Genomic DNA, 144,179 nt, shown 5'->3' on the forward strand with positions numbered 1-144,179 from the left:
AGTTCATACATGTTTTCTGAATGATTCATTATGGAAGGAAGGTTTGAGCAAGAGAAGGATTAAACAGTGTATCCAGTTTATTAAATACATTTACATCTATTGGCCATTAAATACAGATGTACTTTACAATTACTGACTGAAGCCCATCTGCTGCCGCACAATTTATTAGCCTCCTTGTATTCCATCCATCAATGGAAAGGGACCACCACAGGACCACTGAGCAGATATTCTATGGGTGGCTGATTTTTCTCAGCAGAGCTTTGAATTTAGTATAGGAGAGGCATTAGAGCATGTGTGGTGCTGTTACAAGCGGCAACAGCATACTGTGGTCAGAAAATGACCACTGATGAAAGCCTAGATGATTGACAACTTGGTGAAAAAAAGATGAGCTATAGTCCCAAACTGTACACCTTAAATGTGTAGGTTTATCTAATCGAATGGAAAGTAAGTACAGACAGTGAACACCCCAGCAAGCCTGCTGTGCCTGACACACCTGTACCATTGCAGCACCCCCTGCCAATTATCACTGCTGTGCTGAGACTGGCTCACCAAACAAATAACATCTGGTCAGCAGTGATCCTATGGCGGTCCCTTTCCACTGATGGTGGGGGGAAAAAGGGGGCTCGCAAACTTTGTAGTGGCAGATGGGCTACAGTCAATGATTGAAAACCTACAAAGTGCGTGTATATTTTACATGTTTCTGATCAAATGGAGTGAGGGCAGGGGTCAGTTAGGTCCGAGAGGTGGGGTGGACCAACGTCAGGAGGTTAAAGTTTTTACTTTGCTCACAATTACACTTGTACTGATATCCCCTGCTTAATGCATCAATATTAAAACATAAAAACAGCGGTGGTCAAGCCGATGGCTGGTGAGCAGTGGCCCCCGATCAGGGCAGAATGGCCAACAGCATCGGCAGCTGATCAAAACACAGAGTCAGTTCTGTAAAGAGTGGCTGATCACAGATTACAGTGTTAACAGAGCAGCAGAGACTCCAGCAGGTCTAGACCTGACAGGGAGGACTAATCACCAAAGGCTCCACTATACAAGTAAGTGTTTAGGCTAGACTTAAAGACTGAGGCTGTGTCTGATTCCCGAACATTAATAGGAAGATTATTCCAATGCTGGGGGGCTTTGTATGAGAAAGCTCTCCCCCCTGATGTAACTTTATTAATTCTAGGTACCAGTGGTGAGCAGCACCTTGTGATCTATGTAGGCTTGATGGTTCATAGTAGGAGAGGTGGTCACTCAGGTACTGAGGGCCGAGTCCGTTTAGATCTTTATAGGTCAGTAATAGGATTTTATAATCAATGTGAAATTTAACTGGTAACCAGTGCAGGGTTGATAAGACTGGGCTGATATGGTCGAACTTTCTGGCTGTTGTGAGAGGCGTTTGCTGGGACAGCCAGACAGCAGGGCATTACAGTAATGAGTAATATAAAATGCACATCACAGAATGGTTTAAAGGCAGAACTTTGGTTACCACGTCACAACACAAGCGCACTACTACACCTCAGGAATGTTGGTATTTCCTGTGCAGACGCAGTGCAGCTTCTCTCATAACGTAGACAACTACACACCAACTGTTACAATCAGAAAAGTCTTTGGCAATTTATACAATTGTAATTACACTCAGTCTATTATAAATGTGTAATTACATAAGGGAAATATGCTGCTACAGCTATGAAGATATACATGCATAATTGCACAAGTGAAAACAAATATATGAGCTGTACTACTGTAATTTGTTTACAACAGTAAATACATCACCTAGTTACCTTGTTATTGCACACATTGTTACTGCCCAACTACACAGCTTTTTAAGACATTCATCATAAAGTGGGACCCAACTATCCTTGCATAATTTCAAAAAGTGGAGAGTACAATTTACGCCACTTAGTGTAGGTTATTGCAGTCATTTTTCATTCATGCTGTTTCCATGGCTCTATTGAAGATGCTTCTTATCAAGTGTCCTAAATATTAGACTTCCCGTGGACTATTTCTCATGTCTCTCAACTTTGCCCGGCAGGAAACCTATGAAACCACCGGCTGCTCCAAAAAGGTTGTGATTCAGGCCTTAAGCCCTGAAACAACTTACTGCCTTCAAGCGGTCACCGTTACACCCCACTTAGGTCGTACAAGCGTGAGGGGTCAAAGTACCTGCGTCACCACTCCGTGAATATCAGGGTCCAGTGTCTCCCAGAGGTAAGCCTTACATAACCTGCTGCATTGTCTTTATGTAGTGGTGGGAACACTCGAGTTGGCCAGTGGTGTCAATCACCCAGTCCTACTATTGTGTTCTCTCTACACAGTGCCCAGGGTGCTGTAGGAGGGTGGGGATGAGATCTTTCAGACTACATGAAAAAACAAACAAACAATCTTCTCAGTCGTCACCAGATACTCAAGGATTGGTCCCTTGAGATTGGCTCACATTAGGGGCCCTTCACCTTAGGCTAAAATTAGAGCTGTGATCTTCCATGCTTCAGGGCTAAAATTAGTCCTTCACATTCCTTACCAGTAGATTCAGAGCAGGCCCATATGATATGCTTAGATCACTTTTCTCTCTTCTCATCTACTCTTTTCTTCCTGCAGGAACAGACTGCTTCTGGATTCCTTGGTTAAACGGGAAAAGCCTCACAAACATCAAAATCCAATGAACTGTGTTTTTTTTTTTTTTTTTTACATTGGTAAACATCATATTGCAACATGATTATTTATCGACAGCATGAACCTTTCCAGAAATGTGTAAAGCTTCAAAATAAGTACATTGACTTATATGTAAAAATAAATGTCTTGAAGATCATCTTCTCCTGTTTTTGAAAAATCTCTCATTTTTACTGCTTTAGTCCACTAGTCCTCCCACAATCCCCTGAGCAGACGTCCTATACAACACTATTAAATTGATCAACTACAAAGACCTGCACTGAGATTAATAACTGATCACATTGATTTATCAGTCTACTCAGGCTTTAGCAGAGCTCAGTAACGCTGAGATTAATAACCGATCACATTGATTTATCAGTCTACTCAGGCTTTAGCAGAGCTCAGTAACGCTGAGATTAATAACTGATCACATTGATTTATCAGTCTACTCAGGCTTTAGCAGAGCTCAGTAACACTGAGATTAATAACCGATCACATTGATTTATCAGTCTACTCAGGCTTTAGCAGAGCTCAGTAACGCTGAGATTAATAACTGATCACATTGATTTATCAGTCTACTCAGGCTTTAGCAGAGCTCAGTAACGCTGAGATTAATAACCGATCACATTGATTTATCAGTCTACTCAGGCTTTAGCAGAGCTCAGTAATGCTGAGATTAATAACTGATCACATTGATTTATCAGTCTACTCAGGCTTTAGCAGAGCTCAGTAACGCTGAGATTAATAACCGATCACATTGATTTATCAGTCTACTCAGGCTTTAGCAGAGCTCAGTAACGCTGAGATTAATAACTGATCACATTGATTTATCAGTCTACTCAGGCTTTAGCAGAGCTCAGTAACGCTGAGATTAATAACCGATCACATTGATTTATCAGTCTACTCAGGCTTTAGCAGAGCTCAGTAACACTGAGATTAATAACTGATCACATTGATTTATCAGTCTACTCAGGCTTTAGCAGAGCTCAGTAACACTGAGATTAATAACCGATCACATTGATTTATCAGTCTACTCAGGCTTTAGCAGAGCTCAGTAACGCTGAGATTAATAACCGATCACATTGATTTATCAGTCTACTCAGGCTTTAGCAGAGCTCAGTAACGCTGAGATTAATAACCGATCACATTGATTTATCAGTCTACTCAGGCTTTAGCAGAGCTCAGTAACGCTGAGATTAATAACCGATCACATTGATTTATCAGTCTACTCAGGCTTTAGCAGAGCTCAGTAACGCTGAGATTAATAACCGATCCCATTGATTTATCAGTCTACTCAGGCTTTAGCAGAGCTCAGTAACACTGAGATTAATAACTGATCACATTGATTTATCAGTCTACTCAGGCTTTAGCAGAGCTCAGTAACGCTGAGATTAATAACTGATCACATTGATTTATCAGTCTACTCAGGCTTTAGCAGAGCTCAGTAACGCTGAGATTAACAACTGATCACATTGATTTATCAGTCTACTCAGACTTTAGCAGAGCTCAGTAACGCTGAGATTAATAACCGATCCCATTGATTTATCAGTCTACTCAGGCTTTAGCAGAGCTCAGTAACACTGAGATTAATAACTGATCACATTGATTTATCAGTCTACTCAGACTTTAGCAGAGCTCAGTAACACTGAGATTAATAACCGATCACATTGATTTATCAGTCTACTCAGGCTTTAGCAGAGCTCAGTAACACTGAGATTAATAACTGATCACATTGATTTATCAGTCTACTCAGGCTTTAGCAGAGCTCAGTAACACTGAGATTAATAACTGATCACATTGATTTATCAGTCTACTCAGACTTTAGCAGAGCTCAGTAACGCTGAGATTAATAACTGATCACATTGATTTATCAGTCTACTCAGGCTTTAGCAGAGCTCAGTAACACTGAGATTAATAACTGATCATCCCATTGATTTATCAGTCTACTCAGGCTTTAGCAGAGCTCAGTAACGCTGAGATTAATAACTGATCACATTGATTTATCAGTCTACTCAGACTTTAGCAGAGCTCAATAACGCTGAGATTAATAACCGATCACATTGATTTATCAGTCTACTCAGGCTTTAGCAGAGCTCAGTAACGCTGAGATTAATAACCGATCACATTGATTTATCAGTCTACTCAGGCTTTAGCAGAGCTCAGTAACACTGAGATTAATAACCGATCACATTGATTTATCAGTCTACTCAGGCTTTAGCAGAGCTCAGTAACACTGAGATTAATAACCGATCACATTGATTTATCAGTCTACTCAGGCTTTAGCAGAGCTCAGTAACACTGAGATTAATAACCGATCACATTGATTTATCAGTCTACTCAGGCTTTAGCAGAGCTCAGTAACACTGAGATTAATAACCGATCACATTGATTTATCAGTCTACTCAGGCTTTAGCAGAGCTCAGTAACACTGAGATTAATAACCGATCACATTGATTTATCAGTCTACTCAGGCTTTAGCAGAGCTCAGTAACACTGAGATTAATAACTGATCACATTGATTTATCAGTCTACTCAGGGTTTAACATTTGTGAAGAAGCCTTTAATTGAACTGCTCTTCAAACTTTGTGTAATGAGCATGTTTGTTACATGCTGTGCGCTGCTTCTACAATTGTTCATAAACAAGCATCGACTGTTTCTTTTTCTTTTGGCTACTGTATGTTTTTTATTTAGCGGGCCTCTTTTACAAAATGTAGCTGGGACTGAATACAGATACTTACGTGTCTCCCAGTACTTGCATTCTATTACATCCCAACCCTGTAGATACATGAGCCAATGACAAGTGACCATTTAAAAAAATCTCATTAAAGAGGACATGACGCGCATCTGCATAACACAAAACTGCTCTGGTTGTCTGGTTGTGCCACCTGACTTTTCATACTCCTCCTAAACTGAACAGACATTTACTTAGACACACATAGAACCTCTTTTCCTTAAAGGGCTATTGATCTTGCAACATGATTAATTGGGCTTTTCTTTATGTATGTGCAATACCCTGGCCCTCTTTCATGAAAGCGTGACAAAATAAAAGTCTTTTGTTTTTGGTTTTGCTACCCGACATTTGAGGAAGTAAGAACTTGTGGACAAAAGACAAAACTTTCTCAGCACTGCAGTGACACTGATGTAGTGGCGGCGTGTTAGTGTGTGTTGCGCTGATACAAGTCGGTCAAGAAATGCTGCTTGAGTTTTCAAGACTGTGTCCACTTACTGTCCGTTGTATTAGACAAGCCTACCTCGTTGATCCACCTTGTAGCGGTAGACAATCTCCTGCAAGAGACAAGCTGATCTGCTGTGTCGTTTGTGTTGGTCATGCTCTTGTCCTTCACCAGTGCTCACAGGATGCTGCCCACAGGATGCTGTTTGCTGGATTTCTCTGGTTGGTAACAGCGGCATTTAAAAACTCCAGCACCTCTGCTGTGTCTGATCCACTCGCACCAGCGCAGCACACACTAACAAACCACCACTATATCAGTGTTATTATAGTGCTGAGAATGATCTACCGCCTAAATAATACCTGCTCTGTGGTGGTCTAGTGGGGGGCAAAAGGGGGCTAACAATGCATGCAGAGAAACAGATGGACTACAGTCTGTAATTCAGAACTGAAGTGCTCACACATGGTAAGAGGAGCCGATATATTGAGTATGGCCTTTTGAGAAGGGTTATACCCTTCTGGGAGGGCACGGACAACATTCGCTAGGATGTCTTGGGATGGCAAACAAGTTATCAAAGGAAAAACCTGCCAGCTGGTACCCAATAAACAGATCAAATCAGGAATAAAAGGATTTATTGATCACTTGTGTACAATAATAATAGTAACTCTGGGATCAACCCATTAACCATTATTGGAGCAAATAGCTGGTAAAGAGCACCAGCAACCCACCTCCAAGAAACAAAGTTCAACATTGATTTGGTCATGTGGGTCAAACGGACACTGAAAGAATGCAAAAGATGCAAAGGCATCTGTAATGACTGAATACAGTATGTGTGTGCGATGTAACAAACGTATCTCACAAACCAAACTGCTGGTTTTGCCTTCTCACAACAGAAAGTTCAACTTTGGTGAAAATTTAAAGTGAAAATGTCTTGTTTGGTCCCTAAATCCAGTGAAACGCTCAGATCGTTTATGCATTTTGGGGCATTTTAACAAAGTGTGTCCAGACGAAACAGCGTGGAAGTCTATAATGTAATGAAAAATACAGCACCTACCACTGTCCTCTCAAGATACTCTACTGTATCGTTACTTCATCTTAGTAAAAATAATTACTGTATGGACATCATACAAAGCACAAGGTTTCCACAGTCTTTTGTTCATAAAAATCAAGCGTGCAACTGCAGTTCCAGCCTCACTCAGCACTCTGCCAGTCCTGTCTATATAACACTTTAAAATAATAATAGAATCAATTTCACATGAAAACATATGTTTGTCATTACATGATCGAAATAAAAAGTCATAAAAAAAAAAAAAAAAAAAATCACAGTGCTACATAAAAAGATGCCAAGATCACCACATTGAATGTGCAGCTAATTTAGGACATTTTGACATCGTGACCAGACCAGACACACACAGCTACTTCACAAGAAGGTCCAGACCTTTGCGAATAAGCGAGGTAACTCACAAAGATTAAAATTACACTGGAGATCCTAGAATATCTTTCGTTAAAGTGACACTACACTTTCATCACATCTACACTTTGACTGGAGCGATCACATTCTCTTGCCGCCAATCAAAGCACATATGCATTATTTATTTTTTTATATATATATATATATATAGTTAATAGCACAATTAGTTAATATCACAATTCAGGCAGACTGAGTTCATCAAATAAACATTTACTTATTATTTCCTCTTAGTCCCCCAGATCCAGTTATCTGATATCAAGTGACGCGCAAAGGAGACAAAGAAAGTAATAAATGATGCACAAAAACAAAGTCTAGGACAACAAAATAAAAGCATTTGAGAAAATACAACCGAAACAAATGAGCTTAGAATAATATCTGCACTGCGATGAATATCTAGGCAGGCTGTGACCGTCAACAACCATGCGATTATATAAAAGAAAAGGCCTTTTAAAAACACGAAGTGCATGCATATCCACTTTTTGTGCCTTCTTCTGAACCCAGTACCTTAAAGCACCATTATAAATGTTCATGCCCCTCCTAGCAGCCCTTTTTTTAATATTCTGGAAGTCATTTTCAGAGAACTGCAAACTTCAGTAGGTGCACTGATACTTCAGAGCTCTGAGCTGAAACCAAGTAATCAAGTCTGTTTAGCGGCCTTGAATTTGTTGGGGCAGGAGGAAGCAATTCTGTGTCCATTCACTTAAAAATAAACAACAGATCAGAATCAGAGAAGCAGAAGCCAAAAGACAGTTAGGGAATAGATTGCCAATTACTGAGTCCGTCTGGAACCGTGTTGAAGAAGGCATCAAAAATGTTTCTTTTAAGTCAGCTGATTCAACGCATTAGCTCATCAAAGTCACATTACTCCATCCAACGAGACACTATTGTCTTCAAATGCCCAAAAAAAAAAAACCCAACAAAAACATGGAGCATTAATATTAACATAACAGTTATCATTCTACGCTGAATCCTAGAGTGTGCAATGAAACAACTTCACTCAAAAGCCAAAGGCAAATGGGGCAGGATATGCAATTATCACAGCTATTCCTGTGAAAACACACTTTTCAGGCAACACTTTCCTGAAATTCTGTTTTAGGGCTGTAAGTTACTTCAGATGGAGTTTTGAAGTTGTGATGAAGACAATTCACTCTTCTCCATCCTCAACTGGGGATATTCAGGCATGTATTAACAAATACAAATAGTTCCTTTAGTTTCTTCTACGCAGCTGTGTTACCGTGAGAAAACACTGACAAGGTAGCACTAGGACACACAGTGCATGTCTGGTTCTTGTACCTTTTGGTAAGTAAACTAACCACGCACAATAAAAGTGCACTTAGATATCCAATAGACATTGGCCAAATGTCAGACAATGCTCAAAGGTTCTGCAGGTATGGAGATATCAAGAAAAGGTCACCTGTGGGAAGCCGAAAAGGTCTACACAGCAAGAAAACGTCCGGCATAAATCTGAAAGAGCAAGGCTGATTATCGTAATACTGACTGCACAATGATTAACTAAGCTATTTCAATCAGGCCAGACAAGGCCAACGCTTCTAAGGATAACACTATGGAAAAAGCTGTGGTAAGCTGCAGGGAAACCATGGGTGGTTTATTAAAACAAACAATCTAAATGTTGGAACATTCACTACAGCGAAATCTACAGAAGAGCAGAAAGTGTCCAGTTAAAAACAGAGGAAGTCATTCTGTCCCTCAGCTGTCATATGACCCATGTAACTTCCACAGGGAACTCACACATTTTCTGTCACCGTCTCTGATTTGCTTATTCGTACCAGCTCACCGGAGTAAAGGACAATACTGAAAAGCAATCCACCCCGTACACCAAAGTCTCCCTGCGCCACCACAGCTACATACGCAAAGGCCAAGAAATGAGTAGGGGTGGGGGGAGGGACTGGGATTAAAAGAATCTGATTAGAGCAGACTACAGTAGTATTTGATTTCCAGAATTTTTAAATTCATAACGAACTTCATTCTAAACATTCAGGATGAATAAAGAATATGTAACTCGATCATGTATCTAATACAAAAAAAAAAAAAAAAAGCACATTACAATGCTCTTGAACAGCAGTAGTACCATCATATGCCGAGATCTGGCCTCTTCATATGGAATGTGCACAAGTCAAGTGGTAGTGTAAAAACAAACAGGCTACACACTGGCAACTCTTCAGTAAAATGGAATGTCGATCATTCTCTTCATATGTCCTTTCATATTAAATTACTTATCAAAATAAACTGAATATAAATAAAAAGGTAAAACATGATAACTCCAGCAGCAATAGCTTAAAATTAGGAGAAAAGCCATGGTGTTCAGTGAATCCTGAAAAGTGGAAAATCTTTTGTCAAGTCAAAAAATGTTTCATGCTCCGTAAGGAGAGGCAGCTTATTTCAGGACAAAAACTCCTTTTCCAGTTCAAAGACAGAGGGACGACTTGGGGTGCTCTGAATTCGACAGAGGGGAACAGTGCAATCGCGTTTCTGACCCTCTGTGTCCATATCCAGCAGAGAGCAGCCCACTTTGACCTCAGAAGAGAGCACAATCCCCAGGTTCTGGGCACTCTTCTCTCCAGAGTAGTGCCCGAGAGAGTAACTCTTGTTACGACTCCTCAGAAGGCCCCAGGAGTGAGGTTTACCTCTTAGAGAGAGGGGTCTTGGTCTGGACACCGATTCTGGTGGGATTTGCTTCTCCTGGCTGGTCTCTCGGTCAGGCTTCTTCCTCTGGGAGGATGAGACTGCAGGGTTGGTCACAGAGTTACTGGTACCAGCTGTTCGGAAAAAGTAGAAGAGCATTTAAACCCTAGGTGTGTATTATTCAACATTTGCTTTAGGCATACAACATGTAAATTGTTAAGTCAAAAATCTAAGCTCCACTGATCCCTTCAACAGAACTACTGCTCACAGCACTAGGGATGTCCCCATACAGTATCAAAGACCATTATCAAAGCCAATTAGGCCGTAGTTAATCAGACTGATAATGGCAACAAAAAGCTCCATAAAATTACAATCCTTTTTAAGTGCAATTTACCCATCTGAGCTTTTCGTCACAAACATACAGGGGACATAACCATTATCCATAACAGCAGCTGCGAACCAGAAATAGAATAGAATAGAATAGAATAGAATTAACAACCATTTGTCTCTGTGGTTGCACACTGTGAAATTAGACCTCCGCATTTAACCCATCCGTGCAGTGAAACACCCACATACATGCACACACTAGGGGGCAGTGAGCACACTTGCCTGGAGCAGTGGGCAGCCCTATCCATGTCGCCTGGGGAGCAGTTGGGGGTTAGGTGTCTTGCTCAAGGGCACTTCAGTCATGGACTGTCAGCCAAGGGGATTGAACCAGCGACCTTCTGGTCACAGGGCTGGTTCCCTAACCTCCAGCACATGACTGCCCCCAAGTCCCCAAGTAAACAAGTAGTCACAAACACAAAATACATACATCCTAAAACGGTTTTCACAAAAGTAGTCCAAAAAAAAAAAAAAAAAAAAAAAAAAAAAAAAAAAAAAAGTTAGTTCAGAGTGCACATCTTAAATGATTTTCACTGCAGCATTTTAAAGAGTTCAGTAAACTGAAATCAATACTTTTTTAAAAATATAAGAGTTTGACGCAACGTGTCAACATTTTAAACCAAGAAGCAGGAAACTAAGCTGCAAAGAGCCAAGCGCTCATTTTCAATGTACTGTTTTTGTGATTTCCTGAAAACCGATGCATTTACATAAATCCACAACCCTCAGTTTAGCCTAACCCATTCCTACTGAACTTATTAGGAATGCTTCACCCTGGACTGCTTTGCGAATGAGGCACGATACAGGGCAGCCAATCTCAACAAAAGTCAATTACACATAATCTTAGGGGTATAACAAAAATAGCCTGTTTTAATCTAAGGGACAAAGAGAGGTTAAAAAATAGCCAAGTAAAAATAAAAAGAGCAGCGTTGAATCTCAAACAAACAAACACACACACAAAATGTAGGATATCCATCTTTTAAAGTCACTCGTGGCCAAAAATCATTACATATTCAAACGTAGGACTGGAAACTGGTATTGGCAGACACTCAATTTTAAATCATTCTGATGACGACTTAATCTTAACATCTCTACATTACTCACTGTTGTGACAAACAGCAGGGCTGGATTTCTTCCTCCTAACCCGGGAGCTAGGGGCATGGTTGTGGTCTGGTCCAGGAGCATGTTCTCTGCTTAGGGTCCTGCCACTCTGGGTTGGCAATACTACCTGGCCAACCTGATATAACCTGGAGCAGTCTGGCTGTGACTCTTTCACAGGGCTGTGCTCGGGCCCTTCGTAGTCCGACTGGAGCAGACACTTGGTGGAGTTGCACTCTGAGATGGAAGACATGGCCAGCAGGTTGACAGGTGCCGGTGAAGCATCGTCTTTGCGTGAGCGGCCGCTAGGGGGGCTGGTGCTGCGACGGAAGCGTGTGGCCCGCTGAAAGAGACCCTCGCGCTTTTTCTTCTCCTCCCGTGGCTCCAGCTCCTCGCTGGCTATAGCCCTGTGGACCTCCCGGAGGTCGAAGCCCAGAGCCACGGATGCTAGGATAGAGGCACAGCCATAGAGCACTGAATCAGTGCGGCGGCGCCCGCTTGAACGCTTCAGGCTGTTGGTAGGCGTGTGCTGAGGGGTGGTGCTGGTAGAGCTAGTGGAGGTGGTGGGATCCTCCTGGCTTTCAGCCCCACCCCCTCCTGCACCAGGCCCTGCGCCCTCACCCTGCTCATCCTTCCACAGAGGTAGATCAATATACACCTGATTAGGGAACTTGAGTTGCTTTGGTTTGTTGTCTGAAGCATCAGTAGAGCTCAGGTCATCTTTAGCCATTCCTAAATCAGAAGAGATAAGCATTATTAAGACAGTCATTATTGTAGTAATACGAGGAAAACAAAACCAGAGCTCAGCAGTGTGCCGTTCTTCACTTACCCTGCTCTGCAAATAATGCAGCCAGAGGTACAGATTTCTGAGACTTCATGAGACTAGTAGACCAAGGGTTACTTCCATCTGACAGTGGTCGAACTCTAGAAGCCAAGCGACAACACACTGAGGACATCTGGGCTACATTACACCTCAACAGACAGATCTCTCCTTTCGACATCTACCTTACAGACACCTTTTTTCTCCTCATACAGAAAAAGACAAATGACAAAAACAATCTAGGGTCACAGTTCCTGACACTGAAGATGCTGTTTACTGAGAAATCATGTGCCTCCTTTAATTAAGTGTTTCTCTACAAACAAGACGCAGTCAGCATGTAGTCTACACTTCAATTTCAGTGTATACAAAAGTGGTAGTTCATCAAGCTTGAAGGAATATAAAAAAAACAAACACACAAACAAACACTGGTGTACCTTTCAGCACAGTTTCCTCTCTCCTTGGTCTGAATGGAGCTCGGTCCCCACGTGCGAACCTTCTTCTTTATGCCCTTCTTTGCATCCTCAAACTCCTCAGGTTTATAAATAGTGCTCCTGCCCCATGTTCTGTTGCTTTCATCAAGTGTTACTGCAATGGAGAGCAGATAATCAAATCAGCATTAGTCTTAATGTCCAGTAAGGGTGGTTTATATCTACCAAGGAGGCTCTGAATGACATCATTACTAGACCTTCACACCAAAGCAAGAACCGCATTTCAGATAACGCTTAATTTACAGCAACCTTCACCATGCTCAGAAGCGTATACAGTGATTGAATCCGAAAACAGTTAAAAAAATGAAAGTGTACCAAATATTTTGTTTGTTACTGACTTAACCTTGACCAAGGTCTTCCTTAAGAATGTGGACCGTTTTATAGTTACGAAGTATGCCTTCTGAATTCATCATCTACCTTCTGTACATGCAGGTTTACTGATCCCAGAGCTGAATACAAAAAGACAGTAGCTGACTTGCATCAGCAGGTATGTTTTAAAGAAGAGCGAAAAAGTGAATTATCTGTCCCCAATACTCATGGAAGGAGAAAGTTAGTATTGAGTCTAGAAGCAAGTACTGCTGAAACAGCTTATTGATTGGTGCAACCGAACAGGCTGTGGAGCTGATTAGAAAAAAGCAAGACAGCATCATATCAACGGCAACCCACACTGCTCATCATACCCATAGCTGGTAAAGAAGCAAACACTGCGAATAAGACTGTTAAAAACTTAATTTGTTGAAGAAAAAATATTAAACAGCAGTACACAATGAAGCAAAGCCAAGCCCTTGTGACTGTGAAACACGACCAGAGAACCCATAGGATCACAGCATCCTTGCCTCTCCTTCCTGTTCGAGGTTTATATTCACTCGTGATATCCACGTCTTGGTGATACACATATATACTGTCCCTTTGGCTAGAGTCACTGGGACAGCTCACTAAAGGGAAAGAACAATATTGTAAACCTGTGAGGGGGCAACAGTCAGTCACAAATAGCTGATCAATATGAAAATGATTTCAATGCACAGAACTATTAAAGCCAGATACCATTCATTTACTTTCCAGTCAAAGTGGACATTAAACAGGAATTTAACAGGCCTTTTTTTTTTATTTCTGCATAATTAAAGTGTTCAGATGTAAACGAGGTAAAATCTGGTGTGAGTGGTGCCTATTCTAAAGAAGCTCAGCAAGTCAGAATCGTTCGCAGTGGTGGTGATAGGAAGCAGATATCTGAAGAGTTTAATGCCTCTAAAAGCTCTTTCACATTAAATGCATTTCCTGATGCATAAAACACACGATGCTTCTGAGATTCAAGCTTGTTGGGGGGTACATAAAAGGGGTTATAAAGCGAACACCATTTTATCAGCAGCAGTACATACACACTCAAAAGACTTCAAAGCTCACTGGTAGCTTTGGGTAGTAAATAAAACGGCCACAGAGAAAAGAGTGGTGAGACAACTGCATCAGTAATAAGACAATCCACTTGCATAAAGCAGGGAAATGTCAAATGAAACCAAGTTAAAGAAAAAAAAAAAAAAGTGTTCAAACTTTTATCAAAGCTATAAAGAAAATTACGTCTCCTACATTAAAAACCATGCAAGGCCTGGTAGACCGCCAGAACTGTTACTATAAGAGAAACAGCACTCAAAGCTTTCATTTTTGAGAGAGAAAATCAAGTTTCATTCGCGCTTCAGATTTAAAAACAGCCACAGGCTTTTTTTTAAATCCATCCTTCACTGTGAAGAAAATTCAACTCTATCACATTAAATGAATGTGGGATCATTTGGATAACGAGAAGCAGAAATGCAACCAACTTCTAAGACTGAAATTTAGAAGTGTGGGAAAAATATAATTGCAGATTTCTTCAAAATACTGAAAGCAAGTCTCCCAAAAAATCCCTGTGATACAAGCAAAGGGAGGACAAGTTAAATAATAAAAATAGTATATTTATTTGTTGAGGCTTCTGTGCCATTTCCTTTAAAATAAATTTTCTGCTTTTCTACTTCTGCCAGATGCTGAAAACAAATTAATTGCAATAGCTGCTGTGAGTGGAAACTAAATAAATGAAAAATGGTCTGACTTCCCACAGTCCTGCATTTAGGCTACGTTTGTTGTGCTATACAGTTTGCTCTTTGTTCTTTAATATTTCTTTGTTTAATGAGTGTATTCTGAAATAAAAAGCTCTCAAAAGTAAGTTCACACAACAAATGAAAATAACCCAAACTGAGGTGTGAGGTCAGGGAGTGAGGAAAGCCTACATACGCTGGATGGCACGCAGGCGGGGGATGAGAGTAGGGCTGCTAGGGGGGCTGGAACTGGTGCTGTTGAGGCTCCTCCTTTTCTCCATGGAAGGTGAAGCCTGCACTGTGATCTTATGCTGAAAATCTGAGGCACAAATATGTCCCCACACACACACACACACACACACACACACACACACACACACACACACACACACACACACACACACACACAATCAACTTTCCTTTTGCACACACAGTACTGTTCTGTTACAATCAAAACATTTTTTACATTGGGCCAGACAAGCAAACATGCCAAATATATCTGATGCCATATAGATATACCTGCAAACACAATGGATAGTGGAAAAAGAGGGATGAATGATTTTGGGAATATATCTAATTGAGATTTTTTTCTTTATACTAATATAACACTAACAGTGATTTAAATTGTGACCGTTTTCTATAAATCATCTCCAGGCCAAGACAAGCCTGTCCTTTTTTCTGGCTTCATGAATATATGAAGTATATGAATTGGGGCAGCTGTGGGCTGGAGGTTAGGGAACTGGCCCTGTGACCGGAAGGTTGCTGGTTCGATCCCCAGCACCCACAGTCCATGACTGAGGTGTCCTTGAGCAAGACACCTAATTGCTCCCTGGGCGCAGTGGATAGGGCTGCCCTCTGCAAGTGTGTGTGTAATCACTAGTACTGCACAACTTCTATTGCACCAGACTGACAATTACTTGTGGTTGTGATGTCCTGTATTCAGTATATGGCTGGTCGGTTGCTACTGATTGGTCTAAATCAGCCACAGTGTTTTAGGATTAAGACACACTTAAGAGAAAGTTGTTGATAATACAGGCTAGAATAAAAACCGACGACTTTGCAATTTAAAAAAGTGCAATATTTAAATTGTAATGTCAACATAAAAACGAATCAGCTGTAGTGAAAAGTCACCCCTGCCAACTGACCTGAAGGCAAGCTGATGCGGTTTCCATCCTTAAGCTTGAGACGACTGCGCTTAAACTTGCCCTTCCTCTTTTTGACGTTGGGCTTGTCCTTGTTGAGCTGGAAAATGAGGATGTTGAGCTCGCGCTCAAGCACGTTGATCTCTCTCTCGGCCAACTGCTGTTCCCTCCTCTTCAAGAGCTCCTCATGCGACTTCTGCTGCAGCGCTGCCCGTGTCAATTCCTCCTCACGCGAACGCAGTTCCTGGAGAAGCATGCACAACATTTAAGGGCCTGGTGATGGTGGCAGGTTTGGTGCAACTTTGTGATACTTCCAAAACTAATGCAAACACAACACAGATAGCCTGAACAGAATCATTGGATAGCTATATCATTTCGTATGGCTGCATGTTTCAGAGAAATAAATCCTGCAATAAGTTTGCTAGAAATAAAAGATTAATTAAAAAAAAAATGAATAAAACAATCACCTAAAAGACGCTGCCCCTCAAGCAATGCTTTCCAGATGATCTATTATAATTTAAGTTCAGAACGACAAGGATTGTTTGCCAATGGTGCCCAAACATCCCTAAAATGCCTTTCCATTATTTTCTATAATGTTTATCAATTTCTTTGCTTATTAAAAGTAAAAGCTAGTGAAAGCTATAGCAACGCCTGCAAATGATCCACGCTACACAATCTGTTATTCTTAATTGGTATCAATGAAAGTAAACAACATCCAGAAGCTTCCCTAACTGAAATAATGAGTGTTGCTTCACAGAAATAGAGAATGATATTTTCATAGTGGCCTCCCTATGACCATCACTTGCCGTATCGTTTTTTTTCGTAGCTGACAAAAGCAATGACATTCAGGCATTTAACAACTGCCTTAGCTGCAGCTCGACCGCTATCGAACCAGCAGCTCAGATTCTACAGTGAACTGTCTCTGAGTAAGAATGAAGATGCTTTTGAAGAGGACGGAAGGCTGACCTTCTCTTTAGTCCGCAGCTCATCAAACATCTCCTGGATCTCCACCCTCCAATCGTCTTGCATTGAGTGGAAAGAGTCCTGCGGCATGGTAGCCATTACTGCCTCCTCTATGGCTGTCAACTGTTCCAGGATAGCAGCAAATGTTGGTCGGATGTGAGGATCTTGCTCCCAGCATTCTACAAAGTGTGACATTCAGCATGGTCATTATATGCTGCTACCTGCAACTTCTTGTACAGTCATTATTGCACTGCCTCTCATCTCAGGATATAGATATCACAGGTTGTTATATTTTTTTCTATCTGTATATAAGATAAAACAGAAGTTCTCCTTCTTGGTCCAAAGGCTAGAATAAATGCTCAGATTTAATGTTAAATCTTCCTGACTTCTCTGTAATACCTGGTTCAGTAGCTAAACATTTTTTTTGTGGTGTGACGATTGATTCAGATCTAACGTTTAATCAACACATAGGTAATATTACAAGGACAGCGTTTCTTCACCTCCCAAACATTTAAAAGTTAAGAAATGTGTTATCCTTACACAACGCTGAAAAATTGGCACATGCCTTTACAACTTCAAGGTTAGATTACTGTAATGCACTGTTGTCAGGAAGCTCCAGCAGGAACATAAATAAACCTTAATTAGTTCAGAATGCTGCAGCTACTCACTAAAACCAGGAAATCTGATCACATCAGCCCAGTTTTATCAGCGTTACACTGGCTTCCTATCAAATTCCGCATTGACTATAAAATTCTCTTATTGACGTATAAAGCCCTGCATGGTCTCCCACCGGAGTACCTGGAAGATCTTATTTCCCATTATGAACCACCTCGCTTACTCCGATCACAGGGTGCTGGTTTTCTACTGGTTCCTAAAATTCATAAGACTTCAACAGGGGGGGGCTTTTTCTTACAAAGCCCCCAAATTGTGGAATAATCTCCCAGTTAATGTTTGGGACTCTGACACAGCCTCAACCTTTAAGTCTAGACTGAAAACATTTGTTGAGTTTAGATTTTGATAACTAGCTTTCCCCTTTAGATAAAGGCAGGACACCCAGGGGTTCATGGGCATAGAGGCTTATGGTAAACTGAGATGTTGGTGCTGTTGACCCACCACTTCATGCGATCACAGGTTTGCTGATGGTGGAGTGGGGGGGGATCCCAGTGTCTCAGGGTTCTCTCATATCTATGTTACCTTCTGGTTCTGGTTTATGCTGTTATAATTAGATCTGCCGCAATCACCAACCACACTCTGGGGGAAATCATTTTTATTACAGTCACACTCCTGAGCAGAACCAATTTTGTCTCTTTACTCTTCCTGAGATAGACTGCCCTCCCATCCTACTGAAGACTGACCATCAGGGCCTCCTCCTCACCATCACCAACCCGCTCTCCTGTTCATCTGTGCCGACTGCAGCACCCTCAATTATACTACTATGCCAACCAGATGTACCAGCATTGAGATAGGATGGGACTGTTTCAGCTCACTCCCACTTTTTCATAAAGACAGTCAGAGACCGCCTCAGTCAGAGACCGCCTCAGTCAGAGACCGCCTCAGTCAGAGACCGCCTCTACCAGTGCAGTTTCTAAAGCTCTACCATCCAGTCTTCAAACAGAGATCCTCTTAGCTTTTATTTGGTATTTAGCTTATTAAATTGTAAACACTGTTTGATCAGAGGAGGACGGGCCTCCCATTGTGAGTCTGGGTTCCTCCCAAGGTTTCTTCCTCCATTCTGAGGGAATTTTTCCTTGCCACTGTCGCCTCTGGCTTGCTCACTGGGGGATATATGTTGTAACTGTGTTTTCAAACTTCTGTAAAGCTGCTTTGTGACAACATTGTTGTCAAGTTTATTTGTAGAGCGCTTTTTACTTGACTTGACTATATGCCTGTAGACAGGATCAGGTTTATTTGTTCTTGTTATATGTCTACACCTTTATTACTATTACTGTACTGTGTTGTGGGTCTGCTATTGGCTGCTAAATGTCCTTTGGGGTTAAAAAGAGTATCTATCTATCTGTCTGTCTGTCTGTCTGTCCATCTATTTATCTATCTAATTAATACAGATTGCACATTTTAAAAATTACTAGTTGACAGCATAACCCACTGGGGATGTACAACCCCAATTTCAATGAAGTTGGGATGTTGTGTAAAACAAATAAAAACAGAATACGATGATTTGCAAATCCTTTTCAGCCCATATTCAATTGAATACACTACAAAGACGAGATATTTAATGTTCAAACGGATAAACTTTGTTTTTTGCAAATATTCACTCACATTGAATTTGATGCCTGCAACACGTTCCAAAGAAGTTGGGACAGGGGCAATAAAAGACTGGGAAAGTCGAGGAACGCTTAAAAAAAAACAAAAACAAAAAAAAACAAAAACAAAAAAAAAACACCTGTTTGGAACATTCCACAGGTGAACAGGTTAATTGGAAACAGGTGAGTGTCATGATTGGGCATAAAGGGAGCATCCCTGAAAGGCTCAGTCGTTCACAAGCAAGGACGGGGCGAGGTTCACCACTTAGTGAACAACAGTTTAAGAACGTTTATCAACGTGCAATTGCAAGGAATTTAGGGATTTCATCATCTACAGTCCATAATATCATCAATAGATTCAGAGAATCTGGAGAAATCTCTGCAAGTAAGCAGCAAGGCAGAAAACCAACACAATGCCCGTGACCTTCGATCCCTCAGGCGGCACTGCATTAAAAACCCGACATCATTCTTTAACGGATATTCCCACATGGGCTCAGGAACACTTCAGAAAACCACTGTCAGTGAACTCAGTTCGTCGCTCCATCTACAAGTGCAAGTTAAAACTCTGCCATGCAAAGTGAAAGCCACATATCAACACCACCCAGAAACGCCGCCGGCTTCTCTGGGCCCGAGCTCATCTGAGATGGACTGACGCAGAGTGGAAAAGTGTCCTGTGGTCTGACGAGTCCACATTTCAGATTGTTTTTGGAAATCATGAACGTCGTGTCCTCCGGGCCAAAGAGGAAAAGGACTGTCTGGATTGTTATCAGCACAAAGTTCAAAAGCCAGCATCTCTGATGGTGTGGGGGTGTGTTAGTGCCCATGGCAGGGGTAACTTGTACATCTGTGAAGGCCCCATTAATGCTGAAAGGTACATACAGGTTTTGGAGCAACATCTGCTGCCATCCAAGCAGCGTCTTTTTCAGGGACGTCCTGCTTATTTCAGCAAGATGATGCCAAGCCACATTCTGCACGTGTTACAACAGTGTGGCGTCGCAGTAAAAGAGTGCGGGTACTAGACTGGCCTGCCTGCAGTCCAGACCGGTCTCCCATTGAAAATGTGTGGCGCATTATGAAGCGCAAATTACGACAACGGAGACCCCGGACTGCTGAGCAACTGAAGCTGTACATCAAGCAAGAATGGGAAAGAATTCCACCTACAAAGCTTCAACAATCAGTGTCCTCAGTTCCCAAACGCTTATTGAGTGTTGTTAAAGGAAAGGTGATGTAACACAGTGGTAAACACGCCCCTGTCCCAACTTCTTTGGAACGTGTTGCAGGCATCAAATTCAAAATGAGTGAATATTTGCAAAAAACAATAAAGTTTATCTGTTTGAACATTAAATATCTTGTCTTTGTAGTGTATTCAATTGAATATAGGTTGAAAAGGATTTGCAAATCATCGTATTATGTTTTATTTATGTTTTACACAACGTCCCAACTTAAACGGAATTGGGGTTGTATTAACTCAAAGTACACAGAGAATGTGGCATGATCAAACATTCAATGACAAACACCAACATACTATAATTGGCAGTTATAATGGCTATAATTGCATGCAAACAAGGGAGACCAGTGTGAATGCAGAGAGAACACTGGAGAGCAAAAACACTAGAGTTACATTAGAGTTAACATTAGAGTTAGCTTTCTAAGTAGCCCATGTACAGCTTATAGTAAATTCTTTGCAAATTAATTAACACACCAACATGCCATTCTTGTTTCTTTAATTGTGTTTTTATTGCTGAGCACACAGTTCACTGGATCACCAGCATAATAATTAATCACACAATCTTTTGTTTGTTTGTTTATAGATAATATTCTCTTTCCTGTTCAGTTTTTTTCATCTTCAAATCCCACTCACCTATTCAGCGCCGAAGACACCGTGTCAGTAGCAACTTTTAAGAATATTCAGTCTTTTACGGTGCATAGAAAAAGACTCTGTATTAAACAAAACTACATATATCAATGAAAACATTACATTTGGGGTCTTAGCTTGTTCAAAAGGATTTAAATGAATGAACAGCCAGCTTTAATGTTTCCAAACATTCTAGAACAGCATGAATAGTGAAGGACATGGGGCTAACTTTCTAGAGTCTCCCAGCAATCACACACAGGTATGACACTCAATAGTAAAGTTTGGGTTTGTTGGAGGACATTCAGCTGATGTGCTCTGACCCATACAAATCAAACCTACCTTCCATGAGCTTGGCGAAAGGCTCAGGACAAGAGGATGGGATGGGAAGTGTTAATTTGTTGACAGCCACTCCATAAGCAACAGCCAAACCATCGATCCCCCGATAAGGTACCTCTCCTGTCAGCAGTTCCCAAAGGAGCACCCCATAACTAGAATGAGGTCAAACCAGATCTATTTATGCATCTAAGGCATTCCAGTTTACAGAGATTTGATATCATGATATTATGACAATTTCATTTCATTACAGTGATATTCCCTAATGTAAACCACGTCCTGTCTCATTCAACACACGACAGCCTAACATTATAGTTCTGGGCTTACCTCCACACATCACTGCCTTTGGAGAAGAGGGAGGATTTGATGACCTCAGGAGCCATCCAAGAGTATGTGCCAGCAGCACTCATTTTGGTAGTCTTGTGCCACTCTCTTGCAAGCCCAAAATCGGTGATCTTCAGTGTCTTCCTACCAATGTCATTGTTCTCAATTTTTTCAAGTAGCAAAACTGCAGAAAGAAATAGACGTTACATAAACAGAAGTGATCGTTCAACATACATCACAACATTTTCGGTACAACGGGACAGAGTCATAGTTCACCAGCATCTCAAATATTTTAAGACAAAACCTAAAATCAATTTTAAAGTGGTGTCTGTTCAGTGGAAGAAACATGCAAGGTAGACACAATAAAATAAGTATATCCACATGCTTACACCCCAGAGCGCCAGGCTCTGCTGGAGTGAATACTAGTCATTCACGCTGTCGGTAGTAGCAGCTGAGCAGTGTATTTCTCGGCTTCATGGGAGCAACAGGCCCCACACCGTGTCACTGTCTGATGCAGATGACTAAAGGAGCGCTGAATGCTAACCTTAGGTGTGTGTATGTTACAAAGCATTCCAATCGGTATATTGCCCACTATAGTGTCCCCTCAAAATAATGGCATTACAGAATCTGTTACAAATTACAGAAGTTGTGGACAACTGGGGAAGAGACTGGACAGTCATATATGCAATATGACCAGTAAGAGGGAAAAAAAGAAAGAAATCTGGCAGGAATAAAGCATTTGGCTATGAATCTGTGCCCATTTCAAATGAGTCTGCAACGTTAAAGTGGTCAAATCAATTTAACCTTGTCTGGTGTTTTTGCCAGTGTAGTTATGTGCGGCATCATTTCGTCCGTGCCTCCAATTGGAATTGGCTGATCATGCTAAAGGACATGTGGCAATCGGTATCCATCTCACAAAACACTAACTGGTCCAAGTGCCATCAAGCACATTATATTTTAAAAAAACCACCACAAAACGTAACCACGAGCTCCCAAATGGTGCAACTGTCTCAATATTGGCCCTATCGTATGTAGATTGTGAGTTTACTTCCCAATGACGCTACAGCCATTCATGCCTGGAGCCTATAGCTGCTCTCATATGGTAGGAAGTGATTGGGGGAGTCTTAACCAGTGGGTGGAATTAAATATGACTAAATAAGGGAGAAAATTGGGGGAAAAGGTATAGCCTACTACACATTTCTGATAAAAAAAAGACATTTAAAACGCTCTGTTTGTGCTCATCTTATCTATGTAGCTTTCTTTTCATTTTAAACAATATAGTGATGTCATGAAACCTGATGAAAGGCATATGCCCAACCCACATTTAACTGAAGATTAAGCAGTCACCTTCATTATTACAAGGCAAGTTGGTTTACTGCCAGCTAAACATAAGTTATCAGGAAAAACTCAGCAGTTTCCCTTGTTGGAAAAGCTATCTGAAAGCAAACAGCTCCAAAAGTACCAAAGAGCTATGACAACTCAGCAGATATGACGATAACACACTCCGTCCACAATTTGCTATGCAATTGGTTATGATATTGGGACAGAGCTGGGAGGCTCTGCTGCTCCTGTACTCAAACAGGGCAAGTGAATTACATAGCATAATTAAAAGAATTCCTATTTTCCATGAAGCACAGTCAAAATTTATTTGCACTGCCATATCATGACGCATTGTTACACCTCAGCACTGTTTCCTTTGTAATCCATGTTTAAGAACTTACTTTCAACCATTTGTCTCAGTGTCAAATTGTCTGAGACGGCATTACACCGACTACTTTTACACGTCACTTAATCAGTAAAAGCTGTCAAATGACTGCAACCAGCAAAACAGTTTTTTCTCCATTCCATAAATAATCCTCCATTCTACCATTTAAGACTAGACAACGCACAGAAGAGCGCTCTACAGAATCTTTAGCCAGAAACCTTCATCATAAGGAAGACATGCATCTCAGGACTCCGTTTCAAACAGGTTTGGGTAGTTTGTGTTAGTGAATCTCAGCTGTTTCAACACCACTGACGCAGCTTGAGGTAGCTGTGAAGTAACGACCTTGGCATGGCATGTGCACATGTTCACAGTTTCACTGGGTCCCAAAGTTAAGGCTTCTGAAACGCTTATGAAACCAGAAAGGTTCTTTTAAATGTGCATCCAAAACAGACTTTATGCAACTAGTTTAAAAAAGAAATAATAACCCAAGCATCAGGAGCTGCAAACTTAGAATTAGACTATTTGTAAGACTTTTGGAAAGCACAGAGCTGAAGTCCCTGAGACCTAGAATTATGGTTCTTTACTCCATTACACAAAGAAAACAATAATTGTCATTGATCCTTTAAACAGCACAAAGGGACAGTTGTGCAGTGAATGTCAGTTGACACCCAGTTTCAGCTGTTTGGGACAAAAAAAAAAAAAAAAAAAAAAAAAATAATAATAATAATAATAATAAGAACTAACACTGAAATTATAATTTTAAACTGATTGAGAAATTCAAATATAGATAAGTGCCAAATAAGAATAAGAGAAGGAGGAGTAGTAACAATATTATTATTATTATTATTATTAACAACTATAAATGCTTGTTAAACCTCTTTCCTCGTTTGTTCCAGGTGTTTAACAGACGCCGTGTTGTTAAGCTGAAAATCATCTTTGTATTTAGGAAGGTCATCAGTTCCAGTAAGAGATTTACGGCGGCGCTATGCTTTCTAGAGCTTCAAATAGTACTTTGTTCTTTATTTCCCAAGTTGCATGCCTTCTTGAGAGGACACACATTCCTGAGATTCCTGAAACTTTCGTTTCGTGTTCCTGAAACTCAATAATAATGCGTGCTCCAAGGCTCGGCGCTGGGCCAGGTTTCACTACAACTGCTGGCTACAGTTCTGCATTACATACGCTCCCAATCAGAGGAAGCTCCCCGTCTTGGAGAGAAAGCAGCTGCCATTGAGGAGATTAAATATAATGGAAAATAAGCCTTTCAGGCTGAGGAGTCGGGGCATTCTTGTGACGGGAGTCACCTAGCAACCAGTGCTTGACCACTCCATTGTACAAACTTGTGTTAAGCTTTTGCCCCCTCATTAGCGACATTCCTTCGAGTGAGGTATTAAAAGATTAGGGCACACAAACACTATATCACTGACTTTCTGCTATGCTTTAGGAATGGCCACTGATCTCAAAGTCTGGCCACAACGTAAGTTCAGCTGCAGTTTCTCTCAGTGGTAAGTTAAGAGCGGCAGGGCTAGAGATTTGATCTGTCCCGCTCTAACAAAATATTTTTCACCTTCAACCTGCTCGGTAAAGCGCCAGCTGAATGACCAGTGAGCTGCCTTATTCAATGGGGCTCTCCTTACGAAGAGTTGAAAGCAATGCACTGACAGAAAAGGCTTGGCACACAGTGGGTGGTGTCCTGTGTACAGCCCTAAGCAAACACACAACTTTTCAATTAAGGTCAGCAAGCTTCCAGTGTTGTTTGTCACAATCTTGTGGCGGGACAAACAAACTTGTGTTAACAGTAAATTGGGGTACACTGCAGACTAATGAATATATATTAAAAAAAAAAAGCATTGCAGAAGTGAAAAACAAATAACTGCTCATAAGAAGCTTTGCAGATCTGTGCAGTGCAGTTTTACAGTCAGTACTGCTGTTTTTTAGTGTGTGATGCTTCATGTCTAGCTCTCTGCTCACACCATCCCAGTCTCGTTTAGACATATAAATAAGTCAATCAGCTTTTATCGCTCCTTTTCAGTGGTAAAGCATTAGCAGCACTCAAGACTACAGCATCAGCCAGGAGTACTGAAATGAACCACACGGTATCTCAGGAAAAGGCTAAGGTGTCATCCCTTATATTCAGACAGCGTCATGATTTTTATTTATTTATTTTTTTTTTTAATCAGCATCCTCGGCATCCAACTGTGACTGGAAAAGCTAAAAGCATGACTTGTGTCTCGTGTCCAAAACAGTCCCTGTAACACTTGCGATTCCCAAAGTTTACAAAACACTGTTGGCAGAAGGCCCAAGCACAAATACAGCGGCACAGAAGGCAACATGCATTTCTTAGTATTTCATTATGTATAGGCCTACATCTGGCACTGATATTTCAAGCATTAAGTCGAGAGAAGAGGGAAAAAAAAATAATATTAGCAACGTGGCAGACTTAATGACCATCTTCTTTGAGTCTGTAAGAAGACCAGCTATTTTCTATTAGTGACCTTTCACCGAGAAACTGCAGATGAACTGTGCTTAAACTGATTTCTTTACAGGTGGTGTTGATATGAACCAGGGGTCAAACTATTCTGTTATCCAAAATCACCTCCAAGTCTACAGGGGTCTTTTTATATCGCTGCTGTCAGAACAAAAAAAAATGGAGATACAAGGTTGTCATTTATCTTTTTTTTTTTTATATATATAATTTGAAAATAACTGTCGTGCTTCACATTGTATGTAAATTTCACGATGAATGGACTAAAAGAAACGGCTCAAAATGACCTGGAAAACATTCTGGTTCCCTTGACTTACATTAAAACTAAAGCATGTTTTTTCCTTCTCCTGTAAAGTTGCCATTTTGGAGATATGAGGTTTTGTTCCGACAACAATATGTAATATTGATTATGAAAAAAAAGGGATCATTAAAAAAAAGACATCGGTCTGTGAATGAGTAAATCATTTTGTGTAATAGGCATCTGTGAAGTAGCTTTTAGAGGCTTTAAATGCTTCAGAAGTCTGATTCCTATTGCATCCTAGTTCACATCAATCTACTGTGAATATCAGTGGCAGAAAATCAGCAGAAATCCTTTTAAAGCGTCTAAAATGATGCAGTGCTTCAATTTAGTAACTGTACGCTGGCAGTTTTTCTATGTAATATTTACCAGATTAAGTTATTATTACTATTTCCCACCACTCTCATTCATGTATGACTGCAGGTACTACGACACAAAAACTGATCACACCACTTGTAGTGTCTGCTTTGGCGATTCACTGTTACTGGCTAATTCTGGTTTTTAAAAAAACGCTTGTCAGTCAGTCAGTCAGCATCACTTCAGTGAGGCCCAGCTGTTCAAACTCTTACATCATTTCACATCCTCTTAAGACTGGAAATAACCAAGAAGAAACTCTAAAGAGACAAACACACACGCGCGCGCACACACACACACAGGCCACAGGCACGCGCGCGCACACACAGGCCACGGGCATGCACGCACGCACGCACACACACACACACACAGGCACGCACACACACAGGCACGCACACACACAGGCACACGGGCACGCACACACAGGCACACGGGCACGCACACACAGGCACACGGGCACGCGCACACAGGCACACGGGCACGCGCACACACACGGGCACACGCACACACACGGGCACACGCACACACACGGGCACACGCACACACACGGGCACGCGCACACACACACGGGCACGCGCACACACACACGGGCACGCGCACACACACACGGGCACGCGCACACACACACGGGCACGCGCAACGCAAAAAAAACAATTGTGTGTCATTTCTGGAGGATGCAATTCATTAGAAAAGACTGTAGCTCTAATGTGGTCTGGACAACACACAGTTTGTTGGCTTTTGCTGTGTCTAAGACGGCTGGAGCACGAAAAGAAACCACACACCCCTTTTTATTCATTTGATTGTTCACTATGAGCATCTCAGATGTTCCAAATGAGTGTTTTCTGGATGTGTGATGTGAATGAAAAATTTCATTGTGTGTAAAACACCAAATCAAACGACGCAGGACAATCTTTAACAATTTCACATTGAGAGTCTGCCAATGTACTTTTAAAATATCCCACGGCATACTCCAATACGTAACAACACAACTGCAACACGACATACTGTCTCTGTGGTGCAGCCCTAGTTCTGAGGCTTGCAGGTATACGGTTTAAGATTAGTTTAGTAAGAACACTTAAAAACGAGACAAGGAATTAATGATTAACAGGTTACTTACAAAAGAAAATAGAAAAGTGACACGCTTGGAGTGAGTGGAGGCAAGGACAAAAACATAAAGGCACTCAGGTTAAATTTGGCCCACAGAGGCTCATTGGGTGTGATGTTTTGCTTACTATTGCTGGACTTCAGGTCTCGATGGATTATAGGCACCACAGCATCTTCGTGGAGGTAGTGCATGCCTCTAGCAATCTGCACGGCCCAGTTTACCAGAATGTGCGGGGGTATCCTCCTGCCTGTAAGAGCCCGGTTGAGAGTGCCCCCTCGAGCGTACTCCATCACTAGGCACAGGTTGGGCTCTTCTAAACACACTCCCTCGAGTTTGATAATGTTGGGATGCTGCAGCATGGAAAAGAGCTTGGCCTCTTGCTTTACGCTCTCGGCTGTAGCCATGATGTCTTCATCGGGGTCCTGGCGGGCCGCCTTTACCGCCACCTCCTGCTCCTTCCAGGTGCCGCGGTACACCTTACCGAAACCTCCAACGCCGATTATCTCCTCTAGCACGAGCTCCCTGAAGGGGATCTGCACAGGAGACGCAGGCACAGCCTCTCGTCGGTAAACAGTAGGCTGGTATGTGACATAATTGGAGGGAAAGATGCCCACGCGGTGGTTGAGCTTGCCGGTCCACCAGCCTTCGTCCCCTGACACGGCTGCATCCTTGGACAGCACCTCCACCACGTCACCGCGCCTCAGGCTCAGCTCATCCTCGCCGCTTGCTTCGTAGTCATACACTGCAGTCCACAGCGAGCGGGAGCGAGAGCACACCGGTGCAGAGTGAGGGGGCCACGGGCGGCCAGGGGGCTCACCGCGGCATCCCTCACCGCTCGGGGAAACGGCCTGGGGAACATCCATGGCTCGGGGCCCACAGCACAACCATAAGGTGCGCTGGAAGTCAGAGCAAAGTGGGAACAAGTGGGTAATGGTTACTTTACGATAACGACACATTATTAATATCAGCACTAGTTAACTTTCTGAAATGCCTCTGCACTGTAACCTACAATATTTCCACCTCTGACGTACAGGAAACATCTAGCACTCTTAGTGATTTCTAACTTCACTGTGACCTTTACCACACTTGTCGCAAGATATAGGCAATGATGGAAGGAATGAGCCACAGTAACATCATATAAGCAGTATTTTCTCTGTAGGTGAAGGCTGAACCCATTCAACCCAGTGTAAGGCTTCACTTATGAGTCAATGGGTAAGAAGACAGTGGCTCCACTACCCACTACAAAAAAAAGGGGCATATCAACAGATACAGGCTTATTCAGTAAATGATTAGTAGTATGAACACATACCTCACATTTAGCTTCAGGGGTGGCGAATCTCTTACTCTTTAGTGTCACTTTTCAAGTAAGACTGAGATAAGAGTGAGAAACAAGTGTCCGGAGTAGGTGCCATGCCGTTACGCGCAATTCCTATTTGACTAGAAAGTTCTTCGTTGGAAAGTTGTTGGCGAAATTGAAACTCTCCCTCTTACCCGCAGGAGGAAAGTGGCTCCTGTCCGATGTGGCTGTGTTTACTCATCGCTTTCTTTCCACGTAAGCCAAACTGTGACCGCAAAGTGTCGGTGAACCTCGGCGGACGCCAGCATTAGTGCAGTACTAACGCTAGCTTAGCTCACTGCCACTCTCAACAACTGGTAAACAAAGTGGACTTTCAATCATGTGTTCACGAACAACGAGGTAACAAAGTACTGCCAGCTTTTACCGGCCCTTTTCCCAAAGTCTGAAGCCACAGAAAGCCTCCCGGTGAACAGGCCACACGTAGTTTGATCTGTTAGCTTTCAGCAACGAGGCTACAGGTGCAAACTATCGCCTACCTGCCCAAGTCCGCTCGAATTTAGCTCCACAAACTGAGCGAAGGTGCGGGGAAAAGTGGCAGAACTCACTGAAACGGGTCCCTTTACCAAGACAGCTGCCGCAAGTTTCCAGTTCTACTCTTTCGCGACGTTTGTTCAACGAAGTAAGTTCGGCTTTAGCCACGTCGTGCTACGAGTGGGGTTAGCGTTAGCTCGCCGCTCACTAACGAACTTCCACTAATACACGGGACCCCAGTTCGGCGGACTCCGACACCCGCGCTGCCAGGACCCAACGCCGTTCCCTCCCAGGGCGTCTCACATGAGCTCCGGGTCAGTCCCTGGACTTCTGAAGTTTCGAAATTGCGTGCGTAAGCTTTCACACACGTTTCAGGACAAGTCTCCGAAGTCCGGTAGCGTTAACTCGGTAGAGCTACTGACCGCACGGAGAGAAGCCGAGCGCCCGCGGATTGGACAGCTCTACTCACGTGACCTCTGCTCCTATTAGTCAAAACAAGATTGAAATCCTGCTCGCATCGTTCATCCAGTTTCAGCACAAAATCAGATGCTTTAAAGTAGTTTAAAGACTTTAGACGGCTGTGAACTCAATTTGTGAGTCATGTATTTCTCGGTGGATGCCTTAACATGTTGTACCAGTAAATCAGGGAAACAGTGCTGGTCCAGGGATACAGGGACAGGTGCTTTGTGAGAAACTAGGCCCTTTTAAATGCACCAGAGCTCTGGATTATTCCTCATGCAAAGGCATTCACTGAAGCGTAATCCAGAGCGACTTACAAGAAGTGCTTTTTCTGTCTAGTTTAGTTACCAATAGGTCAGAGAGGAAGACAGTACTTGTGCTCCACTTGTATATCATATTTTATCATCTTGCTCAAGGACACCTCAGTGGGCTGGAGGCTAGGGAACCGGCCCTGTGACCGGAAGGTTGCTGGTTTGATCCCCAGCACCGACAGTCTGTGACTGAAGTGTCCTTGAGCAAGACACCTAACCCCCAACTGCTCCCTGGGTGCCGTGGATAGGGCTGCCCACCGCTCCGGGCAAGTGTGCTCACTGCCCCCTAGTGTGTGTGTATTCACTAGTGTGTATGTGGTGTTTCACTTCATGGATTGGTTAAATGTGGAGGTGGAATTTCCCCGTTTGTGGGATTAAAAAAAGTATCACTTAATACTGCTAGATACAAAAGTCAGTGAAGATACCCAGAAAAAAGGAAGAGTTGAGCACAGAATAGAGTGCTGTACAATGCAATACAATACACAGTGCATTCAACAATAAACTACAATACACAGTGCATTCAACAATAAACTACAATACACAGTGCATTCAACAATAAACTACAATACACAGTGCAATACAATAAAATATGATTTACAAGTGGAGCACAAGTAGTTTTCCAACAACTTGAGAAATATTGCTAAAATCTGGCCTTCTTATATGCCTTTTTTATACGCAGAGTAAACGTCTGTTTATGTTCCAACATGTGACCTTGTGACCTTCTGCAAATATGCTCTGTACCAAAATAGTGGAGAGGCCCACTGTCTGTGATTAATCTTCCTTTCTTCAAAATCCCTTCCTTTCCTTTTTTAGTGTTTATCTTTATGATATCACAACACATTGACAGCACTTTTTTAAAACGTTGCTGATCCCGGTTCACCTCAGGGTGTCATGAAAAATCCTCCTGGAAAAATTTCTGACAGTGAAATTCGCGCTGCTTTCAGTGATTCTAAGACTGCCGGTTGCTAATGCAATGAATAAAGACGTTTATCACTCTCATAGATCACATTTACTCCTCATTCTATGTGCGTTCGTGCCATGTTACACACAAATGTGTTAAAAAGAGAAGAGTATAACAAAGCATAATAAAAATGGGAGTTCTTATGAATCATGCTTTCTAGTGTGCTCTCAAAAACTACTATTCAGTTCACTTTGTCGTAGTAAAGGAGAACAATTTGTTACACTTAAAAGCTGTAATAAATGGACATTTAGTCATGAATAAAATTACCATTAATTACCATTATGGGCAGTACGGTGGCGCGGTGGGTAGCGCTGTTGCCTCACAGCGAGGAGGGCTTGGGTTCGATTCCCCGGCCAGGTGACCGGGGTCTGTGTGGAGTTTGCCTGTTCTCCCTGTGTCTGTGTGGGTTTCCTCCCACAGTCTGAAGACATGCAGTCAGGCCAATTGGACATGCTAAATTTCTCCTGGGTGTGAGTGAGTGTCTGTGTTTGCCCTGTGATGGACTGGTGACCTGTCCAGGGTGTATCCTGCCTTCTGCCTGATGACTGCTGGTGTAGGCTCCAGCACCACCACCCCAGTGAGAAGCGGCTTAGAAAACGAATGGATAATTATCATATTAATTCTTGTTTTAATTATCATATAAATTCTTGTTTTTGTCTCTGTGATCCACTGTGAGGGACGCAGACTGTACTATTTTGGTAGAAAGGCCTAAGCTGCTGAAAGTTGTCGGTCTCCTTTATAGCCAATAGTAGCGAGGGGGCGGGGCTTGTCTGAATACGGGTGGTTAAAAAACCCAATAACGCTACTGTCCCAACACCCGCTTTCCCGCATGGCTGACTGGCTGCTGGTGTGGAAGACGCTGTGCATGTTCCGCAGAACACTGCTCGGTTTATAATGGCCTGTAGGATCAGGACGACGAGCTGCAAACGCGTTCTGAAGTCCTACGTGGTTGTTAACGTTAGCCGTGAAGATGTAACATCCTGGGGAAAGCCTCGGAGAGAGGGGGAGAGAGACTGAGGCCGGTTCGGTGGTCTTCCACAGCATGACTCGTTTTTAGCGTTAGCCGACAAAAAAAAAAAAAAACCATGGGCTCACAAGTGGTACAAACGCTACGACAAGGGGTGTGGGCATCACTGACCGGCGGATGGTACCATGACCCGCACCAGAATAAATTCAACAATTCCTGCCACCTCTACCTTTGGCTCTTCTTGCTGGTGCTGCCGCTGTCTCTGCATTTGGTGAGTAACCGGGGACGTTAGCGTGCGCGCTCAGGTCGACGGGTGCGCGTCGTCCACTGAGGTGGGACGTGAACATGAGTCAGCCGTTAGCATCAGCGGTCATTCACCCTAAGCGACGGAGAACCAAACCGAGGATATTTATTAGTATAGAGCCAACAGTGTGTGCTGTTCTCAGTGTTCCCGGGGCCTGACCGGAGCTGCTGGGCTGGCAGCAGGCGGGCATTGGCGCATTATTCCTCTGCATGCTGTGTGCAGGTGATGGATGGATGGATGGATGGATGGAAGGATGGTGGAGCCTAAGCTACCACTGCAGCCAGGCAGCCTCAGAGCTGAGCAGCACATGTGTTCACCCTGTTCTCCCACAGGGCTTTACCAGCGAGCTGGAAAAGGCTTTAAGACTAAACGGAATTTATTGTTGATTTATAACGTGTTTGCTATGCACAGTTCTCCCAAAGGACCGCGCACATACACCAAAAGACTTTATTTGTTTATTTGTTTGTTTGTTTGTTTATTACAGCACGTTTTCGTTGCACAGTCTTCCTAAAGGGAATTACAAATAACAGCTTGTTCTTCTATGACCAACACATTAAATATAGTGTTTTTTTTTTATTTTTTTGCTTTGCATAGTGTTTGCGTGTAAGTGTGTTTAGTCTTTCCTTTCCTTTCTTTTTTCTTTATTTTTGTGCGTGAAACATGACCGTGTTTAAAGTACCATTTGAATCAGCCAGTCCAGTTCAGATACGCTTAACTCTTATAAGACTTTTTTTGGTGTTAAGCAATGCAAATATGATTTGTCATGCAGAAGGGCTGATTTCCTGAGCCGCCCTTTGGAAGCAATACGACAGGAATTCGTTAACAAGGGCTTTGAAAGGTGGGCGCCACCCATGGAGGCAAATCTGGTGATACCTTTGGGAGAATTTAATGCAAAAATATATATTTTTGTCACATTTATTCCTAAAACTACGACATACTGTGTTTTCTCTGCCTCTGCTGGAACTAAAATCACACTTTTCTTTACCATGTATCGAGCGTGTTCGCTTCTAAGGTGCATTCCTTTGTATTCCTAAAAGAAAACCTAAACACAAAATATATAACGAAGACAGTTCATCTAAAGTTTACATTCACAGCATTTGGCTGACGCTCTTATCCAGAGCGACTTACAACTTGATCATTTTACACAGGTAGGCCAAGGTGGTGTTAGGAGTCTTGCCCAAAGACCCTTATTGGTATAGTGTAGGGTGTTTACCCAGGTGGGGATTGAACCCCAGTCTACAGTGTAGAAGGCAGAGGTGTTAACCACTAAACTACACCAACCAAGTCCCTCACGAAAGTGCGTTCGATTCAGGGCATTGTCTTTGGGAGCTGCTGTCCTATGGGCACCTACTTGAACCGACATTTCGAAGTATTGCGCTTCATATGTTTATATCTGTGTGTGTTTACTCTTCCCCCTCTTCCTCAGGCTCTACCACCCACTACTCTGGCCCTCAGTATATACTGTGCCTCGGTGACGGCCTTCTTCATCCTCATTAAGATGGTGAACTATCGCCTTCATGTGATGTTTGATGAAGGCGACATTGTGGCCCAGAATAGTGTGTCTGACATCAGCAAAGGCGTAGACAAGAAAAGTAATGCCTCTGACTCCTGCCTGCCAGCCAACCTGAGGTAAGACGCAACAGTGCAGCTCCTCTGGTGGGAAAAAAGATCCATTATTTATTTATTTATGTACATTTTGTTTGCTCATAAATAATGAAACACCATTAGTACACATGCACACAAAGACATAGCCGCCAAGATTTCTTCTTGTTGTGAATGCTGCTGATGAACTTACACTGAAAGTATGTGGACACCTGACCGGCACACCTATATGAGCTTTTTGGACATCCCATTTCGAAACCACAGGCATTAATATCGAAACCCCCCCACCCCTCTGTGGCGGTAACAATCCTCACTCTCTTATGAAGGTGTTCCCACAAGATTTTGGAGTGTGTCTGTGGGAATTTATGCCCGTTCAGGGTCAGGCACTGATGTTGGACAAAGAAGGTCTGGCTTGCAGTCGACATTCCAGTCAATCCCAAAGGTGTCAGGGCTCTGTGCAGATGGCTCTGTGCAGTTCCTCCACACCACACTTGTCGTACCATGTCTTTATGAATGGAACAGGAAAGGGGCTTCCCCAAAACTGTTGGCACAAAGTTGGATGCATGTAATTGTCTGAAATGTCTTTGTATGCTGTAGCATTAACATTACCCTTCATTGGAGCTAATGGGCCCAGACTAAACCCTGAAAAACACAGATTTTACCATCAGACCTTTTTTACCATCAATGAATTACGATTCTTCACTTCAGAGAACACATTACCACAGCTTCAGAGTCCAGGTGGCATGCTTTACACCAGTTTAGCTGATGCTTGGCATTATCCATAGTGATCTTAGGCTTGTGTGCAGCTGCTGGGCCATGAAAAAAACATTTCATGAGGCTATAGATATTTGAATTTGCCTCCAGAGACCGTTTGGATCTCTGTATTGAGTGATGCAACAGAGGATAGGTTTTTTTATGCATCATCCACTTCAGCCCCACTCTGTCAGGTTGTGTGGTTTACTGTTTGTTGCTGAGCTGTTGATGCTCAGAGACTCTTCTATTTTACTATAATAGCACCTAAGGTTGACTGGGGCAGATCTAGTAGGACAGGAATTCCATGAACTGACTTTAGCAAAGATTTTATCCTTTGCCACATTCGAAGTTGCTGAACTTTTAATTAACTGGGGTGGTTAGAACTTCCGTTTTTTCTTGTTTTTCTCAGTCACATTGTACATTGTTACACTTCAGGACTAACTTTTCTTTTTCAGAAAGAGCAGCACAGTGCCTGATAGTGTTGCCATGACAGTATTGACTAGAAACAGGCCTAGTCCAGTAATACAAGTCACAGTGAAACAGACTGAAACAGACCCCGGACTGATTGGGGTTAGTGGTCTACGGTCTCATCATTCTTTGAAGGTTTTGCTTTTGAATATACTGTTCAATACAAGTCTTAATACAAGTCTGTGGAAAACTTTAAGTATTAATTTGTTTTATTTATCTTGATGAAACTGCAGGAGTGCCCAAAGGACGACTCAAAGAACACAGAAGGTATGAAACAACCATATTCATAGCACTGTATTTGATCAGAGTTTGTCAGCTTCTGAAAGTTCCCAATGTTTATTTTACATTTTCCCTGTAGCTGGTTTTACTTTCATCTGTGAAGTCTTTCAGATCATGAGACATTTCTAGCCTTTTTGATTGGTTTTAGATCTGACATGCGTGTCTAAAATGTGCTTTTGATGTGCTGAAACAGAAACAGTTCTAACGAATTTATTTTTAATGTAGCCCCCATTTTTTCAGCACAGAGACGGTTTCTTCGAGAGCCGTTTCTGTCTAAACGTGTGTAGCAGTAGACAAAGGACTGGAAAACGACTTCCAGACATGCCAGCTTATGTACCAAGTCAGTGTAGTGATTTGAGATTTGAGATAATGTTTTAAGGTTTATTGTCATTTATTCAGAATACAATGCATTCAGAATAGTCAGTGACTGTCAGTATGGCAGAGTGAGATGAAATATATACATTAAACTAGCTGGTGCATCCACTAATAATGTCTGGGATAGATTTGGGGGAACGTTGTGAAAGTTTTAGAACTAAGCGGTTAGTTTATTTGGTAAAAAGAAAATGCCAGCACAGTACAGTAATGTTGCAATATGACAAAGCATATTATGAAGTCCTAGTAGTATCTTTCATCTAGCTTTGCCCTGAGTTCTTTCCTAGCAGTGTCCATCAATCAGCCCCTTAAACTCTAAGCTTATTATCTAGTTATTATTTTAGGCTTATTTTCCAGTAACTACTAGGTTACTACTCAGTAACAACAGTGTGTGGCTTTTGCAGGCCCAGATGACACTTCCTCTCAAAAGAGGTCCAAAGGGAGAAGAGAAGCTGAAGAGAGACTAACCCCAGAAGAGGCATTCAGCCCAAACACTGACCAGTCTGCACCTCTCTTGCAAAGAGAACAGAGGCAGCAGACTCATCTGGATACAGCTGATGAAGGCCTGCCTCCTTCTGCTGGCAGTGAGGAGGAGAGTGATGAGGAGGCAGACAAAAAAAAAGAACCAACTGTGGACCCCAACAACAACAGCTCATGTCCAGAGCTCATCCGACAAGGTGAGGAGCAAGAGGAGCCAGAGGAGACTTACTGCTCGGACGAAATTGCTGTGGTGCTGGTGGACAACTCGGGCACGTCGGCTCATCTTGATGAGAGTGACACGGTGAAGATCATCATCACTATGAGCTGCGACCCGCAGACAGCGGCCGAGCTGCAGGAGTCGGTTAAGCTCAGCATTTTGGAGTCTGCTCAGTCTCACCTCGCCCAGCAGGAAGTGGCCGGTGGAGACTGTTCTGTCAAAATCCCTGTCATTACCTTTGATTCACCCCATGAAGAGGAGGATGAGGTATGTGCCAAAGAAGGAAAAGAAGATGAGCCAATTCCTAGTGAGAAATGTGCTCAGCAGCAGTCTGTGGACCATGAAAGCCATGTCTCTAATGAGCCGATTGGCCCAAAACCCACCCAGGATGGCCAGGAAGCTTCGTCCAATGAATACGAGTTGGAGAACCCAAGTCCCCAGCTGACTTATAACAGCTCCTCTGGCATTGATGTGCGCTCCCATCCGGATGAAAACGATCCGACTGAGCTGAAGTCAGACACTGACGGATTCCTACAGATCCCTTCTGGTTTCAGAAGGGTCGGGGCAGGAGGAAGGACACATGTAAGGGGACTCAGCATTGACAGTGGAAGGGACGCTGTCCTGATTGGAAATAGGGACAAAGACAAGCCACAAACTATGACTTCCTCCAAATCAGACCTGGAGGCCAAAGAAGGCCAGCTGCCCAATGAATCCAACTTTGTGGAGTTTGTTTCACTGTTGGAGTCCATTAGCAGTACCAGGGGTGGTGGAGGAAAGCAGGTAGAGGATGCAGCGAAGGAGGATGAGAAAGCCAAAAAAGATGGTAAATCTTTTTTCTTTTGTGGGCATTTTCACCCCAGTGTGAATGGAATGTCATGCATGAGTCTTCCTCGGATGGAACACGTCCAGTTGCAAAATTAAGATTAAGAGACACTTTTTAATCCCCACAAATGGAGAAAATTCACCTCCGCATTTAACTCATCCGTGAAGTGAAACACCACATGCACAAACACACTAGGGGGCAGTGAGCACACTTGACCGGAGCGGTGGGCAGCCCTATCCACGGCGAACGGGGAGCAATTGGGGGTTAGGTGTCTTGCTCAAGGACACCTCAGTCATGGACTGTCGGTGCTGGGGATTGAATGGGCAACCTTCCGGTCACAGGGCCGGTTCCCTAACCTCCAGCCCACGACTGCCCAATAATGAATAATTAATACATTGAATTTGATCAAAGATGTTATTTCTGCCAAGCACAGTGAGAAATTATATAGTCTTATTTTGAGACCGCTGCTCATGCCTGATATTTACATTTTGTGCATCTTCCCTTTGCTAAAACATCAGCATTGAGCCTTCTCCTGCGATGTGTGAAGAGTTGGGAGAACAGAAGGATCCAAGACTACTCCTCCTTGAATACCTGTACATTCCTGCATGACTTTAGGTTATTAGTGGGGCTTAATTTGGGAAACTGGCAGCTACATTGTTCAGCCTGATACTGTGGTTAGTGAGACAGTTTTTATAGGTCTGAAGGAATGCTTTGGTCCAGAATTATCCGAAGTCAACTCAGCTTTACCCCTTGCCAACAAGGCAAATGCAAGCAGTATTTTGCTCCAGAATGTCCTGGTACTTTGTGAAATTTGTGATACCGTGTAGCCTAACAAAGTTTTCAAGACAGACGGAAGCAAATCACAGCCTGTAAGCTCACAGTCACCATCATACGTCACAGTGGAGATGCTTTGTTTTAACCTTTTTTTGTGCCAACACCACATGTGGTGGCTGAAAGGTTCTGCTTAGGTCTATTCTGACTACAGCAACCCGTTCCACCAAATTCCCAATAATGTTAAGCAAACTCTAGAGCTTACATTTGGTGTTTGATGAGAGTAAGCATTCTTATGGCAAGCCTTCCTGCTTGTTGGTGTGGTACTGACGTCTATTCAAAACCCCAAGATGAAGCTCTGTAACTGGGGCCAATTTACATGTTAGCTGTTTTAAGGGCATCACATCTCCAGCTGCTTAAAATGTCTTTATTATTTCTCTTATAGTCGAGTTGAGGTTTTCCAGGTATTTCCCCATTGTTTGATTTCTGAAGGATAACAACGTTTTATTCCATGCTCTGACCTTCAACTTGTCGATGGAGAAGACTGAAATTGTCACAGTGTATTTACACATCAGCGAAACAAGAAGTGATGGATCAGGTCAAGTTAAAAAACGAGATATAGTTGAGAAAATTGCAGTATTATATTTAATCCATTTTGTCTTATCATTCAGAATGCTAACATTCCAAAATAAACGGGACACTTTAAGTCTTTCTTCTTCTGTTTATGTGTGGTATTTATACCGCCTTGTGGACTGATAACTGTTTGTGTTCTTCTCAGAGGAAGCTAAGGTGGCTGTGAAAAACCTAGAAAACGGAGATATGGCTGGACAGCAGGACCGTCCAAACCCCCCGAACAGCCTGGCTACAGACACACTGCGCACCATTCCGGAGAAACTGATTCCAATTGTCTCTCCTGATAGGTAGGAATGATAGATTCTTAGCAGGAAAGATTTTTAACTAGTCATTTGAAGAGCTGAATGAGATACATTATTTATGTGTTCCATATATGTGGACTTTAATGTGAAGTTACTGTTGCTGCTTATTCATGGGCTTGAATATTTTGCTAAAATACCAGTTCCATGGATGTAAAATTTCTCTCATAACTCCAACGGCATAACTTCACTGCATTGAATAATTTATAGTATATCATGAATAACACATCTTAAGGTTAAAAACAGAATATAGATGATAGCTATTGATAGAAATAAGCTACACAGACAGATTCTGTTGAATATAATTGTTATTATAGGATTGTGGAGGGATGATAAGACAGTAACCAGAGCATGATGCATTTATATTTAGTAGTAAATAGATGAATGCGTAGACAGATCACGTTAATTTATGGTTGCATTGTTTGCAGCAACAGTTTTGTTTTCATAAGACCCATGATGTGTCACAATCCATGCGTTTGCTGTTTTCTTTTATTTCCATGCATTTGCCTTTAGGCAATGCACCCAATTCACATTTTGTTTGTTGTAGCATAATAAGAGTGTGAAATCTGATGTATCTGGTATCTGAAGTTTGTAGTTAGCTTAAATAATTGTGATCATCTCAAATAATTCAACGATCATATAAAATAATTGCAATTATGGGATTATGTAATAATGTCATAGGCTGAATTAATGTCTGAATCATATGCTTCTGAGAATTTTCTTTTTACTCATCCAGTCCTCAGACTGATAAGGAGAGGGATCCAGATTATGACTCTCTGCCATCTCAGACGTCCCAGTCAGAAAGCTCCATGCTGCAGGTCATCTGTAGACCAGAAGCAACATCCAAAGAGGAAGCCTACACCTTTCACACAGTCCACAGTAAGTGACAAGTGCTGACCAAAAAGGGTCAGTATGTGGCTCCCCACTTCAGTTCCTCACTCTCAGAACTACATAACATTCATATTATTTCTTTCATGGGTAGTTGATGAAATATAGGTCTTAAGATTAATAGATGAATTATAAGTCTTGAGTTCAGGAGGTTCAAAATGACAAACCCGTAGCTCTGGTGTTACTGTTTAAATGAGGAACTAGGCTAATAAATATGTGTTTTTCAGGGGACAGACCTCGAAAGCTGTACAATGAAAGAGCATTAAATTTACCTCTTGGAGCTGAACTCATCACAGGCAACATATGGTATGATGGAAAGTATCATATATCATGGAACCCAACCCATCATACTCAAAAGCAAAATTTGAACAAATTGAGACAAATTGAGTTTTAGTAAAACAAATAACATTTAAAGTGCGTGTTTATTGTTATCGTTGCTCTGTTAGTGATCTCCTCTCCACATCTTCAAACTCTGAGTGCCAGGATGGGTTAGCAGGTGGGCACTCTGACTGCCCATTCCAGCGTCGCATCATTCCAGCTCACCGGCTCCGTCCCAGGCAGACCCACCCAGAGATCTTCCAGGCAAGTAATCTCCCTCTCCAGCTTCTCTAGAGGCCACTGAACAGGGTAGCTTAAAATAGACTGGACGGCTGGAAAGCGAATTTTTTAACAGTTAACACTGAAAAGAAGGTCGTCTATGATTAGACGCAAAATGAAATACGTTGATTTTAGTGTGGTTGTGTTGGTTCCCTGCAGGAGGAGGACTCACTTGACGAGTCCTCTGACACAACTACTCAGGAAAAGCCCTCTCGCAAGCTCTACTATAAGCTCAAAGTTTTTCCTGGGAAATGGATTAATATCTTATATGATCGGTTAACCTTGCTGGCACTACTAGACAGGTGAGGAAAAAAAGCTGTTTTAGAATAACTCGTACACGTATCATCTGAAACGTAAATAAGCATTTTCATTCTTTTGCAGGAATCAGGATGTGAAGGAGAACATGGTTGCAGTGTTCTTAGCATTCCTGGTGGCTTTTCTAGGGTTTGTACTCCTGAACCAGGGCTGTTTCAAAGACTTTTGGGTTTTCCAGTTTTGCCTCGTCATCGCTAGCTGTCAGTACTCATTACTGAAGGTAGTGTAGTAGGTGGTCTTTTAGTTCATTTTAGTAAATATCGACCTGGTGTTTCACTTTAGGCTAAAAATGCTCATATTTTGCAGAGTGTTCAGCCTGACGCAGCTTCACCTATTCATGTGAGTTCAACAGAAACACACTGAAGAGCACTGAATATAGTGATTAGTGAGGTTCACTTGGGACTAACAACCTCTAACGGCTGTTCTTTTTTAGGGACATAATCAGATTGTTGCCTACAGTCGAGCTGCATATTTCTGCATGTTCTGTGGCCTTATTTGGATTTTGGAGTCTGTGCTGAAAAGACCAGACCTTCCAGTGTCCACCTTATACGGCATTACAATTGTAATGTCAGACACCCTCCAGACTGTGCAAGATATTCTGATTGGTAAGTTCTGTACCAAAGGTGCAAAGCGTGATACATTTACATGGTGAAGTATTTTACTGTGGTAGGTAGGCAGCTGAAGGCTTAGTGCAGTGATGTGAAACTAAATGCTACTTAATGCTCCTTTAAGAGAGGAAGATGACAGTATTTTGGACTGCATATGTTTGAAAAGTGAGTGTTTTTCATGCACATCTGTATTTGAACTTTCTTTTCTTCTTTTTAGGGTTTACATACTGCTTCCCAATAAGCTTTCTTCTTGGCCTTCTCCCACAAATCAACACCTTTTTTATTTACTTTTTAGAGCAAATTGACATGCACTTTTTTGGTGGGACAGGTTTGTATCAATTTTCTAGAACTCAGTGCAAGTTATATATGATGTAAGGATGTCGTCGTTGATTGCCCTTTTTCTGCTTAGCTGCAACTGGACTCTGCTCAGCCGTGTACTGTATAGTGAGGAGTCTGGCGGTGTTAACCTTACTGTATGGATTCTGTTTTGGTGCTCTGAAGGTATGATTTTAAAAAAAGTACCATTTTGGAGAGATGAGGTTTTGTTCTGACAGTGACGACATATTGTCATAAACACATAATGATATATCTTTACAAAGATTCATGAATTCATGAGTGTAGATAAATGCTGCTTTATTACCACTCTCACAGGCTGGGTTTAGTGTTTGTGTTTAGTGTGTATTCTTCTTCTTCTTTCGGCTGCTCCCTTTAGGGGTCGCCACAGCGGATCATCTGCCCTATCCACTGCCTCCTCTACTTTCACACCAACCATCTCCATGTCCACCTTCACTACATCCATAAACCTTCTCTGAGGTCTACCTCTTCTCCTTCTACCCGGCAGCTCCATCTCCAACATTCTTTGCCCAATATATCCACTATTCCTCCTCAACACATGTCCAAACCATCTCAACCTGGCCTCTCTGCCTTTATCTCCAAACTGCTCCACCTTCACTGTCCCTCTGATCTGCTCATTTCTAATCTTGTCTATCCTTGTCACTCCCAACGAAAATCTCAGCATCTTCATCTCCGCCACCTCCAGCTCAGCCTCCTGTCTTTTAGACAGAGCCACAGTCTCCAAACCAGACATCATAGCAGGACGCACTACTGTCTTGTAAACCTTCCCTTTCACTCTCGCTGCTATCCTTCTGTCACACATCAGCCCTGACACCCGTCTCCACCCACTCCATCCTGCCTGCACCCTCTTGTTCACCTCTTTTCTACACTGTCCATTGCTCTGGATGGTTGACCCAAGATATTTGAAGTCATCCACCTTTACGACCTCTACTCCTTGCATCTTCACCTTTCCACCTGCCTCCCTCTCCTTCACACACATGTATTCCGTCTTGTCTCTACTGACCTTCATTCCTCTCCTCTCCAGTGCAAACCTCCACCTCTCCAGATTCTCTTCCACCTGCTCTCTACTCTCACCACAGATTACAATGTCATCTGCAAAAATCATGGTCCATGGAGCCTCCTGCCTGACCTCATCTGTCAACCTTTCCATCACCATTGCAAACAAGAAGGGGCTCGAAGCTGATCCCTGATGTAACCCCACCTTCACCTTGAAACCATTTGTCACTCCAACTGCACACCTCACCACTGTCTCACTATCCTCATACATGTCCTGCACCACCCTAACATACTTTTCAGCTACACCTGACTTCCTCATACAGTGTCACAGTTCCTCTCTTGACACAATGTAGCTCCTTCTGACCTTCTCTGTACTTTAGTAAATTATTATGCAACAGTACAGTACATTTTAAACGGTCTCTAATGTGGGTTTCCTTGCGTGTGACATACCGTCTGAAGAAAACCCAAATAACTAAACCAAGTAACAGTTGTCATCTGAAGAGCTGAACATGTACAGCATGTGCGTGTGGGTTGAAACTCACTCACGTGTGCACATTTAACAATATAGCCATGTTACTGAACTCCATAAGTAGTGTGGCCCAGGGATCTGTTTATGCTATTTTACATAAGTTTACACAACACTGTTATTTAAATGTAATTACCTGATTACATAATCATATTTTTAGTACATTTACATTTGATTTGCTGCATTCTCTGCATGCACGCCCAATAAATCAGTCATCTCCAAAGTCTCAGTAAAGTATCTCACTGTTTAAAACCTCAGGAACCATGGGATGAGCAACACATCCCAGCTCTGTTCTCTGGGTTTTGTGCCCTGCTGGTGGTCCTGTCATACCATCTGAGTCGACAGAGCAGCGACCCCTCAATGCTATTGTAAGCAAGTTTGTATGAGTAATGTGGTTTACCGGCATTGACACATGATTATTATCTAGAATCTGATCTTTCACCTCCATTTAATATGCTGCTTTTTTCTGTCACTGTCTAAGCTCTTTGATTAAGTCCAAACTGATGCCAGCACTAGGGGACAGTGAGGCGGAGGAAGTGGATACAGATAATGTGGACCCACTTCCAGAAAAGCTCAAAAGCTCAGTGGTGAGGACCACTGCTGGTAATGTAGTGCAGACACAGCGTGGCTGATAAGATTATTTGGAATAATTTGCATGAAACTCAGTAAACAGAACGTGCACTGCTGATTTTTCTTTCACAGAAAGAGATTTTGCTCTCAGATCTGGTTGTCTGCACTGTGGCGTCAGTTTTGACTTTTGCTGTTACTGCCAGTACAGTCTTCCTCTCTTTAAGGGTGAGTTTCTCTGATTTCAAAATAGTGACCTTAATGTTTCTTATGTAAATGACACATGTTCTAAAACATGCCAGGAGACACCATGTCATGGTGTATTTGTATTCAGAGAGCATCATGTTCTCTTGAAGTCATAAAAATGTGGTGCCTGTGAGATTGGGTTGGATTTTTCTGAGTGCTGCTAAAAATTTAAATATATTTCCCTGTGTTTTAAACACAGCCCTTTGTCACCATAGTGCTGTATGCCCTGGCAGCGACTGTGGGATTTGTTACCCACTATTTGATCCCTCAGCTGCGGAAACATCACCCCTGGCTCTGGATCTCTCATCCTGTGCTTAAGAGTAAGGAGTACTCCCAGTTTGAACCCACCGGTGAGTGTCAGTTGCAGTGAAATCAGTATGAATACCCCTCTCATATTCTGTTACCTGTCACATAAAATAGTATACTTTTAAAGGCTTACAGTGCACTTGTGATTTTTCATTTCTCTTGTACAAGTGAATGAAAGAATCTCATGTTCTGCTAATGTGGTATTAGTTTCTATCATGCCGAGCTTTTTAAAAAGTATGTATGCATTTTATAACCAGCTGCAATGCTTGAAGTAAAAAGTGCCTGACTCTGCATCTCTTTTGGCTGCTTTTTAGATGATGCTCAGTTGATGTGGTTTGAGCGGCTCTATGTTGGACTTTTGAGCTTTGAGAAGTACATTGTGTACCCTGCGATCATCCTCAGTGCTCTTACCAATGACGGCTTTGCCCTCAGCCACAGGAAAAGGCTGGGTATACAGTAAGTATCTGGGCAGAAGTAGATCGTATATATCTCCTCAGTTAAATTAGATCAGAGTCAGTTCAACTGGCTAAGCCAGGCATTATTTATAAGAAAGCTGTCTTATAGTTCTTTACTTCTTTGGCCCAGTGGGCCCTGTGTTCTTTATTTCTATAGACAACCTAAAAGGTTGACGCATCAGACCACAAAACATGTTTCCACTGTGCCGTGTTTCTGGCTGACATATGACATATGGCTTCCACTGTGCATAGTATAGTCTTAGCATGGATTTGCCCATGCAGCGCCGAACAATTTATTCCCAGGCCCGTGTGGTGATATCCATGCCAGAAGCCTGCTGGTTTTTTAATGCAATGCTGTCTAAAGGATCGAAGTTCATTCAGATTCAGATTCAGATTCCTTTATTGATCCCAGGGGGAAATTGCAGTTGTTACAGTTGCAGCCATTTATGTAAAAATAAAAATAAAAATAAATAAAAATAATACATTTTTTCATGGGAATTCATTCGTGGTTTCTGGTCTACACACAGAAATTTTTCAAGATTCCCTGAATTTCTTGATGAAATGATTAACCGAGGATGGTGAAATACATTAAATATTATTGCTGTTGTAATAAACTTTGATCTCTGCATTATTTGCTGATGCAATTCTTGCAAAGTGACAAACCTTGATCCATCTTTGCTCATAAAGGACTGATTTGTTTGAAGATTACCTAAAGTCCCAACCTTTTTGGAATTGCGTTTGAATTTAACAGAGCCCTTTATTTATGATACCTGTGACTAAATAGAGGTGAGATCTGAGGTCTGAGATATCTGAGGCTCGTTTGTGATTTCTGTTATTTATATGGGTATTAAAGGCAGATAATAATTGCAGTGTCACTACAGACTGTTTGTTAGCTTCAAGCTGGATTTTCACTGGACAGTTTGCATCTTTGTTATAACGCTGGTGCAGCAGTAGTGTTGCTAGCAGTCTATAGCGGTAGCTCTTGTGTCAGAGGCTCCCCTCCCCTCCTGATTCCTCTGTGCTTTGCTTGGCTGTGTCTTGCCCCTACACCTGAGTGGCTCAGGTGTCTGTGTCTCGCTCCAGCTGTGATGTCTTGTTGATGACAGTTGCTGGGATGAAGCTTCTGCGCACTTCCTTCTGCAATCCCAGCTACCAATTCGTCACACTCATCTTCACCATCGTCTTCTTTGAGTTCGACTACAGCAGTGCATCCGAAACCTTCTTGCTCAACTTCTTCCTCATGTCCATAGTCTTCCACAAGGTGAGTTCCACCAGCGCAGATAGGACATTTTTCCAGCACAGGCATAAAGTGTAAAGCTAAAGATTAAAGGCTACTATAGGTATGTAATATCATTTAATTAAATTTGGCTACCATTACATATAAATAATAACGTGTTAAAAGATGACATAAATAAAAACATGTAGTTATACGAGTTTCAGTTAATGCAATCAACATAAATGTCCAACATTATTAATTTCTCTTGGAAAAACAGATAACAGGCCTTTTAGACAAGGCCACCCTTGAAACTTTATCTTTCATTTTTTGGAGAGTAGTAGTTGACTTCATGCCATACATGTCACTGTGTGTATTAGATCAGCAGTACCTTTTGTTGCCAAGTAGTAGACTGTGATCATATTCATCCACTTTTACTGCAGTGTCAGCTCAGAATGTGTGTAATAGCTCCACCCAAAATAACAGTCTTCATTGTGTTGCACTGAGTCACAGTGAATTTTTGTTTTCGTTCCAGCTCTGGGATCTTCTCCACAAGCTACACTTCATTATGGTGTATATAGCTCCCTGGCAGATAGCATGGGGGAGTGCATTTCACGCCTTTGCCCAGCCCTTTGCTGTCCCACGTATCTTTACTGTCAGTTCAGCTGTGGTTCCTCATCCTCTACAACTGTTATTAAAAATAATTTAATTAAATATCCCCTTAAACTTCAACGGCTGTATGTAGGCCCACACTTCAATTACTCGCTCTCAGAACTATGTAACTTATTTGTTTCATAGTTGTTTCTGAATAACAAAATGAATAACAAAACCTTGTATCTCCATTTTTGTTGTTTTTCAGTACCTGTTGCTCTTTACATTGTATCTAAATTTCGTGGTGAATGGACGAAAATAAGCAGGCCAAAATTAGTCTGGTTCCATTGACTTACATTAAAAAGGAAAGCAGGTTTTTTCCTTCTCCTGTAATGTTAGCATTTTGGAGATGCGTGGTTTTCTTCCAACAACAGCGATATAGTACTTGAATATGAATAATGAATAATATGCCTGTAGTTTAATGGGCCCTTGGAAGCTGAAGTATATATTTTTTTATTAAGCTGGAGTAAACTAATATGTATTTAATTAGCTAAAGTATACTAATATCAAATGTATTTATGAAATTATAGATTTAAAAGTGGATTTTCACTGATTCTTTTACAGAATTTCAGCACAACTTGGTCATTGAGATGTAAACAGGAGTTACACAGAGTGGTTGAATGTGAAATGGTGCCTTGTAGAGAAAATTAATGACTCAAGATTTCTTTACAGTGGTGGTGATGGGAACCAGGTGTATCAGTGTCTGCAACACAAATACAACCAAAACTATCAGCCAACATACACATATATTCTAAGTTTAATATGTAATATTGATGATGGTTAATCTTTGCATGTACCCCTCCGCCATGAAAGCTTGTCCCAAAACTGTTGTAAAACACTGTCTCAGAAATTGAGCCAAGTATTTGTAATCATTTTATGTAATAATTATGTAATAGGCATTAAACGCTTCAGATGTCTGGTTCCTTTCACAGCCACTGCGAGCCATTGTGACTGAGTAGGTTTCTCTAGATCTGCATTTCACATCAAACTACTCTGAATGACTTTGTTTACGTGTGAATGATTTAATTATTATATTGTGCAGAAATGTTTAATTATTGTCAGAATTCATGTAGTGAGAAAACAGAGCGAGTTATGCATTTTGTATGATGGGTTTGACTCTTCATGGCTTTTTCCCATTTGTTTCATTGTGAAGAAATGACGGAAATGTGGCAAAAATGTAAAGAATGTTTTTTCTTTTCTCCGAAACCAAAACTATTCACAACAATAACTTTTCATCAGATTCAAAGAATAACACAATTTCTCTGCTGCAAAATATAAATCCAACTTGGTACTCATTGAATGTTTCAAGTGAGAATTAATTCATATCGAATGGCATCTTGCTGCTGCTACAGCTGCCAACTTTTAAGGCTTAAGCTTATGCTAATATAGGAAGCCTATAGAAATACAAGATCATTATAATAGTACTAATACTGTAATTACACACACACACACACACACACACACACACACACACACACACACACACACATATATATATATATATATATATATATATATATATATATATATGTGTGTGTGTGTTTATTAGAGATAGTTTTCCCTTTTGATTTCTTTTGATTTGCATGTAAATCAGTTTTTTTTTATTCAGCACTGATGACAAACAAGCTGGTTTATGTTTAACATGAGCCCAAATATTCTCTATATTAAATCTGGACAAAACTATCAGTTAAAACGTTTTTGCCCAGTAGTGTATATATAATATATTTTTTGTTTACAGTATTCGTTATTTTAGAAGGTGCCTCAGATCATGAGCATTGTTCTTCGTCATTACCTCTTTCACATTAGTGGAGATGTTTTGATTCTCCTTAACGGAGGAGTTCAGATTCTGCCATGCTGCTGCTGCAGACGTTAATCACCACACTATTCTACACCCCACTGAGCCCATTCCTGGGCAGTGCCATCTTCATCACCTCCTACCCACGGCCCGTCAAGTTCTGGGAGAGGAACTACAAGTAAGAGTCTGTGCAAGCAAGGGTGATGAAATATGCATGCCCTCTTTGCAGAATTATGTCTTTTAGCTTGCTGTGTACTCGAGTGACAGCACCGAGGCCTCTAGAAGCCTTTTTTCATGCTTTGTAAATGGCTGGTGTGATGTAGTGGTTTTATATAGATACAAGCTTGTAGGATGTTCCTGGGGTGCACCTGGGATTCTGTGTCTGGATCTGTAATTAAATGTTGATTAAGTTATTTCCAGCAGTGATGTCATGTAGCTGAGTGGCACAGTCTAAGCCAGACACTTGCCTATGACTTATTAATGTAGGTTGAGAAATTGCTGTTGCCTGTTTAAACCGAATGTTGTTTTTAGGTGAACTGTGTTGTGAACGACGTTGCTGTGGTGAAACTCTACCTTTTCTCTCAATTTCAGCACGAAGCGTATTGACAACTCCAACAGCAGACTGGTGTCTCAGGTTGACAAAGAGACTGGTGAATAACTTCTCAGTGTTTGATTAGTTTCATGCTTAATGATGGTCTGATGTTCTTTCAAAAATATGACAGGACATTGTGCTTCCTCCAGGCTGTGATGATAACAACCTGAACTCCATCTTCTATGAGTACCTGACGCGGTCACTGCAGCACTCTCTGTGTGGGGATCTGCTGCTGGGCCGCTGGGGAAACTTCAGCATGGGGGACTGCTTCATCCTGGCCTCAGACTACCTCAATGCCCTCGTGCACATCGTCGAGGTGGGCAACGGCCTTGTCACCTTCCAGCTGAGGGGCCTGGAGTTCAGGGGTAAGGCCTGTTTTTCTTCAGTCTCTTCGGTTCCAAACTCACAGTTCCTTCCACCAGACATCGTTTTGAAAGTCAAGGCAGCTGGTACGGAGACTACGCTTTCTGTTTGGTCACCTCTGGATGTTTCTCTTAATCCGTCTCTGTCAGGTACGTACTGTCAGCAGAGGGAGGTAGAGGCCATCACTGAAGGAGTGGAGGAGGATGATGGTTGCTGCTGCTGTGAGCCAGGTCACCTGCCTCACTTGCTGTCCTGCAACGCCGCCTTCAATCTGCGCTGGCTGGCCTGGGAGGTCACCACCACAAAGTACCTTTTGGAGGGCTACAGCATCAGTGAAAACAACGCTGCCACCATGCTGCAGGTTTATGACCTGCGCAAGCTGCTGATCACTTACTACCTGAAGGTATGATGGTTTATTCAAGTCATGACTTACATCACATTAGTCACCTCTTCTTCACAGCTTCATGAAAACACAGACACAGATTTCCAAAGCCACTTGGGTCGTGGGGGGCTCTGAAGCATGTCCCAGCGCATCGAGCAACACTGGACAGTTGCTCGATGAACACGTTCTCATAACCTCAGTGGAATTTTGACCCAAAGGCTTATGTGTGAATGCTTGAAATTTGTTTCTAATATGAATATAAATACTTAAAGTCTTTATTAGAAACTATTTATAAAACAAATACTTTGCTTTTAAATATTTGAATACACATTTTTGAAATGTGCAGTAGCAGCGAACAAGTGCTCAGCAAATCATTACTCTGAAAAAACATCTCCACAATAGTAACTGTACAGAAGACAACAACGTTCCTTACTTTGAATGCAAGTTAAAGCTAAAGAGATTTTATTCCAAATGGTTTTGGAGCATGTCTATTGGTCTATCCATCATCATCCTTTTCACACAATGTGAAGGACAACTGCTGTTTTCAAACGGTGTACAAAAATAAAACTGAGCGTGTGGAAAACCAAGTGGCTCCTCATGAAGCTGCTTTGAAGAAAGTCAAGACTGTGCGAAGCTCCAGCAACACAAAAGGTGGCTTCTTTAAAGGATCTAGAACATTTCTTTTGTGGTTACTGCCTGATTCCACGTGTTGTCTTTTTCGTTTTTATGTCTTCACTGTTATTCTTAAATGTTATTTCTAAATTTGTCCAGACTTTTATGGCTGGGACTGCATAATCACAGTTGACTGTACCACTTTACAATAGGGCTATCTTAATAACGGGTACATGCATGAGTTAATATTAGTTTATAAGTTTTATTAATAGTTATTAATTAGGTCATGAATACCTAAAGTGAGTAATAAGCAATTATAACACACATAAAAAGTGAGCTATTATGTCTGAAGAATATGATCATGTGATGATGATGATTATGAATGGGGCAGAGAGAAATAAGATGCCAATAAGATCTGAGGTTTGATACTGTAGATGAACGTGGGTTTATGTGATATAACTGCGATTTTGTGAACTAATTAATGACCATTTAAACCATTAATTAACACTTTAGAACTGTAGTCTTATTGTAACATGTTACCTAGTTTACTATAGTGCAGTGGCTTGACTAGTGAAATATGGAGATGGCATGCGAGGACTTTCCCTGTCATATTCCCTGTTTTCTTCTGTTAGGTTCTGGCTTCCTCACTTCTAGCACACCATCTGAACTCTTTGTCTTCCACTATTTCTGTCTTCAGAGTATCATCTACTATCTGGTGATCAACCCAAAGCTGCAGACATGGCTTAAAGAGCAGTCTATGCAGGAGGCCCTGCAGCCCTACAGTAAATGGCACCACATAGAGAGAGACCCAGCTGTGTTCAGTGTGAAGATTGATGAAGACTACGTTCACTGTCTGCAGGGAGTCACCAGGGCCAGCTACTGCAACGTCTATCTAGAGTGGATCCAGTACTGTGCCAGCAAAATGGAGGATGTGAGAGGATCTCATTTACTTTTTTAAGTATATTTCATGGTTTATTTATACTTAACATTATTTATATGTCTAATACAAAAGAAGGACTTTGTGTGTTATGAATCAGGAATGAAGTAGAATGCTTATAACTAGCTTGTGAAAGGTACAGTGTTTTTCTGTGTAGCACTGCTGGTAAATTCAGTTGTTGTAAATGATCAGATATTATACTTTGACAAAGTATCTCAAGTAAAAATACGTTTGATGTGTGGTATTCTGATTATACTGGATTTGGATTATATCTACACATTTTTTTGTGGCACAGACTCTTAATGGCCACCTGCTGTATACAGTGAAGTAAATGAGCTGTTCTTTGTCCTCAGCCAGTGGACAGTGATGAGGATTCTCCTCTGGTCACTCTTTGTTTTGCGCTGTCTGTGCTGGGCAGACGGGCGCTGGGCACAGCATCGCATAACATGTCAAACAGGTGAATTCTTGATGCTTTAGTACAGAGAACTTGTAACTCCCTTGTTTATACGAGAGGATGAACATGTAGATTGGTCCAGTAATGCATGATTATACAGGAGTAGTACTGAAACGGCACCGTCAGCATATCGTTTTCTCTCACAGTGGTTTTCTTTTTAGCTTGGAATCCTTCCTGTACGGCTTTAACACCTTGTTTAAGGGAGATTTCCGCATCGCGAGTAAGGATGAGTGGGTTTTTGCTGATATGGATCTGCTGCAGAAGGTGGTAGCGCCTGCGGTTCGGATGAGTCTGAAGCTTCATCAGGTAAAAACTGCTTACTGTGAGAGCGTTGAAAAAATGTGTGTGATGTGGTGCTGAGAGGGAAGGGAAGAGGAAAAGGAAAGGCATGAGAGCAGCCAAAACTGGTAAATCTTTTTTCCACATAGATACAATGCTTTACTAGAGGTCTTATACTTCAGATTCATAAACACTGCTTGTTAGATTGATACCGAGGGAAAAATTGCATATCTACTGCGTTTATGATGATTACCCATTAGCCACACCTAATAAACCTGCTTAAGTGAATGAGAGAAACAAGCTGGGTTTATCCAAACTTCCTATATCATCTTTGGGGGCAGTTGTGGGCTGGAGGTTAGGGATCTGGCCCTGTGACCGGATGGTTGCCGGTTCGATCCCCAGGGCCGACAGTCCATGACTGAGGTGTCCTTGAGCAAGACACCTAACCCCCAACTGCTCCCCGGGCGCCATGGATAGGGCTGCCCACCGCTCCGGGCAAGTGTGCTCACTGCCCCCTAGTGTGTGTGTTCACTAGTGTGTATGTGGTGTTTCACTTCACGGATTGGTTAAATGCGGAGGTGGAATTTCCCCGGTTGTGGGATCAAAACAGTATCACTCACTTACTTGTAGACTCCGTATTACAGTATAGACTGTGTTTTTTGCAATGTAACATTCTAAGTTTCTAAAAGAAAGTTCAGTAATATACACCCATACAATCTCCATGCTTATATTGATTATAGGACCACTTCACAAGCCTGGAGGAGACGGAGGAGCCAGCTGTACTGCATGAGGCCATCAGCACGTACAGAAGCAGTCTGGTAATCTGTGACGAGAGTGACCCCGCGTGGCGCAGAGCGGTACTGTCCAGTCGGGACACCCTGCTCACTTTGCGCCACATGGTGGACGACGGCACTGACGAGTACAAAATCATCATGCTTTACAAGCGGTACCTCAGCTTTAAAGTCATCAAGGTAAGGCCATGGGCAGCTTCTGTCTGTGCTACTGTTGATAGGTTGTGGCATTAGATTAAGGTTTAAACATACAACTGCAGAAGTTTATTTAAAGGCAGCATAATTTTCTCTCAGATGGCACAATTAGCGGCACTCCCATTAGAAAAATGTTCCTCTCAGTATGAGAGATGCATCTGATAGCATATGCAATACAAGTGTATTAGGATTAAAGAGTCCAATCCAATATCTATATTTTCTGATTAATGCAGCCACAAAGGTTAGACTTCCAGCATATTAACCACTAAAATACATCTAATTTAGGTAGATAAGCTAGGCTGCTAATTATTTAAAACTGCCATAGTAGGATCACATAATGTTTAGTATGTGCATAACGTAGCATCCTCTGAACTCTGAACACTGTTTTTGTCTACATTTTTAGAAATAACCATTCGTTATTAATAATTATTATTAGTTATTAATAACCATTCGACACCGTTTGTGTCTTGAACGTTCTGTCTCAAGTTTGCATTAGTTTCCTTTTATTCTTTCCACCAAATGTGTACTTCCAGGGAAAAGATATTACAGGTAGCTGCCGTGCTGTTTTCTTTTTCCCTCTTTAAAATGTTCCATGCTGCTGGCATTTAAACTGCTTATCTTCTTCTGAAGACCCATGGTCCAGACAGATTCGAGTGAGGGGGCCCCAATGGAGCACAGAAGCTGACCATGACTGAAAATAATTGGAAAAAGTTATAGAGCGCAAATCATCTTTATAGCATTTAAGGAAGAAGCATACAAGAAATGTATAATATTTACAGGAAATAACTTATAATCTATCACTTAAAACAATATGTAGAATTTTTTTTTTTTAAAGATTAAAAGAAGGTCCTGGCTGCACTGAAGCGCCTTGGCTGAGCCTAGCGTAAAGCTATAGATGAGCTATGTCATTCATTAGATATAGTTAAGATGTGATATTTGTTTGGTTAAGTGTCAGAATTACATTTAAGTTATGGAGGCCTGTTGTGTGCCTTGCAGGGAGTGTAGTCTTCTGGGCTTGTGAGTTTTTGTTTTGGCTGCTTGAAGCAGGTGTCGTTCACTAGAAGCACTCCTGGAGCGTTTTCATTCACATTAGGACAGCTTCTCACAACCTCGCAGCCCGTGCCTCACCACTTCTGGTAGAGGCGTTTGAAGATAAACACTTGCGTACAATCGAAATTAGGAATAATAAGAACACGGCCGATACCCAAGCCTAATCTGGACTGATAACCCAACAACAGGACAACCAGCTTCAGTGGTAAACATTTTCTCTGGTGATCCTAATGTCTATGGAGGTTGGTGCCATCCTCTAGACATGCCACCGCTGAAAACGTTGCATTCCTGCAAGTTGTGTGCTTTTAATGTGACCTATAGCAGTGGTGCAAATAGAGTGCAATGCCTTAGTGAAGGATCATAATTGCGTCTGGCTTAATTGCCTGTCCTCATGATTCCTCAGATCAATAAGGAGTGTGTGCGCGGCCTTTGGGCCGGGCAGCAGCAGGAGCTGATCTTCCTACGCAACCGCAACCCAGAGCGCGGAAGCATCCAGAACTCCAAGCAGGCTCTGCGCAACATGATCAACTCGTCTTGTGACCAGCCGCTGGGCTACCCCATGTACGTCTCGCCTCTCACCACATCCTATATGGGCACACACAAGCAGATGAGGAATATCTGGGATGGCCCCCTCAGTCTGGAGAGCATCCGTACCTGGCTCTTCTCCAGGTGGCTCCGGTGGGTATGAGCTGGGTTGTGTGATCTGAAGGCATGCTCTGTCTGAGTTCACTCAATTTCACTCATTCTTTGCTTTAACTTTTTTTCCCCTCAGTGTAAGGAAGGACAACCTGACTAGCTGTAACAGTGGAGTGAATATGGAGGATGTGGACTGTGCCGTATCCTCCGTCAGTCAAAACCACAACTCCATCACCTCCCAAAGCGTTAGCATGCACCTGGGCCGGCCGCGGAGCTCGCAAACCAGGCACCACAGCACAGGTCAGGTTTGAAATCACTGTTTTCAATAATATAAGTCCATTTTTTTCTTTTACTGTCTCATGTAAGACTAATAGGATTCTGACTTATATGAAATGATTTTAATCTGAGGCATATCAATTGAACATGAAAGTACTATACAGTTCTATGCACTCTCTTGGGCAGTGTGCCCAAATGACTGATTTTTGAAGTGAAGAGAAGTAAACACACCCTTTACAACAAACTACTTTCTGCAAGATGTTAGTGCACTTTATATTTGATTGACTTCAACAAAAATTGGACAAGCTTTCAGTTGTAAGGTCACTCATAAGGCCTTAATTGACTGGTTAGGCAGGTCAAAACTGGTTTTAGAAATTGTGAGCTGATGACAATTCCAGCGTTTCATAAAAATCTCTGACACTTCAAAACTTGTGCTAACATTCAGAACCATGGGTTCCTCTAAGCACCTCACTAAGGATCTGAAAAAATTGGGGGCAGTCATGGGCTGGAGGTTAGGGATCCAGCCTCGTGACCAGAAGGTCGCCGGTTCGATCCCCAGAGCCGACAGCACATGACTGAGGTGTCCTTGAGCAAGACACCTAACCCCCAACTGCTCCCCGGGCGCTGCGGATTGGGCTGCCCACCGCTCTGGGTAAGCGTGCTCACTGCCCCCTAGTGTGTATGTGGTGTTTCACTGCCCAGATGGGTTAAATGCGGAGGTGGAATTTCCCCGTTGTGGGACTAATAAGGGTCTCTTAATCTTACAATGAAAGTAGTGGATGCCAACAGAACAGAGGAAGGCTATAAAGCGATATTAGAGCATTTTCAGGTCAGAATTTGTCTAAAATGTCAGTACGAAATGGCAATAAAGGGGTATTATATACAGTACTGTGGAAAAGTATTGGCCCCTTCCCAATTTCTTCTATATTTGCATATTTGTCACACTTGAATGTTTAAGATCATCAAACTACTGTTAATATTAGACAAGGATAACTTAAGTAAACAAAGTGCATTTTTTAATGATGATTTTATTTATTGAAGGAAAAATGCTTTTCAGCCCTACCTGGCCCTTTGTGAAAAAGTATTTGCCCCCTTAGGCACTAAATCAGCTAGTTAACCAAATTCAATTGACTATTAGGTTTAATTTCACTGATCATGTAAAAGCTGCCTTGTGGCAAATTAACAACAATAGGAGAAATCAGGTGAGGGGCAAATACATTTTCACAGCACTGTATAGAAAGACTCTTAGCTCGCTACAAAGGGTCAAGGAGGTGTTACAAAGTACTGACTTAGTAAGATTTCCAAACTTGCCACAATAAGTGTTTTTTTCTGTTTTACACTTATATAAGGTAAATATGCTGTAGCATTTTAAAATTGTCTGCTGCAGAGGTTGTGTTTACTTCTTTTCATTCAATAATCAATAAAATATCTTTATTTGGACACACAACTATATAGATTTCATTAATTTTTTAATCAGATAATTAATAGTTATTCCCAACAACTTGAAACATTGAATAAAACATCAAAAATACTACTTTATAATAAATTTACACTGCATATGCTATTATTGAGTAAAACAACAATTATTAATATGATCGGTAATAACTTTTTAAATATTTGACAATACTGTGGACAAAATACACACACCACACATTCACAGTCTGTTGTGTGCCCTCTCCCTCTGCAGGCCGGCGGGAGTATCGTAGTCGTTCAGTTCAGCCTCAGGCCCAGCGGCCCCCTGTCACCAGCCGCTCTGGGCCCATCCTGGACAGCCAGCAGGGCTCAGGTTCGGGGGCGCCTGGGCTGATGCAGCGCCTTTCCAACAGTCAGCTGTCCTTCAACACCTCTTCCATCGCCTCCGTCTTCTCACAGGTTCCCCGTCTGTCCACAGCGGGTCCTCTGCCCACAGGTCAGCAGCGCTCCAGCCAAGCCTCGTCCTCCAGCTCCACACTAAGCCTGCTGTTCGGCAAGCGCAGCTTTTCCAGCGGTCTGGTCATCTCTGGCCTATCCGCCGCTGAGGGAGGCAACACCAGTGACACGCAGTCCTCCAGCTCCGTCAACATTGCACTGGGACCATCCGTCCGCTCCACGAGCAGAGCCACACAGGTGCAATGCAGGGACACACATTCAGGCTTATTGGATTGGATTAACCATAAGCATTAAAGAATGGATATTCAATTAACCATAAAGAAGAGAAAAAGGACTTTGACCAGTATATTTACTGTTAGCGATGCAACTAGTGTGGTACTCAGATCGGGTCTTTAGACCATAAACTAGTGCGATATTCAATAATAATTCAGCATCCAGTTACCTCAAATAATTTGGAATCTACTGTCTATCTGAAGTAAGTGGAAGCTGAGTTATTATTATTATTATTATTTATTAAACCATTCTTTCTATGCAACTTGCAGCCCACACAAACGACCAGAAAATCTTCTGCTGATTTAATCGATCATATTTTTTTCTGACTTGCCAAGCTTAGCTGATTTGGCAGCCACAGAGTGCTGGAGGTCAGGCTGAAGAGAGGAAAGCTGAGGTTCTGGCTCTACTCGACATGTTTAGACACCCATTAGATATCGTCTCCAAGTGACAGCGTAAATGGAAATTTAAACTATACATTCACTGTATTTCCTTCATTTCGGCTGTGCTTTGCACTGAATATATAAACATATCTATCTAGCATTTTGCCAGAACAATTATTCTAATTATTGTAACAAATATTGTACCAAATTTCTGCATAAAAAAAAAAAGCAGTACTGCTACGACCCACTGGGGGGACACAGCCCACAGGTTACATGTTTAAATAAAATCTGTTGTAAGGATCTAATTCATCCGTTCCAGGATCATTGTTGATGTTCATTGGCTCTAAAGTTGAAACATCATCTGTGAGCATATCAGATTGTTATTGTTACTACGTTTTCATTTATTATGCTCATTTGACTTTAGGTGATGACTTTGAATACGTTCTAAAGAAGAAAGGAACAGGGAATACCCTCACAATTGCTTCAGAGACTATAATAATAATAAATAATGTTTTTAGCTATACATTACTTAATCATCGTTTTATTTCAATCTTAATCTGGTCTTGACCTTCTCTCAGTCTCAGCCACTCTTGGACCAAGTCCTTGACTAGGACTTGACTGCTAAAAGTCTTAGTCTTAACTGAGACTAGAGGTCTTGTCTACAACACTAGATGCGTCATAACAACAGTGTGAATATTGATTTCAGCGTTTGAATGCGGCCATCTGCAACAGTTAATGCGCATTATTAGCCAATGAGTGTGATGACTTATTAGACTTACAGTAATAGAGAATGCAGTACTTATTAACTTTGTTTTTATTTGTTCTTACCAGTGGACATCAGAAGCCTATGAGAGTATAGATGCCACCTCCACAGCAGCCACAGGGCCCAAGGACAACACAGTGTCGGGCGATAAAGCCTGTGAACAGAGCATGGACAAGAGCCAGGAGGAGTCCAACTCAGCCTTCCAAGAGCCACCAGAGCAGTAAACCATCTGAGATTTCCACCCCCTGCCTAAGACATATTCAAACCAAAACACAGGTTTCCTATTCTAGGGAAACATATCATGGGACAGAGAAAGCTCAGGCTGCGGGCAAAAGCTTGTACTGCCATACTGGCTTTTTTGCCATAAACATTTCAGTATTCATGGTTAAATATGACTAAAGCAGTTTTAAAAAAAAAAAACCTGTTCACTTAAATTGCCTGTGCCACCCACTAATATGGGCACAGTGCTTTGCCCCACATTACTGTGCTAATATTTATGAATAGATGAATGAAAACAGTCCACGTGCTGGTGCTGAGGTCCTTTCCAACACATTGGTCTGACTCTAGTTTGTTAAAGCTCAATACTGAGAGTAATCAGTTGACAGTATGAGCTTTCGCCTGTGGTCAGTGTGCTCAGTAAGGGTGAGGTCCATCAGCAGTGAACCTCACAGAAAGGCACTAAATCCCCATTTGAGCATGTAGCCTCTTTTTGCAAAATAAATGAATCAACAGGTAAAATATGTGCCAAGGCACTACATTTGCCAAACATGGATAAGTGTTGGGGTGTATAAAGGACTGTTGGCACTATTAAAAGCCCTATCTGAGCTGAACAGTTTTATCTGGGGAAGTTCTAAAGGTTACGTGATTACCGATGAGATTGCTGAGTTTATTCCAGAATGAGTCTGCAGTGCGTGTAGTGATTACAGTCCGACAGTAACGTAGCGTGAAAGGCCTTCTGAACGTGGAGTTCCCTCATCCGATAGGAGTGACCTCGCATATTTGATGTAATAAGACCTGCTAACACATGCGGCCGTGTGCCATGTTGTTATTGTTATTGAACATCCTCTGGTAAAACGAATGTAGCTCCAATAGTGCTGAGGTCTGTTCCAATAATGGTCCCTCTCTCTAATGATGCAGGACAAATGAAGCAAAAAATGAGTATGATCTCTTGCAAAAAAACATCATCCTTGTTTTTTTTTACAAAGGAATGGCAAAAGCATCATAGTAGGTATCGCTGCTTTAGACAAGGCCTCAACATCATCGCCACTGTGTCACTGTTTAGTATTTGAGTGTCAGCGCTATTTGTTTGGTTCTTGAGGCATGAACACAACACAAAGAAGTTTTCTTCAAGTGAGCAGTATAATTGCGCATGTTAATGAGCGTAAAAAGTGTCTGATCGACAAAAACCACGTCGTCAGTCACCGTCATTTAACCACAAGTGCTTCACTTAGACCCAAGAATCCATTTCTGTGATATCTTCATGAAGAGACTCAGTGGCCTTTTATGTGGCGTCCTTCAGAAATGGATGAACTGAGTGTAATATAAAGCTCATGATATGTGGATTACAAATGTTTTCAAGGTCAGTGAGACGTTCCACATCAGTTTGGCTGTACGCAGAGTTTTGTCCCTTTCAGAAAGTTGCTTTAATACATTTCTTTTCTCCCTCATGTTCTTTGTTCATTCATTCGGCATCTGTTCGGTTTATGTATATATCATTTTCACATTTATTTGTTTACTTATTTATTGTTCAGTTTTCTTCAGTGATGCTATGGATTTAAGTGTGAATAGTACCTCGTGAACAGAAGACCTCATCTAATGGGAATATGTGATGGAATGGGTCCCTAATTATTCAGTGTGTCAAGCACAATGTCTAAGAATATGTGGGTTAGTCAGATTCGTATGTAATTTCTCCACCGAAAGAGATTCAGAGATTCATGTTGTGACGGAAACAGTGATATCTGTTAATCACAGTATTCTTACTTGTAGATATCAAGACAAAAATGGTTATCAAGATGCTGATTGTTTAAACTGGACACACAGTTTGTGTAGTGTGGTGTGACGTTTATGGTTTAATGGTACAGAAACCCATCATAGCAAGCTCATCAATATGAGTATCACTGTCTTAAACATAAGATCCCACTCAACACTTTTTTTAATAAAAAAAAATAATAACATGATTCTTTCATTGGTCTTCTTTACATGAAAGTTTGTATTATCCCTGGTTGTGGTCATACTGGTCACCAGTCACGCCTTAACTCTCTTCAAAAGACTTGCAATGACTTGGTCTACTTAAAATTAGGACATTTTTAATAGGTTTTGATATCAAAAAAGATACTATATTTAGCAAAGAACACAGTGACTTTTGGGGTTTTTAAATATCACCATACAAAATTATTTTCATTCCTTTCTGTGATGTATTTCTGAGTTAAACATAGTATGAAAGGTCTGAGCTGAGCACTTCTCTTTGACAGGTAGGGTGATGGGAGGGGGACGAACAACGGTGTTACTGGTTAGTAACGTGCTAACGACATTTATACACACAGCTCAAAAAAATAAAGGGAACACTTAAACAACACAATATAACTCCAAGTAAGTCAAACTTCTGTGAAATCAAACTGTCCACTTAGGAAGCAACACTGACAATCAATTTCACAGCTGTTGTGCAAATGGAACAGACAACAGGTGGAAATTATCGGCAATCAGCAAGACACACTCAATAAAGGAGTGGTTCTGCAGGTGGGACCACAGACCACTTCTCAGTACCTTTCTGCTTTCTGGCTGATGTTTTGGTCACTTTTGAATGTTGGTGGTCTTTCACACTCGTGGTAGAAGGAGACGGACTCTACAACCCACACAAGTGGCTCAGGTAGTGCAGCTCACCCAGGATGGCACATCAATGCAAGCTGTGGCAAGAAGGTTTGCTGTGTCTGTCAGCGTAGTGTCCAGAGGCTGGAGGCGCTACCAGGAGACAGGCCAGTACACCAGGAGACGTGGAGGAGGCCGTAGGAGGGCAACAACCCAGCAGCAGGACCGCTACCTCCGCCTTTGTGCAAGGAGGAACAGGAGGAGCACTGCCAGAGCCCTGCAAAATGACCTCCAGCAGGCCACAAATGTGCATGTGGCTGCACAAACGGTTAGAAACCGACTCCATGAGGATGGTATGAGGACCCGACGTCCACAGATGGGGGTTGTGCTCACAGCCCAACACCGTGCAGGACGCTTGGCATTTGCCAGAGAACACCAGGATTGGCAAATTCGCCACTGGCGCCCTGTGATCTTCACAGATGAAAGCAGGTTCACACTGAGCACATGTGACAGACGTGACAGAGTCTGGAGACGCCGTGGAGAGCGATCTGCTGCCTGCAACATCCTTCAGCATGACCGGTTTGGCAGTGGGTCAGTAATGGTGTGGGGTGGCATTTCTTTGGAGGGCCGCACAGCCCTCCATGTGCTCGCCAGAGGTAGCCTGACTGCCATTAGGTACCGAGATGAGATCCTCAGACCCCTTGTGAGACCATATGCTGGTGCAGTTGGCCCTGGGTTCCTCCTAATGCAGGTCAATGCTAGACCTCATGTGGCTGGAGTGTGTCAGCAGTTCCTGCAAGATGAAGGCATTGAAGCTATGGACTGGCCCGCCCGTTCCCCAGACCTAAATCCGATTGAGCACATCTGGGACATCATGTCTCGCTCCATCCACCAACGCCCACATTGCACCACAGACTGTCCAGGAGTTGGCGGATGCTTTAGTCCAGGTCTGGGAGGAGATCCCTCAGGAGACCATCCGCCACCTCATCAGGAGCTGCCCAGGCGTTGTAGGGAGGTCATACAGGCACGTGGAGGCCACACACAACACTGAGCCTCATTTTGACTTGTTTTAAGGACATCACATTAAAGTTGGATCAGCCTGTCGTGTGTTTTTCCACTTTAATTTTGTGTGTGACTCCAAATCCAGGCCTCCACTGGTTAATAAAATTGATTTCCATTGATTTTTATGTGATTTTGTTGTCAGCACATTCAACTTTGTACAGAACAAAGTATTCAATGAGAATTTCATTCATTCAGATCTAGGATGTGTTATTTGAGTGTTCCCTTTATTTTTTTTGAGCAGTGTATACACACACACACACACACACACACACACACACACACACACACACACACACATCGTTGCTGTCAGAATTTGACTGCTGCCTTTGTCCAAATGGACCAAATGAAAATGTAGTTTGTTTACACTGACATTTGGCACAGGCATGGAGCAGTTTTACTCAGGAAACTGTATTGAGTTATAGCAAAGTCTCTACTTGGACACAAAAACGTAACAGCAACTGCAGCAGGAGAGCTTGTTATGCTCACAGAAAAACTAGAAGACACAATCAAACATTTAGAAACAGGGAAAAAAAAAACAGCCACCACAAGCTGAGATTCATTCACATCCCCAGGCACAGAACAGCAAAGGTTTTCAATACAACAAAAGAAAGGAGAACACTGCTGTTCCTCCTGCTGTATGAATACAGCACCTCTATGGCCTCAAGAGATATACAAGCTAAAACTGATCAGTTACACCTGACAGAACTCCTTGGAATGACTGAGACAGCGTAAGTGAAAAATGTGTTTATTTTCAGATTCCATATACAACTGTAAGTCATGAGCTGTCTCCTCTAGCAGCATCATTAGAGACAGATACTGGAGTGCAGTAGAGGAAAAGATGTAATCATCATGATATCGAAGGGTATGTGCCTATATATAGTAAACGGGTGAAATACAATAAGTATTAATAAATAAACAAAGCAGAATCAGTACAGCACAGTCAAATGGACAATGTATTTGGTTTGAATTACTAGCAGTGAAACCAAAACCTAGCCTGCAGTGTGAGCTTAAACAGCCGTTTTTTAAATTAAAATTAAATGCACCTCATTTGGGACACGGTCTGCTGTATCATTGCCATCGGAACAAAACCTCCAAAAGGGTCACTTTTCAGGAGAAGGACAAAAAACCTTCTCAACTTCTAATGGAAGTTCATGTAAAAATGTGTTAAGTAATTCTGGACCATTTTTATTAGTCCACTTATGGTGAAAATTTTAGGCACTGTAATGGGCAGCTGGTGTCTTTAAATAACGTGGAAAAGACAGATAAAAACGGAGGTACAAGGTTTTGTCCCGACAGCGACATAAGAGTGGTGTTAATGTTAATGCTGAACGTTTAGACTCCCATAACATGGACTAGAATAAACGAACCAGCACAGAGAGGTTGGAACCTCGGCCTATGATAGAGCCGGTTTTCTAATATTTCTACACCATTTTGATTCACTGCTTTATATACGTGGCTGCATTTCATCACAAACCAATAAAGACGGTTTAACCTATGGGCCTGATACGGATTTCCTTCAAAAGGAAACCTCGGAGGCCATGAGAAGCTTTTGGATTTAGCCACACTACGCTACACCTGTCGTGGATTAAGAGGTCAATAAAGAAAAGAAAAAAGAAAGGCCACACATTCTCTGCCCGCTGCACGAACACCGCGGTTACGTACCGTTCATGCTACAATTTCAGGAGAGGATCCCGATATACAGGTAACTAGGTAACTGGTACACAAGCAGCTATTGCAAAACTGTTAGAGAGACTTTAGTATTGTTTGTGTTTTGTGTCAATATTCTGTGTGTGCAGTCAAAGACAAAGCCATTTCCACTTAACTCAGTAAGTAGTTTGCTTGTTAAAGACAGTGAATCTCTACTGAGCAAAAGCACCATTATTTTTTCCACTTGACTAAGTTTTGTATGAGATTTGGCCGCGTTTAAATAAAACTCCAAAGTAAACCAACCTTCTAGCCAAAGCACCTGTATCAGCTACTCCCATTAATATAGGGAGAGTCTCATTCGCCCCAACTCCAACTCTTTTCCAGAAAATTCTAGCATCGCCAAATAAAAAATAAGCTCATCAGAGAAATTTCTGCATATCGCAGTACTTTAATACATACTCATACAGTATTGTGTGTCATGAATAACTATTTCAATTAGCAAATGCATGCTAAATATATTAAATCACAACAATATATACAAAGGCATTACCATTTTTGCCCCTAGCAAAAAGTAAAAACAATAAGAATAAACACAACGGCAATTTGATTAAAAAACACCAGTTACTGGCAGTCACATTAAAGTAGGAGGCCAGTCTACTAAACAGCATCTATCCGGCTCAATCAGAGCTTGAGGAATAACGTCCCCTTTGAAGGACGACTAAAGGCTCTGATCTAAAAATGCTGCATACTCCGCTTTAAAACCACCGCAGCCGGGACAGGACCAGTTATTCTTCACTACAGCTCGTTACATCTTCTGATTACATCTCTTAGAAATATAACTACTCTACCACGGTGAGCCAAGGAATATACAAGGACATATGTTGGTCATTCTGCGTCAACTCCCATAGGATCTGGCAGGTCACATGATAGATTTCCGAAACAAAACGCAAACAAAAACATCTATTTACTTAAAGCTGTGAACTGATTTGTCGTTACGAGGTTTTAAACTGGGTCCCATTAGGATGTTAATATTATCTTAAACACCGAGTTTGACTGCTGACAGAACGACTGAATTGAGAAGAGATAGTAACATAAATACAACATTAATATTTCAAATCAACTGGTTTAATGTCAACAAACTCACGTGACAGGTTAAGCTAACGGAGGGTGTTGCTCTCCAAACGTCAGACATTTATCAACATTCTTCTTATTTATTTATTTACTCTGTAAACAAACAGTAACCATGCATTAAAATGTGCAGTAGTGTGTAGAGGACGGGTAACTTTTCATTTAGAAAACCAGCAAGACGTCACTTGACTAGGGGTGCCCAAACACTTGCATAAGGCAGAGGTTTTGCGTGCAACTGTGCGTATATACACACACACACACACAAGTCGGGACGCAGTTAAAATGTTTAATAAATAAATAAATAAACAATACGATTAATTTAAACCTTACATTTAATTGAAAATAGTACAAAGACAACCAATCAAATGTTGGAACGGAGATGCCAGCAGCATGTTTCAAAAAAGCTGGGACAGGGGCAACGAAAGACGTGAAGTTGTGTAAAACTGAAAAGGAAAAATCTCACAACTAAATGGTTTAACTGGCAACAGGTTCAAAACTGGTTATGAAAAGTATTTCGAAGTACTTTCAAAAGTAAAGATGGGCAGGGATTCACCACAAACAGTGCAACAATTCAAGAATAGTGTTTCCTAACACCAAATAGCAAAGAATGTGGGTATTATATCTCATACCATGTACCATGTATGAGATATAATATAATTAAGATTCACAGAATCTGAAGAAACATCTGTAGGTATGTATGTAAGACCGAAAAACCAACACTGGATGGCTGTGATCAATACCGGATGGCACTGCACTGAAAACGGACATGAGTCTGTAATGGAAATCACTGCAGCAGGAACAAGTCTCAAAACAGTTCATTGCTGCATCCAGAAATGCAAGTTAAAACTCTACCATACAAAGAAGAAACTGTATTTAACTGTATTTTCAGAGAAGTGCTCGTTTGTTTTAGTAAGATCATTTCAAACCACAGTCTGCATGTATTACAACAGTATAAAACAGTCTGCAGTCCAGGTCAAATGAAAACATCTGGTGTATTATGAAATGAAAAGTATGACAAAGGAGATCCCACATTGCTGAGTAGATGAAATCCTGTGTCAAGCAAGAACGGGAAAACATTTCACTTTCAACACTACAGCAGTGTCTCCCCTCAGTTCCCAAACACTTAGAGTGTAGTTAAAAGAAGAGGTGAAGCCAAACAGCAGAAAACATCCCCTGTCCCAAATGGGCATATATTAAAAAACAAACAAAAAAAACAATTCCTCAGTTTCAATATTTGATATATTTTCTTTGTAATAATTTTCAATTAAATATAGGGTTTCAGTGATTTGCACATCTCTGGACTTTTATTTACATGTTGCACAGCGTTCTTTTTTCCAACTATTTGGGAAACAGGTTTTATAGTTTACCTGCAAAACTGCCACCTAAGTGCTACATATAACAACTACATATAAGAAGCATTCTACCAAATTAGTCCCAGAGTAAATAAATACATAAATAAATGAATAAAAAAAATATTCAAAAAGTATTCAGACCTTGGAATTTACAAGGATTATGTTATGATCTGTTTAAACCCAAGACATTAACTGGTTAGTAATAAGCGTAATATACAGAAAATGATTCCATAGAGTTCTTTCTATTGGGAAGTATCTGTCCCAAACCCTAATTCCTAAAGTGCAACTTAATAATACTTCTCTTTTTCACATTTTCAATTGCTTGTTTTTTCTTCAAAGTGGTTATATTTTAATTAATGCTGTCTGACGTTTTTGTGACTACAGAAACAGTGTTTATCCATAATGTTTTTATCCAGTTTATTTTAGCCACACCCCTGCATTTCAGACATTTACATTTACAGCATTTGGCAGTGGTTGGTTAGTGTAGTGGTTAACATCTCTGACTTCCAGACTGTAGGCTGGGGTTCAATCCCCACCTGGGCAAACACCCTACACTATACCAATAAGAGTCCTTGGGCAAGACTCCTAAGACTGCCTTCGCCTACCTGTGTAAAACGATCAATTTGGCTGGTCAAATTCAGAGCTGAAAATGAGACCGCATCCCTGCAGCTACAGCCAAAAGATCACATTATTTTCAAAGTGTGTCCCAAAGTCTGAAAATCAGAGTGTATGATTAAGAACCATCACTACTAAAAAGTTTAAGTTTTTTTAAAGTTTTTAAGTGATACTGTTTTGATCCCACAACCGGGGAAATTCCACCTCCGCATTTAACCCATCCATGCAAGTGAAACACCCCACACACACACTAGGGGGCAGTGAACACACTTGCCCGGAGCGGTGAGCAGCCCTATCCACGGTGCCCGGGGAGCAGTTGGGGGTTAGGTGTCTTGCTCAAGGACACCTCAGTCATGGACTGTCGGCGCTGGGGATTGAACTGGCAACCTTCCGGTCACAGGGCCAGATCCCTAACCTCCAGCCCACGACTGCCCCTAAAAAACATATTTTCTGCAAACAATTAAACTTTTTGCACTTTACTGAAAGATATCATGATTGTGTACAAGCTGTGTTCGTCATATACTGGCTAGTGCTTTTGAGTTCTACTAAAAATGAGCAAAATCTGTCACCGAAATATTTGACAAAATATAACGTTCAATGTTCAATCATTCATTGTGAATTTCCCCGCTGTGGGACTAATAAAGGATTAACTTATCTTAGTTAAATAAAATAAACCGAATTCAGAAATAGGCTCATTTAAATAGTGTTTTAAAAAGGTATTTTACACAAAAGTCCAAGTTAGTTGAAAGTCCAAAAAGGGTTTTGACATTGAACCAATTGGGTAGAATGTTCCATATATGAAATATTCTTCATATGTATACTCTGTTACAATTTCAGCTTGAGTCCGTCATTCTGTAAATGTAACGGGGAGCGAGGAGGCGGACGCGTGCGCGGAGATAAGCGACTTTTATTAAGGGCAAATCCAAAATCAGGGTCTAGACGGTCCATGGTCAGAGAGCCAACACGAAGATAAGGTGGGACGGACATAACGAAAATAAACGGGTCAAACAAACAACAGGGTCGGAAGATCAAACAACCTAACACATCAAACTTTAAACATATCAAACAGCACATACAAACAACATCCCAAACAAACAAACATCAAACACAATCAAACAAAGACCAGCACTAGACTAAGGGCTAACGAGGGTTCACAAGACACAGGTGGAAAACAGGTGGAAACAAGGGCGGAGACAAGAAACAAGGGGCAGAACCGGGAGGAAACCAAACAAAGAAGCACATGGACGATAAAAAGTAAACAGAAAAGCACATGGAGGACTGGGAGGAGCCAATCGTGACAGTAAGAAATTAGTTAATATTTAAGGGAATTTAAAACCTGCTGGAATAAATTTGTAAAAATTCATATACAGTTTGAAGCTGAACTAGAAAAATCTACATTTTGCATGAATTAAGCAGATATTTCTGCTTGATTTTTTTTATGAAATCCATGTGGCTCCACTATGCCCTGTGTGAACTGTGCTGAATGTCATATAATTTACACATATTCACAGATTTTATATGCAGTTCCTTTTGTCATTTATTGTTGATTCTACAGTTTTGAGCTCCTAAAAATGTTAAAAACGCAACTTTTCCAACCAACCATCTGAAAAAAATCACGGCAATTTCTTCGTTCTAAAACTTCATCATGGCTTTAAAGCATTACTGCACTTTCTTTAAACTCAAAGCTCGAACGTGCCTCTGCTTAAACTGGAATTAAAAGATCTTCTCAAGATCTACACAAAATAAAACAGACTTCTAGAGAATCACAGAGTGAAAGACTGTGGTTAGGCATCAGGTTAGGAATTGATCCTGCTATAGAACTTTGGGCTAAAAAACATAACAGTAATGCTTTCGTTGCCATAACAGGAAATAAAAACAGCAATTTTTCAGTATTTATTCTGATCTTACTCTTAGGCCTGGCGAGTATTCGGTCATAGTGCTCTTCATGCTATTTCATACCAGAAAAACAGAAACCAACCAAAGATTATGGGCTACATGTGAAGGCACTTCAGGATGACTGTGATGAAAATCTCTTATGAGTACGACCTGGACGTCTGATGCTTACAGGCGTCTCGGTTCACCCAATTATGACCCACTCTGAAGAGCAGGCTTCTCTAGTAATTAGATTTCGTCAAGCTCCCTATAAGCTCCTTGAGCTTTTAAGAGTACGTCCTGAATCTCTGGGCAGAAGCCTACATCAGTAATAAAGCCTCTGATGGAGAAAACATTTCCGCGGAACTGGCAGGTCTGGCTTCCGGATAAAAAAATGATCAACAAATAATGAATTTCTATATTGGAAATGTACAGCACAAACATGCAGCTTCAACACGGTATTCCTGACGTCAACACAAAAGAGGTCTTAACCAGAAAACTCTCTGATCCTGCAGCAAGTGCACACAGGGGAAGCGAATATTTGCCTCCGGAAAGAGCCCATCCCGCTTCTCTAGTACACGTGCTGTACAATAACAATTAAGCAAATAAATGAATACTGTGAATTTTGTTGGTCACAAGGTCAACAGACCACATCTGCAAACGTGTACTGACCAAACTGTTGACATCGAGTGCACCAACAGCCTGTGCTTTAAAGTGAAATGAAATACCACCATTATCAGTCGTCAGCAGGGTGGGAAAAACAATCCATTCTGCATCACAGTTCTCTCTTAAGATTAGGCTCACCACTGCTCTGAAGATTTAGATGAGCTGTGAAAATACACACGCCTACAAAAGATGGCTCTTCAAGGGTTCTTTAGTAAAGGCAATGGTTTCATTTAAAACAATGTGTACTACATTTAAGCATTTCATGCTTAAATGGGTCTTATGTATGGTGAAATGGTTCTTCAGATTGATGGAGAGTATGTTGTATATGGTTCTACGTAGAAACAAAAGTGTTCTTCTACTGTTACAGGCTTGACCTCCTAACAACAGCAGAACACTTTTCGGTTCTGTATAGAGCCAAGCTCCAAAGGAAGTATATAGAAGAATATACACATTCTCCATCCAACTGAGAGAGAAAATAATTAAATGACCATGTAAAGAACCATTTAAGCATAAAATCCACTGCCTTTACTAAAGAACCCTTAAAGAACAATCTTTAAGAGTGAATATTTTCATGTTGCAACTCGATTATATATATATATATATATATATATTTCTCCATACAAGAAAACCTTGTATCTCCATTTTTGTCATTTTTCAGTTTTTGACATAATTTGAAAGTATCTGTTACTCTTTACATTGTTTGTAAATTCTGTGATGAGTGGCCTAAAAGAAATGACCCAAAATGACATGGGAAAAATTCTGGTTCCATCGACTTACATTGGAAGTGAAGTAAGTTTTTTCCTTCTACTGCCTTCACTAAAGAATCCTCGAAGAACCATCTTTTTAAGAGTGTACAGTACTAGGCAAAAGTTTTAGGCACCTGACAAAGTTATGGTCAGTAAATGTTTCATTGTTACATTAAATACACATCATTAATACAATAACAGTGATTTTATATATACAAAAGCATTCATTTAACCATTTCCAAGCCTCTCCTCATGGTCGCCCAGTATCACCAGCAGCTGGTTTGGTTATTCAATTCTTTATTTTGTTAAATCAAACGTTATGGACGATGAAATGTAATAAATCCACATGATGGCTGGGGGCATCCAGGAGAACTCTAGAACCAACTTTGATCTTCAAACTAGCTGACAAGATAAGGATTTCTTGTTTCCTTTTTCAGTATTTATGCTTATTTGCATCTATATCAAATACGCAAGTTCCCTCTGGGATCAATAAAGGATTCTGATTCTGATTATTCGAATGTGAGATGGTCTTTCTACCAGCAAAAACACTCTTATTGCCAAGATAAATGGTTTTAAATAATGTGTTTATGCACCTAAGGCTTTTGTAAAGTACTGTAATGTTTCATGGTTTCATCTATAGCTGAATTCCAGAGTGCATCCTCTTTTAAGGCTGGAAATGCCTCATTTTACAGGTAATACCAAGACCTGGCTTTGGAACTCACTCATTAGCGCAAGCACCCACAACTGTGGCAGTATTTAGTTTCTCCAGCAGCAGAAATATCAGCGCACCAGTCATCTATAAAAGCACATCTGCAGTCACTTTCAAAATAACTTTTAAAACAAGAGACAGTTTTTTAAAAATCCTTACTCTGCATTATATTATCTAACTTAATCTTCTCTGAAACTACTGAATGTTAAAATGCATGTCTACTGCCTACATAATCACAAAAGTCATGATGTAAGCCAATAAAATAAAAAATGAAGATGCATCAGTTATCATTTCATCACATCTTAGACACCCTGAATCATCCCCTCCCTAGTAAACAGAAAGGTAAGCAGCCTGGATGCAGACTTCTTCCTTTCGTGCACTTAAGCATGCTTCTGAAAACATGTCAAAAGATAAACAAACAACTGTAATATCAGCCTTCTTAGCTCCTTTACAAAGACGTCAAAATATTTCTCATAGTAAATGAATGAGAATGTTCAGTATTTATAACGCGTTACATCAGTTAACCATTCGACACACTGGCACACCTACAGACGAACCATTGCAACAACTTTTTTTTACTTGTAAATGAAAGAAAATTAAAAGGTAGGTTATACATGAGCCAGTCACTCAAAAAAAAAGAATCAAGGAACTACAGTAACTGTGTATTTGTTGTGAAATAAATAAAATAAATGCTTATGAATTCTAAATTGCTGAAATTATGCATATATTACTCAAAATTATGATGTCTAATGAATGTACGGTAACTGAGTGGTAAATATGGCTCTAGAAATGGTGCAGGCATGTGGTTTCAGTGCCTGAACAAATCCACAGCAGCTCTCAAGTTTCAAAACAACGGCTCACGTAAGGGTGTGGCCATAAAAGGTGGCAGGTTGAGTCAATATTTTCTTTAAAAGGTGTGGTCTGACAGTTATGGGTTCTCGAGATAGGTCTATAGCCTACTTCCTTTCTCGTGGATCATATAATGTTGACCTGTTTAAACATAAAAATAGCTGGGAGTTGTTGTACCTATATGAGTGACTGTGTTTAAATATATATATATGTTTTACATTTAATCCCCACTAAATGTTTGGATCAATGAGGCAAATGGTTTTACCTTCAGGTACTTCATGCTTGTTTACACGTTTTAGATGTGACTTACTGAGAGCACATTTGCTCTCCTGAAAGACATGTACCTAAAAGTCACCCAGCAAGACGATTCCTTTGGAAAAACCCTCCAAAAAGAACAGAATGCGTGAGTTCCACCTAAAATCCCCTCTACAAAAAGGACAGAATGAATGGAAAAGAACAAAGAGGTAGATATTCTTGTTCTTAAGCATGTTTAAAGTGCCCAAAAAATAGCCCTTCAACCTGTGTAACAAAGATTGAAGCACCATTAAAAACCATAAATAGACACTTACTACACTTCATTCCATCGTGGTGTGTTTTGATAGTGGTTTATGATACTGATGACCCCCGAAAGCCCCCATCCAGTTTTACTTTGAGATAAACAGCCCAGCATGTTTGAATAACGGACCATTAATAACGGGTACATTCAGTGTGTGCAATTTACAAGTGAAATGCCAACCTAACAAGATGCCAAAAACAACCACAGTTGACGCAACACAAATTTATTTAAGTGTTAATTGAGTGTCTTTTTTATCAAGAAGGCATACTATTTATCATATATTTGTTATATGTATATAGAAATAAAACAAAACATATTTTTTGACCTAGACTGAAGAATATCAGCAAAGGGAAATGTAAACCATGTTCCATCCAATATCATGAAAAACATCCCTCGACCATCGACTCTGCCAATCTGACACTTAACATATTTGCATAGGCAAAATGAGATTAGCCCTTAAACAGTGTGTTTCCTGAATCTTTATCTAATTATGCTGAGAAAAATTCAACAAATAATAGCTACTCTTCATCAAACCTCAGTATACCTGTGCACATCTCATTTACAGTGTTAGGCTTCAAGTAGTTAAAAATAAATTTAACAGTGACAACTAGAGGTGGAAACAAAAAAACATGAGAGGTAGAAGAAAACCAATGAAACTCTCCAGAGACCTGTAAGAACAATGTTCCTCAGATTGCAGGCGATCTCAGACTTTGTTTTGTGTTTTAAAATGAGGAGCCTTTCGAAGAAAGAAGAAGAAAAAAAAAAATCTAAACAATGCAATGCTGTGCAATTTTCAGTCAAAAGCACTGGCTGTTGCCTGAGACAGCCTTCAAGCTAAAACCTCTTCATCTCTCATGGCAGAACAAAATCACACCAAAACAGAGAAATTAAATGTGTGAATTAATCCATGACATTACAAGACAACTGAAACGTTACATACTGTGACCACGGATTTGTATGTTGAGCTGACAGTTTAACCAAGGTCTTTTCAGCAACTGTAAAAGAAGGAAAAACTGAAGTAATGAGTTTATACTGGACTAGACAGAAGCAGAGCAACATCAACAGATAAACCACTGACCTGCAGTGCAAAAAAAAAAAAAAAAAAAAAAAAAGTCATGGATTAATTTGTCAGATTTATAAGGCCTGAACACAAAAACACAAACAGAGCAAATATTTGCAGTGCACCCCTTTTAACATTTGGACAAAACTGAAATCTTTACATTGGTGTCCTACAGGTTCATCATGCCGTTCGCAAATCGTTTGGCTCACCATTTGAATGTAAACGTAGTTTGCACCAAGACTTCCCATTCAGAAGACGTTGCATTTTTAAGCAAAACGTAAGTAACTGACCATTAATGTATGCTTTAAACCCACACCGTGTTTGCTCAAAGCGAGGGGGAGGTACAATGGCATGTTGAGTATGGGCTTGGACCATTTTTGACTCACTACTATCACTGATATCTAGGCATGCTAAACCAGAAACAAAGCACTTAACCTAAGACAGGTTAACAGTGCTGCCAATCCCTACAAATGAACTATATGCCCTCTTCAACTCCAGCTGCATTTTATTTTCAATACAGTAACATGACCAGATTTATATCAGCAAAGTTTAGTTTAAATGTGCACAGTCCCCTTGTCATAGAGAATTTAGTCTTTTTTAAGGTCAGCCAACCACCCACTGTTCATCCTTTTAGAACAATGAATGGAAAACAAAACCTCTTCTATTGTATTCAAATCCAGGAAACACATGCAACTTGTATTTTGGTACAGTGTAACAAGGAATGAAGGGTAATATAGTCTTTTGTCTTCGCATTGGCTGATGCTGATGTGTAAATCTACTAATGCTAAACCTGTGATTCTTTTAAAAACGGCATTTGTGCAATGCCAGTGGAGTGACAAAGGTCTTCATTGAGTATTGTACATTTACAGAATTGCACTTTAAGCAATTTTCCAAGCACCAAAAAGAAAACCCAACAGTGAAAGAACTTGACCACTGCTCAAAATAGGCTCATTCATCAGCAAAACATTTCAAGGAAAAGTGGCATCCTGAAATTCTTGCTGGAGAGTGGTCATCAGACAATGACAAATCTGTCATTTACTCTAGAGTTATTGAACTAAGACGAGAAAGTGGTTATACCAAGCAGTCATTTACATATTGGTTTGTCATGCACTGGCCGCTGTAACAGCAAACAAACTGTCCTTAAGTCAACAGCAAAAGATTCTTGTTTGAATCTAATAAAATTGAGCTGAAAATGTTAGCATTTTCAGGGTCACAAGTCTAAAAGTTTCATACTGAAACTGCTTCAATAAACGACGCCGTTTCATCCACTGCGGTTCCATGTCTTATTCAGATTGTATATTGTGATGTGTTCAACACACAAACACATAAACGCATGCTAACAGGACGTGAACTGCATGGCTTCTGGTGGCCTTTTTAAAAACGACATTGTCACAAAACAGACAGTTGCTCGCTTTCATCTGGAAAAACTTCCTCAAGTTAGGAAATCTCAAGTTCAAAGAGCTCCATGAGCTTCATACTGACAAGTCTAACCATGAAACCTACATACACCATCAGCACATATCAGTTCACAAAGAAAAAAAAAAACAAAAAACTTTACACTAAAACCCGAAAAAGTGTCTGTTTTTCAGTTCTGGGAAAATGTGGCATTGTGCAGTGCCTGAAAAAAGACACTATTCTGTTATTTCAAATACAGTGTTGCCTTTAAAAACAAGGCAGTGTTCACAACCTTTGTTTAAGACTTAATTAAAAAAAGGCATTTCAATGTAAATGACAGTTCTAGTTCTCTCATGTACCTCTGAGATGTTGTTGATTTATTTTCAAGCAAAACTCTTAATCCAGCAATGCTTACAACCAATGACATACAGTACCTGTGCTTCTCTCAGTGAGGAGTGGACTGGGAGGGCCTAGGTGGACTCGCACAATTAACTGTGGTTGTTGGTCAGCGTCAGCAGCTTCTGTGCCCTTATTCAATATCGAGGCATTATGATTTTTGCAGAGGAAAGTAAATGTTCGTGATTCATTTAGCAGCTGCCCAACCACAATACTAGCCCTTACATTTCCCAGTGAAAGAGTCGTCAAGACGGACAAGAGCGGACAGATGACAGCTTAATAGATCAAAGGAGAGAAGGAGAACATTTGGCAAATTTAAATTTCCCTTAGCTTACAAGAGCTTTAAAGGCTCTCTTGCTACGACAGCATAATAATGCATTTCTTACTCAAACGCCACTGTAGTCCTGCCAGGGTTTAAACGTCAAGCTAGAATAAATTCCATAACCTTGTTTCATGCAAAGTCGATGTTGTTATCTCACGTAATGGAAACTCTTATCCAATCGTAAAAAAAAAAAAAAAAATCATCATTATTCAGCTGTCCTCAAACACGTGAGGCATAGAAGTGTGAGAAAAGGACAGGCGCCATCAGAGAGAGCGAGAGAGAGAGAGAGAGAGAGAGAGGGAACAAGAGAGAGAGAGAAAGCAGAGAGAGAAGGAGTGAATGAGAAAGACAAGTAAAGAACAGGAAAGTAGGGCTCTGGACGGTTTTCCTTACAGTTTTCTCTTTGTCACAGTTGCCTGAGCAGCTTATATTGGCACTTAAACAGGAAGTGAACTTCAGGGTCACTACTGGACAATCAGAATTGCTTAACTACTCGCTCTATGAAAAGGAAACATCACACCTCTCAATAGTGGCACCTTAGGGCTTTTTGTCTCAAGTGTTTTGTTGTTTTTTCTGTTTTTTTTTTTTTTTTTTTGGTTGGAACCTTTAGGTGTCTAAGCAGGCTCTCTTTCTTTCCAGGAGGTCCCTGTAAACTGATGAGTTGAGGAATCGGGGGAAGGAGTCTCTGTGCATGAGGGTGTAAATCTGCAGCTGCGCCTCCTCGTACATCAGACTGCTCGGCTCTGCCAGGCTCTGGTTGATACCTTCTCTCACCCTGGCATCCAAACTGACCTGCAAGAGACGACAATCATAAGAATCAGCACGAGGACCAGAGTGGGTTTCCCCTGAGTGTTTTAATCTATTTAACCTCTAATTTTAATCTACAAATGAACTCTTCGTTCAAGTTGGGGGCAGTCGTGGGCTGCAGGTTAGGGAACCAGCCCTGTGACCAGAAGGTCGCTGGTTCGATCCCCAGCAGCGACAGTCCATGACTGAGGTGTCCTTGAGCAAGACGCCTAACCCCCAATTGCTCCCTGGGCGCCGTGGATAGGGCTGCCCACCGCTCCGGGTAAGTGTGTTCACTGCCTCCTAGTGTGTGTGTGTGCTCACTAGTGTGTATGTGGTGTTTCACTTCATGGATGGGTTAAATGCGGAGGTGGAATTTCCCCGTTGTGGGATTAAAAAAGTATCACTTAACTTAAGAACACTCGTGCAGTCTGTATGTAATTGGACCTTGTTTATTTTGGTTCTGTGTTTTGGTTCATTTTATTTAGAATGAAACAAAGTTAAAGCACTGACTGTTATTTTGATGGTACGTCCACATTGGACGAATCATGTAGGAATTTATAGTCCTCCCATTTCTGGGGATCAAAAACAATTAGATAAACTTGGCTCATGCAACAGACAGCTAACAAAAGATTCAGAGCTGACTGACGTTTGCACCTGCAATTTGTTCCTGATTTCTTTCAACCTCACTACCAAATAAGTGTCAATGATAGTAAGGCAGGCCATAGCGAGGCTGACAAATCAGAGGAGACAAAGACACAGGGCCAAAACATGGCTTCCTGGACATGAATTTAGTCTTTGAAATTAGTCTTAGACTAAATTACAGTGTAACACCATTAGAAATTCTTTTTAGTCCAGGCTTTGACTTAATCTCAGTCTGGGAAACTGGCCCTCAGTGTCTGGTGCACTGTTAATGAGCCAGTGAAATGACAGATAAGTGCTACTTTTCAAATAAAGGAAAAATTGACTGAACTCCTCACAATAAACCTGCAGAGAGAACGTTGGTGTAGTAAATTAAGCAGAAATATTAGGCTAAGAAACGGTCACAAGGTGTTAACAAGAAACTGAATTCCCTGCACATGCCATCCTGGACATCTGGAGGGTGGTGCTGTTTTGAGCGCATTCCTGAAAAAGATTTTGATCAAACTATGTTGGAGTACAGTCTTAAAAATATTAACAGAAGGCAGGGCATGGCCGAATTTTGTAAACAGACGAATCAAAGGTTGTATAATCTACAGTCTAAGAATTCTCTCCAGGTACAACTTTGCAAAGCCTCCCCGTTTCTTAGACCTGAACTGAAGATATTAAGTTGTAAGAAAGAGATGAAAAGTATTAAAGAATAGAAATTTACAAAAAGAGAATTGACCAAAGGAACAACAACATCCAGGGCGAGGAAGCTGAGTGCATCCTCACTTACATATTTGTGCGTCAGAATAGCTGAGGGAAAGCTGATTTACCAGATGTACCTTTTAATTAAAACTTCTGCTTTTTTACTTAATAGCCTAACAACCTCATGAATACAACAACTGTATGGAACATCAGAATGGCACATTATACTAGATTAGCAACAGGTGCAGTGAGCTTCACGGACGAAAGTTAAATAATACCCATAAACAAACACTGGTAAGCTATAAACTCTTGGCTCAAATCGCAATATTTACATACATACATACATACATACATACATACATACATATATATATATATATATATATATTCATGTTTAATAAGTTGTAACAGACAAAACAGAATCTATAGTACACATAAAAATAGTATAATAATAAAATACCTGTAACTAAAGTGAATTTTACAAACCGCACTGTACTAAATCCAATTAAACAACTGTAATGACACTATCTTTGTAATGAAACATGTCGTTAGTGTTTTTTAATACTGAAGATATCCACAATATGCTCAGAAACGCGTACTGTGACATAATGTATCACAGTGAAGATAAAATATCATCATATTGCCCACTTCAACTCTCCATGCCAATCAGCATAAGCAAATAAGAATTATTTTTAAAGCAGCTTTGAAACTAGAAGAAATGCTTAGGCATTATGAATGTAATGCACTTATTCAACATTCAAGAAGCTGTTTAGCTCAACGTGTTTAATGGTTATTTGACATTAGTCAATAGGTGAGGAATTAGAGGATTACACAGAGGCCTGATAAATGTAAGACTTGAATGATTACAAGTTTATGTTACTACTTATTTGACTGTTAATGAAAAGTACTGGTCCCAGCAGCAGGGACCATGGACTCAGTGAAGCCAAGCTGCAGGTCCTAGTCCTTTGTAGCATTTTATAGACCAGTGGTAGATCTTGCAGTAGTTCCAACCGGGCAGCGTGATCCAAGGCAACATTCAGAGGCTGTTATAGCTTCTTCCTCAGTGGTGGCATATGATGGCTTTTACAATCACAGTCCTGAGTTTAGCAAATAACCGAGTAGATCAGCGTATGTGAGTGGAGTGGCAGAAGTTTCCGCTCCGCTCTCAAAATATTCTGAAATTACTCCACTTTTCTATTTCCTGCTCTCATTCCCAGCTCACACAGAAGGAAAAAAAAAAAACAGTGGATTTTTAAAAATTTCCCGCTCCACATCCGCTCTGTATTCTTAAGTCTTAATGCAATATATATTTATCTTATATATATATATATATATTGAATGTATAAACAAGAACTTAACACTTCCATTTGTGGATTATATAACCTAATTATAACCTGTTATTTAATAATCCATCCATCCATCCATCCATTTTCTAAGCCGCTTCTCCGTCAGGGTCGTGGGGGGATGCTGGAGCCTATCCCAGCGGTCTTCGGGCGGAAGGCAGGATACACCCTGGACAGGTCGCCAGTCCATCGCAGGGCAGTTATTTTATAATAATAATAATAAAAAATAGTTCATGTCACACTTGCGCAAAATGAGACACTTGTCCAATCACATGTCAAAAAACCATCTTTTTACTACTACTTTACCATTTGTGCAGCTAAATGGATGACAAGATTCAATGTGTCCAATGTCTGCAGAAACTCCAAGCCGTGAGAATTTCTACTATGGGTTTGCTGTAACGTTCAAAAGAGTAGACACTGTACGAATGGCCAGCTTGTGCAAGCTTTACCAGTCTGCTGTGTCACTCATGACGCATAGAGACAGTAAACATGAAACAGACCTTGTATGACAGAACGATCTTGAAACCACAGAGGGCTCGTATGCATCATATGAGGGCTGTATTGAAGCGAACTTGGAGTAAGAGAAAACATAAAAGCAAAATCTAACCACAGAGTTCCCAAGCTGCCTAACTCTGTTCAGCCTTCTGCTACAATGTTGTACCTAATGCTGTGTCACTGAGTGTAAAACCTAACAAGCAGCATAAATTAGACTAAAGAAGACATGACGAGGCATGTCGACAAAACCGAAAGAACAGTTCTTTCGGTTTTACAGCAGTCATGAGTAACAAACTCGGCAGTGGTATTCTGCACATTTCTAGTGGCATGTAGCTCAAGACAGGCAGCAAAAAGTAGACTCAAAGCTTTAAAAGTGGTTACTGTGTGCCTCTTCCCTCATCATCATTGTGGTACTCAATGCAGAAAGCATGAACCAGGTATTAAAACCAGGTATTACTGTGCGTGCATGACCACTGTAACAGTGCTTGCAACGCACAGCCGATATAAAAAGGCCACACTGACAGTGTCTTTTGCAGGAGTGCTTTTCCAGCACTAGTAATGTAGTGCAGAAGCAACACAGTTACTATAATGAACTTTAATCAGCTGTGCCTTTGTGTGGGCAAAATAAAATAAAACAAACACATACATGGCTATGCCCGCCACATGCTTAAGAACATAGCTGGCACAATACCACAGTGGTGTTGCAGTGTGCTTGTTATTGCCCTAATTGGACATTGATTACATTTTAGTGCCGCTCAGTTCCTGCATTTCACAGAAATGTAATGACAAGGGCTATGGGGTCATATAAAAAATCCAGTGACATACTTGTGAAATACCATGCAGCTGTGTGGATTGCTTATCACTTTGTATTACATTCACCTCTGATAAATTCAGCACTTTTTAAAACTCAAGCAGCGTTTGAACAACGTAAAGAAGGTTTGCTTTACCGTTTGGTGCATTTTCCACATATCACTAATGACAAGTAATGTAATTTGTGTTTGGAGTTTTATTATATTCCCTTGAAGATCTTCTTTCTATACACATGGTCACATTTACAGATATGTCCATCAACAGAAGTTTGAAACAAGAAGCAATGAAAAAATAAAATGAATTTTAGGTTGACGTTTTAACATCTTACCTCTTTCGGTGATAGGATAGATACATAATCCTCATAAATGATTCTGGCTTTCTCATCTACAGCTGAGGGGTTGGTCTCCTTCTTTAGTTCCTCGCAGGCTATCCAGAACATCAGATTCTCTTCACTGTACTCTGACCGCAAGAACTCCCTAAAAACGTCCCTGCCTTCTGAGGAGCGCATCATTAGCTCAAAGCTTCGTGCCCAGGCTACAATTTCATCCAGTGTGGGATGCCTTCAACCCATAAGAGAAGCAGAGGGAGAACAACAGCAATTTAGCTTCAAAGATCGAGCTGGCTTTACAATGATTCCCTTATCCCTTCCCTTTACAAAAAAATCCCTTATGATAATCACAAATGTCCTAATATTGCTGTTGAGTTTCTACAAAACTATTTTAACTGAACGTCTATAAGAGGAATGATACAGCAGATGAACACAAATGATCAAAATCAAATGAAATTTCTGTGTAAGAGTTTGAATTTTTAAAAAGTTACTGTTCACTCACTGTTCCTCCGTCACTTCTATGCTGTCCATTTTTGTACATGTTTGTCGCTCTGGACGCTCCCTTCTCTCCTCATTCCTAAAGGAATCAGAAGCAGTGAGTTATGAGGAGCACACCAGTCTATAAAGTCCCAGGGAGAAACAAATTTAAACAATCATGAGATAATGAATAATTCCAAGTAAAAGAATCATTTTTTATGAGACACTAAAATCCTACAGTAAAAACGGAACAAGATGAAGTTCTAAAAAAAGAAGATCAGGACGCATCAGGTTTTACCAATCAATCACATCTTCGTGTTTATTTAATTCATAAAAAGGCATCAAGCCTATCTGGCATCTGAAACGAGAGCATGTCACCATACAGAACTGGTGATGCCTTACCTGTAAGCAATCAGACCATCTTCCATTAACAAAAACACTATATTCACCACTGAAATCTACAAGCAGCCATTTGAAAAGCATTTAAGTCACCGTCAAGTGTTTTTGTGACATTAATTCGTAATACTTCTTCATATCATATATATTAAAATAGTGTTTTATGACATTTAAATAAATAAAAAGAATAAACAAAAGAAGGAAGTCAGAGTTTAAAGCCTAAATCATTACGATGGAAAAGAATCTCAACTCTTGCGGCTGAAGGCCATAAGAATGAAAGAAGCAATGCTGCGCCTTTAAGTAGCTTGAAGAGGTTCTTCCTTTGAGGCAATTCCACCACGACTATTTTTTTGACTTCTGCTTTATAGCTCTAGTCCCCCCCAAAAAGGAAAAATTAATTAATTAATTAATTAATTAATTAAAAAAAAAAAAAATCACAAATATGATAATAAAAAAAAAAAAACCCAAAATAAACTATAAATAAAATAAATTTGCTCACTCTAAAACGGATCTGATAGTTCTCAAAGCCATTCATGACTTTTCCAAAGCTGTGATTCTATTCCGGGCCCGTCTACGAGTGAACATCCATTCCGATTCTCAAAGTCTCTATTGTGCAAGTATAATTGAGCTCGCTGGCCACAGGGTCTACACATGCCAAGAGGACTCTAAATATATAAAGTGTTCCACACAGCTGTCTGGCATGTGATGTGTGGATGGAAATAGCGGGTTACAGAGTAGATAAATCCAGAGTGTAATGAGCAACGATCGTGGAAACCAGACTTTACAAACATAGGTCTGTCCCCCCTTCTCAATGTTTTCTTTCTTTCTTGTAACATTTGTGTTTATCCGGGTGTTATTAATAGTGCCCCCACAGGCTCTAAAGTTCCACTGTGCCCTCTCCAATCTTGCTTTGATCAAAGTGCAGATATGTTGGTAGCAGATTACACTTACAAAGGATAGGCTAATGTAACTTACACAAGTAAAAAACAATAAATAACCAATTCAAGGATGAGACCTCTTTGTCAAAACAATTAGGATTAGTTGTTTATCCTTTCTATATTCAAGGGTCTGATCGAGAACTGCATTTATCTGCACTGTTGATGCCTACAGTTCATGGAGTATGTCTTAATCCAGGTGGACAGGTGGAGTGCAAAGCATCTGGCCACGAAATGAGGGTGATAAATTTTTGCTTGGACAGAATCCAGTGGGTTGCTGCCTGTGGCACAATCCCAGGTTTTACAAGGTGTAAACAGGATTCTGTAAGGATTTGTACTCGGCCCTGTGCTGTTTGCTTTACCACGCTGACGAGCAAGACAGAAGTTCTCATGTGCAGCAAAGACGGAAAATGTCAACCACAAAAACAAAAACAAAAAAAAAAAAGGGATTTGGTGAGAAAATCGGATTTGGGCCACTTTTACCTGCTGTGCAAATGTAATATAACTATAACTTCAGATATAGAACATGAGAAAATCTCAAGTAAGGAAAAAGTGTTTCAGTTCAAGCATCAGTAAATCATCAAACATGCTTGCTGCTCTACAAGTAAAAAAGATTTTAATTGTCTTGCTTCATCCACTGTAAGCATATGGTTCACTATAGCAAGCGTTCCAAACGCTCAGATCTGGTCTTACCAGTGCAAATGCAGTTTAAAACACTGGTATTTTCAGCCAGTGTGTCCAGCCTTTCCCCCATGTACACAAGGCTTTAAAAGCACAAGGCTTATAAAGTATACTTGGCTTTGACTATACACTGGATCTTTTACTTTTACCTGAAATTATTCCGGTTTAGGGGAGTAGGCGTATTGCCTGTCAGTGTCCAGAACCGACCAGGGCCAGTTATTATGAAGCTTCTCGAGTTGGGAAGCTGATCTAGGATCTGCTCCCGTTAATAAAGTAACTGTAAATATTGCCTGTCAGTGTCCAGAACCGATCAGGGCCTGTTATTATGAAGCTTCTCGAGTTGGGAAGCTGATCTAGGATCTGTTCCCGTTAATAAAGTAACTGTAAATATTGCCTGTCAGTGTCCAGAACCGACCAGGGCCTGTTATTATGAAGCTTCTCGAGTAGGGAAGCTGATCTAGGATCTGTTCCCGTTAATAAAGTAACTGTAAATATTGCCTGTCAGTGTCCAGAACCGATCAGGGCCAGTTATTATGAAGCTTCTCGAGTTGGGAAGCTGATCTAGGATCTGCTCCCGTTAATAAAGTAACTGTAAATATTGCCTGTCAGTGTCCAGAACCGATCAGGGCCTGTTATTATGAAGCTTCTCGAGTTGGGAAGCTGATCTAGGATCTGTTCCCGTTAATAAAGTAACTGTAAATATTGCCTGTCAGTGTCCAGAACCGACCAGGGCCTGTTATTATGAAGCTTCTCGAGTAGGGAAGCTGATCTAGGATCTGTTCCCGTTAATAAAGTAACTGTAAATATTGCCTGTCAGTGTCCAGAACCGATCAGGGCCAGTTATTATGAAGCTTCTCGAGTTGGGAAGCTGATCTAGGATCTGTTCCCGTTAATAAAGTAACTGTAAATATTGCCTGTCAGTGTCCTGAACCGATCAGGGCCTGTTATTATGAAGCTTCTCGAGTTGGGAAGCTGATCTAGGATCTGTTCCCGTTAATAAAGTAACTGTAAATATTGCCTGTCAGTGTCCAGAACCGATCAGGGCCAGTTATTATGAAGCTTCTCGAGTTGGGAAGCTGATCTAGGATCTGTACCCATTAATAAAGTAACTAAATATTCCCTGTCAGTGTCCTGAACCGATCAGGGCCTGTTATTATGAAGCTTCTCGAGTTGGGAAGCTGATCTAGGATCTGTTCCCGTTAATAAAGTAACTATAAATATTGCCTGTCAGTGTCCTGAACCGATCAGGGCCCATATTCATGAAGCATCTCAAGTAGGAGTGCTGATGTTGGATCTGTTCCTGTTAATAAGGCAACAGGAAAATAAGAGGGGAATCTGATCGTAGACAAGCACACATACTCTGAGAAGCTTTAGGAATACCTACATCTTACCATTTCTATTTTCTACACTTTAACCCTTCAGCACACTCTTGTGGAACCTTTGTTTTTACAGATAAAAACTTATTTATCAGTGTTAAAAAAAAAAAAAAAATTCATCATAAAACCAGGAGTAAAATGGTAATTAGGAGTTGATTTAATCTGTAATGTGAGAGCCATCTCTTTAATATGCACATGAAACCAAGAGACGGACATCAAAACAGCCCAGATAGCTTTTCCCTATAGTTCATGTCACTGCAATATTGAAAAACACAGCAACAAAAACAAGAATTCTTAGGAATAATGAATAAGGACGTGGAAATCATACCTCATACCCCAGTAACATTAGCTAAAAGCTGACCACAGCCAAACTTCCTATGATTCTGCAATACATTCCTTTTCTTTGAAAGACTGAAGCAAAATAAGTTAACTATTAAAATGGCAAATATCATTTAAACAAAGAAAAACAAAGAAATTATACATATTCAACTGTTTGGCTGTAGTGTTGATTTTTGAATGACATTCGGGTGAAGAAGCTGAGGGCGTCCTGTTGTCCTGCAGAGCTGAAATATGAAGCCACACAGCGACAGCAGGCTAGCTGATTTCTATAGACTATGAACTGGTGTTCATCTACATACATTTAGTATAAAACATTAAAATAAGTCTTTAAATCACTAATCCTGAAATAGTTTTATGGTCGCCCAGCAGTTACTTCTCTTGTGATAAATCTGGAACTTGGACCACTAAGGATGCTTTTACACCGGTCCTGGTTGGTCTGAACCAAAATAGCAGGTGTTTAGGGGAGTAGGCGTATTGCCTGTCAGTGTCCTGAACCGATCAAGGCCTGTTATTATGAAGCTTCTCGAGTTGGGAAGCTGATCTAGGATCTGTACCTATTAATAAAGTAACTGTAAATATTGTCTGTCCGTATCCTGAACCGATCAGGGCCTGTTATTATGAAGCTTCTCGAGTAGGGAAGCTGATCTAGGATCTGTACCTATTAATAAAGTAACTGTAAATATTGCCTGTCAGTGTCCTGAACCGATCAGGGCCTGTTATTATGAAGCTTCTCGAGTTGGGAAGCTGATCTATGATCTGTTTCCGTTAATAAAGTAACTGTAAATATTGCCTGTCAGTGTCCTGAACCAATCAGGGCCAGTTATTATGAAGCTTCTCGAGTTGGGAAGCTGATCTAGGATCTGTTCCCGTTAATAAAGTAACTAAATATTGCCTGTCAGTGTCCTGAACCAATCAGGGCCAGTTATTATGAAGCTTCTCGAGTTGGGAAGCTGATCTAGGATATGTTTCCGTTAATAAAGTAACTGTAAATATTGCCTGTCAGTGTCCTGAACCGATCAGGGCCAGTTATTATGAAGCTTCTCGAGTTGGGAAGCTGATCTAGGATCTGTTTCCGTTAATAAAGTAACTGTAAATATTGCCTGTCAGTGTCCTGAACCGATCAGGGCCTGTTATTATGAAGCTTCTCGAGTTGGAAAGCTGATCTAGGATCTGTTTCCGTTAATAAAGTCCGGTCCTGGTTGGTGCCCCAGATCGAACTGAACTGTGGTTTGGCTCATCTGCAGTGTGAAAACACTTTTTTTTTTAGATGCTTCAAACTTTCGGATCAATTAAAGGGAGCTGAGGCAGGCTATTGTTACCTAATAAAAAGCAGAAGAAGCAACTGTAATTTGGTCCGACAAAATAGTCTAAATCTAAAGTAAACTATGCCGGGGGAGGGGGGGGTGCTAAACTGACTATAAAAACACAGAGCTAAACAAAGATTTGAAAAGATTTACATCTTGAACTTCTGCATCATCGCTGCTATCATGGCAAGCAAAAATCCAGGAAGTCTCATCTGTCTCTGTATCCGACAATGTTACAGCACATCTGAACAGTCTCTCCTACCTCTGGGACGCCCACTGTAAAAAGGGATGTATAAATGCATATAACAGTTTTTTGTCCCAAAAAAAAAAAAAAAAAAACATTAATATTTTGATTTAAAAACATAATAAAAGTCACTCTGGTCACAGCCGTTCGTGGCGTTCTAGTGAAATGTAAAGGCAGAGGCCGTTGTGGGGTCTAGAGGGTTAAAACGTACAGCACAAAATCATTTTCACAGCCTTAAAAAAACAATAGAGTTTTCAAAAGTTTTAGCTGACCAACTGAAATGAACTAATTAGCATCTTACCAGCATTAATTTCACACTGTTTGCAGTATTTCTGCACATTATGCCTAAAACACTGAAACCTATTAGATCCAACCACAAAAAGATACTAATATTAATGTTATTAAAAGCTTATATGCAATTAACAGTTCTGCCTTTTTCACACATACAGAAGCAGACATGACCTACCAGAGGCATTTGCAGCAACCACACCAGCAGAGACAGCAGGTGTTCGGCCTTGGATGACCAGGGGCCTGCGGGGGTCCTTCAATATGCGCCTGCTGCCGCTTCCTCATTTCAACTCCACTCACACTCTGAGGCTAAACAAAACCAGGTGAATCTAGAGTTAGACATGAGTGATGAATAGCTGAGATTCATTTTAGTTGTAAAGAGCCTCCATCAGATGTAGAAAGTACAGTTCACTTTCCTCTCCACAGAGTTCATGCATGGAAACTAAGCTGCAAAAACAGCCAATTTTGAATATTGAACTCATTTTATATATTCAGCCTACAAAAGGAGTGTTTCACAAAGAAATGTTTTTTAAATGAGGCGCAATAAAGGACAGCCAACCAGAACAGAGACTACTCACGTTCATCGGTCTTAAAGGCACAGTAACAAAACCAGACTTTTTAATTCTAAAGGTTAAAGAGAGGTTGAAAATGGTCATGTAAAAATAAATTATGTTTCTAGTACATAAACCCAACAAATAAGTGAACCACAGGGAAAATACAAAGCACAAGAAAAATGTAGGATATGTAGGGCTCTTATGAGCTTTAAATACTGGCTGTAGCAACACACACACACACACACACACACACACACACACACACACACACACTAAACTGCTTATCCTTCTAGGTCAAGGGGAGCAGCCTATCCAAGCAGTAGCAATACAGAAAAGATGTATGTAATAATAATAATAATAATAATCTTTGACCCCTTCCCTACACAATATATTTTAACACACAGCAAGGTGTCCTTAAAACAAACAACCTTGTTCTAAAGATGGAAAAGCAGTCTTTATCCCAATTTTAAACACTGTTCATACAACAATATATGGGTTTAATCATCACAGCAGTCAAGAACCAGTCAAGCATCTATTGGAAGACATGCATCACATAGATTAAATGATCCTGTACACATTTATAGCTCCTAAATTTAAATATGGTATGCAGATTGAACACACAGTTCGACTGACTACTAAAACCCCGCCAAAGTGACGCTTCATAAAAACAAAAGTCTAATTTGAATGCTTTGTTAAAAATTACAGGTGTGCTTTGCTTAATGGGTAATGACAGTACTGATAAGCTTGCACAGGCAAATAACTCTTTCTAGGAACATCCGTGCGGTAACAATAATAAATGTTGTAGGGTTACCTGCACATGGAAAATTTATTTTTTCATTTGTCTGACAGAGGCATGACAAATAATACAGATACAGTGTATGCAGTATACTCTGCCTGCTACACAGGAGTGTTAATGTGCAGCACTGGTACTGGGTTAGGCACTAAAAGGTGCATTAGTCAATTTATTTATTTTATTATTAGTACATATAACCTGGGAAATATGCAGAACAGGATAAATAAAATAAAATAAAAAAAACTTTTGAAACTGGCATTGGCACGAGTGCATTACATGCTTGACAAACCCCGTTTGTTGAGCTGTAGGACGGAGTGGAGGGCTTGTCTGTGTTTACACTGACCTCCTGCCAGTCACTTTACAAGACACTCTCCAATGCCACATTACTCTGCCCCCACCTCCGTCTGTTCGGCTAAGAAAGCCTGGCAGAATCTGGTTAGCAACCTGTGCTGTAGTACTGTAGGGAGACAAAACATGCTGTGCTACCAACAAGCTTAATGAAAAGAAACTAAAATAATAAGAAACACTGGATGCGTTTTTTTAAAGATTGGATTATTTGTAAGTAGTTGGACACAGAATGTAGCAACATTCCTCCTGGACATGTAAGTGAACACAATACATATAAAGTCAAGCTGTATGAATGGCCGTCTTTACATAACAAATCAAGTAGATAAAACTTTACCACTCAGAAAGCAGGGTAAAGTAATGGAGGTGACAAAGCTAACCAGACAAGGCTGAAGTTCGCTTCTTATCAGCCCTTTCTGTTCCACTGTAAATGCTGTAGAGGCGACATTTACCTCATTACAGCACAACAGTACAAAGAACAAAATACTCTTGACTAATTCCAAGCAGCAAACTGGTATGAACTGAATATCAAATGTTTGTAAGCTCGCACCTTCACAGTCCACCCAGACAAAAGAAGACCCTGCAATACATAGAAGCTTTTAGAGTGTACTTGGATAGCATAATTAGACTATTTAGTCTTTGAAAAAATTAAATGTAATGTTATGTCATCATAATTTACCAAGTACAATAAACTAAAGCTTTGCTGGGGGAGAACATTATTGTAGCCCTGTCTGGACGCTTCTATTTTTGTGTCAAGTTCCTAAAAGCAAGCATACCACCCTGATAGAAGATGATATTCCATGTCATGATAAGCCATGATATTCACTGGCTATAAGGCTATAAAAAGGACCAAACTCAATGTGCTTTATTGAGATATGGAATATATCAAGTCCTCTGATCTCCTCTCAAGCAACGTAAGCATAATGCCATTCTTAAATCATCTAGAAATAAGGAAGGAAAGTAATATCTGTCCTTAACAGCCCACCTCATCATCAGAAAGCGAAGTCATGACAATGCTGGTAAATGCTGGCAAACTCTTAACACCAACAGACCAAGAGATTTTGGACAATTTCATGCTCCCAACTTTGTGGGAACAGTTTGGGGACGGCCCCTTCCTGTTCCAACATGACTGCACACCAGTGCCCAAAGCAGATCCATAAAGACATGGATGAGCCAGTTTGGTGTGGAAGAACTTGACTGGTCTGCACAGAGTCCTGACCTCAACCCCATAGAACACCTTTGGGATGAATCAGAGTGGAGACTGTGAGCCAGGCCTTCTCGTCCAACATCAGTGTCTGACCTCACAAATGCGCTTCTGGAAGAACGGTCAACAATTCCCATAAACACACTCCTAACCCTTGTGGAAAGCCTTCCCAGAAGAGTTGAAGCTGTTATAGCTGCAAAGGGTGGGCCGACATCATATTATACCCCATGGATTAAGAATGGGATGTCACTCAAGTTCATATGCGCGTGAAGGCAGACGAGCGAATACTTTTGGTAATATAGTGTATTATAATTGGAGTAACAGTAAACCTCACTTAATGTCTACTTCTTCGTGACTGGTTGAATTCAAAATGAATCGGCCAATCAGTTTGCAGACGTCTGTCCCCAATCTATCAAAATACTTTCTGCAGTTCATGTGATCAAATCAAAGACTTTGCTATTGCTCATCTGACATTAACTGCAGCAGTTTGGTGCTCCAAGAAAGTCTACAAGAAGATCCGTCAATAGACAAGTTTTAAAACAGGCAAGATTATGTGCACTGGGAAGAGCACGCTACGGTGTCCCTCATTTAGTGCAGACCATAATAAAAATGTGCTCACACCAGCAGCACACTGAGCCCACAGTTTGCTTGGAAGCAGACCGATTTTTGGCAGACCAATATTCAGTTCGGTGGCGTAGACTCGAGTGGATCTCACCTATCAAAAAGGAATGAAATACAGAAAAACTTTGCAATTTTGCACCACAGAAGGCAGAATTTCATTCAAACCAAGGCACACAGCAACTAAGCAAACCAAGACACCATGAGGAGATGAGTTTTGTTCTGCTGTTATACAAACTCTGTTGAACTTTGTGTTTTTCTGTAACTTTTTTTGGTTTGGTCTGGAGAAACAGACGACAAACTATAAATGTATATGCGCCCTAAATAAAGATAGTATAGTACAATAATAGTATAAACAGGTATGACATAATGCACAATATACAAAAACAAAGTACATTTAAAATAAAACTCTCCCTCTTTCTCTCTGTGTGTATATATATATATATATATATATATATATATATATATATATATATATATATATATATATATATATATACAGTTTTATTTATTTGTTTGCAAGTATGTATCTGCATGAGTATATGAATATGTCTGATTATGATTATGCAAGCATGTAGGTTATGTGTGATAAATACAAAATACAAGATTTTTCACTACAAATTTCTCCGTATTACACTAGAAACTAGAATAAGAGAAGGAACGTTTGTGCCTCTTCACATGAGCCACAGCTTTCATGACTTGCGCACAAATATATACACAGATACAGGCTTATTAAAGACACCAAGGCGAATCATATTAAGCATCATATTAACTCACGGATCATATCAGTAAGTTTAGGATAAATGTTTTTCATTTAGCAACATGGATCACTTAATTCTAACGCCAGTAATCTGACTCGTCATAATAAAAATATTACTCATGTCATTTCATTAAATTCAACAATACATCCAATTTGGCGACTAGTCTGCTGTGACTCTAGTCGGTTTGACTGTTTAATTGTAGAAGGCATCTAAAAACAACATTCTATGCGCAGCCAAGGATGACAAACCTTCTCGCTAGTAAAAACTGCAGTCCTCAGCACAAATTTCATCACAAAGCATCTTGTGCTGATTTTCTATAAATTTACAACAGTATGCAAAAGTTTAGGTGCCGCTGCTAAAATTTAGTTTTGTTAATTTGATAAAATAAGTTAACACATCCTCTATGGAGAACAAACGTCTGCACATTTTTAATATACAATTACTGTTTATTTGTTGAATTCCACATATGGGACAATTAAACTTTGCCTGTGCAACAGTTACAGTACATTTTACTTTTCAGCAAATAAAAATAAATTAAAAGTGATAAACTGTGCACTAAAATTAGCAGAAAAATGCAAGATTTAAGTTCCCTATTGAGGACATGTTAACTTAGCTTCACTTAGAAAAACAACGAAAGATGCCACTGAGCAGGGCTGTTTGAACCTTTGCATACAAATGTAAATAAAATGATAAAAATGATTAAAAAAAAAAACAATAAATTTTGTCTTACCTGTAAATTCATCATGCTGCCTTCTACACTATAAATATTTCTCATGGTTATCCAAGAGAAGCAGTTAGTGTTCAGGTCAGTCAACACCGGAGTATACAAAAAGACTTTTGGTAGCACATAAACAAGTTATGCAAAGCATGGCTGACACCAGTTAGGAGTTGCCGGGCAGTGGAAAACATGGATATTAATGCAAAACAGTCATGACCTCCTTTGTTCATATGTGTTTCACTCACAAAATAGAGCAGGAAATATGCAAAAACAGAAGCTGTCTGTGTATTTAGGAAAGCATCAATAAAGTACAGGTTCCAGATGAGGATAGTAATGGTGCTTTTCTAGTCTGTGCCACGGCTACATTCATTAAAGTGCCTCTACCTTAGTTCCTACCCAACTAATGTGGTAGGAGGGGGCAATTTGGCCCATCATCACTATGACAAACACAACATGCTTTTCTGAGCATATCAAGTGAGCAACACTTTCTAACTGTACATTCAATTAATACTGGAGCATAAACAGCCCTGTTTAATTGGATTTAGTGCAGAACACCTTGCATCATATTTATTAATACAATTAATACAATTATTCTTTTTCTGAAGACGACAACCAGCGAGCCAACTTCATCATAGCTAAAACTTTTTTTAATAGTAAAACACAACACACGATTGATTTCCTTGCTTTTAACTGGTTAACATCAATTACTATGCCAGCTACCAACACTATATACTGGGAAAAGGCTTATTAACAAGTCCTACTCCTTTACCGCATTTACAGTGGCAGTGAACTCATTGTCATTGTTTAATGATCAATTTACAGCCACAGACTCTCTCACACTTGCATATGTGCCCAAATACTGACTAATATACCTTTAGGCTGCTGCTGCCTCCGTGATTAAAAGTGCAGAAAGTTCACTCATGTGCTCTCGCCAGCAGCTATAATATAGTTCTTAGAAGTCCCAATGCATTATTTATTCATTCATCTCATATTTTAAAAAAATTACTTTGGGAAAAAAAAAATACTTTGAAAAACTGATATGGCAAACATCGATACAAATGTAATTATCATTCCCGCAACTTTAGGTACTCGTTCATTAAAACTAGTTTTTAAAGGAAATTTTAAACTTATGTCTGTTGAACATCTGGTAGCCTATGGGAAACAGCTCAGCATTTGGAGAAGCAGTGGTGCAAGTTAGTGCTGTTTTTACATTAGAAGTGGGCAGTAGGATGATACTAATTCAGTATTATCACGATTGCACAGATACTGATATCATCATTGGCACCAATACTGGCACTTAAACACAGTATTGGTATCGGCCATGTGGATACTGATACCTATGACTTATTGGTTTCACCGATGTTACAAATACACAAACAGTGTAAAACACGTTAACGGAAGCCTCACCTGCCACAGTCAGACCTCATCTGCTGCTGTGCAGTCACTTACAGTCTCAGTTAACGTCATTAACAGAGAATGTTAGTCCAGGGTGTTATTGAGAGAGTGAACACTAGAGAGACATGTTTGAAGGAAGCACCGGTCACTTGAGGTAGTGAGCATATTGTAGACATGGTCCATACTTAAAGGACACTGACCAACTGTGTTTCTTTCTTTTTTTTGGCAAAACTGTAACCGAATATGGTCATGTCAACACCGCTTACTGGACTGAGTATAATGAGTCCTGTTTAACTGGATTTAGTGTAGTGAAATGTTTAATACGCCTTTGACAGATGTTTTTAAGTGTCAAAATACCATGATATGTATGACGTATCTTGAAAACGTCCCGGAAACAGAGAGCAAACACAGGAACGCCGCAACCTCGCGGTGATAACAGAACACTTTTGGAGCTATGCTGAAACCAATTACATACTTTTTTTGTTTCTGACGTTTTTATTTTGAGCTTTCCTTTGTGCATAATTCACATAGCACTTTCCCATCAGCACAATACATAACAAGCAATGCAATAAGATTCAGATTTCATAATAATAAAATACCAACTACATGCTTGTTGAAACAAAGAACATCATCTTCTGGATGATGCGTGTTCATGATTTCCAGTAAAGCCATTAAATTATGTTTTTAAAAAAAAGGCCACAGGCACAACATGTTTTATGTTATATTTCTGTGGTATCTTATTCTGTGGGTTTATTGGCTTTAGTGAGTTTATCTGATTATAAAATATCAAAAAATACGGTTCCTTCTTACTGTCTGTTTACGTGTTGCAGCACAACCCTGTTTCGTGCACATTACCGTACACATTCCAGCGAATCAAGTGATGCACAGCACAGCCGCTGCTGGCTGCACACTGGACGCGCCACACTGCTGCTAGACATCTCAGATCTATTCTTATCAACGAACAACTGTTCCAATGTTTCAGCAAAGGGTGGATATCACACAAACATCAACACTCATGATCATTTCCTGCTGTTAGGAGGCTTGGGGAACACCTGATCTAAGCTGCAGAGAGAAGGAGAGGTGGAAACTCTGTTAACCCACAAAATATGAAAGATTTAGGATGTGATCATTTACCACAGCAACCCTAAAAAAAGCCATATGAATTAGAAGGAATAGTATGCAAATGCATTGCTGATTCTATCATTATGTAAATAATTGTGTGTTTTCCAGTCACATGGGATGGCAGGAAGATACTGTTTGTCTTTTAGACACAAAGTGTAACAAATGCAAATATGTGGATCCCTACCTGCATGTCTGACAGTGTGTACGTGTGGTAGAACTCAGGTAATGACGTCCTCATGACTGCACAACTGTACTTTTCTATTGTCAGCTCAGATTCTGATTTGGACACAGAGGTTCCACATCTTTGTCAATTTTTTGTAACGTATATTAAATTGTCAAGCTCGCACAATCTAACGAATGCCTCTGTGACGACCTACCGCACAAGCATAGTCTGAATGTATATTAACAAGTAAACAAGTAGAACGAAGCATCCTCACTGCGACGTGGTCCGTCATGTACGCACATATCTGCTTGTCTTAAAAGGTTTTGAGTCACGGCACTTCACAGAAAACTCATCAATGAGGGTTGATTTCAGTGCTGTGTATGGTTCAAACCATCCACAATCAAAAAAATTGCAGATTTAAAGACATTATTGCAGCGTCCTGCTTAAGAATCTCTCTTTAAAACGCCGTCTTTCACTATATATGCAAACAAGGCACAGGAAACGGACAAGATCCACACCATTTACAGGAGCCTAATGACGTGACATTCACCTACAGAATGATTTAACAAAAGCATATTTCATCAGTTCTTCTCTGGTATCAGATTATTTCCAACCAATAAAGTTTCCACTGTATATATATCTATACACAGTACTGTGCAAAGGTCAACAAACAGCCTACATTTATTTCATTTTCCGTTAAAACTAAGGATGCATTGATGCCGATTACAATACCAAACATGGTTAGAATTAGGTAGGTGTTAGTATAAACGAGTGCACTGTACCTTAAAATGAAGTAAATCTAGCTGATTTTAAATGAAGTGCATTAGTTTGCATGTCAAAACAGCGCTTCTGTAGTAAAGTATGTTTTATATTTTTGATCCTCATCTCTCTTCTTTCAACTACAGTCTCTGTAGCATCAACAGTCTCTGTATATTAACACTCATACTTCACAAATTCTATTCTGCCAAACAAACTAAACTTGTTTTGTTAACCTATGTGTCTCCAAACATATTGGAGAAGTGATTGTGTGTGTGTGTGTGTGTGTGTGTGTGTGTGTGTGTGTGTGTGTGTGTGTGTGTGTGTGTGTTCAAAACAAGCTGAAATCACACAGTGTATTCCCGGTACAAATAAACCAAGGCAGAACGTTTACAGTGAATAGTGACCTTGCGTTTACATGCCACAGAGTCAACCATCTTTCACGGACAGCTCGAGCCATTTGTTCATTAGTTGTGCTTACGTCACATGGTATCAGCTGGTATCAGGTGTTGGTATCGGTTGAGTACGAGTAACTGAGCATGGAATCGTACCGATACCAATAATCAGTATCCATCCCTAGTTAAAACAGCTATTAAGTACGCATTATTCTGTTTTTCAGCATCAGAAAAAGGAAGGTAACATATATTCAACAAAAAACCTTAAAATTATCTCCTCAACAGTGAATAACTTTATAGCTACTTTGACTAGAGATGAAAAAACATAAAGGAGGTCACTCAGTTTTGCACAGTACTGTATAGCAATATGTTATTATTATGGAACATAATAAAAAGGTATTCTGGTTTAAAACTAGAGTTATGTCTTCTGTCCTGTTATGTATTTTGAGGCCCAGCAGTTCAACAGAATTCACAATTTTCTATCAGTTTCTTGTTTTCGTTGATCAATGCTCTGCACTGAGTTATAGCGCAGCCATGCCAGCATTAGTATAGCTCTTCACTCGGTCATCAAACAAAATAGCCTTTTAAGTTCAAAGACAATTCAACTCAACAACGCCTGTAGCTCGCAGCATGCCTAGATGTAGAAAATACGAATACGCGAATACTAAAGCCAGAGCAATGGTCTAACACACTGGATAAGCAAACCTCTTATTCAAGGTGACCAGGATTCGGTTTCCTGTTCAATGTTTAGATTTCGCATAGATTTCTAACTGATATTTGACAGCATATTTATTGCATTTTGGAGGAACTGAATCTTTAGGTGACACCAGGCTACTGTGCAAAAACATCTCTATTTTATTCTTTTTGCTTCCTTTGTTACATAAATACAAATAAATGTTGCGTTTCTCTGTAACGCTAATCCAGGTGGATATGGCTCTAGATTTTTTTTACATGTTTATGTATCTGTGCCGGTATCAGCAGATATGTACATGAAAAATAGCATCAGCCCCAAATTCCCATATCGGTACATCCCTATTTCATAGCCCTCTGAATAAGGGTTTTTGCTAAAGATGCAAAGATGCTGTTTGTCACAGTTTTCCCAGAAGAGAAATAACTCTGCAAAAAGCGGTTAGTGACTACTGAAGCCAAAGTTCCCTGTACCTTCAAGATACACCATCAGAACGGTGTTTTCCTAAAGTCTTGCTCTGAAGATCCCTGCCTAACCCCAACCACCATGGTAAGATGCAAGTAGGCTTGTTTACAAGAAACACAGCTTCATTTTTTTTAATTTTAGCCAGAGTGCCCCTTAAACTGTAGGTATGCAGTCATTGTCAGAAGAAAACAGAATCTGCTAACTTTGGCGATTTGAATCCTTCATAAAAACGTGGATAAAGGTACTATTAAACATACTATTAAAGTGTGAACTGTTCCTGCAGACATAAACGGCACTTTTCAGATTACTTTAAAGCCCCAATCAGGAGGATGAGTGTGTATTTACTTTTTATCTTCTGAAGTTGCTTGGTCATGACATGCTTCACGCTTCACTTAGCGGACTGGCTGCAGAAGCGGGACTTTTTGTTTCTCAACAGACTGCAGCACAGTCTTTCTTTTATCAAGAAGGTGAACACGATCTAACTTCTTAATATACTTTTTAAAAACGTGAATTTTGGATATACTACGCTTTTGGCATTCTTTGACCTTCAAAGTCAAAAAAAAAAGAGGACGCCCAAACGCATCAGTACCTTGTTTTAATATAAAGTAAAATTAAGGGACAGATGATAAAAATGGATACAATGATTATTAAAACTGATTTAGAGGTTTTTGTAAAAACCACTGTTTTGATGGTTACATGGTTACATTAAAAATAATGTCACTGTGTAGTTTCACTGCACTGTGATCATTGCATTGTGATTGGGCTGATAATAGAGGGTATTATATGACAACATTAATGGATTTAACAAAACAGCCTTTTAGCTAATAAACCACTAAAAGCCATTTTAACATCCGATGCTTTGATTAAGGAAAAGGTGATCTGAATCTCCAAATGTAACCACACTGATTCAGGTTACAGCGGTTAGCCCTTACCTGCAGAAGGTCCACTAATTAAACCTATTAAATTTCAAGTGACGGAAATCATCAGATAAATGGTCATTTTGGAATAACATGAAATTGCATCACAGAACTAGATCTGGAAAGCCATATTAAACTTACTGCAAGAAACATGTTCAGTTAGATGAACACATGAGGGCACCAAGAAACCTAAATACTTCACAATGCTAAAGCAGTGGCTCTCAAACTAGGGGCTGCGGAGCGACTGTGGTGGCGTCAAAATAAAACACAATAGGATACATTAAAATATTCCACATTCAGCGAGCAAAACTGAATGAATCAGTTACTCAGCTGTGCTACATATGGAAAACCCACCTTCACATGTGTTGAAGACCACTAGTGATAATTCAGTGTTACCGTTGCTTTTGGCAAGTCAAGTGATTAGGCTTACTTCACTGGACTTCAAAGCAAACAGGGGGCTGCATTAGACGGATTAGTTTTATCTGGAAAACGGGAGCGATCAAAGTTACTCCTTTCCATGAAAGAAACTTCTTACATTTCTAAAACATGTCCATTAGGTCTGGAAGATTCATCAGTTTTATATCAAAATCGCAATTTAAGTGAGTGACATTTTCAAATCGCAAGAGCTGCAACTGTACTGCGGCAAAATTACAACCTACATTATCAAAAACATTGTCTTAAGTTTTAATTGAGGTAATATAACATAATAGCACGGTGCTCGTGAACTGCCTGAATATAACTTGGATCAGTCAGAGGCAATTAAACCTCAGCGTGTTGTGACATCACAACCACATCTTAGTGGTAGTCTGGCGTACTAGGCAAGGCAAGGCAAGGCAAGGCGAGGCGAGTTTATTTATATAGCACCTGTCATACACCGTGCTCATTCAAAATGCTTTATAAATGATAAAATACAAAGATCCTTCAAATGATCATTTAAGAATGAACAAATTATAGAACAGATATTAAAAACATGATTAAAACAACAGATTTTGAAAGAGAAGATTCATTAAAAATAAAAATAAAAAAGAAATTAAAATAATAAAGTGCCGTTACATGAAAGACTACATTCAGGGTTCATGTCTCAAGCCAGAAAAAAAGCAGATAGTCTGGTATTCTTAACAAAAAAAGAAAAAAAAAAGCGTCAGAACTTTAATTTATAGAAAACACGTGCAATTTAAAATGCAGCTGCCATATAGTAAAAAAAAAAATCAGTACAAGGTATTTTCTCTGAATCGTTCAGCCCTGATACCCATGGTGTAACATGTGGGTCGGAAGTCAGAAATGGTTGAAAATGTTGTCTAGAAAGCAAATATGCATTCTATGATTAAAGTATGTTATGTCCTCTGTGCGTCATTTTTTGCTGCATATTAACACACTCAGCAGAAACCATCAGATAACTTCTTCCGTATGGTTAGTTCCAACAACATACTGTAAGCAGTTAGTCAACAGCATGAAGCATCATCCACAGCATGGAACCACAAGTGGAGAAAACAAAGACTGGCTTCTTACAGATGATTTCATTTAGTAATATTACGTGGTGATGGAAGCGTTCTGGGTTAAAAACATATACTCACCATGCAAATTAGCAGCTGTCTATCCACAGACCAGGCAGAAACCTCATGGTGATTATGTCAAAGGCTGAGTTAGGGAGGACGGTGGAATTGAAAGGACGGCCGCCCGTCTCTTCTCTTACCATCCCTGACCGAGGATGCTTGAGGAGAAGGTCTAGTAAGTAGAGGTAGGTTTGCTACACCTGGTGATCACAGGCAAATGCGTCTCTTGGAATCAACGCCAAGGCGAACCAGGATGACACATCTAAAAAAAAAACAAACAAAAAAAGCAGTTTGACAGAGAAAAACCAAACGGTTAATATCACCGACTAACCAAGCCATAATACACACACGTGAATTAACACACTGTATCAATCGCAAATCAATGAGACCACTAATCAGCCGATGTGAACTGAGAGTTGCTCACGTTGGACGTTTTCAACTTCAATTTCTATTTTACTTTAACAGAAGGGCAAAAGACCGAAATCTCTAGCGCACCTTTTTTTTTCGTGTGTGTGCCAGGGAAGCCACTTGTTTCACTTCGGCTTTACCGTTTTCTTTCAAACCTGCCATGAATGATCTTGGGACGGAAAAAAAGGAAACGTGTCTTCATAACAGATGTGAAAGCTAGTGACATTAGCCATCACATAAGACAAGTGAAACGCTGGTTTGCCTTAGGAAATGTGGGAAATCTGCCCAACTGTACATTCGTTTGTTGATATTCAGGCCTAACATGCAGCATTATATAAAAAAAACCCTAATGAACCCACAAATTCATGACATACTGTTGTTAAATATTGAGTCATTCAGTCATATCTGTGACAAGCTCGCCCTATTTATACCACCCATCAGTCCTTAAACGAAGGGATTATGGTAAGCAGATGGCGAATGTACAGGAGAGCAGGAGAGCAGGAGAGCTGGAGAGCTGGAGAGCTGGAGAGCAGGAGAAGCAGGAGAAGCAGGAGAGCAGGAGAAGCAGGAGAGCAGGAAAGCTGGAGAAGCAGGAGAGCAGGATAAGCAGGAGAGCAGGAGAAGCAGGAGAAGCCCAGTGGGCGTACATACATTCAGAAGCGTGCGGAAATGGTCGACTAGCAGAAGGGAGAACACTTCACACACGTCCCTAAAAGACCCGAGGCTGCAGTCTTTAGACTAAACACCGGGAGTGGCTGGAGGAGGATGAGGAACGGTGTGTGAGGAAGGCTAATCCCCGGTGAACCCCGCTCTCCCCTCTGCCTGAGCTCCGGTTTGCTCCGCTTTGCTTTGCAGCTGTGAGAGATTTCAGGAGCCGAACTAAAGTCCCTGCAGGGAGGGTAAAAACGCGAAACCACCCCGGACACGTCGGCCTCGACCAGCAGGCGACACGAAGACGTTTCGTGCACACGAGAAGCCGCTCTTCTCCTCCTCCTCCTCCTCCTCCTCCTCCTCCTCGGCTAACGCTAACCAATTCATTTTCTCCGCGACGTGAACCCAGCGGCTAACGCTAGCGTGGCTAGCTGGCGAGCTAACGGCACGTTTGAAGGCTTTAAAGGGCGTGTTTGGCCTTACCCTTTCGCTCTAGACGTCCCTCGTCGAGAAAAGGGGGGCTTTACGCGTGTGTTGTGCCGATATTGGGAGTATGACAGGGTGAAGGGGAGCGCCGCCGGTTTATCTCCATCAGCGCGCCGCTCGCTGCCATCCGCCCAACTTCAGCACCGAGCCAGCGGGAGAGCAGTGCGCATGCGCCGCGCAGCTCCAGCTGTCAGAACACTGCAGGCAGAGGTGTGAAACACACACGGACGTTTGTATTCCTCACTTTGTGGGGACCTTTCTAACATTGCCTTCTGTGTTACAGCAATAGTACATGAGTAAATATCTGGGTTCAAATTAAACTGCATTTCTTTGTATTTTGCTGGTGTGACGTTTCTGTGGTTGGTGGGTAACATCGCTGCCTTCCACGCGGCAGACTAGGTTCAGTTCCCCGCTCCGGCAGGCACGCCACGCTATACCAGGGAGTCCTTGGGCTAGACTCCTAATGCTACATTTTTTTGCCTCTGTAACATTATTTCAACTCTAAGTCCCTCAGCGTCTGCCAAGGCGAAAATGTGAGCAGAAACATGCTGTTTCCCATCGATATGCCGGCATTTTGGCCCTGCTTACCCTCGGCTTTCACGTCTGGTTAACGTGATCCGATCGTGCTGATCAACTCATCATCCAATCAAGCAGCACTTTTACACTTGCCCTTTTTAAATCTGGCTTCTGTATCCCGATACTCATCTCATTGCCCACAATATATCCATTGTAGTAACGCACCAAACCATTTCTTGACATGCTACAATACATTTTTCAATCAGGCTGGAGCAGAGTGGGTTGAGCCTATGCAGGCACTGCCTTTGGAGACACAATGCAGAGTTATACTGAGAATTTTATGCTCCAGAGAAAGATAAAAACAGCAAGTTAAGTGTTTTTTTTTAGCAGCCACAGTAGAAAGAAATATGACTAGGTTAAAATCCCACACAGGCAGCAAATTCAATGAGAAACGTTCACGTCTGTAATTCTACATTTTAAACCTGTGCAGACTAAAACGTGTTTAATGAGAGAAACACCACAATGTTGAAAGTGGTGAGAGAAGAGCGCGCATTACACTGAGGATGTAGCCAAGCTGGCCACGTTGCTTTCACACACACCCACAGATCCGATCACAGCGTGTCCTCGACCACCTCTGGATCAGTACATGCTATATTCGTGAATGCATTTCTAATGGTGGTGGACTATGTTTGGCATGCCTAACTGTAGTTAAACTCTCTCCAAGACTTTTTGCACATGAAGAAATAGTAGAATTAAAAAGAAAAAATAAGTGGATTCTCTATAATGCTGTGCCACATCCAAGAGATGTAACTAATTTAAAAAAAAAAGCAAGAACAAAGGATTAGAGTGACATCCTACTGCTGAAATCGGAGTGAATTTGTACCGTTTGCAAAAACATTACATTTTACTCAATCATTCGTGCATTTGGTTTTGACACTTGGGTCTTCTATTACGCATGTACCCATAAAGAAATCCCTGTGAAGTGTACATGTTTTCTTTGTGCCTAAGCTGTTGCGCCTTGTTGCAATTAATGTACTGAGTAATTTCATCAAAGAAGTGATCAGACAGGTCACATGCACAGCTTAAAAGCGAATGAGTCTCAGCATTTTAGAAGAACATGCAACCAAATTAAAAAGCGACTGCTCATATTTTATCACCCTCAGCATGTGTACGTGTGACATTCCATGCATATGCAATTATATACATGCTTAAGCATGATGTTCTAGGAGAGACTGCTTTGATGAGTAGCAGTGCAATGTCTACTTAATCTCCACTAGGAGGCGCTGCAGCACAGTTGCTTAATTTTGCTGCACAACATGTCCTTTTAAGACAGTAGCATCTTTATCATAGTGAAATAGCTGCCGAAAGAAAGCGTAGTGAAAAAGTACCAGGTCCTAAAACCTCAGTACTGAGTCCCCTGCAGAACTGAGGTGGAAGAGTACATCCAGCATCTATCAGCTGAGGAACTGGAGCTTGTGAGGGTCTATTCTTCTCAATTTCGGATCCTTTTCGTCTAAAATAATAAGTGAAAGGTGTGAGCGACAGCAAAGCAGTCGAGGAGCTGAGCCAATAGAACAGAATGAAATTGAAAACACCAGAAGGAATTAGGCCCTAAATGTGAAGGAATGAAGCTGATAAGTGAAACACTCAGGAAAGAATAAACCCATCAGAACTGCATCCAAACGCAAAGTGAAGAATGTGGAGCTGCACTTCTGACCACCCATCTCTGTCCAGCACACAATACTGAACTAGTCAAAACATGATAAAAACCCAGCCCATCACCTGCTAACTTTGCTGGCATCCCTGTGGGAGTAGTTTGTTAGCGCTAATTCAGGGGTCGTTGTGGCTCCACAGCAGAATTTCATTTTTAGGTAAAAAATTAAATAATCCGTCTTTGCAGGAAAATGAAGCTCTGTTATTGTTCTAACAGTTTTAATAATAAAGGCGGCACAGTGGCGCCTCACAGCGAGGAGGGCCTGGGTTCGATTCCCCGGCCGGGTGACCGGGGTCCTCTCTGTGTGGAGTTTGCATGTTCTCCCCGTGTCTACGTGGGTTTCCTCCAGGTTCTCCGGTTTCCTCCTACAGTCCAAAGACATACAGTCAGGTCAATTGGACATGCTACATTGCCCCTGGGTGTGAGTGACTGTCTGTGTCTGTCTGCCCTGCAATGGACTGGCGACCTGTCCAAGGTGTATCCTGTCTTCCACCCGATGACCGCTGGGATAGGCTCCAGCACCCCCCGTGACCCTGAGGGAGAAGCGGCTTAGGAAATGGATGAATGGTCTTCCATGTTGGGGTTAATGTAGAACTGCTAATTCACCAACCTTTAACCCTGAAGGTTGCAACGTACCGTCTCGCCTAGCTGGTAGCTAACGAAATGGCGAAGAGAAAGATTTAAGATGAACATCAATAATTTGGAGACACGTGGTCTTATTTGCATTTATAAGCACTCAGCTGGTTTCCTGATTCACTGAATTTGCTACCAGAAACACTAAAAAGTCACAAAGCTGAAGTGAGCTTGGAATGGGAAAATTTGAACGAGAATCTGGTGAATGGGAAGCTGAAAAACAACGAATGTTGAGGGACATTTCACAAGCAACTATTCCACTTTTGTGAAAAAACTTCCTGTCGGAGATGCGAGAAAACGGTTTATACCTGAGCTAAAGCCAACGCAAAGGAAGTCCGCATTTTCTTTTATGTTAGATTTGTTAGCACATTAGCACATACTGAGACATATTTACAGCCGAAATGGTAAAACGGACATAAAATGCTGCGGCTCCCCGGGTGGTTTGATTTCTGCTCAAAGGACAAAATGGCTTAACATTTGGGTTGCCAACCCCTGCGCTAAGCTAATGGAGATTCGCATGAACACTTTCTGACAATGCTCATATTAGCCTCTTAAGCCCTATTCCAGCTGGATTAGTTTTACCTGGGGAGGTGCTGTAATTTGTGTGCTTACTAATGAGATCTGTGATTTTAATCCACTGTGAATCTGCCTTGTCTGTAGTTTTTAGAAGTCTGCTGAGAAATAACTCCAGAGCGAATTACCGCCTCAAATTTGCTGAACTCAGAGCTTCTTTAGAAGTTTGAATCAACTCCACAGTGTATGTATTGTCTGTAGTGCCTCTTTTTTATGTTTTTCTTTTTTCTGCCCAATTCGTTTTTCAACTTTTTTTTTTGACTCAGTTCATTAATCCTCAGGTTCATGGCGGCTATTGAAATGCACATTTCTGGTGATGGCTGAATTGCATGAAGATGAAATGAAATGAACTATCTTGAAAGTAATTCTCGCAAGGCACCTCATTTTCTGTCTTGTTGGGCGGAATTTTCTAGGCTTCTCTTTCATGGCACTTTAGTCACTGAAACCACCTGCTATGATTATGCGTCATCATTCATCATTGATAACCGGCATCCAATGTCACTTTTGGGGTTTATTTTTGGCAGCCAATGCTGATATAATCATCTGTGCAATGATGTTTCGATCTGGGCCATTTGTGGTTATTTGGGGAAATTACACAGATCCTTTATCCGGTACCAGTGAAATCACACACAGACTGCATTACTGGACCTCTTTGGTAAAATTATTCTAGCTCAAATGGGGCTTCAGTCGAATTTTCAATTCCAACAGTGCAGTTGCAGCAGACATTTGAAGTCTCTGAACAACGTTACGTTTTACGTAAAGCTTGTGACAGACATATTAGTGTATAGTTTACCTTGTATCAGTTTCACCGTGACTCTTTCAGTAAGGAAGTTGGTATAGACCTGCTGCTATTCTCCATTTCTAAGAACCCATTGACTAAACTGACTGGTATTCAGCGAGTGATCAGTCTAGGACTAGAAGGTTTTTCTCATAGAACTAGCCCTGCCTATTGGAAATCAAAATGTGATTGATTGATTGCTCTGTCAATTTAGAATTATACTGATGGTTTATCGAGCATCAGGACTTCACTTTAGGTTTTGACATCATATCCAATAGGGTAGCTTGCTTAGCTAAGCTATGCTTTGAAGTTCCTGATTGGACAACTTTCAAGTTCTTTCCATGCAGAGTTTAAATACAAGCAAGGAATTACAGATGGGTGTTTTATATTTCCCAGAAATCATTAGGCTGTCTCTGAAGACCTAAAAAGCCCTGAGGGTTCTCCACTGAAACTAGAGTACTCAGCAGTTAATAATTACAGTTACATAATTAAGTTAGATTTCAATAGAATATAGAAACATGATTCATTTCAGTATATAAAAAGATGAAAAAGCGGCCTGTCCTGGGTGTATCCTAGAAAATGGATGGATGGATGGATGGATGGATGGTTTGTAGTAGAGAAGCTTACTGACTCGGTAGGGGTGCTGATGGGAACCAGGGGTCATGATGTCTACCACACATATATAGCCATTTTATTTATTACCCGAAATGACCAGTGAACCTAAATGTGTCTTTTTTATTTTTATATGTGACGTGGTGTGAAGATGGGATAGGATAATGGTAAAATAGTGGTCTTTGGTGGTCCTTGGGAACTGTTTTGCCCTGCAAAGCTCTCTGCCATTATTGCTTTTCAAAAATATGTTTAAGGTCAAAACCTAGGCTGAAAACTATCAGGAAAAAATGTCCCAGACACCTGGCAATGCATTTGTAGCCTTTTTATATAATAGCTTTCGGGTATCTTTTATAGGCTTTAAAGGCTTCAGACATCTGGCTCCTGTCACGGCCGCTGTGAACAACTGATTCAGTAAGTTTCTCTAGAATGGAGCATTTCACAACAAATCACTCTGAATGACTTTGTTCACATCTCAATGATTGAATCATGCAAAAATGTAAAAAACAAACAAACAAACAAACAATGGAATTCCCCTTTAAGTTTGTGGACACAATGACCACCTGGTTTGAGACAAGCTCAAACTGAAATGTCACTAAAACAACAGAAGCTACAACTAAGGTGCTTTTGTGTGGACCGTAAGGCTGAAAGCCCTAAATCTTTTTTTTAAATCACCACAACTGGAAGAGGAGAAGGTTGAATAGTCAAAGGACGCATACGCTGAGAGAACGGGGGACAGACTTGACGAAAAGGAAAACACAACGGTGGCCGGAATAAACAAACACTTCAAACAAAGACTAGCAAGGGACTAGGGAAAACACAAGGCTTAAATACAGGGACACAGGTGGTTAACAAGAGGGTAACAGGTGAAAACAATCAGGGTCTGGAAACAAGGGGGCAGGACCGGGAAAGAAGCAAAACAAAAGCACATGGACCAGACCAAAACCAAAACAAAAGCACATGGGCCAGACCAAAACCAAAACAAAAGCACATGGGCCAGACCAAAACCAAAACAAAAGCACATGGATAGGATTGGGAGGAGCCAATCATGACATATAAAATATAACTTGGATAGATCAAATAGAACTGACTGAATTGCATCTCCAATCTATGGACAGAAAAGCTTCTATCATTTTAGTAGACATTTCTCATCTCTCACAGAGCTCTTTTCAGTTGCTGCCATCAGGATATTGTTTTTACCCCATGCAGAGATAGAAAAAAAGTGTCTTTTTAAAATAATTATTCCTTCTGTATTTTGTATAACGAATGTTGATTTAGGATGTGCCTCACAGCGAGGAGGGCCTGGGTTCGATTCCCCGGCCGGGTGACCGGGGTCCTCTGTGTGTGGAGTTTGCATGTTCTCCCTGTGTCTGCGTGGGTTTCCTCCGGGTTCTCCGGTTTCCTCCCACAGTCCACAGTCAGGTCAACTGGACATGCTAAATTGCCCCTGGGTGTGAGTGACTGTCTGTGTCTGTCTGTCTGCCCTGCGATGGACTGGCGACCTGTCCAGGGTGTATCCTGCCTTCCGCCCGATGACTGCTGGGATAGGCTCCAGCACCCCCCCCGCGACCCTGACGGAGAAGTGGCTTAGAAAATGGATGGATGGATTTAGGATGTGTGTATGTGTGTGTGTGTGTGTGTGTGTGTGTGTGTGTCATGAGTGCAGGTGCAGCACTGTACAAAGTCCAGACGTCTTTGAGAGAAAATCAAGCTCCGCTTTTGCCTCAGATCTGAAAAATCCACAGTTGTTTCTGTCCATCCTTCCACTGCGAGAAGACAACTCAGCTTTATGAGTCAGAAAAGATGTAAAGCTGTCAAGAAGCCATTACTGAGAGAAGAAAATAGACAAAAAAGAAAGTTTTACAAATCAAAGGACGTTTGATGATATTTGATTCTTATTATGATAAATTTAATGCACAGCATGTTACATTACAAAGAGCACTATTAGTCCTGTTTAATCGGATTTGAGCAGTATAATTATATTAAAATTCATTTCTCTGTACATGACAAAACCCATTCATCATTTCTATAAGAATAAAATATTGCATAAATACCACTATGGCCGAAGTAAACTGAAAGACAAACTATTAACGTAACATATTTTGGAAATTCATGAGGCACAAAAATTCATTAGTGAACAACATTAACAATGAAGCCAGACAGCGCTCTAAAAGGTAACCTGCAACAGAACACATGCATGCATTCAACTGTAAAAAGAAATGAGTTAGCGTGATAAATGATTATAGCTGACTAATTTATGACAGTTTATGCATCTACCAAATAGCCTACTTCATAAGCTCACAGAGCAGCTCTGCTGACAGGACCCAGCACACATTCACTCGCCTGTTTACTGGCTAAACAAGCCCATCACAGCAAGATACACTTAAATTCGGCATCATCAGACACTCGTGACTGATTGCCAACTACCCTGATGACATATTTTCACCATTAAACATAACTGATGCTTTATTAGTGATGGTGATCATTAGTGATAGCCAACTGTCTCACTTTCCATAACTGGGGGTCCAGAAGGACTGCCAAGCTTCATTCTAAAGTTCCACTGGCCAGCCCTGGCCACTCCTTGGCTACGCCTCTGACAGACTACACAGTGTAGCCTGATGAAAAGGTCAGTTTTAAACTTGCTCCATCACAGATTATTGATTGTCTGATTAAAAATGAAATCAGTCATATAATCTAAAGCACTTCATCATCAGTTTCAATTAGTTCCCATAAAAATGTAAAAGGAAGTTTTATTATACATGAATAAATAAGTAGAGGGGAACGGGTGGGAGAGACTGTAAGACATTGTAGACACCTATTTTTTCCATGCTTACACACTGTACGGCAGAAAGCAGACAGACACCTGAACGTTGCATCTTCATGACCTTGTTGGACATCGCATTCCAAAACCAAGGGCATTAATATGGAGGCACCCCAACTTGTGGCTATAAGAACAACCATTTGCCTGGGTAGACTTTCCACAGGATTTTATAGAGTGTATAAAATTGTGCCCTGTCAGTCAAAAGAGCATTTATGAGTTCAGGCAGTGATGCTGGATTAGAAAGTCCTAGGTCACAACTGATGTTCTGGTTCATTTCAAAGGTGTTCACTAGGGTTGTGGTCAGGGCTCTGTGAAGGCCACTGGTGTTCCTGCACCAATGGTCTAAAATGTCTTTCCATGTCATAGTATTAACATTACCCTTTACTCAAACTAAGGCGCCTAGCCCACATTCTGAAAAACAGCCCTAGATCTTTATCCCTCCTCCACCAAACTTTTCTGTTTTCACTACACACTCGGGTAGTTACTGTTCTCCTGGCATCCACCAAACCCAAATTTGTCCATCGGATTTGCCAGATAGTGAAGCATGATTCGTCACTCCAGAGAACACATTTGCACTGCTCCAGAGTCCAGTCCTGTCCAGTCCACTGCTCCTGTCAACGCATGGTATTGTGCATAGTGATCTTAGACTTATGTGCAGGTCCTTGGTCAAGAAAACCCACTCCACTATGCACTTTAGCACTCAGCTGCCCCGCTCTGTGAGTTTGCATGGTCCACTGCTTAATGGCTGAGCTGTTGTTGTTCTAAGACACTTCTATTTCACAGCCAGTACTTACAGTTGACTAGCAGGGCAGAAATTTCATAAACTCCCTTGTGGTAAAGATAGCATCCTATGACAGTGCCACGTTTACCGTCACAAAGCTCTTTAATACAACTCATTCTACTGCCGCTGTGATCTAGGTTGCATGGCTATGTGCTTGATTTAATACACCTCTTAGTAACGGGTATGACGGTACACCCGAATCAATAATCCATATACTTTTGACTGTAAACTGTATCTTTCACTTTATGCTAATGCTTTTTAAGTTGTTGAAAGGTACCTTTACAATACTTTAGAAAGTGGTTTCTTTCTGGTGAAATCAGGCTGAATCATGCACAAATGTACCATGGAATAATGCAGAGGACTCTGATTCTAATCAACATGTTTCATTATTCTACGCTTTTTTCTTTGGCACCTTAGTCAGCCCTCCCAAAATCATCCTGTCAGCAAAAGAGCCTGTGTCAAGTCAGAAATAGTTCTCTATCTGTGAGCAGCAATAAAACTGCACTTCAGAATGTATATACTTTTTCTCTGAGACATCTTAATCAAAGCTAATTTGACATTTTCATTTGAAATTAGAGACTTTCTTATTCTATTATTAATTCAATGAAATATTAACTGCAGAAACAAAGCCTTTATGTCTACTTAGAAATGCTGTACTGAATGTTATTGTTTGCTTATCTTTTTATAGTGTAGTGATTATTACTGCACGTTTAGCGAATGTTACTGCAGTGATGGACAGTAATGAAGCACAATTACTGTACTTATATACTTTTACATAAACGTAGTATCTGTACTTTATTATTAAGTATTTCTATATTTTGACTCTTTGGCCTTTGTTCCGGGTGGCGTGGTGGGTCGCGCTCTCCATGTTCCATGTTCTCCCTGTGTCTGCATGGGTTTCCTCTGGGTACTCCGGTTTTCCCCCACAGTCCAAAGACATGCAGTCAGGCCAGTTGGACGTGCTAAATTGCCCCTAGATGTGTGTAAGTGAATGTCTGCCCTGCGATGGAGTGGCGACCTGTCCGGCGTGTGTCCTGCCTTCCACCCGATGACTGCTGGGATGGTAAAAATAGTAACTTTACAGGAGAGGGCAAAAACACTTTTACCTTTCAATGTAAGTCAATGTAAACAGATTTTATTCCAAGTGATCTTAAAGCATTTCCATTTCTCCATGCATCATGAATTTTTTACTACAATGTAAAGGACAGCTGGTGTGTTGAAATGATGTAGAAAACTAAAAATGAACAAAAATGGGAATACATGGTTTCCATTGGACAGCAACAATATGCAGAATGTGACTTGGCTTTGTCATGTTAAATAAAGACTGGGTGTCCCTTAAAAAGACGGTGTCTAGAAAGCAACATATGTTGCTCCAAAATGTGTTCAGCATTAATAATGATTTGACAGATCCCTCCCGCATACAATGAAAGAGTCTGGCTTTTGAACTTTACGCTGGTAACAATCTGGATGGTCCTTTACTTCTTTGGACCAGAGATTATTATTATGTGTGAGAAGTCAGGGGAGTTTGTGGATGTTGTTGATATATGGCTTGTATAGTGCAGGGCTGTGCATAGTACAGTGCTAACTTGCATTTGTCGATGAAGCAACAAACAGTGTTTATTCACAACGTAAATTGCGAACCCATGTGGTGATGTTCATCCCAGAAACACTGGTTTTTAATACAGGGACATCTAAGGGGTTGAAGATCACAGGCATTCATTTGTTGTTTTCAGCCTTGTCCTTCACACACAGAGATTTCTCTGGATCCCATGAATCTTTTAATGATATTATGCACTGTAGAGGTGAAAAACCTAAAATCCTGGCAAGCCTTGAACCCTCCTCGACTTAAGTACCTAACAGATTGCTGTGATCACTTCAGTTAGTACAAAACAAATAATGAATGATAAACTGTGATAAAGTGTCTTGCTAGACAAAAAGAGCTGATCACTGTGTTAAATAGGATTAGTGCTCTTTAAAGTTTATCCATTTTCACAGGAGTACCTCCAAAAAAAAGAAAAACATAAATATGGGTGCGTGGAGCATTGAAAGGCCTGTTGTCTTAGCCTGTCAAGTGTAGCATCCCCCTTTTTGTTTAAATACCTTGATAGAAAAACCCTATTCTCTGTTCCTTGCTTCATCTTTCAGCCTGTTCCAGTAGTGAAACATTCCCTGACTTCTCTTCAGGCTGTACCACTAGCCTCATGTCAGTTATTTAATATGCATCATTGCATGCTAAAGAAATCTGAATCAGAGATGACCCATGGAGCCCTAATTTTCTGCTGTCAGTCTTGGTAAGCTTCATTTAGTTGAACACCCTTCTCTTGGGTTGCTCACCTGTCAAATGAAAGAGGCACAAGTTATTACTTTCATTTATAAAATTGCTCAGCTGCAGTTTAATTGTATATCATTCTTCTTACTAGAACTAAGAAGTCAGGCTACATTAGAGATATTTTTCCAGCCTACACTGCCAATCGGATACATTTCATATTGACTACAAACCTCTGCTGCTGACATTTAAAGCAATATATGATTTAGCCCCCTGCCATTTAAGTGCACACCTGACCTTTTATAATCCTCTTGTTTTATTAAGGTCACAGGATGCAAGTTTATTGGTGATACGGAGAGAAAAGCCTTCAGAAAAAGAACATATACCCAGCCCTCAAATTGTTGAACAGTCTAGAAATGATTGTTTGAAATTCAGATATTGTGCTGATTCTAAATCTAGGCTAAAAGCCTCCTTTTTTATGTCTAGCTTTTAACTAAGGCGGTTCAATCCTTTCTTCTAATTTCCAATCATTTTTTCTTTACTGTTATATATACGACCACAAATTAGTCTTATCATAAGTATTTCAAGATACCATCAACTTCGTTAAATAACACCACTGCCAAATGAAAACATCACAATTTCTTGATGATTTTGATGAAGCTGGCTGCCAACAAAATGTGATAAACAAGATAACAAACACAACAAACACATGGGTTGTTAACTGAGTTAAGCCTGCTATGACAAGACAGGCTATAACAGTAAAAAAAAAAAAAAAAGTCCTGTAAAATACTCGACTCTCAGTTTAAAAATGAGAGTTAAAAAGGACATCAGCTCTGCTGGTCTGCTAAGCTTGAGTTTAAGGTTGACAATTCCATGTTTAATACTTTCATTGGATTTAATGTTTAAAGCTATCAGGCCTCTTCAGCCAGCACTGGTACCTTGGAAGATCAGATTATTGCTCTGTCAGTCAACGCAGTGTCGTCTTGCATTGATAATGTTTAATTACTCGTGCATCATCACCAGACTTGACACTGACAGCAGCACAGATGGTGTTAGTTTCAAAACCAATGGGTCTTCTTTACAAACAGATTCAATGGCAGGCAATTATATCAGCCCTGCTCAGCAAAACAAAATCCGAGCAAAATCCAAGCCTGATGGTCTGACACACATGTCCTTGTTGTTGTCCTTTAACATAACAACAAATACTCAGTCTTATAACAGGGTGCTATATCAATAATGCAGTGCAGAATAAGACAGGTAAACCCCATAAAATCCCAGGCTTATCACATCTTAAGGCTTATTATTCAGTAACCACAGGGACTTCAGTGCAAACCTGCTGAGCTATTCTTAATTTCTGCAATTTCCCTCTGGGATCAATAAAGGATTCTGATTCTGATTAAGTTGTCGAAGTGTGTAACAAAACTCTGGGCTTGCTGGCGAGGCCAGATCATTCAGGCGTAAATTGAGTCAAATCCTACAGTGTCTGTAATCACTATGCAGGGTTCCATCAAAGGTAGGTCTTACAGGGTCCCTTGGTGGAACGTCTGCCTATGAGTTGACCTTTAGGGACCATTCTTCTTTTCTCAGTTAATTGATTAAAATATATTAGTTATTTAGGAAAAGACTTGATTTAGGCACCACCAGGAGGATTTGCTGGGTCTATGAAGTCAAACCAAATTATGATTCATTTTGTTGTACAGATGGGCAAAATTCTACTGGATGTTGCACAAAAACACTTGTTAACGCATGATGCAATAGGTCTGATTGTTACACATTGCATGTTCTCAAATAGCCAAAGATGAAAACTCTACTTTATTTGGCTGCTAACAACTTCTGTTTTCTGTCTTCATGGCTGCTGTTGACGTCAAAAGTATCAAAAGCAGTTTGAAATACACTAGAGCTTAAAAACATTCTCAAGTTTTTAACTGTACACTACATGGGAAAAAGTATGTCAAGCCCCCCCCCCCCTAATTATTGCGTTCAAGTGCTAACAGGTGGATACAATCAAGCACATAGTCAAGCAATTTCCATAGACAAACATTGACAATCGAATGGGTCATACTGAACAGCTCAGTGACTTTAAACAATGGTACTGGCATAGTAAGCCACCTTTGCCACAAATCAGTTTGTGAAATTTCTGTCCAGCTAGATCTGCCCCAGGCAACTGTAAGTGCTATTATTGTGAAATTGGAGCAGTAGGCCATGCAAACACCCAGAGCTGCATGTGCTAAAGCGTAGCACCTTTCCTCTGTTGCATTGCTAAATACAGAGTTACAAACTACCTCTGGAGGCATCATCAGCAACAGAGCTGTGTGTTGGAAGCTTCATGCAATGGGCTTCCATGGTTGAGCAGCTGCATGTAAGCCTATAATCAAAATACGCAATGCCAAGCATTGGCTGGAGTGATATAAAGCATGTAGCTACTATGCTTTGCAGCCATGGAAACATGTTCACTGTGATAAAATGATAAATTCCTTAACTATCTAGAAGTCTAATGAACAAATCTTGGTTTGGCAAATGATAGGAAAATGCTACCTACTGGAATGTGTAGTGCCAACAGTAAAGTTTGGTGGAGTAGGGATAATCGTCTGGGGCTGTTTTTCAGGGTTTGGGCTAGGTAAGAAGTTTAATTTGGAGGAAAACCAGATGCCTGCACAGAACCCTGACCTCAATCCCACTGAACACCCTTGGGATAAATTAGACCATCGATTAGGCCCTATCATCCAACGTCAGTGTTCTCACAAATTCTCTTATGACTGAATAGGTACAAATTCCCACAAACACAGTCCAAAATCTTGTGGAAAGCCTTCGCAGAAGAGTGGATGCTGCTATAGTTGCAAAAATGGGGCCAATTTCAAAGTAATGGCCATGGTTTTGGAATGGGATGTCCAATGACAATAGCCTGAAGCCTGCCCCTCAATTTGAAGCCTGACTATTTGTGCGTTGTTTACCCATATATTACTACCCATTGCTCTACACTTGAAGTAGTATGCAAGTGCATTTACACATTAATGACGTGCATTTACAATCTACAATGCTGAGGGTCTTAATTTCAAACCACTTAAACCAAGTTCATCTACTTTGAAGCTCTCATAGAAGACATTAATTACAGCATATTATGTTTCTTTAATGGCACTAGGTAGTCAGTGGTGCTCTTGTAGGTACCAAGCACTTCTAAGAAAGGAGCATAGCTAAATGTACCATTAAATGAATGCAGACAGCAGTGGGGATGAGATGACCCTGCAGTGCTAATTTAACACTGATGGTTTTACTCTGTGGAAACAAGCCCTCAGAAATGTACAACCCCAGTGATATTAAAAATTTAAATAATGACAAAACTGCCATCGGCTTCAAAATGCCTCAGCTAATATGTTATTAGCAGTATGCTGTAATGAGACCAAACATTTCAGCTCCAGTTTCAGCCAAAAGATTTCTTGGTGGTGCAGGTGGACCATTTCTACCAGTTTTCTAACAGTGTGAGTAGGCTGACGATAATCGTGCGCCAGTGTGTGTCAGGAAAAGTGTGAGAATAAGTGGGTTACTATATGCATGGATATGCATAGTCATATTTTCAGTTTAAAGGGCTCATATCCTACATTTTGCTTCCCTTATTTTATTTTCTCTTCTTGATTTCCACTTGTGACATTCGTGTTATTTTGTACGCCAACATCGATCAGGATTCATTCATTTTTACAAAATCGTTTTCCAACCTTTCTGTATGCTGTAAAAAGTGGGACTGGGGTTAATTAAAATTTACTAAATAACTCATAGTAAGATCTACATAATAAAAAAGACTGTTTTTGTTAGAAATCAAACTGAACTGAATCCATCCATCCATCCATCCATCCATTTTCTAAGCCGCTTCTCCGTCAGGGTCACGGTGGGGTGCTGGAGCCGATCCCAGCGGTCATCAGGCAGAAGGCAGGATACACCCTGGACAGGTCGCCAGTCCATCGCAGGGCAGACAGACAGTGACTAAGTATTATGTGACTAAGACAAAAACAACAGTAGATTTACACACCAGCAACAACCTCAGGAATGGCCCAGGCCAAACAAGCAGTCAAAACAAGCAGAACAGGCAATGGTAGCAGAATACACACAAAGCAAAGTGACACAATGAGGAAAAATCTGTTGACTCAGCCAATTTGGGCCTCTTTAAGCAGGTGGAGGGGAAATGAAACCACGGAATGGATCAGCCACGGATTCCTTCAGGATCAATAAACTGCCTGTCTGTCTGTCTGTCTGTCTGTCTGTCTGTCTGTCTGTCTGTCTCCGGTAGTGCAAAGGGTGGAATGAGAACAAAACCAAAGCAAAAACACAAGGCATAACATTTACTTTACAAAACTGTTGTATGAAAACAATAGAACTTTAAAGTTTGTGTGCTATTGTAAAAGACAGTACAATGTTGTTCAGTAACTTCCTCATCTCATTTTGGATTCATCATTTTTTGTGACGTAACAAAAACTAGATCATTTACATATGTCCATTTACTCAGCCTAAAGCATTGCAGCCCCACCCATTAACACTGAAGGTAATAGGTCAGTTCCAGCCTGGACTGCCTGCACAATGCAGGGAAGCCAATTAGCCAATTGTAGCCTATCCCAGCAGTCATTGGGTGGAAGGCAGGATATACCCTGGACAGGTCACCAGTCCATCACAGGGCTAAAGGCAAACAGTCTATGTAATTCTTAAGGATTAAGAGAAGTTGGGAAATGGTCAAGTGAAAATGAATTAAGCCTATTTTTGGTACATAACACTATGAAAATGTCATAATTGGACCTCAAAATGATTTATGTTCTGATTGGCTGCTCTGTATTGTGCCTCATTCAAAACACAATCCCAACTGATGCACCCTGTATAACATCAACACAAATGGACAGCTAAACTGTTGCAGACAGAATAAGCAGATATATGGAAATTCATTGGTTTTTGTGACTTCAATTCATGCTACTTTTGCAGCTCCAGTTTCCAGCTCTTAGTTTCCGTGTTTGCACATTATATGGGTCATTCCACTAGAATGGTTCAAATTGGACTTTGACATTTTCAAATTTTTTGCTTAAATGTATCATTGATATGTATACCTCACAGTCAAACATGTGACGGGGTTGAGTGTGACGGGGTTGTGATTTTTGCACAAAATGGCCGCTGCTCTACATACTGTATACCAGAGAGAGAGCACATGGCATGCATGAGATTCAGAATTAGCATATAGTTTTGAAATAAAAAAAACTTTTTTTATAAGTAATAGTTTTCTATCTTTTTTTCATGTGACGGTGTTGAGTCACTGAGTTTGGCGACCACAATATCACAAGATAAATGACCAAAATTAAATAAAAGAAGGAAGCCACTTGCCTGTCTTTGCTGTCCTGTTGTCCAAAAGACTTGAGTGATGTCACTTCTTGATGTATATGGATCATATGGATCATACCATTGTTTTTGTGGGGGAGATTCATTTGTGTTACGGGGTTGAGGGGTTACTTAGGTACAGAACTAAATAATGTGATTTTAATAAATAATTATCAATTAATTTTGAAAAATAATATCACAAACAATTAAACACAGACAGTTGTTTAGGTTGACATCAAAATATATGGACTTTTTTATAGTTGTATTTGGTATATTCTAAGTATACTTTCGTTGAAGGCCATGAGGGACATGACAAAATAGGTGGTGTCAGCAAAAATAAATAAATAAAGTTCTCATAAAAAGATCAAATAAAAAAAAATACACTGTATTAAAGGAGATATTTCAATGTATGTGTAAAGCTGTTAAAATATAGATTTTTGTGACCCAGTAGATAAAATACACCTAAAGAGGAGATGAGGACTCAAAATGTGCCATTTCCATGGAATGACCCATATCCTTTTTCATTACACTTTTATTTTTTAAAAGAGAGGAAAATGTTTTTGTTTCCTTGCTATGAGCCCTTTAACGGTTTGCATTTGCCTGAAGGTTCTCTGATAAGGGTGGAGTTTGAGTGCATTTATAGTATATTGTGTCTTTTTGCATGTCAGAACAGACCTTCTCATATTATGGCAGATAACCTTTTCAAAGGATCTGAGGCATCCTTCATTTTGGCTTAGACATTCCAGGCTATTCCATGTGATGAGATGGTGCAGTGGTGGCCAGTTGAAGTGACCATGCACCTGTGCACGCTGAGCTTTGGTAATGGCTATGAGACTGTCTGTCGCTTTCAGCTCTCACTTGCATCAGTGTTTGGCTTCTTTTATTAAAGGGGGATTGAGTGATAACTTTTGCCTCATTTGACTAATGAGTAATAAACCATCTGTTTTCAGTTTACTGCTTTCACAAGCTATTGTCAGTCACACACCAGAAATGCTCATCGCTCACCGCTTTCCTCATGCGTGGACTGTGCTGTTCTGTCAGCAGAACTGATGATACACCTTCAGACTGATTCTGACAGCGAAGGATCTTGGATTCTATGTCTGGAAGCAGTGATTCCTTAAAGGAGTAGTTTGGTGAAAAATCTTATTTACAGTTTCCCCCTTGACTCAAATGTAGTCAATCATGTTTGCTTCTTTCATTTTGGCAACAGAGCTACAAGGCTAAGGTGGCGAACAGTAATGCTAGCTTGGGCAGGCTCCAGTCCTCGCAGGCCAAAACACTGTGGGACTTCAGCAAACTGCCTCGTTAAACACACCTGACTTGGCTCATCAGCTAATTACCCAGGCTTTCATTTCCCCAGTTTGACATTTTGACATAAGTGCTGTCTCTGTCATTGGGAGAATGAGAGTTTGAGCTTCAGTAATGACACAGCCATTTGTGGCTGGGAGTCCAAGAGAACATAATTGGCCTGGCTCTCTCTGGGTTGGTGAGATGGTTCACCTTCTCCCTACATCATTCTGTGTGATGCTAGTCAGTCCAGGCCTCTGTTAGCTCACAGACCTGGCTGTTAGCTCTCTCCTCTGAGTCCAGTGATGTTCCGTTAGCAGCAGTTCGAAATAATGTGGTGCTTCACATGACTCAGAGGAAGCATGTTCTAGCCTTCAAGCTTTTAGTACTTTTAGTACTGTGTGATTTGGGGAGACCAATCTGGGTATTACTTTTCACCAGAGGTGGACGAAGTACACAAATCATGTACTTGAGTTAAAGTCGAGACCCCCAAGGTCAAATTTTACTCCAGTAAAAGTAGAAGTCCTTACTCTAGACCTCCACTTGAGTATTTGGCTTGAAATGTACCTAAGTATCGAAAGTAAAAGTACTAAAAGAGTAATTGTGGCTCTGATATCCTGTTATCATTTTTATAACAAGACTCGCTTCATGAACTCATTTTAGGTGAAAAAGTCTTTTAATAGAATGTCATTAATTAGTGACGCTGACGTCTATTAAAATGATCACAAAACACAGAACACTTGTTTTAAACTCAGGATCACAAATAAGTTTTCCTTTACTGTGTTGATCTGTAGGCGTCTGTTCATAAACATAAACTTACCATAACTAATTTACTATAAAATGAAAGTGTTTGTATGAATTCAGAAAAAAAGAAGCTAGTTAGTTCATCATTTAGGTAGCTGCTGCACTGACACTGAATCGTGTGCTGCACTGGGTTGGTATGACCAAGTGACCGCTGGGCCCTGATTGGTGTTTTTGCTTTGCACTTCTTTTGTTTTGACATGTTACGTTTTTATACACACAGAAACCAAAAGGAACGATGGATTTTTCAAAATGTAGCTTAGTAAAAAGTCAGATATTAGACTCTGAAATGTAGTGGAGTGAAAGTAAAAAGTCGCCTGAAATGGAAAAACTTAAGTAAAGTACAGATACATGAAAAAACTACTTAAGTACAGTAACTAATTACATTTACTTAGTTACTGTCCTAATTCTTCTACTTTTCAGAAGAATTTACAACCATTTGTCACTGTGTTTGCACACACTGTGAATTTAGACCTCTGCATTTAACCCATGCATGCAGTGAAACACCCATGTATATGCACACTAGTGAACACACACACACACACACACACACACTCACTCACTCACTCACTCGCTCACTCACTCACTCACTCACTCTAGGGGGCAGTGAGAACACTTGCCGGAGCAGTGGGCAGCCCTATCCACAGCACCCAGGGAGCAATTTGGGGTTAGGTGCCTAAGGGTACTTCAGTCATGGACTGTCAGCCAAGGAGATCGAACTGTCAACCTTCCGGTCACAGGGCTGGTTCCCTAACCTCCAACCCACGACTGCCCCCTTAGGAACTCCACACAGTTTGAGGCAAGTATGTCAATGATGTAGGCATGAAGCTTGCACACTGCTAATCTGTGGCATTTAAGATTCCATTATGTTAGCTACATCAGCATCTCAACTCCAGTACAAAACCAAAGAAGACATCAAACACGTCTTGACTGGTTGACTGCATCTGGGGGAAAGTCGTATCCAAAAATCAAGTTAACACATCCTCTACAGGAAACTTAATTATGGCTTTTTTGCACATTTTAGTGCACAATTTTGATTATTTCCTGATCTTATCACATTGGAAAAAAGAAAACATAAAATACAAAGTTACCAAAATAACTTTTCCCCCTAAATATTAAATTCAGCAAATAAACGGAGATTGTGCATTTAGATGTGCAGAAGCATGTTCTCTGAGGAGCATGTGTCAAATTATTTTCACTTCAATCAATACAACATGTAATTTGACCAGAGGTGCACCAACTTTTGCTGTCTCCTTGATCTGAGATGTCAACTCTTTCACACCTCCTGAGGGCAGCTTTCCTGCTCTCACCTCTCCACTCCACTGATTTCTGATTAACCTACCCTGAAGTCACTGTAGATTTACAGCTAAAGGCCCTTGAAGTCACGTTTAGCTATGTTTAATCATACATTCACATAGAGTTATAGTGTAGGTTATTTCAAGTCTGCATATTTTTCAAAGTGAACATCTTCTACAGAGAACAAACTTGAATTATAGTGCACAATTTCTGTTTATTGCCAAGTTACCATCATCATCATCATCATCACTAACTGCTTAGTCCAGATAGGGTCACGGCAGCAGTTGGGAGAGCAGAAAATCCCAGAAGACCCTGTCCCCCACAACTTCCTCCAGCTCATTCCTGAGGTCCCCAAGCTGCTCCCAGGCCAACTTGGCGATATAATCCCTCCAGCGGATCCTAGGACAACCCCGAGGTCTTGTCACAGTAGGCCGTGCCTGGTACATGCCCAATGGGAGGCGTCGAGGATGCATCTGGATCAGAACCTCAACTGGCTCATCTCAATGCGGAGGAGTAGCAGCTCTACTCCAAGCTCCTCCCAGATGACCGAGCTCCTTACCCAGTTATTGCTGCCTGTCCCAGCCTGCGGCTGATCTCAGGTTACCATATTTGGGAATTTAACATACGCTACATTTCCAAAAGTATTTGGTCGTCTGCCTTCACATGCATATGAATTGAGTGACATCACATTCTTAATCCATAGGGTTTAATATGGGTTTAATATAGGGTTTAATATCAGCCCACCCTATATAGCTATAACAGCGTCAACTCTTCTGGGAAGGCTAAGAATTAGTAGTGTGTTTAGTAGTGTGGAAATTTTTGACTGTTCTTCCAGAAGCGCATTTGTGAGGTCAGACAATGATGTTGGACGGGAAGGCCTGGCTCACAGTCTCCGCTCTAATTCATCCCAAAGGTGTTCTATTGGGTTGAGGTCAGGACTCTGTGCAGGCCAGTCAAGTTCTCCCACACCAAACTGGCTCATCCATGTCTTTATAGACCTGCTTCTGCTCATGTTGGAACAGGAAGGGACCGTCCCCAAACTGTTCCCACAAAGTTGGGAGCATGAAATTGTCCAAAATCTCTTGGTGCTGAAGCATTAAGAGTTCCTTTCACTGGAACTAAGGGACCAAGCCCAACTCCTGAAAAAACAGCCCCACACCATGATCCCCCCTCCACCAAACTTTATACTCAATGCACAATGCAGTCAGACAAGTACCGTCTCCTGGCATCTGCCAAACCCAGACTCGTCCATCGGATTGCCAGATGGAGAAGCATGATTCGCCACTCTGGAGAACACCTCTCCACTGCTCTAGAGTCCAGTGGCGGCTCTTTACACCACTGCCAATTGATGCTTAGCATTGCGCTTGGTGATGTAAGGCTTATATGCAGCTGCTCGGCCATGGAAACCCATTCCATGAAGCTCTCTATGCTATTCTTGAGCTGATCTGATGGCCACATGAAGTTTGGAGGTCTGTAGTGATTGACTCTGCAGAAAGTTGGTGACCTCTGTGCACTATGCCCCTCAGCATCCGCTGACCCCGCTCTGTCATTTTACGTGGCCGATCACTTCGTGGCCCAGTTGCTGTCGTTCCCAATCACTTCCACTTTGTTATAATCCCACTGACAGTTGACTGTGGAATATTTAGTAGTGAGGAAATTTCATGACTGGACTTGCTGCTCAGGTGACGTCCGATCACGGTACCACGCTGGAATTCACTGAGCTCCTGTGAGCGACCCATTCTTTCACTAATGTCTGTAGAAGCAGTCTGCAGGCCTAGGGGCTCGGCTTTATACACCTGTGGCCATGGAAGTGATTAGAACATCTTGATTAAATAATTTGGATGGGTGACTGAAAATCTTTGGTAATGTAATGTATTTGTGCCATAACTTTTGTACAGGGCACATTTTATGTTTAATTTTTTCCCCACAACGTTAAATTCAGCAAGTAAACAGTGTTTTTTCATAACTGGTGTACTGTTGTTAGGCTAAGTGTTTGATAATGAACTAGTAGGGCAAAGTTTGTGAGCACACTTTTAATTGGCTTGACAAAGTCGTTGCTGTGGAGTCCCAAGTGGTTTCTGAGGTGTTGCCAAAGTGTTGTTGGGCCACGGAAAGTCATTAAAACATGTATATTTGATAAAATATATTTCAATTTTACATCATTACCACAACACAGGTGGAAGAGAATCTGGAGAGGTGGAGGTTTGCACTGGAGAGGAGAGGAATGAAGGTCAGTAGAGACAAGACGGAATACATGTGTGTGAAGGAGAGGGAGGCAGGTGGAAAGGTGAAGATGCAAGGAGTAGAGGTCGTAAAGGTGGATAACTTCAAATATCTTGGGTCAACCATCCAGAGCAATGGACAGTGTAGAAAAGAGGTGAAGAAGAGGGTGCAGGCAGGATGGAGTGGGTGGAGACGGGTGTCAGGGCTGATGTGTGACAGAAGGATAGCAGCAAGAGTGAAAGGGAAGGTTTACAAGACAGCAGTGCGTCCTGCTATGATGTCTGGTTTGGAGACTGTGGCTCTGTCTAAAAGACAGGAGGCTGAGCTGGAGGTGGCGGAGATGAAGATGCTGAGATTTTCGTTGGGAGTGACAAGAATGGACAAGATTAGAAATGAGCAGATCAGAGGGACAGTGAAGGTGGAGCAGTTTGGAGATAAAGGCAGAGAGGCCAGGTTGAGATGGTTTGGACAAGTGTTGAGGAGAAATAGTGGATATATTGGGCAAAGAATGTTGGAGATGGAGCTGCTGGGTAGAAGGAGAAGAGGTAGATCTCAGAGAAGGTTTATGGATGTAGTGAAGGTGGACATGAAGATGGTTGGTGTAAAAGTAGAGGAGGCAGTGGATAGGGCAGATGATCCGCTGTGGCGACCCCTAAAGGGAGCAGCCGAAAGAAGAAGAAGAATCATTACCACAACACATTGATGGCCATTTATTTATTTATTTATTCTGTTTTGGTTCAGTTCTTTACAGTCTACAAGGAAAACATTAAACTGAAGTAAGTAAAATAATTTTATTTTTCGAATTAACAAAAAAAAAAACAAGAAATATAATAATATAAATCAAAAATATAATAAATCAGCACCACTTTTTGACTGAACCTGCATGTTTGAATAGTACATTTGTATTATAAATTCATGTATGTGTAAAATATTTTTATTCTCTGTCCCTGTCTTTCTCTGTTTGTGTCTTTTTTCATGTGTGCCTTTTTGTTTTCGCTGTCATACGTATTTGTTTACATCTACCATGTCCCTTTATTTTGCCATGTGCTTGTGTTGTTGTGTTAGCTCCTATCCTGTCCTGCCCTGACTTCAGCCTTCACCTGTTCTTTGTTTTCTAGCCACTCTCATTAGCCTCTCATTACCCTCATGTCCCTGATGTTCCTTGTTTCCTGTGTTTGCCAGATTTCTGAAGGGCTCAGGAAGCTCATTATATATTTTGAGCTAATACACTAATGGTCACACGTAGAACATGCCAATAGATTAGAGAATGCAGACCTAAGTGAACGTGGAACATCTGTTTGAGGAACTGTGAGATCCTGTAAGTATAATGAAGCTTGACTCTGTGAACATGTGCAACAGTACAATTCTCTAATGAATACTATCTGTTACATATAATGAATGTAAAGATTCCTTTATATTATCCAAGAGTTCGTTTCTCCATCCTAATCAAACCCTCTCACATTTTTAAGGTAATATATAGCGAAGAGCTAAGCAATTTCTACAGCCCCACACACTTTCTCCCCAGCTACACACACTTGCATGTGACCACCAATGACTCAGTCTTCTATTAGTTGCCATGGACACTCAGTGTTCCCCTGTGCAGGAGCACAACACAATTAGGAGGCTCTAATTACCTGCTACAGTGCCTTCAGGCGGGGGAAAGATACACTGAAAATTCCTCTTCAAACTAAAGTTTCAGATATAATATTGTCTTCTTTGATGCATCTGCTGCCTACTCATCCATAGTTATCATATGAAGGGCAATGTGTGAACAAGATGGTCTGTCGGAGGTGCTATCAAGCCAAAGTTCAAATAGAAAACCAACTACATGCCCAATTAAACGATCTGACCACACCATCCTTCATTTCTATATCTGTCTTAAGAATAAAGGAAACCTGATTGACACAGTTGAGGAGTTGAGATATTTTCCGAGTCAAAGCAGTTTTGTGCCAGTAAGGTGGGTCATATCATTTACAGTACTCTGCAAAAGTCAGAGGTCACCCTTCATTTATTTAATTTGGAGTCAAAATGGCTATTAAGCACAAGTGACTCCTTTTTTAGGAGATATTTCTGGAGAGATTAGATGGAGGATAATCCATTTACACAAGGAAGGGAGAAGTCAAAAGAAAATGAGTTGAAAAACTTTCCAAAATTAGACTTCATGGTGATTAAAAGGTATAGACAAAATGGGACTCTTAACAACCATGCAAGACTTAAGATTAAGTGACCCTTATTAGTCCCACAATGGGGAAATTTCAACTCCACATTTAACCCATCTGTGAAGTGAAACACCACATAAACACTAGTGAGCACACACACACTAGGGGGCGGTGAGCACATTTGCCCGGAGTGGTGGGCAGCCCAATCCACAGCGCCCGGGAGGTAGTTGGGGGTTAGGTGTCTTGCTCAAGGACACCTCAGTCATGTGCTGTTGGCTCTGGGGATCGAACCGGCGACCTTCCGGTCATGAGGCTGGATCCCTAACCTCCAGCCCACGACAGCCCCCTGGTAGGCCATCAAAATTGCCCGTATCAGATACACAGTATTTAAAGCTTTCATCTTTGAGAGAGAAGAAAATCAAGCCCACTCTTACTTCAGAACTGTTTCTGTCCATCCTTTCACCGTGAGAAGACAACTCAATGCTTTGAAAGGATGTGCAGCTGTCAAGAAGCTGCTGTGAATCAGACAAACAAGCTGCTGGTGTTCTTAGAGCAATGGAGACCTCAACATCACTGACTGTGTTTGGGGTAACTTGGATTGTGAGAAGCAGAAAATGCAACCAATGTCTGAGACTTTGAAGGTGCATAAAATATCCCTGCAGATTTCTCCTCAAAACAATAGAAGCTGCAAAGAAGGCAAACTGGGTACACTAAATTCTGAACAATATGACATTATATTAAGCTCTGTCATTTTCTGTGAAATATGATTTTTGTTTTACTGCTCATGCTAAAAATGAACTTGTGCTTAAAGGCTGTTTTGGCTGTAAATGAAATAAAAGGCCTCTTACTTCTGCACACTGCTGTATATAAATGACCTGGTTTAAACTAGTATTGGGGCTGCACATGTTGCCACTGGCCTTGGTTTTATAGATTTTATTGTCAGTGGTGTTTTGTAACTGTGTAGCTCAGTTGCCATCAGTCATGTATAGTAACATCCTCTTCACACAGCTTGTGATCTAATTGCCAGGAAACTGGAATGAGCTCAGTTACAGTAATTTGCATGGGCTTGGAACTGTATTTCCAACATCAAACCACAGTTTTTATCATGTATTTTAACAACTGTGCTTAAAAAGTGGGTAGGGGTCTTCAGGGGTTCTTTAGTAATGACAGTGGTTTATATATACAATCATGACAAAGAACAATTTGAATGTTTTAACCCCTTAACATCTCAGCTTTATTAAATCCTGAGGTATATTATACAGAAACACTGTGTACATTGAGTACAATTGTTATTTCCAATGACGTATTGCATGTTTTTTTTTTCTCTGCTTTCTTGCACAGTCTTCAGCTCTCGTCAGCTTCTTGATCTCCTGCCTATTATCACTGTAGTTGTTACTGCTGAGGGTGGTGTAATGGTGTGTGCTGATTGGCTGTGCTGAAATCGGGGCAAGAGCTTATAAGCCTGGTGACCGGATTCCTAAGGGCTCCTCCTTCTTCCCCCGATGTTGTCGCCAGACCAGCCAGACCAAGAAGTTCTAACATGGAGTAGTTGGGCCTGCTCTCTGTGTAGTTGCTAGTCTAATGTGTTGTGTGAAACTCTCCACTGTGGTGGTATGTGGAGTCTTTTCCTAAGTCTTAGACTTCTAGATTGGAAGCTCTAGGGGATGTAGCCTTATTTTCTTTGGGGTTTGTCTTTGTTTTGTTGAGGGAGTTATGTTTTTGTATTTTTGCTTCTTTTGGTTTTTTCAGGTAAGTTAGCTGATTTGGGAAGTGTACATTTCTTTGTTCTTTTGGCTGAGACCACTCCTGAAGCTTAAGCTTCCACATTCCCCAATAATAAAAAAAAAAATAATAATAATGAGACGAGTAATACGGGTTCGAGTGTGATTGGTCTGGCGGGTGGGTAATGGGAAGTTGGTGGGAGACACTTTTAAATTGCGGCCTACTCTAGAAAGGTCATAACCACAATGCAAACAGTTATTCTTAAAAGAGCGATTAACGATTTTCTTTGTTGCCTAATGAAATAAGTATAGCAATTTTTTCTTGGAACTGTCTACTGACACCTATTGGTGTGAGTGATAGACCAGAGCTGGCTTAAGAGGAGCCTGGTCACTTCTTATTTCTCCTATCATATCAAAAACATGACTGCAAAAATCCAGAGTGCATCAGCGAGCAAGTCTGGTGATACTTTATTCGGATGGTCCACTGTAGATACTTTGTAGATGCTCAAGTTGTCTTTCAATCAGATATCTATTAAATGCAAATGAACTTGAAACTGCATGTTAAAAGAATTGGTGCCTAACCCTAACCCTAATCTCCAGACAAAACCTACACCTAGTCATAAACCTAACCCCAACTTCAATGCAGTTAATAATCAACTGAGAATCAGTTTGTAAATGAGTATCTGTAGATCATCTATACGGCACCATCCAAATGAAGTGTGACCACAAGTTTTAAATGAATGGGGTGATAGGAGCTAAACAAGCAAAAACAAAAGTTAAAATACTTTATAAGCACTTGTCGATGGTCGATGGTTCATGGTTGTGTTTATAGTGTTGCTCAAAACATGTTGGAGCTTACCAAATGTGTGTTCATTTCTGTGTAGTCAATAACCGACACAGCTGTCATAACCAGATTAGACAGTAAAGGTTATCTGCCCAAGTAGCATATGACAGCTACCAAATGCACGCAGCAACGTTATGTAATGTTTGTTTGAGATCGAGCTTCTTCTGACCTCAAATGTAAATCATTCCCTAATCAACAATCAACACAGTAAATCAACACAGTTTAGCCAATTATTTATTCTTCATGATGAGGACAGAGCACTGTTACATAAGTACTAAGATCTGCAGAATGGAATAACTTCCATTTCAGATTGATCAAAGCCTTTGCTTTGTAGCAGGAATGCTGTTGGTGTGAATGCTAGCAAAATGCTGTTATACTTCCACACATATTTATACTTTTCAAACATTAACCCTTAAAATCGCAGGCTTTTTACGTAGTAAGGCTTTTTATCCAGTAACTACAGGGCCTTCAGTGTAAACCGGCTGAGCTATTTGTAGGTTATAGAGCTGTGTAATAAAACCTTTGGCCTGCTGACAGGCCCTGGCCATGTAAGAGGTTAAATAGCATAACATTTCAGTCCTGTTGACAATGTCTGTAAAAAAAATAAACAAATAAAATAAAAAAAACCCACAAAGTATTTGAGCCTAACATTCCAGCAGAACCAAGCAACTTCAGCATCACTCTGACGTCCTCTATCCTTCATGAGGTCTTTCCGACTGGAAAATGTGGCGGTCATATTTGTTTGCCCTCCTTCTTTACCTACAGTGGTCTCTTCGTTGACTTTATGCCGTTATTACATGGCCTAATATTACTTGCTGATGACTTCCCATCATTTCTGTTTGTAAAGAGTAGCCACAGCGCTCTATGATCATGTTTTCCATTCAGTATTCAGCAACATACAACTCACCACTTAGGCACTGTTGTAACGCCAGGGAGCGAGGAGGCAGATGCATATGCGGAGATAAGCGACATTTATTATGGGCAAATCCAGGGTCATTGTCTAAACGGTCCAGGGTCATAGATCCAACATGGATTGATCGGGGGGTAGACATGACAGAAACCAGAATCAAACAGAACAAACAACTGTACATAGACCAGTACAGTGACTAGACTGGGGAAATCACAGGCTTTAAATACATGAGGAACAGGCGGGAACACAGGTGAAAACAATCAGGAGTGGAGTCACGAAACAAGGGGGCTGGACTAAAAAGCCAAAACAAAGAACACGCGGGCTAAACCAAAACACAACACGAACACATGGACAGGACTGGGAGGGGCCAATCGTGACAACTGTATTGAATAACCAAGGAGAAAATGACTAACAAACCTTAGCAGCTTTATCCAATAATCATGCAAATCTTTTTCTTCTACAGTGAGTTTATTATCGCATGATCTTGACGTGGCTTTGTCCACATGTGGAACCACACTCCCTTATGATAAAATGGTTTGAACAAACCTACAAATTAATTTGAGCATTTTTGTCATTTGCATCAGGTCTACATCACTTTTATTCACATTACTTATAAGTTATAGAGGGGATCAAATTGTTCTATTTATCAAATGGATTGTTTTATTTGTGCCATTCTTATATTGCTGCAGTTGTCTTCACAAGGTGTTGATCCTGTATAGCTCTTTAAACCTATGTAGGTATAGTTCTTCAACTCTCTGGGGCCCAGTAATACTCTCCCACTCTCTGCAATAATACAGTGAAGAAATATGATTCAAACATTTCCTGAATATATACAGCCACCGTTTCCATTCTGTGTTCATTGCGAGATCACATCTGGAGTTATGAGGCTATAAAGAGGGACTGACATAGACCGCATCTGCCTCTCACCACACGTTAGTGGTGGATTTGTGTGTTTATCTACATTTTATGTGAAACTGACCCGTAGACGCTGGGGAATCACTAAGGACCTAACCGTCCTGTCGGAAACTCCTCGTTCTTCATTCACTTGACATCAGAGACACACGAAATGGTGTGCAGTAAATTTACAGCCGCTGTAATTACGCAGTGGTTTTGGAAGGTAGTGACAAAGGTAATGAACCATTTTAATATGAAACATACGGGTATCATACATGCAAGTGCCTTTAAAGGTGAATTTAAAAGGGTACGCAAAAATCAAGAAAATGCCCTTAGTCCCCAGAGGGTTCATCTCAGCCAACTCAGTCTCTCACTCTTTTTCCATTCTAAGAAAAAATAACCCACTCATTCAAAAACGACTTTCAGTGAAAAAGCTGAAATGTAATTTGCTTGTTGTACTTCACCTGCTAACATCTCGTGCTAACCTTAAAGTGCGCCTGTTTCAGATCTTACAGAAAATACATGTTGCAGGTTGTTGAAGGATCTGTTCGAAGTGATTACTGTGGCTGTGATGAGTTATGTGATGATCAATAGACGCCGGGCCTGTGTGTGTAGTACTGATGGAAGCTAACGGGTTACATTTGATTTAGGTTAAGTCAAGTTTCTGCACTGGCCTGAAAGGATTAAACAGCCTTGTTCTATGTAGCACCAAAAAGGGGTCCCGCTATTGTTTTAAGTCATTTTTGGTACTACATAGAAAAAGTGTGCGCTACTATTGCCAGTCCTGGAATTAACAATATATAGATGTCATCTATATACATATGCATAAGCATTAAATGACTTATAAAGCAAGACTTGGGTACTTATGAACAGTGTACGCCAGTAATCATAAGATACCATGATCCATAAAATGACTTTTTTCGACACAAGTGTTTTGTACTATGTTTATACTGTCGTACTACATCAGCACCATGTAGAATCGATATAAACTTCTTTTACATGAAAATGATGCTTCATAATAGAGTCTATCACTTTAGGTTAAGGTCCCTTATTATAATGCAATGTCATTTATTTCATAGAACATGTAATTTTGCAGTTGCTTGCATAAGCCGATCATAAGTAGTCAGATATTGCTTCATTAATATGTTATTCTGTCCATAGGCATGTGTTATGTAGTCCCCATGCAGGTAACCCTCAAACAGTGTTACCAACTATGACAGTTTCTGTTCATTTTCTTGTGACTATTGTATGAACTGGTATTACTTTCATGCTTGTGAACATAACAATGCACGTTTTCATTTGAAAACAGGGAAGACAGTGGCTTCATTTATTACTTTGACATTCCATAAAGACTGTCTGCAGCAATGCACAGTGTGGAAAAGTGACATTTGACACAGCCTGTATAAAACGCAGCAGAAAAACGAATGTGATTCTAAAAAAGCTCAAATGGCCGCGATGCTACCTCACGACATGAAGACATGAAATCATTTCATCATTGTGTGATGTATTTCCAGTGTCCAAGGACAGCTATTCCTTTTAAATCCATCTTATTCAAACATGAAACATCATTACAACCACAGTACAAGATAAAAACCAAATAAAACACGAATTCTCCACTGAGAAGGGAAAAAAAAAAAAAGCCTTTGTTCTGCAAAGTTCCCCGGGGCTACAGGGAGCAGTCTTGTTTTTGTGTAGTTCACAAAATCCCTTATCGTCTCCATTCACCTGCTTCCACTGAGTGTCATCCCATGAAGAGCAGTGCAGTGTAATTAGAAAATGTCTCATTAAAAGACAGAAAACAAGAGTCCAATGGGAAAAAGCTGCAGTCACGGTCCACATGTACTCATAGATGAGCAGTCAAGAGAAACTGGATGAAGGGAGCTGTCAAAATACTGACAGAGGCTATTTACTACAGAGCGATGCCTTCTTATATAAATACAGCAATTAGCTGACTGTGAATATCCAAATCAGTTAATAAAATGATACGGTTTCATCAGCTAACAGCTAATTCGTCCAAACAGAGAAGTGAGTGGTACAAATGGTTCCAGATTAACAAAAGCTGTTGTGGGAACAAAACCTTGTATTTAAAAAAATGATAACTTTACAGGAGAAGGAAAAAAACATACTCTACTTTTAATGTAAGTCAATTGAACAGTATGCTCTTTAATTCAGTTTTCAAAGTCAAGTTTATTATTTGTCAGCAGATCTTCAAAAAAATGCTGCTTGCATACGTTTTTAACCCCTTTAGACTAATACTTATTTACATCTTTGAGTCTGCTGGGGTGTTCTTCTTGATTTTCTCCAGGTTGTTCAGGTCGTGGACTGCTATTTGGCCACTGCAGAACATTCACGTTTTTGTTGTTCAGCCACTCCTGTGTTTCTCTAGACTTGTGCTTGGGATCATTGCTTGGGATCACTGCTAAAAGGTGACGTTTCTTCCAAGCTTTCGTTTTCAGTAGACTGAAGCAGGGATGGTGTTTGTCAAGGAATGGACAGTGTCAGGTTTTCGCCACACACAATGCTTTAAATTTTGGCCTTTTTGTCCATTTTATCTGGGTTAAGAGGTGCTTTGATGTGTTTTTCTTCAGTAATGGCTTCTTTGTAGCCACTCTCCCGTACCAGCCTGTTGTATGCAGAGCTTTTAATATTATTTCTGCTGCACCTTCATGCCATTTTCAACGTGTGTAGCTCCTTCAGTGATTGTTGGCCTTACTGTGGCTTCCCTCACAAGACCCCTTCTTTTTCCTATGCTGAGTTTTTAGGGCTGGCCTTGTCTAGGTAATGCTTTCATCTTTATTTTCACAGTTTCTTTCAGATTCACAGTTTGGGCAATGGGTCGTGAATAACGGGGATCTTTTATCCAGAAAAAAATTACTTTGTTGTAATGATTCACAGGTAGAAGCCAATTATAAGACATTTGTGTCCTTGTTAAAACACAATTGGTTTACATATATAAAAAGATCTTTTTATTTTTATTTATCTGTGTGAACTTGGAGCTTCCGGGTTGAATACTATAAAGCGTTTTTCATTTGGTAATGTTTGTCACACAATATTTTCTTACATAAAACCAATTTCACACACACACACACACACACACACACACACATACATTCTCCCTCAGGGTCGAGGGGGGGTGCCGAAGCCTCTCCCAGCAGTCATTGAGTGGAAGGCAGGATACACCCTGGACATTTTAAAGTAATTCATTTTGAGGGTTTTTCAAATAAAGAATGGCACAGCAAGAAACATCAAAGTATGATTTGAAATCCAGACAAATCTGATGATTTTTAATGGGGTTGAAAACATCTGCAACACACTTTACATACACCCACTTAGTCAGCATACAGCAGTTTAGCTCCACTGCTTTTTAAATCAAGCTCATTATAAGGCAACCAATCAGAACCAAGTTCATTTACATATCAGTCTTAAAAGTACAGTAACAAAAACAGCCTCTTTAATTCTAAGGGATATAGAGAGGTTGGAAAATGGCCATATAAAAATGAATTCTGACTGTTTTCAGGTCATCTGAAACATCACATATGTGATAAGTGGACCTCAATGAGAAAAAAATGGGAAAAAAGGCTGTATGGGCCCTTATGTGTTATTTGTATTTATTTAAATATTTGTGTTTTGCTAAGCAAAAAGGTGCTGATCATAATATACTGTACATTCTCTCTTCTGTCAAAACATGGACATTAAAATGATCATCCTGCACGGCCTGAAAACTAGAAGTGAAATGCATCTGGTCATTTCACCTCAGTACAGAAATGAAAGGAAATGCTGCAGACTCCTCGAATGGCTCTAGCTCTTGTGGTGAAAGGGAAAAAACTCTCCATTCAACTAGAAAACCTTATGATTATAATCAAACTGTGACCTTTGGGGTCAATGGTAGCTTTTTAAACAAAAGAATCAAAAATAGCTTTGAAATTTGAGGACTTACTGGAGTTATTTGAGAAGTGCTCCTCATACCCTTTGAAATCTGTGGAGCTAATCCCATTCCCTTTCCAAACCTTTTTTCTGTAATGGTCCTTAAACGTCAATATTGCTCGTGGGCAGGCTTTTAAAACTTCCCAACTGTTTTGTCCAATGGATCGCACAATGAAAAGCTGGTGAAAATGGCCCAAGAGGCCATTTTCGGCCTAATGAATATGCGAGAGCTTCCAAGTGCTAATGTAATGCACATAAGCATACAATTCTAAACTGCTTTTTTCAGCTCAGCGGCACCATATCTGCTCTGCTGGATAGAAAAAAGGGGAAAGGACCAGCTTGGAGAAGCTCAATCCCTGCAAAAGTAGAGCGCAGTTTCTTTCTATATAAGGCTGCAGCTTGGAAGCTAAGTTAAATAATTGTCAAAAGACTTACTCGAGTGCTGAGCAGAGCATAAGGGGCCCTTGGAGGGGGGAGGCTGCTGTCTGCCTGCAGCCGAAATCATGATCCATCTCACACCTCCACAGTCCTGAGAGCCAAATGATTAATTAACCTGCAATCGAAGCTGTGGCAATCTTAAATAATTGAACAGCAAAGAGAGGACTAATTAAACGCTACACTGGCTGTGACTTTAGAAGCTAAGTCACACTGAGGAGCTGATTAAGAAAAGGGATAAAGTTGTTTTACTCTGACATAGCTATTAATTATAAGCTGCGGTGCAGATAGTAGAACATTTTAGGTGTAGGGCAACCAGATTCATCATAGAAAATAATGTGAAACTTTTGATGTCAGAGTTTTATGAATCGGGACACAATGCAGTGTGATCTGCATCTTGCTAACGACTTATGAATTGCCTGATATCGTTCTACAGCCTTAATATTTTACTGTAATTTTCTGTTTTAGTTATATGCCGAATGACTTTCAGCTGTAAAAGACTTTTAACCACTTTTAGCGATAAATCTGAGCCTCGCCATGCTGTGAAATCTTCTTTGTCTACCCCATCTCGCCATTCCCCTGACAAAAGGTCTTATGATTAGACTGAAATGAGACAGAGCTGAACCCTCGGAACACTGTGCAGGATCCGAAATGAAAGACGTCAGCCCAGCAGTGCGTGTAGAGCAAGAAAGATTGTAGCCTCGGGCAGCTGTTACTTCAGAAAGGGAGAGAAAAAGCGCTTTACACCTTATTTGACAGTCTGTGTCATGTACATGGAATTTGCCCTGGACAAATTTACTGCAACTCATCACAGAACACAAAACACACAGATGCCATGGTGAAAAACAACAAAGCAAGACATAAAAATACAGTCAGCAGTTTAAAAAGTCTAAATACTAAGCACAATATGCAATCTAACATGAAAATGTGCTGAGGGCTTTGGTGCTGCGGTGTAGTTTTCCACAGGGATATGAGTGTACAGTGCATTATTCCTGTTCTGTATCTGGACTGAATGTTTTGGAAGCCGTGATGATGGAAGGCAGATGAGCAGACTGCTTGAATGGGCGAACTGGAGAAATGAGAGAGTTCATGAGATGTACTGATGCTTAGTTTCATGACAGAGAATGAGTGCACAGTATGTCGTTTTTATGGCGTAAGAGAGACGTCAAGACAGTCGCAACTACTATTTCATGGCCTGTAGTGCAAAATGAATGCCCATTGCTTTAAATCAATTTTACATTTATGGCATTTGGCTGACGCTCTTATCCAGAGCGACTTCAATTTGATCATTTTACACAGGTAGGCCAAGGTGGTGTTAGGAGTCTTGCCCAAGGACCCTTATTGGTATAGTGTAGGGGGCTTACCCTGGTCAGGGATTGAACCCCAGTCTACAGTGTAGAAGGCAAAGGTGTTAACCACTACACTAGCCAACCACCACAAGTTTAAATTTTACCACAATTTCACCACAATTTAAAAAAAAAGACCATTTGATTTGCTTGCCTGCCATTCATATATCCCAAACACGTTGATGTCCTCAAGCCAAATCCTTTCTTAAGACTGTCTCAGAGAAATAAAGCAGATCTCAGTGGTCTATTTATGAAGGATCACCGATTTCCGAATTGTTTCTCCTAAACTCCCCTTAAGAGAACATCAGCATTTCCCTGTAAGAAGTTGTGGTGATGAAGGAGAAAAGCAGGAGTTCTCCTTCTACGCTGACTGACTTCTGAAAGACTTCTATAATATAGAATAGAGCTTAATGAAAAAATGATAAGAACTCACACTTTTCTTATGGAGCTATTATTCAGCTGAGACTGGGCTGAGATGAGAGTTAAGCCACATGTCTGACGAATTTCAGAAAATGGCTAAAGTCTCACTCTGATTTCAAACTGGACTTAATCACGTCCATGAGAAGAACCTGAGACCCAGGCGCTAACCTAAATGTTTACAATAAACTACCTATTTACACATGATTTATATGTCATGTTACAAGTTGTGACATGATGTATAAATCATTTGTTTGATGTGTAGTGCAGGGGTAAAAGGCCCATGGGCCACAGTGTGATTTGTCCCCCTTACTATGTATAAAAAGCATAGTCTTCTGACTGTGGATGGATGACCTGGACGGCTAAAGACAATCTTAATTGGCTCCCCCTTGTGGCAGAGCCAGAATGCTGTCCACAACTTGTTCGAGACTTTGAAGGATGTTCATTGATCAACGACAATCCAGTTAATCTTTTTGAATGTCTGTAGCTCATTCTGCAAATGAACTGCAAACAGATTGACTAAAAAGAGCTAGGAAGGCATTCTCTGCAGGAGGGAACTCACACAGACTCACCCTCTTTCCTCCAGTGCAAACAGCATCTTTATTCACCGACTACAATATTCTACAAATGTGGCCTAAGCTAACAGGGTGTAAACCTTTAAGGGCGAATTTACGGCTAAACTAAGCAAGAGCATCCATGTAGAGGGGAATGTTAAATATTTGAATCTTATTTGTCTAAACCCTGAAAAAAAGACCCTTAGAACCATGAAAACATGATAGTTTTGCTTTCTAAGGGGAACTGGCTAAACCGTTATCATTACAGACTACTAGTTTTCCTGTGGAACATCTTTAGATCCCATTAGGAAAGCATCAAATGCATCTATAATCAGTTCTATAGCACATGCTAAACCATTACGCTCCTTTACACTGTGATATCAACCCATCAGGAAAACACAAAATACTATTAGTGACTACTGGAAACTTTGGTTCTATTTTTTTTTAAATTGCTGCATGTCTATATTCAGCTGGATTCCAGAGTCATTACAATCTGCATTAGCATCATGCTGAAAACAACACAAAGGGCCGAGATGTGCCCCGTTGAATTGCTTCCCCTTTGAACGCCCTCTCATTTGCTTATTAACTGGGTTCTGTCCAACTCACTTTGCTGTTTAATCAATGAATCTGAACGGCAACCATAAAATTGGCTTTCAAGAAATGTTACAGAAAATTCTGGGCGCAGTCATATGCCTCATTTTTTGACTGACTCTGCTTTTGCAGCAGGCCACGTTGAATTAAATGCCATGGCAACATCGATAAAAGTAGTATAAGGCACCATAAATAATATGAAACGCTATAATTGTGAAATTATCTTTGGAAAGCAGCCCATTTTCACTGAATAATGTGCCTAATATAAATGACAGGCTGCTCTTGGCTCTCCTTACGCACGCGATTTGAATGCCAAGTCAAACGTTCAATATGGGGAAATGGCTTCCTTATCTCTTCATTGAATGGGTAGCTTGGCATCACCCCGACTCGTGTCTTTGTTGACTTCCAGTTCTCTGAGGTAACATTGATAAGATCCCCCACCTTGCTGCGCTGCCACTGTGTAAAATGAATGGTTCGTTGATAACCAATAATCAATCTGATAGCATAATTGCTGGCTCAAAACCCAAGGCAAACATTTGGCCTGTAAATGGGATCCGAAACGTCTGTCTCTGAATACATTAAATATTAAATCCTCCTTAAGACTAACTGGGGCAATGAGTACATGCATATTAATTGGGATGGAAAAAATAATAGAAACAGTGCTAATATGTTCAGTTTCTGCCTTCAGAACAGCTTTGATTTCTTGGAGAACGGTGTAAAATAATGTGTAGTGAGTTCGTGGGCCATTCTTCAAGTAGAAGAATCTCACTTTTGTTGATGGATGAAGGAAATCTATCTTGTACTTTATGACCCAGTAATGTTTAGATCAGGTGACTGAGGAGGCCATGAAAAGCTGTTGACTTAATTACAATGTTTATGACATTTGTTTATCTGTCTGTATGGCACCTTAACATCATTATGGAAAAGCAAATAGCTCCCAGTTTGCACCTGTTCCTGCAAAAGTATCTCGTAACAGCCTACCTGAGCTATTGCACAACCACGCAGACAATTACTGGGTCTAATGCTTCCCCACAAGATGGCTATATCATTTTTATTAAGACTATAAATAATAAATTATATAGGTGTACAGTGTTGTGCAAAACTCAGAGACCACCCCTCATTTCTTTCATCCCCAGTAGAAACAGTTATTCAAAGTTATTCATTTTTTCAGCATCAGGAAAACAAACAACAGAAAACATATTTAACAGAAAATAACATGGAAGATGCAACAACTAAACAGAATATAAGTATTTAATGCGTCTACACTTTGCCTTTATTGCTCTTTGGGACACTCGCTTTCTGTTTTTAAAGAAATCTGCAGGGATATTTTACACACCTCCAAAGTTCCGTCTTGCATCTTCAGCTTCTCGCCATCCAAATAATCCCCTGTTCAGTGATGCTGAGGTCTCTGAGAACAACTTCTCAGCAGCTTCTTTGTTTGATTGGCAATTTTTGTTCTTTTTTGTAGCATTGAGTGGTCTTCTCACAGTGGAAGGATGGACAGAAACACATGTGGACGTTTTCAGATCTGAAGCAAGAGTGGAGGTTGATTTTCTCCCCTCTCTCTGAAAGACTTTCATATATCCCAAACACGTTGATGTCCTCAAGCCAAATCCTTTCTTAAGACTGTCTCAGAGAAATAAAGCAGATCTCAGTGGTCTATTTATGAAGGATCACCGATTTCCGAATTGTTTCTCCTAAACTCCCCTTAAGAGAACATCAGCATTTCCCTGTAAGAAGTTGTGGTGATGAAGGAGAAAAGCAGGAGTTCTCCTTCTACGCTGACTGACTTCTGAAAGACTTCTATAATATAGAATAGAGCTTAATGAAAAAATGATAAGAACTCACACTTTTCTTATGGAGCTATTATTCAGCTGAGACTGGGCTGAGATGAGAGTTAAGCCACATGTCTGACGAATTTCAGAAAATGGCTAAAGTCTCACTCTGATTTCAAACTGGACTTAATCACGTCCATGAGAAGAACCTGAGACCCAGGCGCTAACCTAAATGTTTACAATAAACTACCTATTTACACATGATTTATATGTCATGTTACAAGTTGTGACATGATGTATAAATCATTTGTTTGATGTGTAGTGCAGGGGTAAAAGGCCCATGGGCCACAGTGTGATTTGTCCCCCTTACTATGTATAAAAAGCATAGTCTTCTGACTGTGGATGGATGACCTGGACGGCTAAAGACAATCTTAATTGGCTCCCCCTTGTGGCAGAGCCAGAATGCTGTCCACAACTTGTTCGAGACTTTGAAGGATGTTCATTGATCAACGACAATCCAGTTAATCTTTTTGAATGTCTGTAGCTCATTCTGCAAATGAACTGCAAACAGATTGACTAAAAAGAGCTAGGAAGGCATTCTCTGCAGGAGGGAACTCACACAGACTCACCCTCTTTCCTCCAGTGCAAACAGCATCTTTATTCACCGACTACAATATTCTACAAATGTGGCCTAAGCTAACAGGGTGTAAACCTTTAAGGGCGAATTTACGGCTAAACTAAGCAAGAGCATCCATGTAGAGGGGAATGTTAAATATTTGAATCTTATTTGTCTAAACCCTGAAAAAAAGACCCTTAGAACCATGAAAACATGATAGTTTTGCTTTCTAAGGGGAACTGGCTAAACCGTTATCATTACAGACTACTAGTTTTCCTGTGGAACATCTTTAGATCCCATTAGGAAAGCATCAAATGCATCTATAATCAGTTCTATAGCACATGCTAAACCATTACGCTCCTTTACACTGTGATATCAACCCATCAGGAAAACACAAAATACTATTAGTGACTACTGGAAACTTTGGTTCTATTTTTTTTTAAATTGCTGCATGTCTATATTCAGCTGGATTCCAGAGTCATTACAATCTGCATTAGCATCATGCTGAAAACAACACAAAGGGCCGAGATGTGCCCCGTTGAATTGCTTCCCCTTTGAACGCCCTCTCATTTGCTTATTAACTGGGTTCTGTCCAACTCACTTTGCTGTTTAATCAATGAATCTGAACGGCAACCATAAAATTGGCTTTCAAGAAATGTTACAGAAAATTCTGGGCGCAGTCATATGCCTCATTTTTTGACTGACTCTGCTTTTGCAGCAGGCCACGTTGAATTAAATGCCATGGCAACATCGATAAAAGTAGTATAAGGCACCATAAATAATATGAAACGCTATAATTGTGAAATTATCTTTGGAAAGCAGCCCATTTTCACTGAATAATGTGCCTAATATAAATGACAGGCTGCTCTTGGCTCTCCTTACGCACGCGATTTGAATGCCAAGTCAAACGTTCAATATGGGGAAATGGCTTCCTTATCTCTTCATTGAATGGGTAGCTTGGCATCACCCCGACTCGTGTCTTTGTTGACTTCCAGTTCTCTGAGGTAACATTGATAAGATCCCCCACCTTGCTGCGCTGCCACTGTGTAAAATGAATGGTTCGTTGATAACCAATAATCAATCTGATAGCATAATTGCTGGCTCAAAACCCAAGGCAAACATTTGGCCTGTAAATGGGATCCGAAACGTCTGTCTCTGAATACATTAAATATTAAATCCTCCTTAAGACTAACTGGGGCAATGAGTACATGCATATTAATTGGGATGGAAAAAATAATAGAAACAGTGCTAATATGTTCAGTTTCTGCCTTCAGAACAGCTTTGATTTCTTGGAGAACGGTGTAAAATAATGTGTAGTGAGTTCGTGGGCCATTCTTCAAGTAGAAGAATCTCACTTTTGTTGATGGATGAAGGAAATCTATCTTGTACTTTATGACCCAGTAATGTTTAGATCAGGTGACTGAGGAGGCCATGAAAAGCTGTTGACTTAATTACAATGTTTATGACATTTGTTTATCTGTCTGTATGGCACCTTAACATCATTATGGAAAAGCAAATAGCTCCCAGTTTGCACCTGTTCCTGCAAAAGTATCTCGTAACAGCCTACCTGAGCTATTGCACAACCACGCAGACAATTACTGGGTCTAATGCTTCCCCACAAGATGGCTATATCATTTTTATTAAGACTATAAATAATAAATTATATAGGTGTACAGTGTTGTGCAAAACTCAGAGACCACCCCTCATTTCTTTCATCCCCAGTAGAAACAGTTATTCAAAGTTATTCATTTTTTCAGCATCAGGAAAACAAACAACAGAAAACATATTTAACAGAAAATAACATGGAAGATGCAACAACTAAACAGAATATAAGTATTTAATGCGTCTACACTTTGCCTTTATTGCTCTTTGGGACACTCGCTTTCTGTTTTTAAAGAAATCTGCAGGGATATTTTACACACCTCCAAAGTTCCGTCTTGCATCTTCAGCTTCTCGCCATCCAAATAATCCCCTGTTCAGTGATGCTGAGGTCTCTGAGAACAACTTCTCAGCAGCTTCTTTGTTTGATTGGCAATTTTTGTTCTTTTTTGTAGCATTGAGTGGTCTTCTCACAGTGGAAGGATGGACAGAAACACATGTGGACGTTTTCAGATCTGAAGCAAGAGTGGAGGTTGATTTTCTCCCCTCTCTCTGAAAGACGACAGCTTCAAGTACTGTTTCTCTGATGGTCTTTTAATGTATGCAAGCAGGTTATCTTATATCTAATCTCATCGGAGGTATCTGGCTGTTTTGAATGGAAATTAAATGCAGAACAAGTGGTCTCTGACTTTTGCACAGTGCCTTATGGAGTCGGAAAGTCTGCTCTGTTGTAATTGCAGTAGCCTCACCTGCCAATCGGGTGCTCACCAGGACTTCACAGCTCCGTGTCTGTAGCTAATAAACGTTCAGTGTAAAATCATCCTGACTCTCTTTGTTAGAACAATGTAAAGTCTTGTGCAAGCTTTCACTCAGTGGAGTACAGTAGTACAGGGTGAGCCTGGTGGGTACTGCTGTCTCTCCGATGGCCAAGGATATCTGCAAATAAACTGGATTTATATAAGTACACCAGTGTTTACTGTGAGGTCCCCATGAGACTGCGGTCGAAGGCCATTATAGATCCACCACCACGTTTAACAAGTGGAAACAAACACTCGGGTTGAAAACATCCTTTTGCGGCTCAAACCAGGGAAAAAGCTAATGACATCTTCAGACTTTGTGTACTACTCCTTACTAGAAGTGGGCCTTGTTTGAATTTCTCTATACTGATCCAATACCTTGAATTCAGTACTGATACCAAAATGATACTTTTTTCTATACCTTTTTTTAATTGTGACAAACAAGACATGTAGGAAAGAGTTATTATTCATCAGTCATCCCATCTTGGAAACACCTCACAATGAATCACTTCACCTGGTGCTGTAGTTACCAACAGATCTGAAGAACAGAGAAGGGGCAATTGATCTCAGATCTTAGTGGAAGAAAATACCTCGCTGGCTAGTTATGTATATCCATGATTTTTTTTTGCTATAAAAATCACGTGGAAGGCCAGATAAGATAAAGAACAAATGATCGTAGCATGGTCAAAGCTCCCACTTACTCATTTATGAAACTCTCAGAGAATGATTTAGTATGTCAAGCTCACATAGTATAACCAGAGATATTATAAAGGAGGAAACCGGACACTGGTTGAAATATGAATGGGAAAGCTTGTGACGTGTAACAACATCGGTTTAGGGGGGGTCCCGCCCTGTAAAAAGAACCAATCAGCTCGCAGGGAAGCAATGAAAGCCCCTCCCACATTGTTCTCAAGATATGTACATATGCATGAGCCAAAACATCTTGAAAAAATGTGTTTTTTGGACAATATTTAAAAAACTAAAAACTATTTAGGAGGTTTGTGTCAAATTTTACAAGTAATGTTTTTGAAATGGTAATTCTTGAGTTTTTATGTCTCTTGCCACTCAAAGGGATAGAGGGCTGGTTTCGTATGGCTGGAAATAACTGCTGGGCAGTGTTACCAACAAGGCTGCTTTAGTGGACAGACTTTAGTATAATGTTTCAAAAACATATTTGAACTCACTGGTAAAACCCGCTTTTTATTGAAGAGCAAGACTTTCCATGCAAACAGACACGTTGAACGTTATGAGGTTTCCCATTCGTTTTTCGACTAGTGAACTCTCTGCTTAATAATGCCTTAATTCACTTTTACAAAGTCCTGCCAGCACTTTGACCGCTGTAACTGCGCTGTATACTTGCATGCACTCTCTTTGCATTCTCTATTCAGCAAGAAGGCAGTCAGACTCACCAGACATAGCATGACTTTTTTCTTCTTCTTCTTCTTCTTTTTCAAAATAATTTCAGCACCCTTTGTGGTCATTTTTATATATATTTTTGGCAAGAATATAAAAAAACCCTTTCAATACTCTATTGTACCGAGATATTCCCGTCACTGCCTTTCGGGTACTGATTTTCCATGTCCTTGCACCACTTTCATGCTTCGGTCTCGGGCGGTTTTTGTATGGTCTTGTCTTCTATTCTGGTACAAACCACCTTGTTTTGTCATGTTCTCCTTCTTCCTGTTTTTTTCTGTTGAAATCAGTAGAATAGAGGATAATGAATGATAATTTTGCGCTTGAAAAAACTGGAGATGCCAATCAGATGAACAAAAGCGCTCATCAAAAGGTTGCCGAATGCAAATGTAGAAGGGGAAGAAAAACTCCCATGTGCTTCATTTTAGTCATTGTGATGTTATTTCATGTCTGGACAGTTTGTGCAGAATTATTTCGATGCTTTTACGTTGCCTCCACAAGTGATTGCAATTTTTCTCTTTATCTTTGTTTTAAATTATTAAAGTGTTTATTCTTTTACATAAATGGTTGCAACTGTAACAACTGCAATTTCCCTCTGGGATCAATAAAGGATTCTGATTCTGATGGAGGCACCACTCTGCTCACATGGCTACAATAATCAAATCCAAAAAGCGAGTATTTTCAGTTACAGTTAATAGAATGAAACAACACTACACAGCAACATAGTTTCTGACGTCTGTAAATAGCTCCGGGTTAAGCCACGTCCTGTAGCGCTGAGGTTGACAGTGTGTGTGTGTGTGTGTGTGGCTAATGCTCTTAGCTGCAGGGGTTGCTTTGTGTTGCTGCAGGCATTTGGACATGGCTTGTGAGTGCTAAACACATATTGAAATAGCTTGGGTTCTCTTAGGTGTACAGAGGCCCCTGTTTCATCATTCAGTTGCAAGGCTCTTCCTTCAGATTCAGAAAATGTACAACTAGTGTTTCTTTAGCTGAGCCATACTGTGCCCAGACAGCACCATGTGCACTGCCCTCACATGCTACTCAGTGTCTCTATGTCTCTGTATAGATTTATATTTCTCTTCCTGGGATGCATGAAATATTGAACACAAGCCCTCGTGTCCTCCTGAATACTGCAGCAGTGCAGACTTTTACCCAGGACAAGAGAGAACTGCCTGAGGACCCTGCCTTTAAAAATGAAGATGGATTTTATGTGTTTGCACCTATTCTGTTAAAAATAAAGGTTGCCAAATGGTTCTTGGCTTGGATATACTATACTGTCTATAATACATTAGCTATATTCTCTGTGAAACTGTTACTTATTTAGTTTATACATTAAAAAGGTGCTTCATAACTGCATGTCATTTATAAAAATAGGGCAAATCTTTGGCACATTTGTTAACAGAGAAGGTTTCTTTTGTATGATTTTTAAAGAAACTGTTTTATTTGATTTTTTACATTTCGCAGCATCACTGGGCAGCTCAGCGTGCTTGGTGCTCGGATAATTTATCAGCTCCCAGTCACAAACAGCTGTGGTATTGCCAGGGACTGACCTTGCAGTCTTCCAGTGATAAGGTCCTTCTGACAGTTGACTGTTGCTTCTCCAAATACATACATTTTTGTTCTGTACTGTGCAGAGACCACCATTTCATCGGTTGTAAAGCATGTTATTAATTTTTTCAGGAGATACTTCTGAGTAGATTAGATGAAAGACAATCCACTTGTACAATGATGGAGAAAGTCAAAGA

General features: G+C 40.7%; 4 protein-coding genes across 11 annotated transcripts in view; 2 read left to right on the plus strand and 2 right to left on the minus strand.

Annotated features, from left to right (window-relative positions):
* Window positions 1-2,723, plus strand: part of il22ra2 (interleukin 22 receptor, alpha 2) — a 9,137-nt gene extending 6,414 nt beyond the window's left edge. Inside the window, exons 6-7 of the mRNA XM_017724566.2 lie at window positions 2,027-2,202; window positions 2,590-2,723. Of these exons, the coding sequence (XP_017580055.2) occupies window positions 2,027-2,176 (150 nt within the window). The 3' untranslated portion in view covers window positions 2,177-2,202; window positions 2,590-2,723. The remainder of the gene's footprint in view (window positions 1-2,026; window positions 2,203-2,589) is intronic.
* A 3,702-nt stretch (window positions 2,724-6,425) lies between these two features.
* Window positions 6,426-29,833, minus strand: map3k21 (mitogen-activated protein kinase kinase kinase 21). Of its 3 annotated transcripts, XM_017710413.2 has the most exons (12): window positions 28,906-29,833; window positions 27,724-28,492; window positions 21,656-21,836; window positions 21,335-21,483; window positions 16,883-17,058; window positions 15,920-16,160; window positions 14,971-15,093; window positions 13,548-13,646; window positions 12,658-12,808; window positions 12,233-12,327; window positions 11,410-12,135; window positions 9,682-10,058 (listed from the first exon to the last, which is right to left on the minus strand). In XM_017710413.2, exons 2-12 carry the CDS (start codon window positions 28,457-28,459, stop codon window positions 9,682-9,684), a joined length of 3,054 nt encoding a protein of 1,017 aa, XP_017565902.1. In that variant the 5' UTR covers window positions 28,460-28,492; window positions 28,906-29,833. The 3 variants fall into 3 exon arrangements, with proteins under 3 accessions (XP_017565903.1, XP_037394786.1, XP_017565902.1); XM_017710414.2 differs by lacking the exon at window positions 13,548-13,646 and having other exon boundaries at window positions 6,426-10,058; XM_037538889.1 differs by lacking the exon at window positions 28,906-29,833 and having other exon boundaries at window positions 6,426-10,058; window positions 27,724-28,459.
* Window positions 29,834-31,977: 2,144 nt separating this feature from the next.
* On the plus strand, window positions 31,978-58,990 carry pcnx2 (pecanex 2). 4 transcript variants are annotated; one of them, XM_017710415.2, is made up of 34 exons: window positions 31,978-32,393; window positions 33,853-34,055; window positions 35,237-35,384; window positions 35,483-35,516; window positions 36,305-37,420; window positions 38,970-39,111; window positions 39,860-40,002; window positions 40,239-40,317; window positions 40,458-40,593; window positions 40,768-40,910; window positions 40,990-41,143; window positions 41,230-41,262; window positions 41,357-41,528; window positions 41,749-41,859; window positions 41,941-42,032; window positions 43,666-43,775; window positions 43,889-43,994; window positions 44,110-44,202; window positions 44,420-44,570; window positions 44,841-44,982; window positions 46,065-46,242; window positions 46,730-46,838; window positions 48,689-48,818; window positions 49,232-49,290; window positions 49,382-49,597; window positions 49,745-49,998; window positions 51,287-51,520; window positions 51,880-51,983; window positions 52,127-52,286; window positions 53,000-53,230; window positions 54,699-54,973; window positions 55,068-55,231; window positions 56,895-57,313; window positions 58,561-58,990. In XM_017710415.2, the coding sequence occupies exons 1-34, from the start codon at window positions 32,241-32,243 to the stop codon at window positions 58,714-58,716; spliced, it is 6,150 nt and encodes a 2,049-aa protein (XP_017565904.2). In that variant the 5' UTR covers window positions 31,978-32,240; the 3' UTR covers window positions 58,717-58,990. The 4 variants fall into 4 exon arrangements, with proteins under 4 accessions (XP_017565904.2, XP_017565905.2, XP_017565906.2 ...); XM_017710416.2 differs by having other exon boundaries at window positions 52,142-52,286; XM_017710417.2 differs by having other exon boundaries at window positions 35,237-35,351.
* Window positions 58,991-75,310: 16,320 nt separating this feature from the next.
* On the minus strand, window positions 75,311-101,056 carry rgs17 (regulator of G protein signaling 17). Of its 3 annotated transcripts, none has more exons than XM_017710422.2 (6): window positions 100,793-101,056; window positions 99,391-99,512; window positions 86,982-87,112; window positions 81,266-81,340; window positions 80,764-80,995; window positions 75,311-76,464 (listed from the first exon to the last, which is right to left on the minus strand). In XM_017710422.2, exons 2-6 carry the CDS (start codon window positions 99,391-99,393, stop codon window positions 76,279-76,281), a joined length of 627 nt encoding a protein of 208 aa, XP_017565911.1. In that variant the 5' UTR covers window positions 99,394-99,512; window positions 100,793-101,056; the 3' UTR covers window positions 75,311-76,278. The 3 variants fall into 3 exon arrangements, with proteins under 3 accessions (XP_017565911.1, XP_017565909.1, XP_017565912.2); XM_017710420.2 differs by having other exon boundaries at window positions 99,272-99,512; window positions 100,793-100,960; XM_017710423.2 differs by lacking the exons at window positions 86,982-87,112; window positions 99,391-99,512; window positions 100,793-101,056 and adding an exon at window positions 86,425-86,479.
* Between the last annotated feature and the right edge of the window lie 43,123 nt (window positions 101,057-144,179).

This window comes from Pygocentrus nattereri, chromosome 5 (assembly GCF_015220715.1).
Source record: "Pygocentrus nattereri isolate fPygNat1 chromosome 5, fPygNat1.pri, whole genome shotgun sequence".
Taxonomy (NCBI): domain Eukaryota; kingdom Metazoa; phylum Chordata; class Actinopteri; order Characiformes; family Serrasalmidae; genus Pygocentrus; species Pygocentrus nattereri.

Bases quoted from the DNA above. Each gene is read 5' to 3' on its own strand.
- map3k21 (XM_037538889.1), bottom strand. From the start codon at position 28,459: ATGGATGTTCCCCAGGCCGTTTCCCCGAGCGGTGAGGGATGCCGCGGT. The intron at 13,647-14,970 runs GTATGTAGGCTT...CTTTCCCTTTAG, and splicing joins CCGCCTGCGTGCCATCCAGC to TGAGCTGTCCCAGTGACTCT. The intron at 10,059-11,409 runs GTGAGTAATGTA...TTTTCCGAACAG, and splicing joins CCCTGCTGTTTGTCACAACA to CTGGTACCAGTAACTCTGTG.
- rgs17 (XM_017710422.2), bottom strand. The intron at 80,996-81,265 runs GTGAGTGAACAG...TATGGGTTGAAG, and splicing joins ATAGAAGTGACGGAGGAACA to GCATCCCACACTGGATGAAA. The intron at 76,465-80,763 runs GTAAGATGTTAA...CGTCTCTTGCAG, and splicing joins CTATCCTATCACCGAAAGAG to GTCAGTTTGGATGCCAGGGT.
- pcnx2 (XM_017710415.2), top strand. From the start codon at position 32,241: ATGGGCTCACAAGTGGTACAAACGCTACGACAAGGGGTGTGGGCATCA. The intron at 49,999-51,286 runs GTATGATGGTTT...TTCTGTCTTCAG, and splicing joins TGATCACTTACTACCTGAAG to AGTATCATCTACTATCTGGT. The intron at 51,521-51,879 runs GTGAGAGGATCT...CTTTGTCCTCAG, and splicing joins GTGCCAGCAAAATGGAGGAT to CCAGTGGACAGTGATGAGGA.